Source organism: Pristiophorus japonicus, chromosome 14 (genome assembly GCF_044704955.1).
Source record: "Pristiophorus japonicus isolate sPriJap1 chromosome 14, sPriJap1.hap1, whole genome shotgun sequence".
In the NCBI taxonomy this organism is placed as follows: domain Eukaryota; kingdom Metazoa; phylum Chordata; class Chondrichthyes; family Pristiophoridae; genus Pristiophorus; species Pristiophorus japonicus.
The window spans coordinates 174,032,264-174,176,442 of NC_091990.1; the positions used below are offsets into that span (position 1 = coordinate 174,032,264).

The following is a 144,179-nucleotide window of genomic DNA, read 5'->3' on the forward strand; positions in this document are numbered from 1 at the left end:
GCTGGAGATTTTTTACGAATTTACCTGGTGGTCTAGGAGGCGCCCTGGAGGCCTTCTCCTCCCGCGCCGCGGAGCGCGCTCCCATGCAGAGGGTCCCGATGCAGAAGATGCAGTCACGTGTGACTGCTCAGCCAATCAGATAGGTATTTCACAGGCTCCCATTAATAGCACTGAGACTCGTGTATCTACCAGTTCTCAGTGCTATTAATGGGAACAAAAGCAGTCACACAAAATAATAAAAAGTAAAAAACAGATCACACATATTTAAAATTAATTTAAATTAAAGTTATTATGTCTTATAAAAATAAAATATTTTCCCGATTTTTTAAATTTTTTTTTAATTATGCTTAAAAATAAACTTACCATAGTGGGGAGGGTTTTTAAGAATAAAATGTGTTTTTATAATTTTATTTTAAAATGTTTTTGTGTATTTTTAAACACTTGCGCCTGTAACAGTAGGCGATACGCTTGCTTTTTCAAACGCAAGATTTTTCAGGACATTTGCTGGGCAAGATATCCGTAAATATCGAAAATCTTGCCTGTGCAAATGTCCTCGCTCCCGATCTGCGGAGGATCTGTCAAGCCAGAAACTTGACAGATCGGAAAAGCTGGTTTTCAGCGCATGCGCATTGTGCGCTGAAAACCGGCTTTTCCGATGCCTTCCCGGGTCCGTAGAAACTTTGTACGGGCCCGGGACACGGAATTCCAGCACCAATGTTCTCAGTCTCTAATCTTTTGAGTTCTTGCTCAACTTTCTCCTTGAGTGCATATGGTACGGGACGTGGCTTGCAGTAAACTGGTCTAGCGTCCTTCTGTACCCTGACAGCCTTGGATCGGACTGCCACAAAACACCTTTGGATACTTCTTCATGACATCATCCTTCGATGCAAATCTTGTTTCAACGCAAAAAATCTCACTCCAATCCAGCTTCAGTGATCCCAACCAATTTCTTCTTAGTAAGGCATGCTTGTCTCCTGCCATTTCTAAGAGAGACATGCTCTGAAATTGATCCTTGTATACGACCTACCACAGAAATGTTCTCTCCCGAGTAGCCTCGCAGCTCGATCTTGGATTTCTCCAATGGGAAATCACGCAATTTGTCGAGATAAAGCGATTCTGGCACTACGCTCACGATGCATCAGTGTCGATTTCCATTAGTATCTTGGTTCCTGCAACATCTACTTGGATAATGATACTTTTCAAATCGCTGTTAGATATCTTCGTGCTCCTGATACAAAAGCAAAATACTGCGGATGCTGAAATCTGAAATAAAAACAAGAATGCTGGAAATCTCAGCGGATCAGGCAGCATCTATGGAAAGAAAAACAAAGTTAATGTTTTGGGTTGACGACCCTTCGTCAGAACTGCCGAATGTTCGAAAAGAACACAGTCTTAAGCACTGAAAGGGGGAGGGGAAGAAAGAACAAAAGGGAAGTTCTGTGATAGGGTGGAAGGCAGGAGAGATTAGAGAGATAAAAGGGAATATGGGCCGAATTGAAATGTTAATGATAGAGGTTAGAAAAAGGTTAGTCTGGATAGGGTGTGAATGGCGTGGTAATGACCAGCTGCCATTATAGACAAAGAGAAAAAAAGGAGAAGAAAGAAGAAATAAAACATAAAATGGGGGGAAGGTAAAGGGAGCCAAAGATGGCCAGTGGTTATGCTCTGAAATTGTTGAACTCAATGTTGAGTCCAGAAACATAGAAACATAGAAACATAGAAAATAGGTGCAGGAGTAGGCCATTTGGCCCTTCTAGCCTGCACCGCCATTCAATAAGTTCATGGCTGAACATGCAACTTCAGTACACCATTCCTGCTTTCTCGCCATACCCCTTGATCCCCCTAGTAGTAAGGACTTCATCTAACTCCCTTTTGAATATATTTAGTGAATTGGCCTCAACAACTTTCTGTCGTAGAGAATTCCACAGGTTCACCACTCTCTGGGTGAAGAAGTTTCTCCTCATCTCGGTCCTAAATGGCTTACCCCTTATCCTTAGACTGTGACCCCTGGTTCTGGACTTCCCCAACATTGGGAACATTCTTCCTGCATCTAACCTGTCTAAACCCGTCAGAATTTTAAACGTTTCTCTGAGGTCCCCTCTCATTCTTCTGAACTCCAGTGAATACAAGCCCAGTTGATCCAGTCTTTCTTGATAGGTCAGTCCCACCATCCCGGGAATCAGTCTGGTGAACCTTCGCTGCACTCCCTCAATAGCAAGAATGTCCTTCCTCAAGTTATGAGACCAAAACTGTACACAATACTCCAGGTGTGGCCTCACCAAGGCCCTGTACAACTGTAGCAACGCCTCCCTGCTCCTGTACTTAAATCCCCTTGCTATGAAGGCCAACATGCCATTTGCTTTCTTAACCGCCTGCTGTACCTGCATGCCAACCTTCAATGACTGATGTACCATGACACCCAGGTCTCGTTGCACCTCCCCTTTTCCTAATCTGTCACCATTCAGATAATAGTCTGTCTCTTTGTTTTTACCATCAAAGTGAATAACCTCACATTTATCCACATTATACTTCATCTGCCATGCATTTGCTCACTCACCTAACCTATCCAAGTCACTCTGCAGCCTCATAGCATCCTCCTCGCAGCTCACACTGCCACCCAACTTAGTGTCATCCGCAAATTTGGAGATACTACATTTAATCCCCTCATCTAAATCATTACTGTACAGTGTAAACAGCTGGGGCCCCAGCACAGAACCTTGTGATACCCCACTAGTCACTGCCTGCCATTCTGAAAAGTACCCATTTACTCCTACTCTTTGCTTCCTGTCTGACAACCAGTTCTCAATCCACGTCAGCACACTACCCCCAATCCCATGTGCTTTAACTTTACACATTAATCTCTTGTGTGGGACCTTGTCGAAAGCCTTCTGAAAATCCAAATATACCACATCAACTGGTTCTCCCTTGTCCACTCTACTGGAAACATCCTCAAAAAATTCCAGAAGATTTGTCAAGCATGATTTCCCTTTCACAAATCCATGCAGACTTGGACCTATCATGTCACCTCTTTCCAAATGCGCTGCTATGACATCCTTAATAATTGATTCCATCATTTTACCCACTACTGAGGTCAGGCTGACCGGTCTATAATTCCATGTTTTCTCTCTCCTTCCTTTTTTAAAAAGTGGGGTTACATTGGCTACCCTCCACTCCATCGGAACTGATCCAGAATCAATGGAATGTTGGAAAATGACTGTCAATGCATCCGCTATTTCCAAGGCCACCTCCTTAAGTACTCTGGGATGCAGTCCATCAGGCACTGGGGATTTATCGGCCTTCAATCCCCTCAATTTCCCCAACACAATTTCCCGACTAATAAAGATTTCCCTCAGTTCCTCCTCCTTACTAGACCCTCTGACCCCTTTTATATCCGGAAGGTTGTTTGTGTCCTCCTTAGTGAATACCGAACCAAAGTACTTGCTCAATTGGTCTGTCATTTTTTGTTCCCCGTTATGACTTCCCCTGATTCTGACTGCAGGGGACCTACATTTGTCTTTACTAACCTTTTTCTCTTTACATATCTATAGAAACTTTTGCAATCTGTCTTAATGTTCCCTGCAAGCTTCTTCTCGTACTCCACTTTCCCTGCCCTAATCAAACCCTTTGTCCTCCTCTGCTGAGTTCTAAATTTCTCCCAGTCCCCGGGTTCGCTGCGATTTCTGGCCAATTTGTATGCCACTTCCTTGGCTTTAATACTATCCCTGATTTCCCTTGATAGCCACGGTTGAGCCACCTTTCCTTTTTTATTTTTACGCCAGACAGGAATGTACAATTGTTGTAGTTCATCCATGCGGTCTCTAAATGTCTGCCATTGCCCATCAACAGTCAACCCCTTAAGTATCATTCGCCAATCTATCCTAGCCAATTCACGCCTCATACCTTCAAAGTTACCCTTCTTTAAGTTCTGGACCATGGTCTCTGAATTAACTGTTTAATTCTCCATCCTAATGCAGAATTCCACCATATTATGGTCACTTTTCCCCAAGGGCCCTCGCACAATGAGATTGCTAATTAATCCTCTCTCATTACACAACACCCAGTCTAAGATGGCCTCCCCCCTAATTGGTTTCTCGACATATTGGTCTGGAAAACCATCCCGTATGCACTCCAGGAAATCCTCCTCCACCGTATTGCTTCCAGTTTGGCTAACCCAATCTATGTGCATATTAAATTCACCCATTATAACTGCTGCACCTTTATTGCATGCACCCCTAATTTCCTGTTTGATGCCCTCCCCAACATCACTACTACTGTTTGGAGGTCTGTACACAACTCCCACTAACGGTTTTTGCCCTTTGGTGTTCTGCAGCTCTACCGATATAGATTCCACATCATCCAAGTTAATGTCTTTCCTAACTATTGCATTAATCTCCTCTTTAACCAGCAATGCTACCCCACCTCCTTTTCCGTTTATTCTATCCTTCCTGAATGTTGTATACCCCTGGGTGTTGAGTTCCCAGCCCTGATCATCCTGGAGCCACATTTCCGTAATCCCAATCACATCATATTTGTTAAAATCTATTTGCACAGTTAATTCATCCACCTTATTACAGATACTCCTTGCATTAAGACACAAAGCCTTCGGCTTGTTTTTTTAACACCCTTTGTCCTTTTAGAATTTTGCTGTACAGTGGCCTTTTTTGTTCTTTTTCTTGGGTTTCTCTGCCCTCCACTTTTCCTCATCTCCTTTCTGTTTTTTGCTTTTGTCTCCTTTTTGTTTCCCTCTGTCTTCCTGCATTGGTTCCCATCCCTCTGCCATATTAGTTTAACTCCTCCCCAACAGCACTAGCAAACACTCCCCCTCGGACATTGGTTCCGGTCCTGCCCAGGTGCAGACTATCTGGTTTGTACTGGTCCCACCTCCCCCAGAACTGGTTCCAATGCCCCAGGAATTTGAATCCCTCCCTGCTGCATCACTGCTCAAGCCACGTATTCATCTGCGCTATCCTGCGATTCCTACTCTGACTAGCACGTGGCACTGGTAGCAATCCTGAGATTACTACTTTTGAGGTCCTCATGTTTAATTTAGCTTCTAGCTCCTTAAATTCGTTTCGTAGGACCTCATCCCTTTTTTTACCTATGTCCTTGGTACCAATGTGCACCACGACAACTGGCTGTTCTCCCTCCCTTTTTAGAATGTCCTGCACCCGCTCAGAGACATCCTTGACCCTTGCACCAGGGAGGCAACATGCCATCCTGGAGTCTCGGTTGCGGCCGCAGAAACACCTATCTATTCCCCTCACAATTGAATCCCCTATCACTATTGCTCTCCCACTCTTTTTCCTGCCCTCCTGTGCAACAGAGCCAGCCACGGTGCCATGAACTTGGCTGCTGCTGCCCTCCCCTGATGAGTCATCCCCCCCAACAGCACTCAAAGCAGATGACTCCTGATGATGTGTATCTCTTCATCCTGTTGCTTTTCTTCCATGCTATGTAGTCTCTGGGGATTTCTATATATAGCCTTGAAAGTTGGCTTATTCTTCAGTGATCATGCCTTCGCAAGATGCCCAGTTTTCCTGCAGAAGAAACACTCTACCTTCATATATGGACAACTTTGAGCAATGTGTTGTCCCAGGCACCAATAGCACGACTTCAAAGTATTGTTATCTTGGTCAGTTGCTGAGACTTTGGAGCCCAACTGCTTTTTACTTTTAACCTGCAGGTGATTCACCTCGGTTGTCTGCGACTTGAAATGGTACAAAATTCTCAGGAATATTGGTCAGCCATGTCCATCGACATAGCTGTCTGACAAGCTAAATCAAAAGTCAAGTTAGGAGTTGTCAACAACTTTCTTCTGATCGCTTCATTTTCCATCCCACAAACAAAGCGATCACGCAATGCTCATTCCTGAAAGTTTCCGAAATGACAGTGAATGGATAGCTTTTTTAATGCTACAATGTACTCACTGATCTTTTCGTCAGTTAACTGTATTCCAAAACAATAACTTTCAGCAATTTCCAGGGGCTCAGGACTGTATTGCTGTTCTAACTGCTTAAGTGATATGTCCTTTGGCTTGACAGGCACAAGCAAATTTTTCAGGGTTTCATACACCTCGGGGCCTGCTTCAGTTAAGAAAATAGTTAATTTTCTTTCCAACAGCACCTGGTTATTATTTTCATCATCGGGGACTTCAATAATACTACTTGCATTGAAAAATATCACTAGCCACTCCACATACGCTCCAAAAGTTTCATTCCCATTGGCGCAACTATGTGGACTCTGGCTGTTCAGCCAAGTGTGCTTGTAATTTACCTTGGATTTTTAAGCTGTTAATCAAAACAAAGAAGCTCTCAAAGTCTCTCTGTCAGTTGGCTGAATCATCCACCAACAAAAATTTCAGCTAGGATATCCCATTAACCTATCCTTCATCGCCAATGTTATATTTTCGGTACGACCTCACGAACAAACAGGCTCTAAGATGGCTAATGATGTCATGAACCTGTCAGGTGACCTGTCTTTCTTTATTGTTGTAAACAGCAATGGCTGCATTACCACAGTAGTCCACTGGGCGGAGCTATATATATTACAATTATTATCATAGATGCTCACGAGGACAGAATTAGAGGAGCGCAGATATCACACGGGGTTGTCCGGCTAAAGGAAATTAAAGAGATAGGGAAGGGTGAGGCCATGGAGAGATTTAAAAACAAGAACAAGAATTTTGGCGTTGAGGCAGTGCTTAACCGGGAGCCAATGTAGCTCAGCGAGCACAGGGCTGATGAGTGATCGTGACTTGGTGCGAGTTAGGACATGGGGCAGCCGAGTTTTGGATCACTTCTAGTTTACGTAGGGTGGAATGTGGGAGGCCAGCCAGGGATGCATTGGAATAGTCAAGTCTGGAGGTAACAAAGGCAAGGATGAGGGCTTCAGCAGTGGATGGGCTGATGCAAGGGTGGACACGGGTGATGTTACGGAGGTGGAAATAGGTGGTCTTATGCTGCGGATATGTGGTCAAAATCTAATTTCAGGGTCAAATATGAAACCAACTCGCTACCTTAAGGAATAGTTAAGGTGAATTGCATTGATGCATTTAAGGGGAAGCTAGATAAATACATGAGGGCAAAAGAAATAGAAGATTATGCAGGTAGGCTTAAATTAAGAGGGGTGGGAGGAGGCTTGTGTGGAGCAAAATCACCGGCATGGACCAGTTAGGCTAAATGTCTTGTTTCTGTGCTGTACATTGTATGCGATTCGATGATAGGTCACATACAAACACTGAGAAGACTCATTGAGAAAGTGGAAGGAAATGGATTATCCTATGCCATTACGTTTGTGGATTTTGAGAACACCTCTGCAGGTTGGGGCTATAAAAAGAGCTGGAGCGCCGGGCCCTGGAACATCATAGGCCACCCTGACCTGTGGCATCTCCTGCACTGCGATATGTGTGCGCACTAGATCTGTGCAGCAGAGCAGGTCTCCAGTCATCCTGCTTGTCCCTTGCCACTGGATAAAGGCCGAGCTCTGTCAAGCCCGTGTGGTGGCTGGTGTGCAATGGTCACCATACATTAAAAAAAATCCATGCACAGTCATCTTCCAACCCCTCAATTGGAGTTCAGGGCTGGAACATCGAGTCCTTCATTGAAACATCTGTGAATTCTTGTAGAAGCAAGACATCCTCGTTCGCGGGACCGCCTATGAATGAATGAATGGATTTTGAGAAGGCCTTCGACACTATACATCGCGGGCAAATGTTCAAAATTCTGGATATATGAATTCCAGGTAAAATCAAAGCAGCCATCATAGTATGATAATACCACAGCAATAGTGCAATCCCCGGATAGTGATACAGAGCTTGTTCAGATTAAAATGTGAATTCTCAGGGATATACATTGCACCCTTTGTATTTATTATCATGCTAGATTATGTAATGAGGAAAACAGCAGACTCTGAGGAATTTGTAGATCGCATTGCTCTCAGCAGTGACACAGTAGACGATGGACAGAAGGTATTAGACAAGGTGGAAAAAGAAGCTGCACAAGTTGTTCTTCAAATGAATGGAGAGTAAGGGAAATGTATGATGTTAAACATCAATGAAGAGACAAGAGAACTGAGAACTATGCAAAATGAAACATAGAAACATAGAAAATAGGTGCAGGAGCAGGCCATTCAGCCCTTCTAGCCTGCACCGCCATTCAATGAGTTCATGGCTGAACATGAAACTTCAGTACCCCCTTCCTGCTTTCTCGCCATAACCCTTGATCCCCCGAGTAGTAAGGACTTCATCTAACTCCCTTTTGAATATATTTAGTGAATTGGCCTCAACTACTTTCTGTGGTAGAGAATTCCACAGGTTCACCACTCTCTGGGTGAAGAAGTTTCTCCTCATCTCGGTCCTAAATGGCTTACCCCTTATCCTCAGACTGTGACCCCTGGTTCTGGACTTCCCCAACATTGGGAACATTCTTTCTGCATCTAACCTGTCTAAACCCGTCAGAATTTTAAACGTTTCTATGAGGTCCCCTCTCATTCTTCTGAACTCCAGTGAATACAATCCCAATTGATCCAATCTTTCTTGATAGGTCAGTCCCGCCATCCCGGGAATCAGTCTGGTGAACCTTCGCTGCACTCCCTCAATAGCAAGAATGTCCTTCCTCAAGTTAGGAGACCAAAACTGTACACAATACTCCAGGTGTGGCCTCACCAAGGCCCTGTACAACTGTAGCAACACCTCCCTGCCCCTGTATTCAAATCCCCTCGCTATGAAGGCCAACATGCCATTTGCTTTCTTAACCGCCTGCTGTACCTGCATGCCAACCTTCAATGACTGATGTACCATGACACCCAGGTCTCGTTGCACCTTCCCTTTTCCTAATCTGTCACCATTCAGATAATAGTCTGTCTCTCTGTTTTTACCACCAAAGTGGATAACCTCACATTTATCCACATTATACTTCATTAGAGCAGGTCAACAAATTCATGGATCATGGCTTAGAGCAACAGAAATGGATATCGACTCCAGAACATATGAAGCTTGGTCAGCTTGAAAACAAATGAATAGAATCTGGAAGTGCAAAGAGCTGGGCAGGAAAGGTAAAATCAAGATATTCAGAATTATAATGAATCAATGTTGATATGAGGAAAGATTGGATAGGCTAGGGTTGTTATCTACAGAACAGAGGAGGCTGAGGGGAGACTTGATTGAGGTGTATAAAATTATGAGGGGCCTGGATAGAGTGGATAGGAATGACCTATTTCCCTTAGCAGAGAGGGCAGTAATGAGGGGGGCTTAGATTTAAAGTATTTGGTAGAAGGATTAGAAGGGTACTGAGGACAACTTGTTTCACCCAGAGGGCAATAGTTGCCTGGAATTCACTGCCTGAAAGGGTGGTGGAGGCAGATTTAAATTGTACTTGGATATGCACTTGAAATGTAACCTACAAGGCTACGAACCAAGAGCTGGAAAGTGGGATTAGACTGGATAGCTCTTGGTCGGCCAGCGCAGATACAATGGGCCGAATGGCCTCCTTCTGTGCCGTAAATTTCTATGATTCTATGATATATGGTGCTAACACTTAGATATTTACTAAGAAATTGCAAAATAAACTAGAGAGTTCGAACGCAAGATTATTGAGAAAATCCTTAGGTGTCAGCTGGAAAGACCTTATTGCCAATGAGACACTACACAAAATGACAACAGAAATAAAGCATGGAAGGCTAAAATGTGCTGGCCATTGTTTCAGAGCAAAAGATGAACCAGTTTTAGAGCCATTATTCAGGGAACCAAAACATGGAAACAGAACGAGAGATCGGTCTAGATTTAAGCACAATCCTCATTTCCCATAGATAAATTTCCATCATACGCGATGGGGAGGACCATCACAGGAGCTCCAATGATCAATGCCTGACGATGATGAGGGAGACAGGGACTGAAATGAATTCTTACAGATATAATTCCCACCACAAGAGAGAGCTCTAACCAAGCACTCACGCTTACATTTTGTCATTTTGTTAATTTTATTGTGGAGCTGATGCATCAATAGACAGATCTCTTGCGAGCATCTATATCCAGGAGTAATTGGAAGACAGCACAGTATCACATCAGGCAACTTGGAAACATTCACTAAATAGTATATATCATCAGATCAATAATTTATTGAATACTTGCTATTAATATTCAGGGTTACTCCTGTGTTTTCTCCTGCCCTTACTGCCTGCTTGAGAGAGCCTTGAATTGTGTCTAGTATAGAGGTTCAATATTCTCTGTAATGTCCTCCAGCCCCACAACCCCCCGATATGTCTGCGCTTCTCTAATTCTGTCCTCCTGAGCATCCCTGATTATAATCGCTCCACCATCGGTGGCCGTGCTTTCTGTTGCCTAGGCCCCAAGCCCTGGAACTCCCTGCCTAAACCTCTCCACCTCGCTACCTCTCTTTCCTCCTTTAAGACACTCCTTAAAACCGAACTCTTGGACCAAGCTTTTGGTCACCTGCACTAATTTCTACTTAGGCGCTCGGTGTCAAATCTTGATCGCATAATACTCCTGTGAAGCACCTTGGGACATCCCACTACGTCAAAGGTGCTAAATAAATATAAGTTGTTGTTGTTGTTGTTTGTCCAATACCCGGAGATTTCTATCTGTGGTATCCAGCGCAGAGGTTTCAACTTCAGGTGTAAATTCATTGATTTAGGAAACAAAAGGAGTTCTCTCAGGAGCTTGGCCAGTGCATGATAGCTGGGATTTAACATTTGTGTAGTGTAGTCTCTGACTGGGGATGAAACTCTCCCTTTTCTTATAACACCCTTGTGAGTGATTGGAGATTGTAGTTGTTCATTGACTAGCAGGGAGCAGGAATACTTGCCCAGTGATCAACATAATCTCCATTAGTTTCCAAGAGGCTCACTCGGGCCCAGCAGTCAGAGGAAAGATTCTGATCACGTGTATCTATCCTCCAGGATTTACTAGTACCAAGACTTATTCCGAGGACAGAGGCTGACTCTCTTACCCAACAAAGAAGGGGAAGGCGATACTGTGCACGATAAAGGATTGAGAAATGTGATCAAAATATGTTGGCTTTTAACATTGGATGGTGATGCCAAGGTGGCCTTCACCCGACCTGAACAAGGAATTATCTTGGAGTGGAATATTTGAACCATCAATAGAACTCCCCATTATCCTCATTACCCAGCCCAAAGCAATGCCAACAACTAGCGTTTATGTTAGTTCATTTGTAGCTTCATTTCAAGCTTCATTTGTAGAAAAATAAATGGGGCAGTGGAGGGGCTGAGGGAGGGAATAATAGAGCACGGTGCCTGCCAATGGTGGAGTAAAGGGGGGAGTGAAGCAGCGGATGACGAGCCCAGAGTCAGAGAAATGGAAAGTTCAGGAGCGGGTTATAGGGCTGGAGAAGGTTATAGAGAGAGGGAGGGGCGAGGCCATGAATGGCTTTAAACAGAAAGTAAATAATTGTCATGTTGAGGCGTTGGGTAATGAGGTAGCCAATGTAGGTCAGTGAGAACAAAGGTGATGGATGAGCAGGACTTGGTGCAGGTTAGGATGCAGGCAGCGGAGTTTTGAATGAGCTCATGTTTACAAAGGATGGAGGATGGGAAACAGACCAGGACAGCCTTGGAATGGTCAAGTATGAAAGTGATATAGACATTAATAAGGATTTCAGTGGCAGATGGGTTCAGGTAGGGGTGGAGGTGGTTGATGTTAGTTGGAAGGAGGCAGTCTTTATGATGGAAAGAGGGTGGGTTGAAAGCTCAACTCTGGGCTGAATAGGACGTCAAGGTTTTGAACAGTTTTATTCAGCCAGAGACAGTGGCCAGAGATGAGGTTGGAATCGGTGGAAAGGATACAAAGCACAAGCTAAGTGTTAGATAAGCTCCATCGATAGCATTCTCAGTTAAAAGGATATGGGTTCAAGAAGCACATAATCTAAACTGACTCGTCAAGGTAGTATTGAAGGATTGTCACAGATATTAAACCGAGGTCCTGATTGCCTGTTCAGATAGATGTACAAGATCCCAATGCACTATTTAATTATGAGCAAGGGAGTTTCCAGCAGTCCTAGCCAACACTCATCCCTCAACCAACATCACCAGAAACAGATTATCTAGTCACTTATTCAATTGATGTTTTGGGGAACTTTCTAACAATAGTTGAACGCCAAATTAATCCATTTGTAAAGTGATTGGGACAGCCTGAGGGCATGAAATGGTGCGATGTAAATGCAAATTCTTTGTCATGTAATCCACAAGTGCCCTAGACTTGGCTCAACTGTTCTCTGTTCCAGTTTGGAAGCCAGACTTGAGTTTTTAGGGAAGTGACCTGGCAAAACATGTAAGATAGCCTCTGGAAAGTCAAATACTGTAGGCATCCAAAGGCCAGTGTGTAAAGTATGTCTAACCTGGAAGTACTAGGGTGGGGCAAAAGGCAAGTGGGAGATTTTGCAAGCCTATTCTTCAGCACTAGTCAGGAACAGTTATCAGTTCTGTGGGTCCATATTTTGGTACTTCTTTATTGGGTTGCTCAGTAATATTGCAGCAAGTGTGAAACCCTGAAGAATGGAGTTGTGGTTTTATACTGTAGACCTATTCCTGAAAGGCAAGACTCTGCACCAGGACATTGTTTCTATTAGAGTGAGCCAGCCCAGGTTGTGGCAAGAGATGTGTACAAAATGGGAGGATTGTTTGAAGATCGGGAGTTATTGGGTAACAGGAGACAGTATTTGAGCATCTTGCAGTGTTGTTAAGGGAAGTGTTTGAATGCTAGGCTGTGGCGGTGGGTGAGGCAGATTGTAACCGTGTTGCACTAGGGTAGATCTTTTTCATTTACTTTTACTGCTGTGAAAGTAACACTCTCACACAGAACTGTCACCTTATCCGACTGAAACCATTCATGGTAATTGTATGAAGCAAAGCTTTAATTACAATCAGTTTGCTTTATTCAATGTTGTTGTGATGTATTGATGTGTTTATTATTTAGTGGCAGATTCGGCGAGAGCATGCAGAAATCAAGCGCAGGCAGCGGAAAGAGCGTGCGGCAAACCAGTCCCACCCTCCCCTTCCCTCAACGACTATCTGTCCCACCTGCGACAGGGACTGTGGCTCTCGTATTGGACTGTTCAGTCACCTAAGGACTCATTTTAAGAGTGGAAGCAAGTCTTCCTCGATTCCGAGGGGCCGCCTTTGATGATGATGATTGTTGAGTGAATTGTAGCTTACTTCCAAATTCTTTTGGAAAACACATTCATTAGGTTTAAGCTAAATATTCAAAATTGAGGGCACTATCTGTTAATGGTTCTCCTGGTGGGTTAGTAATATGCAATCTACTTAACTGGACCAGCCACATAAATGCAGTGGCTACAAGAGAAGGTCAGTATTCTGCGGCGAGTGTCTCACCTCCTGACTCTCCAAAGCCTTTCCACCATCTACAAGGCACAAGTCAGGAGTGTGATGGAATACTCCCCACTTGCCTGGATGAGTGCAGCTCCAACAACACTTAAGAAGCTCGACACCATCCAGGACAAAGCAGCCCGCTTGATTGGCACCCCATCCACCACCTTAAACATTCACTCCCTCCACCACCGGCGCACCGTGGCTGCAGTGTGCACCATCTACAAGATGCACTGCAGCAACTCGCCAAGGCTTCTTCAACAGCACCTCCCACACCCACGTACTCTACCACCTAGAAGGACAAGGGCAGCAGGTGCATGCGAACGCCTGCAAGTTCCCCTCCATGTCACACACCATCCTGACTTTGGAAATATATCGCCGTTCTTTCATCGTCGCTGGGTCAAAATCCTGGAACACCCTCCTCAACAGCACTGTGGGAGTAGCTTCACTACAAGGACTGCACCTTCGTAGGGATGGGCAATAAATGCTGACCTTGTCAGCGACGCCCACATCCCATGAATGAATTTTAAAAATCTATAGTACAGAACCATTCCCACCCCATGCTGCATTCAGTTGTTTCATTTTCCATTAACTAAATATTCTGTTGTGCAGAAGTTGGCTGACAAAGTGTTCATTTTCTTCATGTTTTACTAACATAATAGATCCATGTGTTTGATCCGTCAAAGAAACTTGAGCCTCCAATAGTGCTTGTTCCAAGATCATCGTCATCATCATAGGCAGTCCCTTGGAATCGAGGAAGACTTGCTTCCACTCTAAAAATGAGTCCTTAGGTGGCTGAACAGTCCAATATGAGAACCACAGTCCCTGTCACAGGTGGGACAGATAGTCGTTGAGGGTAAGGGATGGGTGGGATTGGTTTGCCGCACGCTCTTTCTGCTGCCAGCGCTTGGTTTCTGCATGCTCTCGGCGATGAGACTCGAGGTGTTCAGCGCCCTCCCGGATGCACTTCCTCCACTTAGGGCGGTCTTTGGCCAAGGATTCCCAGGTGTCAGTGGGGGATGTCGCACTTTATCAGGGAGGCTTTGAAGGTGTCCTTGTAAAGTTTCCTCTGCCCACCTTTGGCTCGTGAAGGAGTTCCGAGTAGAGCGCTTGCTTTGGGAGTCTTGTGTCTGGCACACAGACAATGTGGAGCAGAGCTGATCAAGTGTGGTCAGTGCTTCAATGCTGGGGATGTTGGCCCGTTCGAGGACTCTAACATTGGTCGGTCTGACCTCCCAGGGGATTTGCAGAATTTTGCGGAGACACTGGGGGAAATCCCAGAGGGCTGCCGGTGCTCATGGAACCGGACTGCAGCATGAGTCAGCACCTTCAGGAGAGGGTGGAGAACTGAGGGAAACATGAGGCAAGAGGGGAAAAAAAAGAATGTTGTGTAAACCGGGATACATGGCATTAGGGTGTCTCACCAATTCAAATAGAAAACTTCAATGCTTCACCACTGCAATGCTCATCTGCCTGCCTCACACCTACAGATGACATTGTTCGGGCATCAGAATATAGACAATTGTTTTTTAGTTTTCTAATTTTTTCCATTTTCTGGAGGCAGTCGTGACTCAGACTGGGATAATGATTCATGAGTGCCAGCAACCCTCTGGCACCTTGCCAATTCTTACTGTGCAAATCGAGATTGTTAGCATTTGTAGGCTATTCAATCTTGGGAACATCACAACTGAGCAGTCACCTGCCGAGGTGCTAAGTTCTGTAATTCCCTAATCTCTCCGCTTCTCCACCTCTCTCTCCTCCTTTAAGACGCCCCTTAAACCCAAGCTTTTGATCACCTGTCCTAATATCTCTTTATGTGGCTCGATGTCAAATTTATCTGGTAACACTCCTGTGAAGAACTTTGGGGCGTTTTACTACATTAAAGGCGCTATATAAATGAATATTGATGTTTTTGATATTCACTATCAACCAGCGTGCCTAGGTTCAGACCCAGGAACATTTCCCTTATTATGTCATGCAGCACCATCCAATGTTGTTAATGTGATCTACTGAACTGTGTTAAAATGATTATTTTGGGGGGAATCGTTAACATTTGTATATTTACAGTAACAAGCAAAGTAACAAAAAAAAATCAGTTTCTAAAATCCAACCTTCATGTTCCAAAGTTCATGTTGTTGCATTGTGCGTTATATAATACAAGACATGGGGAGCTCATAATGATTCAATGTGCATTAAGTGGTACATTACAGGCAGACTCATGGGAGGCTAAATTGGGCCGTATAGCACCCGTTATTTAGGTGTTATGCAGCCACATAAGGATCGAAAATACGGTCCGAGATGCACATGCAGACTTCTGATGGGAAGAGCGCAGGGCACCATCTTGGTAAAGGTCAACAACCCCAGCATTGAAGTACTGACCACACTTGATCAGCTCCGCTGGGCAGGCCACTTTGTCCGCATGCCAGACACGAGACTCCCAAAGCAAGTGCTCTACTCGGAACTCCTTCACGGCAAACGAGCTAAAGGTGGGCTGAGGAAACGTTACAGGGACACCCTCAAAGCCTCCCTGATAAAGTGCAACATCCCCACCGACACCTGGGAGTCTCTGGCCATAGACCGCCCTAAGTGGAGAAAGTGCATCCAGGAGGGCGCTGAGCACCTTGAGTCTCATCGCCGAGAGCATGCAGAAATCAAGCGCACACAGCGGAAGGAGTGTGCGGCAAACCAGTCCCACCCACCCCTTCCCTCAACGACTATCTGTCCCACCTGTGATAGGGACTGTGGCTCTCGTATTGGACTGTTCAGCCACCTAAGGACTCATTTTAAGAGTGGAAGCAAGTCTTCCTCGATTCCAAGGGACTGTCTATGATGATGAAAGGGGTTAGCAAGTGCCCATAACGACTGCCAGCAATATGCAGGGCAGGAGATTATGATGTGTGCAATGCTGATTTGAGGCTGGGGCTGCCATTTTTGAACTCCACATTCCAGCCAATGCCGTCTTAACCTCACACTGCTGAACACTACATTAAATGGCACGAAGGCCACCCGCACCAGCGCTATTTAAAGGGATCATGAACTACTTTCAGGTTAGTTGCTGCATTATTTCTTCTCGATGCTGGTGCAATTATATGTGTTTTTGGATATTTCTACAGGGAGTGGTCTAGCCGGTCTTGAAGTTGTTTTTGATCATTTAACATCCTGTGCTGAAACAAGTTGTTTCCAGACATGGTAGGGTTTCCTCTGGGAATTGAGCATGACTGGGAGAATGAAAAGATGCCATGCAGAGCAGACAAGTTGCTAGAAGAGGGAGGAGGAGGAGGGGAGAAGGGCTCTCAGCCGGAGGCCATATCCGCCAAGGGTCTTCAGAGAGCAAGTCTCTCACCTCAACTTTCGCGAGGAATAATGCACGAGACGTTCTCACTTCACAAAAGTGGTTGTGACTGAAATCTGCCAACTACTGCAGCCGCAACCTGCCTCAAAGCAGGGCAATTGCCTATGGCTGTCATGGTTGAATAGCTGCCAACATGTGTGAGCTGTGAGCTGTGAGTTGTGAGTGTGAAGCTTGCAGTAGGACACCCTCAAAGCTCTCTGATAAAGTGCAACATCCCCACTGACACCTAGGAGTCCCTGGCCAAAGACCGCCCTAAGCGGAGGAAGTGCATCCGCGAGGGCATTGAGCACCTCGAGTCTCATCGCCAACAGCATGCAGAAATCAAGCGCAGGCAGCGGAAAGAGCGTGCGGCAAACCAGTCCAACCCACCCCTTCCCTCAACGACTGTCTGTCCCACCTGTGGTTCTCGTATTGGACTGTTCAGCCACCTAAGGACTCATTTTAAGAATGGAAGCAAGTCTTCCTCAATTCCAAGGGACTGCCTACGATGATGATGATGACGCAGTAATGCTAAATGTGTGAGCGTGAGCTAAAGCATATGAGTGGTAGGGTTGAGTCCTGATTAACAGAGATTGTTGGTAGGTGGGTGATGGGGGTGTGGTGAATTGAGCAGTGGATGAGGCTAATGGTGCAGGTGGTAGGATATGCCATTTGAAGATTGAACTCACTCAACTTGACAACTCGTTTCAGATCGTTACATTTCTTCCTGTACTGCATCCATGTTCTTGCAGCAACACTCCTGGCATTGACTTCCGCTACTACTTTTTCCCACTGCCTGCTGAGCATATGTCAGGAGGGCCTCTTGGCCCTCCTGCGGATACAGAAGATCTCTTTTCACCAAGTCTTGCAACACAACCTCCAGTGCATTGTCAGAAAACCTTGGTGCACACTCTCTGACATAGTCCTCAAGGTATCACAGCACATATTCATTTTTAAAAGGACTCCCACCACTTCTTCCCACGATACACCTCCCCTTTAAGAGTTGCAGGCTGTCTTTAAGTAACACTAGCCACTCGTTATATTGGGCCCCCTGCTGATGGGTGCAGCCAGTGAACAGTGTGCGAATTGTTGGCTGAACGCAGCAATCACTTAATACAGCTTAATAAATTTAACAGGCTGCCTATATCCCAATGAACAAGCGTGGGTTAATCACGTACCTTGATTCCCATGTCCGTTTTTGGGGGTTCTCCAATTTAACCCCCATGTTGTTTGAGTTAGTATTACATGGTACACTACGAGGAGCTCATATTGGTTCAGTGTAATATTGAGTAGAGGATAGACAAGGGGAGCTCATATTGGTCACCGTGCACTAAAGAGCAGACTACAAGGGCAACTCATTGGTTCACTATCTAATATCGAGCACATTACAGGGGAAGCTCACATTGCATCAATGTACTGGGTACACTACAGGGGAACTCTGAGTCAATGTACTGGATACACTACATGGGAACTCACACTCTGTCAATGTATGGGATGCATGACAGGGGAACTCACACTGTGTCAATGTACAGGATGCATTATAGTGGAACTCACTGTGTCAATGTACGGGTACACTACAGGGGGAACTCACACTGTGTCAATGTACAGGATGCACTACAGTGGAACTCACACTGTGTCAATGTACGGGGTACACTACAGGGGGAACTCACACTGTGTCAATGTACAGGATGCACTACAGTGGAACTCACACTGTGTCAATGTACGGGGTACACTACAGGAGGAACTCACACTGTCTCAATGTACTGGTACACGACAGGGGGAACTCACTGTGTCAATGTACGGTGTACACTACAGGAGGAACTCACACTGTGTCAATGTACTGGGTACATGACAGGGGGAACTCACACTGTGTCAATGTACGGGATGCACTACAGTGGAACTCACACTATGTCAATGTACTGGGTACACTACAGGGGTAACTCACACTGTGTCAATGTACTGGGTACACTACAGGGTGGAACTCACATTATTTCAGTGAATTGTACAGGGTTTTACAAACCAAATAATGGAACAAACTTATACTTTAAAACTACTTGTAAGTAAGTAGATTTTGCATCTGTCCAATTAAGCGGGATCTACTGTACTCTGCTTACCGATTTTACTTTGTCAAAATATTTTGACTCACTGCAGGTTATCCCTCAAGAATTAAAAATTATTTGTAAATTTTGGTGCATTTTAGGAACAGGAAGATCCCATGTTGCCTTTTTTGGTTGATCTCAATCCATCGTCCTATTTTTTCACCATTGCTCAGGATCCCTTCTCTCTCCAGGAACATACCTGGTTCCCTCATGAACTCATTGACACTGTCTGCTTCAATGGCCCTCCCTGATAAACTTATCCCATGTGTCTGCTATTCTTTCTGTAGTGATTTTGCCTGAAATCCCTATTTCATCCTAATTCAGTAATGTTTAATTGGTGTCTCCCAGTTTATGAAAGCGCCAACAGTATGGACAATTTGTCCAAATCAATTCCATCAAAAACTATAAGTAGGGTACCTCAAAGTTTCCTCTTTTGCCTATATTTTAAAAAAATCATGGACTCGAATATGTTATGTTGCTCTGAATGGACACTGGGATAGCCAAACTATCTGGAATGTTGTGGATAAGTCTCCTCTGGTCGATTAATTTTATCAAAAATATTAGAGAGCAAGAAAGGAAACCATTTTGTACTAATGATGAATTTTTTCCCTGTAACAGAGTAGACAGAAAAAATTCACCCATTGGTGGTTTTGACGATGTCATAGAATCATAGAAATTTACAGCACGGAAGGAAGCCACTTTAACCCATCATGTCCACGCCAACCAACAAAGAGCTACCCAGCCTAATCCCACTTTCCAGCTCTTGGTCCGTAGCCCTGTAGGTCACAGCACTTCAAGTGTTCATCCAAGCACTTTTTAAATGGGGTGAGGGTTTCTACCTCTGTCACCCTTTAAGGCAGTGAGTTACAGACCCCCACCACACTTAGGGTGAAAAAATATCCCCTCAAATCCTCTCTAAACCTCCCCCCCCCCTAATTATTTTAAATCTATGTCCCCTGGTTGTTGACCCCTCTGCTCAGGGAAATAGGTCCTTCCTATCCACTCTATCTTGGCCACTCATAATTTTATATACCTTAATAAGGTCTCCCCTCAACCTCCTCTGTTCCAAAGAAAACAACCCCAGCCTTTCCAGTCTTTCATCATTGCTAAAATTCTCCAGTCCAGGCAATATTCTCATATATTTCTTCTGCACCCTCTCTAGTGCAATCATTTCTTTCCTGTAATGTGGTGCGCAGAACTGCACGCAGTACTCCAGCTGTGGCCTAGCTAGTGTTTTATACAGTTCAAGATGTGTGTGTTTGTGTGTGTGTTTTTTGGTCAAACTCAAAGAGCAAGTTATTATTTAAATGGAGAAAGATTGCAAAGTTCCGCAGTACAGCGGGACCTGGGGGTACTTGTGCATGAAACACAAAAGGATAGTATGCAGGTACAGCAAGTGATCAGGAAGGCCAATGGTATCTTGGCCTTTATTGCAAAGGGGATGGAGTATAAAAGCAGGGACATCTTGCTACAGTTGTACAGGGTATTGGTGAGACCACACCTGGAGTACTGCGTGCAGTTTTGGTTTCCATATTTACGAAAGGATATACTTGCCTTGGAGGCAGTTCAGAGAAGGTTCACTAGGTTGATTTCGGGATGAGGGGGTTGACTTATGAGGAAAGGTTAAGTAGGTTGGGCCTCTACTCATTGGAATTCAGAAGAATGAGAGATGATCTTATCAAAATGTATAAGATTATGAGGGGGCTTGACAAGATGGATACAGAGTGGATGTTTCCACTGATGGGGGAGACTAGAACTAGAGGGCATGATCTTAGAATAAGAGCCTCCCATTTAAAACAGAGATGAGGAGAAATGTCTTCTCTCAGAGGGTTGTAAATCTGTGGAATTCACTGCCTCAGAGTATTGTGGAAGCTGGGACATTGAATAAATTTAAGACAGAAATAGACAGTTTCTGAAACGATAAGGGGATAAGGGGTTATGGGGAGCGGGCAGGGAAGTGGAGCTGAGTCCATGATCAGATCAGCTATGGTCTTATTGAATGGCGGAGCAGGCTCGAGGGGCCGTATGGCCTACTCCTGCTCCTATTTCTTATGTTCTTAAAATCATGCTTAAGAATCTCCAAACCGAGCCACTGAGAAATGTACATAAGTGGAGATTCTGTTTGCCTGATATAGAGTGTACAGCCTCTCCCTGTAGAGACAGAAACACTGAGGCCTAGCGATACCTTATCACCCCGTTTGGGTGCGGTAACATCCGGGAGGCGGGAAACTTTGCGCCAGTCGCAGTAGTCCCGCCCCGCTCGCTACATTTGGGTGACTGACCTCGGAAGGAAGTGGAGTGCGAAATCAAGCGCTGCACTTCCTTCCTGGGTTGGTAAGGGGGCGCACGCCTCAGCAGCAGCTACGCACTGGGCCGCGCGGCGCTGCTGTGTATGAGGGGCTCCTCTCTCAATTAAAGGGAAGGGTCCAAGCTGTATACTCTGCCAAGAAATAAACGCAACTACCTGGACCACCTGGGAGCGGGGTGTGCCGCACGATCAGACCGGCATTGGCTGATCGATCGCGGCATCGACTCCGCGAACAAACTGACCAGAGCAGCCGGCCACCTCCCCGTTAATTTTTGCCACGGTAGTGGCCGGCCGCCTTGGACCCGACCCCCTGAAGCAGTCGCTGTTATCAACTCGTGCTGCTTCAGTGGGGGGCCGAAACCCATTTAGGAGACGGGCTGCTAAAGGGGCAATGCGCACGGCGATTATGTCATGATCCCCGGGCGCAGGAGATCAGAGTGCAGCGCCGTAGCGCCAGCGCTAAACAGCCGGGCGCAAACTCATTCGGTAATGGGAGGCACAAATGCACCCAATTTCTTCCTCTTAAGCTCGGAGAACAAAGGCAGAGTTTGACAAGCACCAAGCCTTAGGAATCCTTACTGAACTGACTAAACGGTAACTTACGAAATGAGACAGGGTGAAATCAGGACAATAAACCAGATCTGTTCAAGGGAAATAATGTAATATAAACACACATTGGGGTGTTACTGAACATTAAATAAATATAATTTAGCGATATTATGAATCATGGTGTAAAATCTATTTTGCATAACCCTGGAGTCAGTCATTGGTTTATTTCTCGAGCTTTGTATTTCAGAATGCTTAAGGTGCTGTTAATTAAGAGTTGGTGGGCTATGGTTGCTATAGCAATGTTAGCTCCATCTGCATTCTGAAACTCTGCTACACTGTAGGGACAATTAATAATGGGCAGCATCAATCTCATTCAGAGACTACGTACTGATCTGTCAATCCAACTCCTTCAGTTCTAAAGGAACCATGCAGGAGTCTACCATTCACATTTCAGCAGTCATATTTAACTTTTTTTATAATTAACAGTTTACTTAAATTATTTACAATTTATGAATCTTGTGCTCTACGAGATGAGGAATGTTAATACTGGGAGCTGAACAGAGTATCTGGGGTACTGAGGTGAATGATCAGCCATGATCTTATTGAATGGTGGTGCAGGCTCGAAGTGTCAAATGGCCTACTCCTGCACCTATTTTCTATGTTTCTATGTATCAAGCACTTCATGCTTAGATGCAGGGTAAAGCTCCCTCTAATCTGCCCAATACCTTAGAATATCACATAGTGTGACATTATTCCATTTCCCACATCAGCCATCGTGTTGTCTCTGTGATGGAGGATTTTACATTGTCTTTGCTGCTTAGGTAAGCTGCTTCCTTGAATGCAATGCGTTGGGAATAGGTCACATTCAAGAATTCATAACCACCTTCTTTTGGATTCTGGAAATGCAGCATACTATCTTACACCTGCATCACAGTGGCTAAGGTTAAACCCGTCAGAGTACTGTGAGTCATTCCTTTTTGAGAAGGACTAGATTCGAGCTATCCTACCTCATTGATTATTAAGACACTCCCCCTTCCGAACGGAGCTGTGATAAAGTGTTCCAAAGTATAACCTCCCCTTCTCTATAACTAAATGAGACCATGTGACGTTTCCATGGGACCAGAAACTGTGGTAATGATAATGCAGAATAGAATCAATGATAATGCAGAATAGAGTCGATGATAATGCAAATTAGAGTCAATGGTAGCAAAGTAGTTTGGAGCATTTACTATTAGCAAGTTCTTTTCTTGTCTTATTTTGACATTCCCCAAAACTGATGTTCTACTTATTAAAATGGAACTTAAAGTAAGCGACAACAAAAACGCCTCTGGAAATGATAGAACCAAGATAGTTCACTTCAGGAGGGGTAAATGTCTAACAATCATACATGCCTGGGACAAATTTCACTTGCTGTGGGGACAATTACTCCAAACATGCAATGGGATTGGAAATGTCTCGGCCGAGGATCCAGGAGTTGCAGAAGCTATCAGACAAATTGGCCTCGACATTAACCCGCCCACAGCAAGCGGGAGAGGGTTGGGGGGTGAGGGTAGGAGGCGGTTAAACAGTTGAATTCGGGGAGCACCTCCCCATCCTGAACTCGCCCCTGGGGCGTCCGAAGAGGTGGAGAGGCGTGAAACTTAATTACCATATTTAAATTGGCCACCCAATAAAATGCAATCAGAAACCCAATTTAAAACGGATAGTTGCCATGCGGGAAATCCGGCAGTGAAAGGGAGGCAGGAGCTGCCGGCTCCACAGGGGAGGTGCCTTTCTCAGCGTTCTCTGTGGACCAGGAGGAGCAGAAGTTCTCCCCAAGACCAGCCTCCCCTTGCCCTGATTGTCAGCCTCCACCCACCCTCACGACCAGCCCTCCCGATTACTGACATCTCTCTCACCCCCACCCACTCCCACTCCCGATTGCCGGCACTATCCCCACCGGTCTCCAGCTGTGACCTCTTGTTCTCTCCCAGCCGTCGGACCGGTTGACCGGTTGCCGGGCAGGAAACGGAACTAAAAACTGTGAATGAGGTTGAACCAGTAAATTCGTCAGGACCTCCGCATCCCCGATCTTGCCTGGGTTTTTTTTTTGTGCCGTTTTCAGCCTCCCTCATAACCTCACTGCCTCCCCATACATATTGAGGCCGGTGAATCAGTTGCAAAGGAAAAACTGTCGAGTTGCTGTATATGGTAACAACCACTAGAGGCTAACACTGACCTCTGCTTACTGGCTAGGAGAATTGGAGCACTGAAAGAATGCAGTGGTGAGTGGATTTGCATGGCCAGTTACTCCCCAGTCATGGAGCTGTGCGCTTCCAAAACTTGCCATAAGTAAACCAGAGATTTATTGTGTCGTCTTAAAATTTTGTACTGAAGCAAATTGATTTCAGATGCACAGCGATGTAAGAGTGGCAGTATAACTCTGGATTAGGGCCAACAATTTGACTCCGAGTTGCACTAAAGTCAAGTAGTCCTGCTTATGGCCTCATTATAACTCCAGCAGAGTGCAACATTCAGAGATGGTACAACCTGGGAACTCCTTAAACCTAATGTTTATGTTAGCAAAGAGCCTGCACTCCTGCTCATGATTTCGTACAATCCCATCAGTTCTCTTTTTCTGTAATTGAGTGTTTGCACGCACACTCAGAACTCTCATATTGCTGAGCAGAATGTGATGCACAGCCAGTGATGTACCTTTGGCCTGTGAGCTATGCATCACACTCCATAAGTACCAGCCTGTGAATAGTACCTGTATTTTAATAGGACCTCAATGTGACGAGGGCCAGGAATGGTACAGGGAACTGGTTCGAAAGCCAGTTATCTTATATTGTGTTGTATTTCAATACTACCGCTTCCTCATTTTACCTCGAGCTTTAATGTTGCCTTAAATTTAATACAAAGAAACTTCTTATATAGTTTTCCATTTGGAAATCCAAGCAAAATATTAATAAAAGAATTTAATACAGAAAGCAAAATGATAGACTTTTTTTGAAGGGTTATAAAAATGTACATAAATGCTTCGGGAAGGAAATGGTTCTTTCTGGTTTTGTATCTCAAACAAAATATTCAAGCTGAGCAGATGTTTCCAATTTCCAATTTTTGACTGATGGATATTGTGAGGGAAATGTTAAGGCATTTATTTGGACGGGCTGTGAAAGATACACGCCTTTAGATTAAGTCCAAGCCACCTTTCGGGACAGTGCCTGTTTAAAACACTCGGGGTCTGTATTGCCAGGTCTCAGTGACTTCTCAAGTGTTACTAACAGATTCTGGTGACATTCCTTGATGTTGAGTGGGTACTTGGCTCTCACAAATTCGTACGCAGTCATGAGCTGCATGTTCTGTTTCTGCATGAGGTACTGTATGATACAGGTCGGTGCCAGGGAGTAGCCATCCCGGCAGTGAATCAGGACACGCTTCTGTTTCTCAGCTGATGCGTTGATGCACTCATTGATGTCTTCAAAGCATCGTTGCTTCAATGGGAAAACGTCCTCATTTGAAAAGTCACTGATATCGACCTTGAGGCGAGACCAGCTGTGCTTTACGTTCCTAGAGCAGGTACATGGGATTAGACACATGTTCAACTCTCCAGGGAGGTTGCTCATATCGATAACGCTGTCGATGTTGTTCTTGCACAGGATCCGGCCACTATAGGCAGCATTGAGATTCCCGACATAAATGTAGTCGGTCACCTTGGCGATAACCGGTTCAGCGTACTGCAGAGGTTCGGGGATGCCCCGCTTGCAGTCTTTTGGACTATCTGTTTTGTTTAAGGTCTTGCGGCTGTGGTTCTTGAGTTTTTTGGACCCGGACCTCGAAGGCGGGTTCGAATCAGATTCTGAGCTGCTGTTCCAAGGTGGTGAAAATAAGGAGAACTTGCTGGAGGACCTGGTTTTAGTTAGCATTTCATTGGAACCCGATAAATTTGACGTAGACGTGTTTGACCCAGAAGCACAAAAGAGGGAGGCTCTCTCCAGGGAACCAGTGCTGCTAGAAGCTCCAGTGGTGTAGGCCTTGGCCATCTGAAAGAGTTACGGTAAAAATCATTAGGGAAAATATCAACACCAGAAAATATTAACAAGAACCTCAAAATTGTTTTAAAATGGTGCATTAGAAGAATTTGCATTTTGTTTGACAGTTGTAATATGATTTCTACGACACATTTTTCATTCTGAGATTTGATCATTCATGCTTTTTGATGCATCATTAGTTCTCTAAATACTTACGTTTCAACAAATTAGCCAATAGATCTAAAACCATGGTCATTGGGATGACTGAGTAAAGGGTATTATAAATATGTTGACACCACTTTATGAAGGGGTTCAGCAGTCAGATTTAAAGTAGGTGGAAATGGCCAGCAGTAAGATGCCTAAAGGCCTTGCACTGCATTCCCATCATCATCATAGGCAGTCCCTCGAATCGAGGATGACTTGCTTCCAAGTCAAAAAGTTCACAGGTGTTTCAATGAAGGACCTAAAATTCCAGGTCCCGAACTACACCCTGAAGGATGGAAGATGCCTGTGCATGGATTCTTTTAACGTGGGGTGGCCGTTGCACACCAGCCACCACATGGACTTGACAGAGCTAGGTCTTGGTCCAGTGGCAAGGATTAACCAGGATGACTGGAGACCAGCTCTGCTGCACGGACCTAATGCGCCCACATATCGCAGTGTGGGCTGGCCCGTGCTGCCCCTGGGCCCTCGCCTCTTCTGGGCCCTGAAGTTCATATCAATACATTAATATCACTGCATTCATATCAATAATTACAACTGCAACTGTTTTTAACTCGATGCATTCATAAGTTAGACCATTAAAAATATTTGTTATTGGGACGTGAGTGCCACTGGCAAGATTGCATTTATTGCCCATCCCTTAATGCCCTGAGAGCATTAAGAGTCAACCATATAGTGTAAAACTGGAGTCTGGTGCAGGCCAGAGACAGTAGGGAAGAAAGAATGAGCAACTATACCAATTACATTTGCTCACTGTCAATTATCCTGGTAGCATTGCACCCATCAACAGCAGCCACTTTCATAGACTCACTTAACATCTATTCATCCTATTTACAAGTGAACTCATCTGTTCACAACCACCATCTCTCAGAAAGCTGTGATACTCAATTGCAAAAGAGTCAGGCATATAACCGACCTACAACATGCTGAAACGTGGAAAGTGAACAACAGTGTGAGAGAGCAGATAATCATCCAGTTTTAAGAGAAAGATAAACATGGCATCATTACAGTACAATTTAGACCCGAAACTGCTGCTTTAATAAGGAACACCAGTCTGCACGTCTTTCTCCTTAATTAGTGACGGCAATGTGATTTCATTGTTATAATTTCACTCCCTCTGTCTATTATTGACATGGGGCTAGAGTTCTGTGCGGGTTGTGTCATGTATGGTGAAACAAGGGCTGTAGCTCGCTACCAAGCAACATCCTTAAGGGCGATAAAACCGAGAAGCTTCTCAGCTTGTCTCATAAGATAAGCATTTGCAGCAAAGCACTTGTGCATTAATTATCAATTCACTTGCATGCAGGCCAGCTTGAAAGTGCTCTCTTAAATCTTCAGTAAAGAAGTTTTACACTGTAATAGAAATCATCATAGGTGGTCCCTCGAACGTGGATGACTTGCTTCCACGAGAGTTCACAGATGTTTCAATGAAGGACCCGATGTTCCAGTCCTGAACTCCAGTTGAGAGGGTGGAAGATGCCTGTGCGTGGATTTTTTTAACGTGGGGTGACCGTTGCACATCAGCCACACACGGGCTCGACAGAGCTAGGCCTTTATCCAGTGGCAAGGGGGAACCAGGATGACTGGAGACCTGCTCTGCTGCACGGCCCTAGTGCGCACACATATCGCAGTGTGGGCTGGCCCGTGCTGCCCCTAGGCCCTCGGCTCTTCTGGGCCCCGTATCCTCATTTGCCGCACCTCCACCACGATCTCTCGCTGTAATAGAAATACCCTGGCTAAGAGAACTTAAGTGGCTCTGGGTGTATCTCAACTCATGTTTCCTTTAATGTAAGCCATGCCCTTGTTCTGGGACCAGTTCTCCTCATTTTGTGCTCATGTCACAGCGTAACTAGTGCTGAATGGGATATACATATCATAGAATTCAGTTTGATTGACTGGGTTTCAGCACCACAGTATTAATTCTGTGCTATTAATGCCTCAAATTTGAAGATGAAGGACAGTCTACTAGGAAGTTTTTACAAAGCTATTATTTAATAGTGAAAAACATACCTAAAAAATGCATGATTGCTTGGGAAATGCAGAGATTTTTTTCTGTAAGTATATGCTTTTTCACCATAAAATGGGGAGTACTTTGAACAAAAGGTGCTCCCTTTTAATAAAATGTACTTTCCCTAGACTTTCCTTGCCCTTTACTGAGACACATTACCACATGTCATCTTGAAGTATGCCAAATCGCATGAGTTTAAAGGGGCACTGTCCTTATTGGTGGAGATAAAAAATAAAACACAGTTTATGCTGGAAATACATCGCAAGCTAATTTTGACTTAAATGGAAATTAAAATCGTGAGAAATGTATAATAGGGGCTGAATTGATATTACCCAGAGTCAAAATGACCCCAGAAGTCAATCAGCATCTGAAAAGAGAAAAGACCAGAATATAGTGCTCAATTTTCCCCAAAGCATTATTTTGGCGTACTTGAAGAGTTACGCCCGATTTTTTTGGAGCCTAAGTACACCCCAAAAAATATTCTAAGTTTCCCTGTTGGATTTCTTTATTTTGGCACAGCCTAACCCGACCTTTAGTTTTGGGGGTGGAGCCTTGATCTGCGCCAAAAAGGTCGGGCTGCCATGGTAACCAGGGACACAATGCGAGTTAAGGCTGTGAAGTGAAGCATACAGCCAGCTCCCAACACATTAAAAGAATTAAAAAACACGTAGCAGCAACTTACCTCCAACCCCGCCCGAAGGGCTTGCCGGTCCGGTCCTATTCTCGGTCCCCATTCTCCCAGTCCGGTCCTATTCTCGGTCCCCATTCTCCTAGTCCGGCCCCATTCTCGGTCCCCATTCTCCCAGTCCGGTCCTATTCTCGGTCCCCATTCTCCCAGTCCGGCCCCATTCTCGGTCCCCATTCTCCCGGTCCGGTCCCATTCTCGGTCCCCATTCTCCCGGTCCGGCCCCATTCTCGGTCCCCATTCTCCCAGTCCGGCCCCATTCTCAGTCCCCATTCTCCCGGTCCGGTCCCATTCTCGGTCCCCATTCTCCCGGTCCGGCCCCATTCTCGGTCCCCATTCTCCCAGTCCGGCCCCATTCTCAGTCCCCATTCTCCCAGTCCGGCCCCATTCTCAGTCCCCATTCTCCCGGTCCGGTCCTATTCTCGGTCCCCATTCTCCCAGTCCGGCCCCATTCTCGGTCCCCATTCTCCCGGTCCGGTCCCATTCTCGGTCCCCATTCTCCCAGTCCGGCCCCATTCTCAGTCCCCATTCTCCCGGTCCAGTCCCATTCTCGGTCCCCATTCTCCCAGTCCGGTCCCATTCTCGGTCCTCATTCTCCCGGTCCGGCCCCATTCTCAGTCCCCATTCTCCCAGTCCGGTCCTATTCTCGGTCCCCATTCTCCCAGTCCGGTCCTATTCTCGGTCCCCATTCTCCCAGTCCGGCCCCATTCTCGGTCCCCATTCTCTCGGTCCCCATTCTCCCGGTCCGGTCCCATTCTCGGTCCCCATTCTCCCGGTCCGGCCCCATTCTCGGTCCCCATTCTCCCAGTCCGGCCCCATTCTCAGTCCCCATTCTCCCAGTCCGGCCCCATTCTCAGTCCCCATTCTCCCGGTCCGGTCCCATTCTCGGTCCCCATTCTCCCAGTCCGGCCCCATTCTCAGTCCCCATTCTCCCAGTCCGGCCCCATTCTCGGTCCCCATTCTCCCGGTCCGGTCCCATTCTCGGTCCCCATTCTCCCGGTCCAGCCCCATTCTCGGTCCCCATTCTCCCGGTCCGGCCCCATTCTCGGTCCCCATTCTCCCGGTCCAGCCCCATTCTCAGTCCCCATTCTCCCAGTCCGGTCCCATTCTCGGTCCCCATTCTCCCGGTCTGGTCCCATTCTCGGTCCCATTCTCAGTCCCCATTCTCCCAGTCCGGTCCCATTCTTGGGTCCCATTCTTGGTCCCCATTCTCCCGGTCCGGTCCCATTCTCGGTCCCATTCTCAGTCCCCATTCTCCCAGTCCGGTCCCATTCTTGGGTCCCATTCTTGGTCCCCATTCTCCCGGTCCGGTCCCATTCTCTGTTCCCGATTCGGTTCTCTCTCTCTCTCTGTGAACTGGGGACCGAGAATGGGACCGGACAGTCTTCGGGCGGGGTTGGAGGTAAGTTGCTGCTATGTGTTTTTCAATTCTTTTAGTATGTCCGGCCATTTGCTGCGCCGATTTCCTTACCTGCGCTGATTTCCTTAACTCTCGGGAAGGTTTTTCTGCAGAGGCCACGCACATACACATACGCTGGCCTAAGCACAACTGGAGTAACTCTCAGCTGGCCAAACTTCCCTAAATGGCCAGAATTGGCGTAGGTAGCAGGTCACGCCCTTTTTGGCTGAAAAATAAAACTGACCTAAAAAAATCGTAACGAACTGAGTTACGCTGGACCAAATTGATTGGGGAAACTGTGGTTTTTCAACTTAGGCCAAAAAGAGCAGCCTGCTCAAAAAAAAAACAGCGCAAATCACCGGGGAAAAGTGACCTTTCAGCTGCATGTCCGGCAGTTTTGACAAAGGGGCTCTACTGACAGCATTTCTTTGTCTTGTTTTCTTTTCAAATCCTGCCTGGGTGCACTGAGTATTTTCAACAGTTTCGCTCTTTTTAAAGCTGTCTTTACAAATGTTTGTCAAATTTATTTTTTTGTTTTGGGCAAGAAGAGCAGTGTGACATCTTGTTTTAGTGATGCCACACCTGCTTCACTGTGCGATGTCTTTACAAAGAAAGAGGAAAAGGATTAACATGTTTTTACTGAGAAACCAACCCTTAAAACCATAGCAGATTTATTTGCCACTTTCTATAAAGATGATCAGGGAACACAAAATTACTTTGCCACAGTACTACATTTAAAAATGAGCTCGCAGCAGAGAGGACACCATAATAAGGTGTCAGCATTCTTACTCCGAATCACTATCTGGTGACACACACCTCACTGCAAATCACCATCATCATAGGCAGCCCCTCAGAATCGAGGAAGACTTGCTTCCACTCTTAAAATGAGTCCTTAGGTGGCTGAACAGTCCAATACGAGAGCCACAGTCCCTGTCACAGGTGGGACAGACAGTCGTTGAGGGAAAGGGTGGGTGGGACTGGTTTGCCGCACACTTTTTCCGCTGCCTGCGCTTGATTTCTGCAAGCTCTCGGCGATGAGACTCGAGGTGCTCAGCGCCCTCCCGGATGCACTTCCTCCACTTAGGGTGGTCTTTGGCCAGGGACTCCCAGTTGTCTTTGTAATGTTTCCTCTGCCCGCCTTTGGCTCGTTTGCCATGAAGGAGTTCCGAGTAGAGCACTTGCTTTGGGAGTCTGTTCGCATGCCTGACACAAATGTGGCCTGCCCAGCAGAGCTGATCAAGTGTGGTCAGTGCTTCAATGCTGGGGATGTTGGCCTGGCCGAGGACGCTGATGTTGGTGCATCTGTCCTCCCAGGGGATTTATAGGATATTGCGGAGACATCGTTGGTGGTATCTCTCCAGCGACTTGTGGTGTCTACTGTACATGGTCCATGTCTCTGAGCCATACAGGAGGGCGGGTAGCCCTGTAGACCAAGAGCTTGGTGGTAGATTTGAGGGCCTGATCTTCGAACACACTTTTCCTCAGGCAGCCGAAGGCGCACTGGAGGTGGTGTTGAATCTCCGAACACCGGGGCCTCCTGCCATGACGGCCTGAACCTGGCGATCGCGCCCCCAACCCACCCCCTAGCGGCAATCGGAACACCTCCAGTGGCGGCAGTTCAAATGACAGGATCAGTGAAGCATGCAACGGTTGATTATTCACGGGGTCCTCTCTTGCTGTTGGACTTGGGAACATCTCCATTTCATCCAATAGTACACCTGAAAAATGCTGTGGGCTGGATTTCAATCAACTGTCCTACTCCAAAAACTAAATACTGCAGATGATGGACATTTGAAATAAAAGCAAAAAATGTTGGAAATACTCAGCAGGTCAGCTGAGTATTTCCAACATTTTCTGTTGATATCAACAGTATTTTATCAAAACATTAATATGGAGAGTAAAAAAAGATAATAGAGTCCTTACTCCTCAATTTCTTTCCCTTTTCTCCTCTTCCCCTCAAAGGCACTGATTTCTGCTGAGGTGCAATTCCAAAGATGCTGCTATCTCACCATCCTCCCCCTCCCCACCCAGTACCTCATTGGAATGCCCAATCCACTTGGGTGTCTGGACTCCGTTATACACCCTACCCAAAGTTCCTTTTCAATGACTGCCAGCCTCACCCAAAGTGAAAAATAACCCTTGTGTATTACACTATTGCTCATACCTGGGATTTCAGGCTGCTTTTAAAATCCTGGGATTCCAAAGCTGCGTACCTCCCATTGCCATCGGAGGAGACAGACAAACAGAGTGGCCTGTGTGATCGTACGGGAAGCTTCGGGGTCGATGTCATGGTGATGTGCTTGTAGTCCGGTCGTTCGCTTCTACTCATAATCAAGTTTGGGCACGAGCCTGTGAAATAAAGGAGAGAATGAACAGGTTTCTCTTCAAGGAAAGTATTCTTGACAGGAAGTCCACCTATTTTATTCATTGCGATTCTCGTTCACAGAGTAGATACTATTCTTCATGTATCTGCAAACTATGACAGCTGACCAGAGGCTCAGGTTGCTCTGTGAGAAAACATCGATATTTACGACAGGGGCGGGGCTACGCGTCTGCGGTGGGAAACCCAGGAGTAGTGGGAAGGCAGACATGCTGCCGAATTTAACGCCAGGTTCTCATTAGAATTCTTTTAATTCATTTTCCACCCAGCAACCGGCCAGATTTAATACTGAGATAAATATTGGCCAGGATATTGCTGATCACCTTATTTTCCCATTTCCACAATTTGTTTTCTCCGTTCTTGCCTACTTTTAATATTCTGACTTTATTTTTTTTTTTCTGATTTAAGCTATTTGGCTTTACCCTTTTACGCCTCTAAAAACAATCAGAAATAGTTTATTTTCCTGTTTTCTTCAGTCACGTCCAGATAAAGATGCAGAAGATACATAGAATATACATCTCAGAAACAGGCCATTTGGCCCAACCAGTCCATGCTCCACACACCTCCTCCCATCGTTCCTCATCTAAATCTATCAGCATAAGCCTCTATTCCCTTCTCCCTCATATGCTTATCTAGCCGCCCCTTAAATGTACCGATACTATTCGCTTCAACCACTCCCTGTGGTAACAAGTTCCACACTCTCACCACTCTCTGGGTAAAGAAGTTTCTTCTGAATTCCCTATTTGATTTCTTGGTGACTATCTTATATCGATGGCCTCTAGTTTTGCTCTTCCCCACAAGTGGAAACATTCTCTCTGTGTTTACTCTATCAAAACATTTCATAATTTCAAAGACCTCTATTAGGTCACCCCTCAGCCTTCTCTTTTCAAGAGCAAAGTCTCCCAGCCTGTTCATGGTTTCCTGATAGGTGTACCCTCGTAGTGTCATCAGGCCATTTGTTCATGGAGGAATCATTGAAGTCAAGCCCAATCCTATCCTCAGCCAACTTCCACACACAAATACGATTTCCCGCAAGTGTCCCTGGCTGATGTTTACTGTCTCCGGCCTATAGGACACTGGCACCAGTTGTAGTTCTTCGATTTGCATCCTTAATGAGATGAGCTAATTGAGGAAGCACCAACAGCATTTGCACCAACAACAAGTTATATTTATATAGCGCCTTTAACGTAATAAGAGGGCGCAAGGCACCTCACAGGAATGTTATCAAAGCCCTTTGTGGGGTCTGTGTGTCTCACTACCACAATACGCAGTGTATTTACACACCGAGAAAAAATACAGTAAAGGGAAAGGGGTTCTCTCTCCCATCAGGGGAAGGAAGGGGTACGCTTTTACTATTTTTTAATTGAGCAACTTGGGTGAAGGGCTAAAGCCAACTGCTAGAAGGTAACTCAAAGGTTAGAAAGTGTGGTAATTCAAGTAGTAGTGGTTATGTGATGCTATGGGAGGACTTTAAAGCCCCAAAACAGGTGCTTTTGGTTCGGGTGAAAAGTAAAAAGTCTCGAACCCAACCCCAACCTACCTCCTTCCGTTTTTAACGGAGGCGGGACGGAGAGCGGGCGACCAACCTGCTCCCAGGAGGCGGATCAATCATTTCAATATTTTAATGTATCTGCATGCCTCTGAATGTTTCTCTGTTTTAGCTTTAATGCCGAACCTTGGGAAACCTTGCAGCTAAAGGAAAGCGAGGACTGCTGCATGGAATCTTTTCCAGTACTGCTTGTGGACCAGGAGAACAGGAGGTGCTGCCCCCGAACCCTCCCCCTCAATGAACCAGTTAACTTCCCCATTGATCAGACAGCCCAACCCCACCCCCCGCACTCACCGCCCCCACGATCCCGTGCTGTCCCGATGTCCTCCATGGCCCGCTATTTCCTCCCAGCTCCCCAGTGTCCTACATGGCAGTCCCCCAACGCCCCCCCCACCCCCGCCCCCGCGATCTTCTCCCCATCTCCTGCGATCTCGCCGGCCCCTTCCACAAACATCTCCCCTACTCCCCGATCTCTCCAGACTCTTCCACGAACATCTACCTTCCTTCCACAATCTCTCCAGACTCTTCTGCAAACATCTTCCGATGCATTGGTGATCATTTTCCAATGTTCTATTGACTCGGGATCGGTTCCTATGGACTGGAGGGTAGCTAATGTAACACCACTTTTTAAAAAAGGAGGGAGAGAGAAAACGGGTAATTATAGACTGGTTAGTCTGACATCAGTAGTGGGGAAAATGTTGGAAACAGTTATTAAAGATGAAATAGCAGCGCATTTGGAAAGCAGTGACAGGATCGGTCCAAGTCAGCATGGATTTATGAAAGGGAAATCATGCTTGACAAATCTCCTAGAATCTTTTAAGGATGTAACTAGTAGAGTGGACAAGGGAGAACCAGTGGATGTGGTGTATTTGGACTTTCAAAAGGCTTTTGACAAGGTCCCACACAAGAGATTGGTGTGCAAAATTAAAGCACATGGTATTGGGGGTAATGTACTGACGTGGATAGAGAACTGGTTGGCAGACAGGATGCAGAGAGTCGGAATAAACGGGTCCTTTTCAGAATGGCAGCAGTGACTAGTGGGGTGCCGCAGGATTCAGTGCTGGGACCCCAGCTATTTACAATATACATCAATGATTTAGATGAAGGAATTGAATGTAATATCTCCAAGTTTGCAGATGACACTATGCTGGGTGGCAGTGTGAGCTGTGAGGAGGATGCTAAGAGGCTGCAGGGTGACTTCGACAGGTTAGGTGAGTGGGCAAATGCATGGCAGATGCAGTATACTGTGGATAAATGTGAGGTTATCTACTTTGGTGGCAAAAACAGGAAGGCAGATTATTATCTGAATGCTGACAGATTATTAAAAGGGGAGGTGCAACGAGACCTGGGTGTCATGGTACATCAGTTATTGAAGTTTGACATGCAGGTACAGCAGGCGGTGAAGAAGGCAAATGGCATGTTGACCTTCATAGCTAGAGGATTTGAGTATAGGAGCAGGGAGGTCGTACTGAAGTTGTACAGAGCCTTGGTGAGGCCACACCTAGAATATTGTATTCATTTTTGTTCTCCTAATCTGAGGAAGGACGTTCTTGCTATTGAAGGAGTACAGCGAAGGTTCACTGGATTGATTCCTGGCAGGACTGACATATGAGGAGAGACTGGATCAACTGGGCTTGTATCCACTGGAGTTCAGAAGAATGAGAGGGGATCTCAGAAACATATAAAATTCTGACGGGATTGGAAAGGTTAGAGGCAGGAAGAATGTTCCCGTTGCTGGTGAGTTCCAGAACCAGGGGTCACAGTCTAAGAATAAGGGGTAAGCCATTTAGGACTGAGATGAGGAGAAACTTCTTCACTCAGAGAGTGGTTAACCTGTGGAATTCTCTACCACAGAAAGTTGTTGAGGCCAATTTGTTAGATATATTCAAAAGGGAGTGAGATGTGGCCCTTACGGCCAAAGGCATTAAGGGGTATGGAGAGAAAGCAGGAAAGGGGTACTGAGATTGAATGATCAGCCATGATCGTATTGAATGGCGGTGCAGGCTCGAAGGGCCGAATGGCCTACTCCTGCGCCTAATTTCTATGTTTCTATGTTTCTATCCAGCCTTGTCCCGTGATCTTTCCGGCCCCTTTCTTAGGAGTGCCAGCTGTGGCTCAGTGGGTAGCACCCTCGCCTCTGAGTCTGAAAGTTGTGTGGGTTCAAGTCCCACTCCAGGGACTTGAGCACATAAATCAAGGCTGACACTCCCAGTGCAGTGCTGAGGGAGCGCTGCACTGTCAGAGGTGCCATCTTTCGGATGAGATGTTAAACCGAGGCCCCATCTGGTCTCTCAGGTGGACTTCCAGAAATGGTGTCCTGACCAATATTTATCCCTCAAAAAACAGATGAATAGATTATCACATTGCTGTTCGTGGGAGCTTGTAAATGTGCAAATTGGCTGCCGCATTTCCCACAGTCACTAGACTTCACAAAAGATACTTTGGGATGTCCGGTGGTGGTGAAAGATGCTATATAAATGCAAATCTTTCTTTATTTCTTTCACAAACATCTCCTCTCCTCCCCCAATCTTTCCGGTCTCTTTCACAAATTTCTCCCCTTTTCCACCAATCTCCAGGCCCCTTCAGTAATCTTCTCCCCTTCTCCCGCGATCTCTCCAGACACCCCATTGATGTCGTCCCGACCCCGGAAATTCCACATACTTCTCCGCTCCTCTCACACTCTCTCCAGCCCTATTGATCTCTTCCGATCTCTCTTGGTCCTCCATCGATGTTGCCCAACCCCAATCTCTCTGGCCCCCCCCCCATTGATGTCCCCTGACCTCTCCACCCCCCCCCCGACCCATGACCTCTCCGCCCGCTCCCCCCCCCCCCCCATCGATGCCGCCCGATCCCGGTCTCTCTGGCCCCCCCCTATCGATGCCCCCTGACCCATGACCTCTCCACCCCCCCCCCCCCAACGATGCCGCCGGACCCCCGATCTCCCCCTCCTTCCTCTCCGCACCCCCCGACTGTGACCTGGTGCTGAAGGCCTACCTGCCCCACGGCCAGCCAACCTCACAATCCGGCTGACTGCGAAAGGGAGACAAAAAAGTGCTGATCAATTCCTGCCATTAAATTCGGCAGGACCTAGTGGGAAGCCCATTCTTCCGCAAAACTGCAGCCCCCCCCCCACCCCCCTCATCCCGCTCCCTCCCCACCTCCCTGTAAATATCAGGGCCTATGTCTGGGGAATTTAAAAGTCTGAAGATTGTCAGAAATGAAGACTGAGGGGAGGTAAGGAGTTCTTGCGATACTGAAGAAGAATGAGAGGAAAAGACTGTGTAATGAGTCTTGATTTCAACAGTGTCAGGATGCAGGGAAGAGGAAACCTGAGTCGGATGGAGAATTTGGAGCTTAGGAGGAGCAAATAGGAAAATTCAAAGCAGCAATCGCTGTAATAGCATCAGTAGGGAAAGATGAGAAAGACTTCAAGCTGTTATGGAGAGCAGGAGACAAGTTGGAAGCTGGAGGAAGATTGCCTACCAGACAACAAGTTGCTTCTGTCTCTTACTCAGGAGTGAGAGAAGTGTTAGGAAAGCCTTCCCGATATAAGAGCAGATATTGTAATGCAGATCTTGAACTTACCAACACCAACGGATAATCAGCAACAAACTGCCTTCTGGGGCCCTGGCTGCTGCTGTTTTGCAAATTGTACAAACTAGGAAAAGTTTTGAAAAGAGTATCCATTGCTTCTTTTTTTACTGTGGTAATGCAAGCGGTTCAAACCCTACTGCCACGAGCACCAGGGCACCCAGGCTCCAGGGGCACAGCTTTCATTCTAAGAACCATGTTGAGTACTATAACAAAGTTCCTGGCTAAACATTAACACAATGTGTCACAGAACAAAAACAGCAAAATGATCAGGATCAGACGCGACCGTTGACTCTCGAGCACCTCCCTGTGACTCCGTCAGCAAGGTAAACAAGTTCCTTTCTGCAGCCGGCAGCTCGATTGGCTCCACCGGAGAACCTATCTAATAAATCGTGCAACTTCCGCTTGCTTTTGCAAATATGAGGTTTGTTATTGCTGCCAATGAATTGAGACGGAGAAAGAAAGAGACACACAAAGGGTGGGAGAGAGGGAAACGTGCACACCGAGGGGGAGAGGGGAGGAACGAGACACAGTTGTGTGAGGCGGACTGGTTGGGCTGGGTGCTCTTTGCCTTTCCGTCATTGTTCATAGGTTTAATATGTAACTGTTATGTTCAGAATAACTACACAAGACTGTATATATTGTAAGCTCAAACTGTTGTGACCTTGGTCTCTTTATTGTAACTCCAGAGTGAGGAGGCAGCGTGGTAGACTGCCTTTTATATCTGCTTGCCCGGGGTGTGCAGGTGACCCTTGGGTCTCCCGCAGGTGCGCCCCCTGGTGGCAAGTCTTACACATCGGTAATGTTTACATACATAACCGTAACCTTTAGGGCTGATGACCGAGGGCCGTGTGGCTTTTTGTCGGCCGGCGTGGACACGGTGGGCCGAAATGACTGTAAATTTCTATGTTTCTATTAAGTGGGAGAGGAAGGGAGTTTACTTGAGAAGAAGACGGGGGGGGGGGGGAGGGGGTGACAGAGGAGTGCACAAAATGCTGTCAAGACGGAGGGAGAGATACATGGAAGGGGAGAAGAGGAAAGTGTGGAGGCAGGAACAAAAGGGGATGAGAGAGAGAGAGATAAGAGCGAAAGAGGCATCAAAAGAACCAGACACACACACACAAGGGAAAGAGAGAGACAGTGCAACTTAAATTGGGAATCGAGTGGTGTCAGCATCCCTTGGTATTAACACTCTGTGTCATCATGGAGCCCATCTTTTCCCTTCAAGTCAGATGTTGTTGTTGACTCAGGAGATTAAGGGAGGAAGACGGGGAGGAATAAATATGTTGCATTTATTAAGAAACCACAGCTATTCAGCAGAGGGCCTCTAAGCTTTTCAAAATCCAAGAAAAAAATCCTGGATGCTGCTATCACTAACAAGCAGAAAAAGAGGAAGCAATTCTAGAACAAGGTTTCTATATATGATGTTAAAACATTTGTAATAAGCTGCCTGAAGGTAAGGCTGCTACAGCAACAGGCAACTGATGCAACAAGAATACCAGAAACATGACTAACTGCAGAAGATTGAAAGGAATTCAATATATAAGAGGATTAAATATTTAAGAAGGATCGAATAGACAGGAAAGGGGGTGGTTTAACTTTATGTTGAAGGCCCATCACCACCTTCGCTAAACAACTAGGGATAGCCAACAAAATGTGACCTGGTCAACCTCACTCACACCCCGAGAACAAACAATTAAAAAATACCCACGATTACCAAGTGGACAGTACACAAGCGTGATGATAAATGGATTAGTAAGAGAAAAGAAAACTGAATGGTGGAAAGCCCAGGAACATAAGAAATAGGAGCAGGGGTAGGCCATATGGCCCCTGAAGCCTACTCCGCCATTCAATAAGATCATAGCTGATCATCGACCTCAACTCCACTCTCCTGCCTGATCTCCATATTCCTTCATTCGCCTAGAGTCCAAAAACATTTATCTATCTCAGCCTTGAAAATACTCAAAGACTCAGCGTCCACAGCCCTCTGGGGCAGAGAATTCCAAAGATTTAGAACATAAGAGCATAAGAAATAGGAGCAGGAGTAGGCCATTTGGCCCCTCGAGCTTGCTCTGCCATTTAACAAGATCATAATTTACAATCCTCAGTGAAGAAATTCCTCCTCATCTCTGCTTAAATGGCCGACCCCTTATCCTGAGACTGTGCCCCTCGTTCTAGACACTCCAGCCCAGGGAAACAACCTCTCAGCATCTACCCTGTCAACTCCCTTCAGAATCTTATATGTTTCAATGAGATAATATCTCATTCTTCTAAACCCCAGAGAGTATGGGCCCATTCTACACAATCTCTCATCCTAGACCAGCCCCCTCAGCCCAGGAATCAATCGCGTGAGCCTTTGTTACACCGCCTCCAAGGCAAGTATATCCTTCCTTAGATAAGGAGGCCAACACTGTGTATGGTCTCACCAAGGCCCTGTACAATTGGAACAAGACTTCTTGGGGCTAAAATTGCCCCTTCCAATAAGGCCACCGGCTGCCTGAAAGCAGCGGCCATGGGGCGGCACGGAATGGCCGCCGAATCTCCGCGGAGGGGCCGCCATTTTGGAATTTGCCCTTCGCACATTTTCCCGGCACCTCTTATCGACTGGCGGGGACCCCCTCGCCAAATTGCCCCTCGGGAAATTGCCCCTTTTCCCAGTTATGCCCCGGGGGAACGGCCCAGCCGCCGATCGGTGCCCCCCGACAGTTTTTGCTGTCGGTACACTCTGTCGCACGACGGCACGGCCGCCCTTAAAAGGAAGGGCGCACTGTCGCGGCCGCCATCTTATTTTTTTTTTTATCGGCTGACTGACAATTATGGCAGTAGGTTCGGCCGGGCCGCCAACAGGCAGCCTAGCAGCCCCTCCCAGCCGAACCCCTCCCTGGTGGCCCACCTGGAGTATTGAGTGCAGTTTTGGTCTCCTTACCCAAGAAAGGATATACTTGCCATGGAGGGAGTGCAGCGAAGGTTCACCAGACTGATTCCTGGGACGGAGGGACTGTCGTATGAGGAGAGATTGGGTCGACTAGGCCTGTATTCACTCGAGTTTAGAAGAATGAGAGGGGATCTCATTGAAACGTATAAAATTCTGATAGGGTTGGACAGACTGGATGAGGGGAGGATGTTTCCCCCGGGCTGGGAAGTCTGGAACAAGGGGTCACAGTCTCAGGATACGGGGTAGGAAATTTAGGACCGAGATGAGGAGAAATGTTTTCACTCAGAGGGTGGTGAACCTGTGGAATTCTCTACCACAGAAGGAAGGCTGTGGAGACCAAGCCTTATATTTAACAGGGAGATGGATAGATTTCTAGAAATAAAAGGCATTAAGGGGTATGGGAAAAAGCGGGAATATGGTGTTGAGCCAGAGGATCAGCCATGATCATATTGAATGGTGGTGCAGGCTCGAAGGGCCGAATGGCCGACGACTGCTCCTAATTTCTATGTTTCTATGTTTGCCACTAAAGTGGCTGCAGAGTTCGCAGCGGCCCTCCCCTGTAACTGAAAGGGTGCGATGTTGTGACGCGCCAGCGTGATGATGTCATCACGCGTGGAGCTGATGACTGACTGCCTCGGCTATTCTGCCCCGCCCTCATGATGAGGGAACTTTCACCCCACTCAAAAAAAATCCCCGAAGTGCTGAATTTCGATGGCTAGGCCGCCCCAATGTACGGGGCGGACAGAACACATCAAAACCGGTAGGGTGCTTCATTTAGGGCGGTGGGTCATTTCTGCTCCCCTTACTCCTGTACTCCAACCCCCTGGCAATAAAGGCCAACATGCCATTTGCCTTCCTTATTGCTTGCTGTACCTGCACGCTCGCTTTCTGTGTTCCCAAATCTCTCTGAACACCAACATTTAAATGTTTCTCACCATTTAAAAATATTCTGTTTTTCTATTCTTGCTACCAAAGTGAATAACCTCACATTTCTCCACATTATACTCCATCTGCCACCTTACTGCGCACTCACATAGTCTATCTATATCCCTTTGCAGCCATTTTGTGTTCTCCTCACAGCTAACTGTCCCACCTCGCTTTGTATCGTCAGCAAACTTTGAGACATTACACTCGGTCCCTTCATCTAGATCATTAATATAGATTGTGAATAGCTGGGGCCCCAGCACCGATTCCTGCGGCACCCCACTAGTCACAGTCTGCCAACCTGAAAATGACCCGTTTATCCCTACTCTAGTTTTCTGTCCGTTTCTACAGGGAGAAAAGTAAGCACAACACTGCGCAGAATGCTGAAGCCTTTAGAAACCTGTTAAAAAGGGGCTTAGAGGGCCAACATAATCTAGAAATGAGCAGAGCTGCAGACGCTAAACAGAATAGTAATAACATTTCTGAGTCCTATAACCATAAGAGGACAGTCAGAGATATTCACTTCCATCAATTGTTCCCTCGGCAGGAAATATTGGGATATCAATTTTTAGCACAAACTGGGCATTAGTGCTTCAGCAGCCATTCTGCAATCTGTCGGGTTTTCTTTTCCATTGTCATTATCATTAACATAGGCAGTCCCTCGGAATCGAGGAAGACTTGTTTCCACTCTTAAAATGAGTCCTTAGGTGGCTGAACAGTCCAATACGAGAACCACAGTCCCTGTCACAGGTGGGACAGACAGTCGCTGAGGGAAGGGGTGGGTGGGACTGGTTTGCCGCACGCTCTTTCCGCTGCCTGCGCTTGATTTCTGCATGCTCTCGGCGATGAGACTCGAGGTGCTCAGCGCCCTCCCGGATGCACTTCCTCCACTGAGGGCGGTCTTTGGCCAGGGACTCCCAGGTGTTGGTGGGGATGTTGCACTTTATCAGGGAGGCTTTGAGGGTGTCCTTGTAGCGTTTTCTCTGCCCACTTGGGGTTTTGTGTGGGGGGGGGGCGGGCAGGCAGTAGACATTTGAGGGGGAATTTTAACTCCTGCACAGGAAGCCAGTGGGATGGGCGGGTTGGTCACCTGGAAGTCTCCATGGGTGGCCTGATAGTAATGGCAGGGCCTTATTTACAGCCCTGCTCACCAGCTGCCTGCCCAAAACAGGCGTAAAGAGGCCGGCTTTCTGCCAGCAGCTGAAGATCAGGCAGCCCAGAGTCATGGCCGTGGGTGGAGGTGGCATAAAAGTAAGTTCAAACAAAAGGAGAGGACTTGCATTTATATAGCACCTTTCATGACCTCAGGACATGCCAAAGACAATGAAGTACTTTCGCAGTGTAGTTGCTGTTACATAAGAACATAAGAAATAGGAACAGGAGTAGGCCATACGGCCCCTCGAGCCTGCTCCACCATTCAATACGATCATGGCCCATGCGATTATGGACTCAGCTCCACTTCCCTGCCCGCTCCCCATAACCCCTTATTCCCTTTTCAGTTAAGAAACTGTCTATTTCTGTCTTAAATTTATTCAATGTCCCGGCTTCCACAGCTCTCTGAGGCAGCGAATTCCACAGATTTACAACCCGCAGTGTGGGGAAACGCAGCAGCCAATTTGCGCACAGCAAGCTCCCGTAAACAGCAATTAGATACAAGACCAAATAATCTGTCTTAGTGAGGTTGATGGAGGGATAAATATTGACAAGGACACCAGGAGAATTCCTCTGCTCTTCTTCGATTAGTGCCATGGGATCTTTTATGACCACCTGCAAGGCAGATGGTGCCTCATTTTAACGTCTCATCCAAAAAATGGCACCTCCTACAGTGCAGCACTCTCTCAATGCTGCACTGAAGTGTCAATCCGCATTATTATGTTCAAGTCTCTGGAGTGGGGCTTGAACCCACGACCATCTGATTTAGAGGTGAGAGTGCAGTATGACCAACCGCCATCGTCAGCAATCATAAATCAGGGGATCAACACTTAAAAACTATGAGATTTGGTACAGAAATCACACGTTGCTTTTTTTCCCCCGACCCGACCTGACCCCTCCCGGACAGGAAGTACATTCCACAACCTTTGCTCCTGGACAGGAAATGCATTCAGCCATCACAAAACGATTATTGAGATAACATAAGAAATAGGAGCAGGAGTAGGTGGATCGATAGCCGCACTGTCGGGTCACTCACAGGCCGGCCTCGCTCTGCTTTTTACCGTTGATCTTTCTGGAACGTAACCTCCTCCAGCCCTACAACTCTCCCGAGATCTCTGCGCTCCTCCAATTCAGGCCTCTTGAGCATCCCCAATTTTAATCACTCCACCACTGGCGGCCGTGCCTTCAGCTGCCTGGGCCCTAAGCTCTGGACTTCCCTCCCTAAACCTCTCCGCCTCTCTACCTCTCTTTCCTCTTTTAAGATGCTCCTTGAAAACCTACTTCTTTGACCAAGCTTCTGCCCTGATATCTCCTTGTATGTCTCTGTTTTGCTTGATAACGTTCCTGTGAAGCGCCTGGGGACGTTTTACTATGTTAAAGGCGCTATCTAAATACAAGTTGTTGTTGTACGCCGCCCACTGATCAAAATACATGGCGAACCTATTCTCCGATATCTTCAGCTCCAAACGAGTTGCTACACTCCTGGTTCCTCTCATTCCGTGAAAATATCAGTCAATCAGAAAGTTTCATCCAGACAGCTGTAATACACGAGCATCAATAATCTCAGTTATATTCTCAACTACTTTTTTTAATATCAATAGGCGTATATTTTTTGCACATGAGCAAAGCGCAGATTTTTCCATGCTTGTGCATATCGACGTAAAAAGAAATCCCAAGATTTAGGTGTTCCATCGCAAGATGATGCTTTATTTCACTCTGAAATAGCATCTCTTGTGTAGCATTCGCGAAGATGTCAATACGGAGACTGCTACCACTGAACCAAGGTTGACGGGCGTCTTTAAGGGCTTGCCTTTTAGGGCCTCTGCTTCTTCCCTGACAGGTTTTACTGAGTGGGGCACTGGAGGCGACATAGAAACATAGAAAATAGGTGCAGGAGTAGGCCATTCGGCCCTTTGAGCCTGCACCGCCATTCAATATGATCATGGCTGATCATGCAACTTCAGTACCCCATTCCTGCTTTCTCTCCATACCCCTTGATCCCTTTAGCCGTAAGGGCCACACCTAACTCCCTTTTGAATATATCTAACGAACTGGCCTCAACAACTTTCTGTGGTAGAGAATTCTACAGGTTCAAAATTCTCTGAGTGAAGAAGTTTCTCCTCATCTCGGTCCTAAATGGCCTACCCCTTAACCTTAGACTGTGACCCCTGGTTCTGGACTTCCCCAACATCGGGAACATTCTTCCTGCATCTAACCTGTCCTGTCCCATCAGAATTTTATATGTTTCTATGAGATCCCCTCTCATTCTTCTAAATTCCAGTGAATATAAGCCTAGTCGATCCAGTCTTTCTTTATATGTCTGTTCTGCCATCCCAGGAATCAATCTGGTGAACTTTCGCTGCACTCCCTCAATAGCAAGAATGTCCTTCCTCAGATTAGGAGACCAAAACTGTACACAATATTCAAGGTGTGGCCTCACCAAGGCCCTGTTCAGTAGGCTGTTAAGATGCCATCGGGGTCTTAAGTACCTCTTATGATCCCCAAATAGCATATATAAATGAGGCTCCCACCTGAACAAACACAACAGGGTTAAACCTGCTGTGGATTGGGAATGGAGCAGCCAATAGAGTTGAGTTTAGTTTTAGGATTCGAGTGAATTTATTTTCGGGAGAGGGAGAGGGGAAAACTCAGTGTTAGATGGATCTACAATGGCGATGGGGATTTGTAACAGGGGTCAATATGTTTCATGACATCAGTCGTGTCGACACCATCATTAGCCTTGCTGCTGCCACTCTTACCCTCTACACTGCTGATTGTACTTTCCACCAGCCTTCTTACCAGGACTGTCCCTGTCACACTAAGCCAGTAACAAGCCATGAAGTTCAATATCAAAGGGATCACATAGTCAATACAAAAAAATATTTACATGGCGAGATATGTTTTATGGTACATTTATGAAAGGCATTTGTGCATACTAGTGAATGTCCCACAGGAGAGGAACATAGAAACATAGAAATCATACTATATAATGTACAATCTAATAGGGTGATGTATTTTTTTACTGCAGTTGGGAATAAAATGAATGCTGCTTAAAATTAAACGAATAAAAAATCGTTTAAATTGCATATATCATCATCACAGGCAGTCCATCGGAATCGAGGAAGACTTGCTTCCACTCTTAACATGAGTCCTTAGGCGGCTGAACAGTCCAATACGAGAGTCACAGTCCCTGTCCTGTCACAGGTGCCTTATAGAGATGTTGGGGTCGAAATTGGCTATCGCCCCGGTTGGGGGCGGTAACCTCTCCGGGGCCGAACATTCTGAAGCGAAATTGGGGTCACTGCCCCTCACAGAGAGTGGAGTGCTATGTCGCGTGCTCCACTTCCTGTTGGGGCGGTATCCGGGGCGCTACTCGGGCGGGATCGGCAGCACTACGCGGCTTCTCCACGTGACGCTCACGCATTTCAACGCCCCTCCCCGTCCGTTAACGGGGAGGGCTGCTGCACACTCTGCAGGGACTCTGATGGCCTCCACTAGGGTGGTGTGGTGCTGGGGCCGCAGCCCCAGCTCCCAAACGGAGTGCCGGGCTGCACGATGGCGGCCCGGACCACGCCCCGGGAGCAGCAAGCCGGGCCGACCAGTGAGTCGGCCAAAACCACAAAATGGCAGCGCGCGCGCGCAGCGCACCGCCCCTTTAACTTCTGAGCCCGGGAGCGGAGGTCAGCCCGAGGCAGCCTCAAGGGGCGCGAGGCAATTTCTGGCGCAGTGCGCTAAGGGGTCACCGCGCACGGCGATGCCGCCATCGCCGGCTACTAGCGGGGCGCTGCACTACCGTGGCAGTGTGTCTGCTAACTCTCGCGCAATATCACGGGAGCAGGTAGTGCCACCCCCACCCGCCCATCAGGGGGAAAACAGGTTTGTGCCCCTGCAGGCGCCAGTGGGAGGTGCACAACAGGGGCATCTCAGCCCCATTGAATTTTAATTGAAATATTAAAATGTATTAGAAAGATTTGTATAATTTTGAGCTTTAGGAATAAAGAAAATCTCAAATATATGAATGTAAAATAGAAGAAATTGTACATAAAAAAGTAGTTTATAGTGTGTATATATAATGTTTTATATACAATATATTTATATTTATATTGCTAGAGCTTTTATATTTTTTCTGCTGCACTGAAGTGTCTTTGTGCTTCTGGATGATCTGTAAGTAACACTGAGGAGGAGACGGGGGTGGGGGGGGGGGGTAGAAATTGCACAGCGCACCATTTGGGGAAATAGCTTTTGAAGGAACGCAAAATTATCAGCAGGTGAAAACAATTTGCTGCTCCCGGGAACTTCAGCTTTAGTGCTCCAATAGGGAAGAGGAACGCTAAAGCAAGTGCTACCACTTCCCTTAGGGCGCCAAAGTGTGTGAGCAGGGTGGTAGCGGCAGAGCGCTGAGAAATGTTCCGTGCAGCGCTGGTGTCTCTAGAGACTCCTTCCCTCGCTTAAAGGGAATGGCCAATGATGGGTTCAATCATTCTTCATGCTCTGTATGTTGGGCATCAGGTCCTGCGCTACGTGCATAGCAGTCCCGAGCACTCTGAGAGTGCAGGGCTGAGGTATTGTGGGGTCAAAAGAAATCAGAAGGCAGCAGACTGGTGCGAGTAATGAAGTTTGCCCGACGTGACCACCACTGCCTTTAAATATCGTTCCCCAAGCGGCCACCCATGGTGACGACGCCTGGTGATGTTGCAGGGGGCAGGAGCGAATATCGCATCCGGGCGCTAACGGGGCGCTGCGCCCTGGATAACGTCATGAACTATGGGGCGCAAGAGAGCGAGGCGGTAAGTGTTAGCGCCAGCGCAAAACCGGCAGGCGAGTTCGCGGGCGTCGGTGAATTCACCGCGCCCAGTTGGCAACTCCTTAGCACCTCCTTACTGCCCCCTGCAGGCGCTAACAGGAGGCGCAAACCAGGCCAATTTCTCCCCCTGGGTATCTGGACCATGTGGACACAGCAGCAGGAGAAGGAATGCTAGCCGGAGTCTGTGCATAATCAGCAACTGGCGGGGAAGAAATGGATACTGGGTAAGGAGGGACTCTAGTTTGGGGTACATATGTTATAAAAATGTCATTTGATTATCTATGCAAACATGTTATATTTTCTGAAAGGTATAACCAAGTATTTATGAACTCCTCAAGTTTGCAGGAGCTGGACTACAAATTGCCGGGGGGGGAGGGGGGGATATAAGGTGTACTTGTGGGAAAGAAGGGAACTCTACTTTCATAACTCCGAAGAAGGAAAGGTGGACCATGGTCTGAGCTGCACAGCTATTAGTATGGGGAGGTGTCATTGGACTGGAAACAAATTAACAGCACAAGCATATTAAAAAGGTTGACAAAACTGATGCAAGAACTGGACTCATCAGTAGCCAGTAAAATATTGCCATCGATTCTAAAGGAGAAAACTTGGGGATAACTCTGCAACAACAACAAATGTTATTTATATAGTGCCTTTAACACAGTAAAACCTCTATAATAACATGACTTCAGAAGGGGAAGATCAGGCTTGACCAACCTCGCTGACTATAGTTTTTTTAGGAAGTGATGTTCCAAATGGACTATAGAGAGCTTTATAACATGGTACATTTAAATTTCCATACAAGCCTTTGACAATTTCACACAAGCGGCTGCTATAGGAGCTTAAGATGGCAGCTATCCAAGGCAGAGCTCGGAAATGGCCAAGAAATTGGTTAAGGGAAATGAAGCATTTACCAGAGTGGTGTTGGGTGGGGGCAGGGGGTGGGGGGTAATTACTGAGCAGATTGCCACATGTGGAGATCCCTGCTGTTGCTAATTTATATTAATGACTTCAGAAACTGTTCAAATTTGCAAAACAATATTAAGCTATACTAAGGGGAACAGTCAAGTTACAGCCAGCCAAGCATGTACAAAATGAACTAGATACATTCTGTAAGTGGGCAGAACGGTGGCAAATTAAATAAATTGAATTGAAATAAAAAAGTGGCAAGCACTTTATGACTGATATTGAAACTAGCTAAGGGTGAAGTTCAAAGTGATTGAGAGGTGATTGTAAAACATGCTCAGTTACTGTGGAACTGGAATCAACTAAGCAAATAGAATGCTGATCTTTATAGCTAGATTAGTAGAGTACATAGAATCATAGAATGATACAGTGCAGAAGGAGGCCATTCGATCCATCGTGTCTGTGTCGGCACTTTGAAAGAGTCCTCCCCCTCTGCTCTTTCCCCAAAGCCCTGCAATTTTTTCCCTTCACGTATGTATTGAAATCCCTTTTGAAAGTTACTATTGAATCTGCTTCCACCACCCTTTCAGGCAGTGCGTTCCAGTTGTGTTAAACAACTCGCTGTGTTAAAAAAAATCCTCATGGCGCCTCTGGTTCTTTTGCCAATTCCCTTAAATCTGTGTCCCGTCTGCCACTGGGAACAGATCCTCCTTATTTCCAAACCCCAACCTGATTTTGAACACCTCGATCAAACCTCCTCTTAACCTTCTCTGCTCCAACGAGAACAACCCCAGCTTCTCCAATGTCCCCACGTAATTGAAGTCCCTCATCCCTGGTGCCTAACTAGTAAACCCTTTCTGAACCCTCTCTCTAAGACCTTAACACCCTTCCTAAAGCGTGGGGCCCAGAATTGAACACAACATGCCAGCTGAGGCCTAACCAGTGTTTTATAAAGCATAACTTCCTTGCTCTTCTACTCTTGTCTCTATTAATAACACCAAGGATCCAGTGTGCTTTTTAGCAGCCTTCTCAAATTGTTCTGCCACTTACAAGCCTATCAAGTGGTACTTTTCTAAACGCCTTTTGAAAATCCATATGTACATTAACCGCGCTACCTTCATCAACCCTCCGTTACTTCGTCAAAGAACTCGATGAAGTGAGTCAAGCACGATTTGCCTTTAACAAATTTGTGCTGGCTTACATTTATTAGCCCATCATTTACCAAGTGCCAATTAATTTTGTCCCAGGTGATTGTCTCTAAATGTTATCCACCGTCAACATTTGCAATCCTCTGGCACCATTCCAATATCTAAGGAGGATTGGAAGATTATGGCCAGAGCAGCCACAATTTCTACCATTATTTCTCTCAGTAACCTAGGATCCCATCTGGACCGGGTGACTTTTCTACTTTGAGCACTGCCAACCTTTTAAGTACATCGTCTTCATCTATTTGTATCCTATCTAAAATTGCTACATTGGCAGCATCTTCTTCTTTAGTGAAGACAGATGCAAAGTGCTCCTTTAGTACCACAGCAACTTCCACAAGAAGATCTCCTTTTTGGTCCGTAATCAGTCCCACCTTTCCTTTGACTATCTTTTTACTATTTATACATTTATAAAGAACTTTGTGTTCCCTTTTATGTTAGCCGTTAATCTATTCTCCACCCGCCCCCCCCCCCCCCCCCACTGCTCTTTGCCCCTCTTATTCCCTTTTTTAGATCTTCTCTGTACTTTCTGTATTCATCTTGATTCTATACTGTATTATCGGAGCCCAGGGGAGGTGTGAGTTCGGGGCCAGGGGCCCAGGGGCAGCACGGACCAGCCCACACTGCGATATGTGTGCGCACTAGATCCATGCAGCAGAGCTGGTCTCCAAATGCCTTGGGTAATCCATGCCACTGGACCAAGACCTAGCGTGCAACGGCCACCCCACGATAAAAAAATCCACGCACAGGCATCTTCCACCCTTCAGGATGTAGTTCGGGTCCTTCATTGAACCACCTGTGAGCTCATCCTTTTTTGGCGTGGAAGCAAGTCATCCTCGTTTTGAGGGAGCATCTATGATGATGATGATACTGTATTATGAATATAGAACATTTGTCATAAGCCGCCTTTTTTTTTTCATTTCAGTCTCTATGGGGATGAAATTCCCCGGTTTTGTGCCTCACATTAGCTCCTCCGGAGAGGGGAGGGGGGTCTAACGGAGTGTAAAACTGCCTTCACCCCGTGGGGTAGCAACCCGGGCCACTGCGACTCCGGTGATGACGTTATCGGTGTGCGCGGCAACTCCTTTTCATCCCGCGGCGGGAAATTGGCCAGCGCCCCGTGAGGCCGCCACCAGGCGATGCCAGCGCGAGCCTCGCAGGTCACGAGCCGGGCTGATCACCCATCGATCGCGGGGCGAAACTTAAAGGGGAGGTCCATTGAGCTGCACGCTGCCATGTTTTATTTTCCCCCCCCCCTTACCTTTCGGGCCATTGGTTGCTTCTGTCGCGGGGTACGGGTCACGACCATGCAGCCCGGAACTCCCTTTTGGTGCCGGGCTATGGCCACGGCACCCCTTAGCCCTGATGGCCCACTCGAGGATTTCAAAGAGCCTGCAGAGTTTGCAGTGTCCCTTCCCTGTAATGGAAGGGGTTGGGCGTTGAAACACTTCAGCGCTACGAGGAATGGCCGTGTACCGCCCCCCCCCGATCCCGCCCCAAAACCACTTCCTGTGAGCGACGGTAACCGGAATTTCGCAGCCAGGGCAAGACTTCCGTGGCGGCTGTAAGAATAGAACTTACCTGCATAATGTTTTTAAATGTGTAATAATGCTTTTGTTTCACTGTTATATGATAAAAGTAACTAAAATATGGGCAAGCTTAGCCAATCATGGTGAAAACTAAGTAGCAAAGCATGATGATAAATTGAGCCAATATTGTGTTGACTGCTGAAGTAATGAGAATACTCTGTTCTGTTAGAATCCAGGATATGGTCAAGGACAGAACATTAATTAGCCATGAAAGGAGATATCATTTCTTATCGCTAAAGTTGTAAGACCAGGCTAGATGACAGTCGATGAAAGTTATGTCTAATTGTCTGTGTATAAGTTCTCAGAGAAAAATGGCTCCTTCAGCAAAAAGGAGGCTAGCAAGATAACTGTCGACTGTGCTATTGTAGGTCAGAGGCAGGAGTGTTAGAATAGAAACATAGAAACATAGAAAATAGGTGCAGGAGTAGGCCATTCGGCCCCTCGAGCCTGCACCACCATTCAATAAGATCATGGCTGATCATTGAATGAGATGTAGTGGGAACCCAAAGAGCTGCAAGCTGTCACAAGCACTTGCAAGGGAAAAAGTGTATAAGTGAAGCAGCTATTGAACCCTAAAGGCTGTGCAAACACAGGGGAAGACTGAAGGAGAACTACAGTCAACAGAACACAGCAAGAGATAGTGCCACAGTCACTTGGAGGGCCACCACTGTCGACTATCGCCTTGTTAAGTATTATTTATTTGCACTGAAAATAAACCACTTAATAAAATCTATTGTGCTTATAAACAATATACCTGTACCCAGCGAGGTTTGCTGTGGTCACAGATGAGTTTCTTCTGTCAGATCTTACAGGGTGCAGGAGGACCCGATTTGCCTCGATTACCACCCCCAAACGATACGAAACCGAATTTCAACCTCTATATCTTTAGTTATCCATGGAGCTCTAGCACTGGAGGACACCCTTTCTTTCACACTGGTGGGAATGTGTCTACTCTCCACCCAAATGGCCTTCTCTTTGCAGGCCTCCCGTTGTTCAATCACTATTTTGCTTATCAATTTTGGATTCCAATCCACCTGGGCCAGATCCTTTTCTAACTCTCTGAAATTAGCCCTCCTCCAGTTAAATATTTTGAATCTTGTATTTTCATGTTGCAGGATGTCATACTGTGACGAGGTACAGTGCTTTAGATGTGACCTGACCAGAATATTGCACAGTTTTGGTGACCAAGATACAGGGAAACATTCCAAAGACGGTGCAGAAAAGAGGCACAAAAGTTGCTAGTTTCAAAAGGTTGACATAAGAAAAAAAAACGTTGGGGCGAATTTGCCCCGCGCTCTGATTGGGGGCAGTAAACTTCCGGGGCTGGGACTTTTAGCGTCCGGCAGGGACATCCCGCCCCCCCCCCTGACGTGGAATCGCCCTCACCGCCTCTGAAAGGAAGCTGAGCACAATCTCTCACGCTCCACTTCCTTCAGGAGCGGGACCCGGGGGGGGGGGGGCGCTACTGGGGCGAAATGTTCAGTGCTACGCGGATGCTCCACGTGGTGTTGACGCGCTTCAACGCCCTTCCCCTTCGACTAAAGGGGAGGGCCGCTCTGCACACTCTGTACGCATCCGATGGCCTCCAATGAGACACCAGGGCATCGTGCGACTGGGGCCAGCAGCCCCAGAACCCAAGACAGAGCGCCGGGCTGTACGGAGGCGGCCCGGACCACAATAGGGCGGCCATCGCCGTGCCAACCCGAGAGTCGGCTGACAAAAATTTCCCCCGCCGAGCGTTAAGGGGTCAGCGCGGAGCAGTGAGGAGCCGATGTGCACGCCGATGACGTCATCGGCGGGATGCATGGCGGCTCGGGGTGCTAACCCTTGGGCGTGATGCTGCCGTGGCAATTTCCCAGGAGGCGGTAAACCCCCCCCCTCCCCCCCGGGTAAAAACTGTCTCACCCCCCCCCCCCCTGGAGCCGCTAACGGGGCGATAAAAAGAGGCAATTTTGCCCTCAATTAAATTTCAGACATGACAAGGACTTTGCAGTTGGAGAGTGGCGGGAAAAAACTTGGGAATAATTTGAAAGACATTGTGATTGTGGAAGTGTACTTTTTCCCAATGGGCCAAATGGCTTCCTTCATCCATATTTATCTTGTCAGCCTGTGTTTTGATCAGTGATATAGATTCAGCTGTTACTCTTTATGCACCAGCCATTCTCCAGAAACAAAAGCTAATTGTTCTTTCAATTGCCGAGGCGGCAGTATGTGAGGGAGAATACCAACCTGTATCACATGCTGAGCGGGTGATGGAGGACTGCACACAGTTGTGGATCTTATATGTTTGCTGGAGGTGCTTAGCTATCATTCCTGAAAAGGAAGAGGTACTCAAGTAAATAATGGAGGATGTGATCATCATTCATATTTCTTACTTTAAATTCAGTTATATTCACTTTACACCTGAAACAACCCCCCCCCCCCAAAAATTCTAGCTGTACCTGTAAAAGTAATTTGGACACCCCTTATCCGGCACCCTCGGGACCTGGCCTCTGCCGAATAAGGCATTTTGCCGGATAACGGAGGTCAGCCCGAGTTCGGGAGAGGGGGAGGGGGAGCAGGAGGTTGGTGCCTACGGGTGTGCCCGAAGTGTAAGCGGGCCCCAGCGGGCCGAGTGTCGGTGCGGCCCCAAAGTCGGGATGGAGGTTGGCCGCGTTCTGCGCACGCGCCCCCGGCCACCAGAATCATGCCGGACGAGGGGGTGGTGCCGGATAAGGGAGTCCCGGATAAGGGAGGTCTAACCTGTATTTGCATCACCGCTGGGTGAAAGTGGGAGGAGGGGTGGGTGTTTCTGCTTTGTTGCCGTGTATTCTGGGTAACACTGTAAATTTGTTAATAAGAGCCGACGGTGAAGCCATGCATCCCGGAACAAACTGCTGTACACTGGTGGTGAATAACAGGTTGGAATAGTACTATGGCAATATCCAATGCTGCAGACTTTGGATAAAAGCAGCTTTGAGTTCTACTTGTCTCTGATCTGAGCTGCGTTGAGCAGCAAGGCATGAGGTGGAGAGCAGTATGCCCTGGGGTCAAAGGGCAGGGATTGGAAGGGAGTATTGTCTGGGCACTCGCTCGCACCTCCTGTTGGTTGTCAACAAGGACATTGGTGGAGGGCTTGGACCCGGCTACGACCCGGCTAGGTGTCTGCTGAAGAAGGTGACTGGGCAGGTACGCAAAAAGAATAAAGATTACAGGAAGAAGATGGAAGCTTGCAGAGCAAAAGCAATCCGAGAAAACTGTGTTCTTTTGAATTTAATTTATGTACAACATAACAGTGCATAGGCAGATATCTGAAAGGTTTTGAAGTGTGGATATTTCCTACTTTAATAGTGCAGTAATACCCATTTCACCAAATACTCTAACAACAATATATCATACCGGTATCTTGTCACCATATGATAGCGGAGGATTAATTCGGGCTAGATTCTGTTATAGGAATGCTGATTTAGTCTGCCAACGGTAGTCATTATAGATACAGGCAATGAATGAAATGCTGTTACATTACACAATATGGAGGAATCATCGTGAGATTGTCATCCACCATTCAGAGATAACTGGAAATCTTAGCACTGTTAATTGCAAAGATTTTTTTTATTGTAAAGTGTCTTGCCATGGGAGGAATTACAGTTAAATGTGTACCCTACTCTTCTGAGGTCCATTTGATTTGCCTGTAAAAGTATTACTGTGTCAAGTATCTATAAAACCCGTTCTTCAAAAGTATGTCTTTCAGAATGTAGTTAACACGAGGCTTCCTAACCTTGGTTATTAATGTTTTTATACCATCACTAGAGGGTGCTGAAACAGCGATATTTCAGTAAGACATCTCACCATCTGCATCATTTGTCAATTTAGTGCATCTCTTAATGATTACTTGGAAGTGACTGTGTCATAAAATGGCAGAGCTTTGGTCTTCAAATTTGCTATTCCATAAAACTCTCATGCAATCATGCCTTCCGAGATTTGCTGAGAAATGTCAAAACGCTTCCTAAGAACATAAGAAATAGGAGCAGGAGTAGGCCATTTGGCCCTTCGAGCCCACTCCGCCATTCAATAAGATCATGGCTGATCTTCTACCTCAACTCCACTTCCCTGCACTATTCCCATTTCCCTTAATTCCTTTAGTTTCCAAAAATCTATCGATCTCTGTTTTGAATATACTCAAAGACTGAGCCTCCACAGCCCTCTGGAGTAGAGAATTCCAAAGATTCACCACACTCTGAGTGAAGAAATTTCTCCTCATCTCAGTCCTAGATGGCCGACCCCTTATTCTGAGACTGTTCTAGATTCCCCAGCCAGGGGGAACATTTTCTCAGCATTAACCATGTCAAGCCCCTTAAGAATTTTATAGGTTTTAATTAGATCACCTCTCATTCTTCTAAATTCTAGGTATTATAGACCTAGTCTACTCAATCTCTCCTCATAGGGCAATCCCCTCATCCCAGGAACCAGTCTGGTGAACCTTCATTGCACTCCCTCTAAGGCAAGTGTGTCTTTCCTTAGGTAAGGAGACCAGAACTGTACACTAAAAGGGAGGTAATCTTCTCATTTTCTTCCTGGCTGTCTTGAATGTGGTAGCTTTTGCTGAGGAACAGCCCATGGGTTCCGGCTATTCTATCATGAAAGGTGTCTTCACCCGCACTTCCCAGCAATGACCAGGGGCAGAAACCTGGGGAATTATATTTTTATCCGTACCTTGCTCAGACACTGAGGTCAACTGGAGCACCCAACTGCCCCCTCAGCTGAAGCACAGCTAACCATACACAGACCAGGAATGGAATCTAGGACTTTCTGGTGTCTTTGGCTTAGAGCTGATGGCATGTTTGGCCTCTAGATCATTGAGGGAACCATTTTTTTTAAGTGCAAGTATTCTCAGGTTTCTCTTGCACCTGCCATTGTCCTCCAACAAATAGCTAAAGAGTAGAAACATAGAAAATAGGAGCAGTAGTAGGCCATTCGGCCCTTCAAGCCTGCACCGCCATTCAATATGATCGTGGCTGATTCTCTATCTCAACACCATATTCTCGCCTTTTCCCCATACCCCTTGATATCTTTTGTTTCTAGAAATCTATCTATCTCCCTCTTAAATATATTCAGTGACTTGGCCTCCACAGCCTGCTATGGTCGAGAATTCCACAGGTTCACCACCCTCTGAGTTAAAAAATTTCTCCTCATCTCGGTCCTAAATTTCCTACCCCGTATCCTGAGACTGTGACCCCTTGTTCTAGACTTCCCGGTCAGGGGAAACATCCTCCCCACATCCAGTCTATCCAACCCAGTCAGAATTGTATACGTTTCAACGAGATAGCACTGTTGGAGGCCTGTGAGACCATCATTCCCCACCTGCTCCCTTGTGGGTATAGTCTGTGGCAGGGAATAAACTAAAAAAATAAAAACACAGTTGAAAATAATATAAAGATGTTGATTTTAATGTGAAGGTGCCATAAAAGTCCCGAGTTGGGTTTTTGATCCTGTAACTCATTCAGGCTCTCTCCGGTTCAATGCTTTGACCTGCAACAGCGCAGTCCTGACAGGATTGTGTAATTACTTTTCTGCCTACCTCATGATCAGAAACAACACAGTAAGCTCTGGAGCAACACTTATATAGTCAGTGTATATTCAAGCTGAATTCCAGCCAGGGGAAACATTTTCTCAGCATTAGTTCAATTCCCCCTTCCCCTGACGCCCATCATACCCCGTGGGTAAATGCACCAACTGGTGTGGTACTCAGTCATTCAGACAAAGAAGGTTTCCTGCTCATTCCTTCTTCTACTGATTACATCTGGGTAATCGAGGCATTACAATTTGTCTCGTTGCTTCCAAGCTAAGGAGAAGCGACTGGACACTCTCGCACTCCCCCACCCAAATATTGTATATTAACGATATTGAATTATGACATATTTAAGGGGTTTTAATTAAAATTGTTTGGAAAAGTGTACTTCTACCCCTTTAAAATGTACAGCAGTTGCAGACCCATGTCCATCCTCCTTACCTGTGGTCCCATTTTTCTTTGAGTTCAACTTTTTGTCCAGAAGCTTGAGTATGAGCAAGTCTTTGTGCCATTTCTCCACTGGTTCCATTTTTTAGACCTCCTGAAATTTCACAAGAAGAATAAATGTCAGGGATTGATGGAATACACACAAGAATATCCAGGATATGCCAGGGCAACAGCACAGGCACTTCGCAAACACAACTTTTTCTCTGATACTCAACCGGAACCGATTTGGAGAAGCTTAAGCATAATGATGGCCTACTCTGTGTATCAGAGACCCGACTGACCAAAAGAAAAGGCAAATAAGAATTTTATTTTAAGTGCCACACAACATTCTACTTGTTGGACATTGGGACATAAACCACAAACATTTTTATTGGCTTGATATTTCTAGGCTATGAAATCATATTGTAGAATATGTGATCATTGTCAAAAAATTGGTAAATTGGGCAACCTTGCCCATTATTAGTCAGCATGATGATAGGGTAGGCCAAAGCCTGTCAAAAGTAACTTAGGACACGGAAACGAGGAAGACTTGCTTCCACTCTAAACATGGGTCCTTAGATGGCAGAACAGTCCAATACGAGAGCCACAGTCCCTGTCACATGTGGGACAGATAGTCGTTGAGGGAAGGGGTGGGTAGGACTGGTTTGCCACACGCTCTGTCCGCTGCCTGCACTTGATTTCTGCATGCTCTCGGCGATGAGACGCGAGGTGCTCAGCGCTCTCCCGGATGCTCTTCCTCCACTTAGGGCGGTCTTTGGCCAGGGACTCCCAGGTGTCAATGGGGATATTGCACTTTATCAGGGAGGCTTTGAGGGTGTCCCTTGTAACGTTTCCTCTGCCCACCTTTGGCTCGTTTGTCGTGAAGGAGTTCCGAGTAGAGCGCTTGCTTTGGGAGTCTTGTGTCTGGCATGCGAACAATGTGGCATGCGAACAATGTGGCCTGCCCAGCGGAGCTGATCGAATGTGGTCAGTGCTTCGATGCTGGGGATGTTGGTCTGGTAGAGGAGGCCAACGTTGGTGCATCTGTCCTCCCAGGGGATTTGGACTGAGGATGTGGTACATGTTGCCTATAGTGTAGTACACTTCTTGATATCAGAGCGCAGTAGCTCTCACATCAACTAAAGCAGATGGAGTTGCCGCCTCTCAGTTAGAAATGTATGCTCACATTGAGAGCTAAAGATCAGGGTGTAAGATTTATGTCCTAGTTAGTTTCACAATTATGGGAATAGTACCAAACATACATCTCCAGTCAACCCCATAGCATTCTCAGACAAACTGACTGCAGAGAGTTTTAACAGCATATTGAAATAAATGCTAAGTCGAACCCCAAGACACTCATTCATATCTAGGGAGGTGCTTAGCCTTCAAACTACTAAACAGATGCCCATTTTACTATACAGATGCAGTTGGCTGTTGTTAATCAAAAACTACCGGTTACGAGGATAAACATTTTGGCCTGTGCGGTTCTGATGACAGCGAACTGGTAGTGTTCGCCGTCATTTTGCCTTTCAAACTGACTGCTACTTCAGAATTTAGCGCATGAGCAGCCGAGCGTGGAAATCCTGAAGTTGCGGTCTGTCATCGAAGCACTGACCACACTTGATCAGCTCCGCTGGGCAGGCCACATTGCTCGCATGCCAGACACGAGACTCCCAAAGCAAGAGCTCTACTCGGAACTCCTACACGGCAAATGAGCCCCAGGTTGGCAGAGGAAACGTTACAAGGACACCCTCAAAGCCTCCCTGATAGAGTGCAACATCCCCACTGACACCTGGGAGTCCCCTGGCCAAAGACCGCCCTAAGTGGGGTAAGTGCATCCGGGAGGGCGCTGAGCACCTCGAGTCTCATCGCCGAGAGCATGCAGAAACCAAGCGCAGGCAGCGGAAAGAGCGTGCGGCAAAACCAGTCCCACCCACCCCTTCCCTCAACGACTATCTGTCCCACCTGTGACAGGGGCTGTGGTTCCCGTATTGGACTGTTCAGCCACCTAAGGACTCATTCTAAGAGTGGAAGCAAGTCTTCCTCGATTGCGAGGGACTGCCTGTGATGGTGATGATGATGATCTGCTCCTCCACAGGCCACAAGACCACACCCACCTCCATCAGAGTCGGCAATCAGTGAAATCACTGACCAGATGAAAACTTCCACTTTTCTGAACAAATATTGCGGTTATAAACCTCAAATGGCGATCCAGCTAATGACTACTGCTAAACAAACGTTACAACCCTGAAAAACTAAACTTTAGTTTTGTGGAGTGTCAAATTTATTCATTTTAAGAAATTCTGGGGGTGAAATTGCCCCGCGCCCTGTTTGGAGGCGGTAACCTTCTGGGGCCGGGACATTTATTGGCCAGCCCAGAAGTCCCGCCTCCGGCGTGGAATTCAGCCCATTTCTCAATGGAGGCGCTCTGCGTCCGTGGAGGAGCACTTCCGGGGCGGCATAGCGGTGTGCTCTGGAGCCCGCTGCCCCGCCGGCAACATCAGGGCTGAGCGGCTACTCCACGTGGCGGCGAATGCGGCAGAGCGCCCTGCCCCATCAATTAAAGGGGAGGGTCGCTGCGCGCGCTGCAGTCCCTTTGGCAGCTGCCACTGGGCCAGCGGGGACGCCCCCGGCCGGGCCAACAGCCCTGCACCCGTAACGGAGCGCCGGGCTGCAGGATGGCAGACCAGTCGAGGCGAGGGGCGCCATTGCCGGGCTGACAGAAAAAAATTCGGTTCACGGCGCAAACCGCCTCCTCTTTCAGGGGCGCCCCGGCGGCGGAGGGGCAGTGACATCGAACGGCACCATCCTAGCCGCCTGCAAGGGCAATTTCCCCCGCGGAGCGCAAAGCCGTGCATGCGCCTGTCTGGGCACAAATCGCGGGACGCAGCACTAATGACACAATGCCTCCCATACCTCTTTGGAAATTTCTCCAGAGGCGCTAACGACCCCTTCCCCCAGGCGATGACCTCATTGCAACCTCATTAGTGCCTCCGGGGGGCGCTAATGGGGCTGTTAAAAAAGGGCAATTTCGCCTCCTTTATAAGGTTTACTTTTTCCCCATGCGAGAACCCAATATTTCTTTTGCTCTCGCTAACATTTTTCAAAAGTTTGAATCAACGGAGCTTCCGGGTTCTCGGTCTGTGAGAATTCTGCATTGTGATTGGCTGCTTAGACAGCTTGTTGATGTCACAGCAGCTCGCACTATGGGATTCCCACTATACTCCGTTAATTTTAAACTGCATATCAGAAAAGCCAAACTTCTGGCCACAGAGATCGCAAGATCTTTGTGGGAAGCTCACTTCTGAGCCAGCAGCAAATGTTTTTGCTTTGTCGCTGACCACAAACTACACGCCAAGGAAGACCATGCTGTTCTGTGTAGACTACAGAAAATTGAACGAACTAATGGAAGTTGATACATATCATTTGCTTCTCACAGAGGGAACTTTAAGAAGCTGAAGTCCAGTTTTGTTACAATTTTTTTTTCATACCTTCAGGATTGTGTGCGATTATGCTTCTGCTTATCAAGATAAAAAAATCGTAGCTGCAGTGTGGCTGAAGTGCACTTCATTCGCTTTTTGGTCTAAGACATAAGAATTCGGGGCGGGACTAGGCCATTCGGCCCCTCGAGCCTGCTCCGCCATTCAATAAGATCATGGCTGATCATTGACCTCGACTTCACTTCCATGAGTCCTGGAAACCCGATCATGCAAAAGAGGATGCAATCACCACAACCAAAGTATGGGTATTCGCTGGGATGGGAATTTGTTATCAGAAATTCATACTGAGTTATAGTGAAGTCGAACGAGGTCACTAGATCTGATCACTAATGTGAGAACATGTTTGAAATGTGCTCTGAGTGATAGCTAGTCCAGATTGTAGCCAGGAAATTATTTTTTTCCATATGCTTCCGACATAGGGTTGTGAACTGCACTGTGTCAGGTGAGGTGGAACATCTAGCATTTTAGCAAAGTCTTAAGCTGTTCTGTAGAAAATGGTACATTCAGCAAATGAAAATAAATGTGTTAGCACATCCCCATAATGTGGGCGCAGTATGGGCAGTCAAAAAAAAATGGCACCCATATTTATATGGCATACTATATTCTTTGATCATATTCTCATGACCAAAATCATTTTGTTTGGTTAAATTCAACACAAGGCAAGCACAGGCAGTCATCATGATGGAGTACCGCATTACAGGCATATAATATAGTCATTGACATCACAATGCCTTGGAAATCGGAGCACAGCATATCACATCAGGAAAAACGCTTGTGAAAAAGCCAGATTTAAGTAATTTAATTAGGCGTTCCAGTTAAGAACAGTCCTCTGGTTTTGCACAGAGGCGCAACAGAAAATAAACAGGTCCTTGCCTCGGTAATAAATGAATCATCAGTCAATGTTTTCTGATCACTTCATTTTTTATTCTCTCACGATATACAGTTTCAGTTGATTTTATGATGCATGTGCTGCTTCCCTCATTGTCTCTTGCCTGCTTTGTCCGTTTACTCAGCAGGAGCTTTAGTTCAGGCATGGAATGAAAACGTTTTGAATCACCTTCAGTATTGTCAGCTGTTACTGTTCAGGCTTTCTCCCATCACTTGTGCTCACCACAGACAGCAGCTTCCAAGGGCAGGGCCATAGCTCCTATGAACTGAACGTTAACCCTATGTGCATAATGATGGGATGTAGCGTGATACAACAGGGCCAATTACTATGCCTCTAACAGTTAGGTTATAGCGAATATAGGGGGTGATATTCAACTTTGGCAGGAGCACAATTGGGCGGTAGCAATTCATCCACCTGTGATACACACTGCCCCATTTTCCTATCTATTGAAGTCAACGGAAAGGAGAATTGAGTGGGATCATCATCATCATAGGCGGTTCCTCGAAACGAGGATGACTTGCTTCCACGCCAAAAAAGGATGAGTTCACAGGTGTTTCAATGAAGGACCTGATATTCGAGGTCCTGAACTACATCCTGAAGGGTGGAAGATGCCTGTGCGTGGATTTTTTTTAAATGTGTGGTGACTGTTGCACACCAGCCACCACACACACGGGGTTTGACAGAGCTAGGTCTTGGTCCAGTGGCAAGGATTACCCAAGACGACTGGAGACCAGCTCTGCTGCACGGACCTAGTGCGCACACATATCGCAGTGTGGGCTGGCCCGTGCTGGGCCAGGGCTCTCACCTCGTCTGGGCCCCTATCACGTCCCTCTACAATCTCTCGCCGCTCCTCCGCCCCGACCTCACCGCTTCTTCGCCCCGACCTCGCCGCTCCTTCGCCCCGATGAGTGGGATATATAATGGGTATTAATTCAATATCAGACGCTGAGTATGACGGGCGGTCAATCCGATACCGCCCGTTTTGCGCCACCTCCCAAGACGAATTACGAGGCCAGAATCTGTTAGTGTGGTGTTTTTTTTCCCTATATAGTGGGTAGTCCATACCAGGGTGGTGAAATTCAACTTCAGCAGGGGCACAAATCAAGCAGCAATGAATCAACCACCCATTGTATATCCCACCTCCAGTAAAGACCTCATTCCCTTTCTCTCAGTTTCTCCATCTCTATCCAGGGTTACCAACTCTCCAGGATTGTCATGGATACTCCAGGAATTAAAGATTAATCTCCTGGACACTGCTGCTAGAAATCTGGGGAAAGAAAATTACTGGTGAATTAGAGAAATTGTGCTTTTTTAAAAATTCTTTTAACACTTAAATTTATTAGTTATAAAAATATTGGAGATGGGGAAGAAAGACTGTGTGACTGACTGTCAAGAATCATCCAATTGGGTAAGGAAGAGTCTGTTCACTTTCCAATTGGCATGGGAATACAGAACAGAATAGTGGGAGCAGGGGCGGGGCAGTTGAAAGCAACAGGTCCCGTGATGAAATCTCCAGGAACACATCCAACTAGAGTTGGCAACTCTATCTCTATCACATCTGTTTTTACAAACTAGACCACCTTTAATGTGCTCCTTTCCCCTCTGCCAAGGGTTCTCTTTTTGCCCATTTCCTGTGACTTAGCTGTTATTCCTCTCTCTCCTCACAACAATGATGGGGTCACCATCGTGCTCAACTTCCACCTCACCAGCCTCTGTTTTCACCAGATCAATTTAACCTTCATCATCATCATCATCATAGGCAGTCCCTTGGAATCGAAGAAGACTTGCTTCCACTCTAAAAATGAGTCCTTAGGTGGCTGAACAGTTCAATAGGAGAACTGCAGTCCCTGTCACAGGTGGGACAGATAGTCGTTGAGGGTAAGGGAGGGTGGGAAAGGTTTGCCGCACGCTCTTTCTGCTGCCTGCGCTTGGTCTCTGCATGTTCTCGGCGATGAGACTCGAGGTGCTCAGCGTCCTCCCGGATGCACTTCCTCCACTTAGGGCAGTCTTTGGCCAGGGACTCCCGAAATGTTTCCTCTGCCCACCTTTGGCTCGTTTGCCGCGAAGGAGTTCCAAGTAGAGCGCTTGCTTTGGGAGTCCCGTGTCTGGCATGCGGACAATGTGGCCTGCCCAACGGAGCTGATCAAGTGTGGTCAGTGCTTCAATGCTGGGGATGTCGGCCTGGTCGAGGACTCTAACCATCTACTAGATGACCAACACACCTTTGCCTTGCCTTCTTTTTCCACTTTCTGTGGGGGGGGGGGACTGTTCTCTCTGGGATACCCTTGTTCATTCTTTCACCATCCCATCTTCCAACTGTCCTTCCCCTGACATTTTCCAGTGGAACTGCAACAAATGTAGCACATGCTCATTCACATCTTACGACACGATTGTCCAGGGCTCAAACACTTCTTCTATGAGATTAAACAATTTGTCTGCACTTATACGAACAATGACAGACAAGTCAAGACCCTCTGGACCATCCAGCCGGTCCTACACAATTGTGATACCTTGTGTATCTCAATATATACACTCTACACCCCACCCAATACCATTCGAACGCCTGGGAGAGGTGAAAACCCAGATAAAGACCCAGGCCAACTTAGGGTACAAATGAGGGAAATTCCTCTCTGACCCCCTCAACAATGGAAACTTGTGCAGGATATCACTCTGGCCCTGAAGTCCCTGCAGAGCCTATCTTTTGTAAGAGGTGATGTCTGCCCCAACCAGAAACACATCCAGTTCTCGCTTGAAGAAATTCAGTGAATTGACGTCCACTGCACGAGGCTGCAGCCTATTCCGGAGGTCAACTATTCTCCGGGAAAAGAACCACTTCTGACATTTAACCTATATCTGGCCTTATACTACTTAAAATTGTGACCTCTAATCTATGTAAATGGAACAAGCTGTCAATTGGAACACAATCTGTTCCCTTCATTATCTTATAAACATCAATCAGATCACTCCTAAGTCTACGCTATAATGTAGAATCCCAACTCTTGATCATTTATCTTGATGGCCAAGATGCTTTATACTGGGAATTAGTCAAGTGGCCCTCCTCTGCACACTTTCCAAAGCCTCAATATCATTCAGTACATGAGGAGACCAAAACTGGACACAGTATTCCACAGTCTTGTACAAGGACAAAATAGTATGCCTTGTCTAATAAATCAATTGTCCTATGAATGTACCCCAACACCCTATTCGCTCTAGCTATCACATAATTGTTCATGTACCTTTAGAGATGTGTGCACTAAAATGTCCACTTTCTTTAATGCTTTTCCCTGAAGAGTATATGTATTATGAGCATTTGGCCTGCCCACATGCATAACACTGCATTTTTCCAAATTAAATATAATTTGCCAGTCATGAGCCTAACTTCCCAATACATCAAGATCTGCTTGAAGCCATTGAACATAAGAACATAATGGAACATAAGAAATAAGAGCAGAAGTAGGACATACGGCCCCTCGAGCCTGCTCCGCCATGCAATAAGATCTTGGCTGATCTTCTACCTCAACTCCATTTTCCTGCATTATCCCCATATCCCTTGAGCATCTACAGTCCCAACAATCACACAGATCTTAGTATCATCTCCAAGTTTGTAGATCATGCCCCCAGCACCTACATCTGGTCATTAATAAAAATAGTAAAGAGTAACGGTTCCAACACCGATCCATTGGTGATCGGTCTCCAAACAGAACACTTGCTCCAATCTAGCGTACCATTATTGATGCATATTGTGTATTTTCCTCTACATTTAGGAGAGAAAATGCAGATTACAGTACCATGTTGCCAATCACCTCCATTCTGTCCTCATCTCCCTGTGGCTCATCTTTTAAACTCCCCCTTCAATTTTCACTCTGCCCTCTATGACTTTGGCCCCCGACACTGTTCCAACCGTGCTCAACACAAGCCTCTGGAACAGTATCTTGTCTTTATCCTGGGCATTGCAGTCTCTGACCTGAACACTGACTTTAGTATCTCCAGACCTCCAGTATCTCCCCCATTTCCCTTACAGTAGGGGCTGCCAGGGAAGTGAGGTAGGTCTGTCGGCATCTAGGGGGAAGGAAGGGAGGTTGTAACTTCAGGTGTAGACCATTCGTCAGCCCATCTGGCAGCCAGGGATCTGTGCCCATAGCGTTGGCTTGATTTATTGTCTTTTTGGGACTGGCTGTCACATTGTAGGTGATATTCACAGGATCTTGCTGAATTAGTAGTATTCATTTTATTAGCCTCCTCTTTTTTACTTCTGAGTCATGGAAAAGCAGCCACACATTTTTTTTTTAAGTTCTTAATTCCCTGCTGGGTTGAATAAATTCAACACAAATAGACCTAAAAAAATTCAGATTTTTAAAAAATTAGCTACAATATTAACAACATGATTATAATGATAGCATCAGTATTTTCAATTCCAACTGATTGACTAAGAAACCTTATAATTAAATTACTATATTTGCTGACTGAAATTACAAGTTTGAATATAGAACTGATACCGATTTAAAGATTGGACTCTTAAGAATCATACTGTGCTTTCTTGTTATGCTTTCATGTTACTGGGTAATTACTTTTGGAGATCCTCTGTCCTACATTTTTTTCTATATCTTTTAAGTGCCTCTGCACATTTTTGTTTCTTTCATAGACAATTATTCCATCAATGCTTGACCTTTTCATAATTATTTTTGATTTGACCTTCCGTGCCTCTCATTTTCTTATTGCTCACTCAGTTCCTTGAAGAGTTTGAATGAAGCAGTCTTCATTCTTCGAGTCTACTTTTAATGCTAATTCACTTGAACCTCACTCAATCCGAATCTTGCATGTAATACTACAGGTTCATGTCCAATTGCACTCTCAATGCAATTATTTCATTCACATATCATATGAAGAGCCATTTGGAATATTTTCGCAAAAAAGCTAATATAGAATGCAATCCCTGAATATTGGTAAAAGTACTGAAATCACATGTAATTAAAAACAAATGTATCCTTTTCAGTCACTTTAAAGCAGCGGACTTTGTCCGAGATTATGGCCTGTTTTTCAGTTTTTGGTTGCTGTTGGACAACGAGGCAGAGATAGGAACAGGGCAGAACAGAGGGAAAGAGCAGAGAGGAGATGGTTGAGTGAGAGAAGAGTGAAGAAGTGGAGACTGGGGAGGGGAAAGGAAGGGGAGAGGTAAGGGAAAAGGAGAGCAGGGACTGTAAAAGAGAGGCAAGCGGTAGTCAGGGTAAAGGGAAGGGACAGAGGGAGACTGTAAAGCTATGAGAGTAGTTAGGTTGAGGCTTCGACAGCAGTGTGTCTATCCAGACTGTGTACAGGGTCATAAGTTTTTCGAAATTAATTTCCCCAGTGAATTCTACCAGTTGCTAATTCATTAAAATCAAATGTGCCTAAATTGAAACTAATATAGAAACATAGAAATATAGACAATAGGTGCAGGAGTAGGCCATTCGGCCCTTCGAGCCTGCACCACCATTCAATATGATCATGGCTGATCATGCAACTTCAGTACCCCATTCCTGTTTTCGCTCCATACCCCTTGATCCCTTTAGCCGTAAGGGCCACATCTAATTCCCTTTTAAATATATCTAACGAACTGGCCTCAACAACTTTCTGTGGTAGAAAATTCCACAGGTTCACAATTCTCTGGGTGAAGAAGTTTTTCCTCATCTCGGTCTTAAATGGCTTACCCCTTATCCTTAGACTGTGACCTCTGGTTCTGGACTTCCTCAACATCGGGAACATTCTTCCTTCATCTAACCTGTCCAATCCCGTCAGAATTTTATGTTTCTATGAGATCCCCTCTCATTCTTCTAAATTCCAGTGAATATAAGCCTAGTCGATCCAGTCTTTCTTCATATGTCAGTTCTGCCATCCCGGGAATCAGTCTGATGAACCTTCGCTGCACTCCCTCAATAGCAAGAATGTCCTTCCTCAGATTAGGAGACCAAAACTGTACACAATATTCAAGGTGTGGCCTCACCAAGGCCCTGTACAACTGCAGTAAGACCTCCCAGCTCCTATACTCAAATCCTCTCGCACTGAAGGCCAACATGCCATTTGCCTTCTTCGCCGCCTGCTGTACCTGCATGCCAACTTTCAATGACTGATGTACCATGACACCCAGGTCTCGTTGCACCTCCCCTTTTCCTAATCTGTCACCATTCAGATAATATTCTGCCTTCCTGTTTTTGCCACCAAAATGGATAACCTCACATTTATCTACATTATACTGCATCTGCCATGCATTTGCCCATTCACCCACTCATATGAATGCTTTTCATCAAGTAATTCTGCCCTCCAAAAAAACATTCAACCCAATTATCTTATGTAAATGTGCTTCATTGTTTTCTGTTTGGAATTGCAGATGGCACAGCACAATTCAGCCACAAATTTAGACACAAAAAGATTCTTACAGTGCCATTAACATAGAAAGACATCCCAAGACACTATTCATGCTGTGAGTGCAGACAAAAGATTCATTGCCCCCCCAGAAGTCTAACTTTAGACATTAGCCAACCTGTTGGGTACGATCCCGATTCGGTTTCTCTCTATTCCTCTCTTCCCTTCCTTCTCTTCTGCATCACTCCACCACCTTCTATTTTTCGGTCTCTTACCTTTGCTCCATCTCTGTTCTATTCCCACTTTCCCTGAATTATGTTTCCTCTTCTCCCTCTTTCACTTCTTTCTCTCCTCCTTTGCTTCTGTTTCCCTCTCTCCTTTCAGTCCTGTTTTGACCTTTCTTCCTGCTTGTCTGTGCTACACTATTTCCTCTACTGCTTGTTGTCTGGGGACTGAAGAGTGAAATAGAACCGGGTTGCTGATGGAACCCAGTGAGTGGGTGGGCCACTGATGGAGGTGAAGGCGTGGGTGAGGTTCTCTGCAGCAGCTTGTCTGAGGCAGATGTGGCAGTCGGCAATGTTACGTATGTGTAAGTCAGTGGTCTTTGTTATGGAGAAGATGTGGGATTGGACATTAAGGGAGCACCTTTGCCTATTGATAAAAAGGAAACACTGTCAGTAGGGTCATGAATGGTGACAGCAGTGCAACCAATATTGCATTGTACTCAAATGGCATAGAACTGCTTCTCCAGCTGCTCTGTATGTTCATATAGAACTTGATTTTTGCAGATGTGTAGAAAAAGAAGGTAGCGGTTACCTACATTATGCAGTGGTGATCTTTACAATGGCTGTTATGAATGATATATTTTTCTAATGCCAAGAAGAAACATAGAAACATAGAAAATAGGGACAGCAGCAGGCCATTCGGCCCTTTGAGCCTGCACCATCATTCAATAAGATCATGGCTGATCATGCAACTTCAGTACCCCATTCCTGCTTTCTCAATCACCCACATCTAACTCCCTTTTGAATATATCCAACGAACTGGACTCCACAACTTTCTGTGGTCGAGAATTCCACAGGTTCACCACTCTCTGGATGAAAAAGTTTCTCCTCATCTCGGTCCTATATGGCTTAACCCTTATCCTTAGACTGTGACCCCTGGTTCTGGACTTCCCCAACATCGGGAACATTCTTCCTGCATCTAACCTGTCCAGTGCCATCATAATTTTATATGTTTCTAGGACTCAGTGATGTACAGGTCTAGTGCATTGCCCACTTTCACTTCCATTGAGGATGCCATTTGGGTGTTACATGCCAACTCCTGAAAACACATATGGAGTATCAGTGATCAAATTCCTTCTTACACAATGGCCCTCGCTGAGGTCTAGTTCAATGGGTTAACTGCAATACTTATGCTACATTGGGTAACTGTGTGCCCTGAAGATCTGCTTCCAGTGCCTTCAAACCTCCTGCACCATCGTCCCCTGTTGCTGCTTCATCAAAGTATCCAGCAAAGAAAGACCCGATGCTGCATTGTGCTGCTGGCTGTATTGAAAGACTCCTTTACGGCAACTTCCTGAAGCGTGCAATGAAAGCTCACACATATATGTATACCCTGGGAAATTTGCACCAATCAAAGACACTATGTATTTTCGAGGTTCTGCCGGGCAGTGTCGCATAAGTATTGCAGTTAACCCACCGAACGAGACCTCAGCGAGGACCATTGTGTAAGAAGGTTGCTCTTCAACAGGAATTTGGTATATGCCATGCAACAGGAGATTGGTTAGCATATTATTAACTTGCACCCAAGTGAAATGAAAGTCATTGGCAGGAGGCTGTTAAAGGAAAACAGCGTGTCTATTGTCCACATTCACTAGTATCAAAGTCACACTAAAACAGCCTCATCTATCATTTGACCGCAGACAACTAGCTGTGGGCGTAGGCTTCAAGAGTAAGCGCCAATTGAATGGTGCACAAACATCACATTCCATTCTATGCGTCTGTGTGTTGACCAGAATGCTAATGTTAACACCAAAGTCTTATTCAGGTGTACAGAATATCCCAGGTGCCTCTGGACGCAAACTCAATCACGTCTACAGTAATTATTGATGAAAAATCTCATGCAAGCGAAATTCGTCTTAGAGCGCGTTCCTGATGTCGTTAAAAATAGCGCAGAGAGAGAAATTCCGTTTCCCAGCCCTCCCCTGTTTGCCCTTATCGCCAACAACCAGCGAGCAGCGGACTCTGGGGGTAAGCAGTCTGCACAGTCACAGCCTTGCGCCAGTTACCTTGCGCCAGCTCCAAGGGGGGTTTGCGGATCATCTGCGCCCGTGTTGGGGTTTTGCTGCCGCAGTGGGTGCGCTCGTTCAGTGGGGCAGTGCCGCCTGCGATATCATCGCCGTGCTGCCCTTCATTCAACGTGCGCTCAATTCTGCACCCAATTTCCCAGGGGCATCTTCAGACCGTTCGTTCGCGTTGCCCGCGAGTGCGGGATGTCCAATTCAACATAGCCTCCGTCCGTTCGACCAACCCGATCTCAATGTCACTTGCTAATGCTCGGATAATAATTTGCATTTATATACAGCGCCTTTCAGGATCTCGGGACGTCCCTACGCGCCTTACAGCCAATGAATTACTTTTGCCAAGTGTAGGCACTGTTGTAATGTAGGAAAGGCAAAACATTAAATACATGCCCAGAGCTGCAGCAGCATTTGACGTTGGATGTTATACAATCAATCATTATATAATGCATCTGTGCAAAGCAATAGGGTCAAGCAATCATTTATTTTACAGTATATCCTGAGTTATTCGCCCGCTAGTGTCATTCCACCTATTACTGGCATTTCCTGAATTTCCCGACCCAGGGATCGCCCTCTGTGCTCTGCCGCCGTACACACACAGCCATGTAAAAGCTCTGTGCGTTTGACTTATTTGCAGAAGGCTTATTAAAATGGGCCTGGTTTGTTCACGAATGGATTCCGCAGACCCAACAGCACAGGCTGCAATCGGCAGAAACTGCATTTCAAGATCAAGTAATAAAACGCATTAAATTGAGAAAAAAATATTGCACTATCCAACCTTGTATTTTTCAGTTCACACTTTAAAAAAAAAACTGTAATAGATTATCTGAGTTAAAATCAGTTCCATAACAGGATCATAAATATACTGTCTGTCGTGTTAACAGACTTTACAGCTATCCTCACCTGGGAGAGATCCGGAGTGTGTTAAAATACAGTCAGCCATCCATCAGTGTCACGAGCCCACCATTCTCTCCCATCTGCTCCTTCTGAGAGACTGCCGACCGCCTCTCATTGAAATCTCCGGCTCATAATCTACCGAGGTTATGCAATTGGGATGCCGCCCTGCTGTCATTGGCTGGCTTTCCCTGGGAGTTCGGTGTATCCTGGATACAGTTTTCAAGGTAATTTCAACACGCAATTGACGAAATCCTGAGCGAGCTGAATCAGGAGCTTCTCAGCAGGCTGCCTGCCAACGCCAATCATTCAGTAGCCAAATTGGGGTAATCCTCCAACGCCAACGCAACAACCCACCCACCGCAATCACCCCACCCCCGAAAAACTCAACGTCACTGCTAGACCACGGCAGAAAAACAGAACTTCGTTTGATGCTGTAAACTCTCACAATTAAGACTCTTTTCAGTTGTCCAAACTCACTTCTGCCGCATCAAGAAACAGCCTCTGTCTCCCCGGGGCCAAAGTGAACAGGATCTCTTTGTGGTCAAGTTGGCTCCAATGCTGATGGGAAATTGGAACCTGGTTGATCGACCATGGGAGACTCAGGATCCTAATATATGAGACCAGGGCAGCAACTCGATTCCGTAGTGCCCGGTTTTTCGCGTGCACATTTCTGGTGCATCATCATAGGCAGTCCCTCGGAATCGAGGCAGACTTGCTTCCACTCTTAACATGAGTCCTTAGGAGGCCGAACAGTCCAATACGAGAACCACAGTCCCTGTCACAAGTGGGACAGACAGTCGTTGAGGGAAAGGGAGGGTGGGACAGGTTTGCCGCACGCTCTTTCCGCTGCCTGCGCTTGATTTCTGCATGCTCTCGGCGATGAGACTCGAGGTGCTCAGCACCCTCCCGGATGCACTTCCTCCACTTAGGGCGGTCTTTGGGCCAGGGACTCCCAGGTGTCGGTGGGGATGTTGCACTTTATCAGGGAGGCTTTGAGGGTGTCCTTGTAACGTTTCCTCTGCCCACCTTTGGTGTAGGCCGCGCTGGTTGCCATTTTGGTGAGGTCGATCGCGCGGGCGCTGGGCACGTGCGCCGGAAGTTTGCAGAGTTCGCAAATCGTGACGTCAGTCAGCGTGTAACGTTGATGCTAGCACTGCCACCTTTAACCTCAACACCTTCTCTTCAGCACGCGCGGCTAAACATGCATACAGCAACAACAACCTGTGTTTATATAGCGTCTTCAACATAGTGAAACGTCCCAAGGCGCTTCAAAGGAGCATTATGAGATTTATTTTTTAATTGACACTGAGTCGCATAATTAGCGCAAGCTTGGTCAAAGTGGTATGTTTTAAGGAGCATCTTGAAGGAGGAAAGAGAGGCGGAGAGGTTTAGGCAGGGAGTTCCAGAGCTTGGGGCCCAGGCAACAGAAGACACGGCCACCAATGGTTGAGCGATTATAATTAGGGATGGTCAAGAGGGCAGAATTAGAAGAGCACAGACATCTCGGAGGGGTTGAAGGGTTGGAGGAGGGTACAGAGCTGGGAAGGGGCAGGAAGAACCCACAAACCAGTTTGATTTAAAGGGATCATCATTTGCTTTCAGGTTAGTCACTGATTGATTTTCACTTGGTGAGTTTTCAGAGGTGATCCTACAAATCCCCTGGGAGGACACTTCGCACCAAGGTTAGCGTCCTCGACCAGGCCAACATCCCCAGCATTGAAGCACTGACCATGTTGTGTATCTGTAAAGCATGCACTCCCATGTTCTGCCACCAGGGAGCTCATCCCCTGAAGGTCCAAGGGATCCCAGCATCCCTTGGGAGCACTATATATAAGCCGGCCCCTAAGGCCTGCTCCTCACTCTGGAATGTCTTATTAAAGACTGAGGTCACTGTTACTTTAACCTCCCTGTGTGTAGCCTCATCTGTGTTCGGAACACAATAACTGGCGACGAGAATACGAATCCAACGCAAAGGTGCAGCAAACTGTGGGCATCCTGGAGAAGTTCTCGGAGGGTGAGGACTGGGAAGCCTATGTCGAATGGCTAGACCAGTACTTTGTAGCCAACGAGCTGGACGGAGAAGGAAGCGCTGCAAAAAGGACAGTCTGCGGGGCACTGACCTACAGCCTCATGAAGAATCTTCTGGCTCTGGTGAAACCCACATTTAAGTCATATGAGGAGCTGTGTGCACTGGTTCGGGAACATCTTAACCCAAGGGAGAGTGTGCTGATGGCAAGGTATCGGTTCTACAAGTGCCAGCGATCTGAAGGTCAGGAAGTGACGAGCTCCGTCGCCGAGCTAAGGCGACTTGCAGGACAATGTGAGTTTGATAGCTACCTGGAGCAAATGCTCAGAGACTTTTTTGTACTAGGCATTGGCCACGAGACTATCCTACGAAAACTTTTGACTGTAGAGACACCGACCCTCAGTAAGGCCATTGTGATAGCACAGGCGTTTATGTCCACCAGTGATAACACCAAACAAATCTCTCAGCACACAAGTGCTAGCAATGTTCACAAATTAATTAGAATTGTGTTTGCGAGCAGAAATGTACAGGGCAGAAACCACAAGTCTGCAACTGCCAGCAGGCCTCAGGTGACCCAGATGACTCAGAGTCCGCAACAAAGGATGAATGCAAGGCAATTCACACCTTGTTGGCATTGTGGAGGCTTCCATTCAGCCTATTCATGCCGTTTCAAAGGATATGTTTGCAAGAGCTGTGGAACAATGGGGCACCTCCAACGAGCTTGCAAACGAGCTGCAAGCTCTGCAAAACCTGCTAACCACCACGTGGCAGAGGAAGATCGGTCCATGGTGCATCAAAGCAATTTCGAACCTCAGAGAGAGGAGGCAGATGCTGAAGTACACGGGGTGCACACATTTTCGACGAAATGTCCACCTATAATGCTATACGTAAAATTGAATGGCTTACCCGTAGCCATGGAACTGGACACTGGTGCTAGCCAATCCATCATGAGTAAAAAGATGTTTGAGAGACAGTGGTTCAACAAGGCATTCAGACCAGCCCTGAGCCCCATCCACACGAAACTGAGAATGTACACCAAAGAGCTTATCACTGTCCTGGGCAGCGCCATGGTCAAGGTCACCTACGAGGGCTTGGTGCACGAACTGCCACTCTGGATTGTCCCGGGCGATGGCCCCACACTGCTTGGAAGGAGCTGGCTGGGCAAAATCCGCTGGAACTGGGATGACATCCGAGCGCTATCACATGTCGATGAAGCCTCATGTACCCAGGTTCTTAACAAATTTCCTTCCCTTTTTGATCCAGGCATTCGAAACTTTTCTGGGGCGAAGGTGTGGATCCACTTGGTCCCAGAGGCACGGCCCATTCACCACAAGGCGCAAGCGGTACCTCACATGATGAGGGAGAGAGTGGAAATCGAGCTGGACAGGCTGCAACGCGAGGGCATCATCTCCCCAGTGGAATTCAGCAAGTGAGCCAGCCCGATTGTTCCAGTACTCAAAAGTGATGGCACGGTCAGGATTTGCGGCGATTATAAAGTAACTATTAATCGTTTCTCGCTACAGGACCAATACCCGCTACCTAAGGCAGATGACCTATTTGCGACGCTAGCAAGAGGCAAGACGTTCACCTAGCTCGACCTGACTTTGGCCTATATGACGCAGGAGCTGGAGGAGTCTTCGAAGGGCCTCACCTGCTTCATCACGCACAAGGGACTGTTCATCTACAACAGATGCCTGTTTGGAATTCGGTCGGCTGCAGCGATCTTCCAGAGAAACATGGAGAGCCTACTCAAGTCAGTACCACAGACGGAGGTCTTTCAGGACGACATATTGGTCACAGGTCGGGACACCGCCGAGCACCTACAAAACCTGGAGGAAGTCCTCCAGCAACTGGATCGCCTAGGGCTGCGGCTGAAGAGGTCGAAATGCATCTTCATGGCAACAGAAGTGGAGTTTTTGGTGAGAAAGATCACGGCGGATGGCATTCGGCCCACAGACGCCAAGACAGAGGCTACCCAGGCCACAGAACATCACGGAGCTGCGGTCGTTCCTGGGACTCCTCAACTATTTTGGTAACTTTCTACCGGGGTTAAGCACCCTTTTAGAGCCCCTACATGTGTTATTGTGCAAAGGTGAGAACTGGGTATGGGGAAAAAAACAAGTAATTGCTTTTGAGAAAGCCAGTAACATTTCATGCTCCAACAAGCTGCTTGTATTGTATAACCCATGTAAAAGACTTGTGCTAGCATGTGACATGTCGTGGTACAGAGTCGGGTGTGTATTACAACAAGCTAACATTGCGGGGAAGTTGCAACCTGTTGCCTATGCTTCCAGGAGCTTGTCTAAGGCTAAGAGGGCCTACAGCATGATTGAGAAAGAGGCATTTGTGTGTGTGACCTCAAATTTGAGCTGGAAACCGATCACAAGCCCCTCACATCCCTGTTCGCTGAAAACAAGGGGATAAATACTAATGCCTCAGCCCGCATACAAAGGTGGGCACTCGTGCTATCAGTGTATAACTATACCATCCGCCACAGGCCAGGTACCGAGGACTGTGCGGATGCTCTCAGTCGGCTACCATTGCCCACCACGGGGGTGGAAATGGCGCAGCCTGCAAACTTGTTGATGGTGGCGTAGCCCGCAGACTTGTTGATGGTCATGGAAGCGTTTGAAAATGATAAATCACCTGTCACGGCCCGCCAGATTAGGACTTGGACCAGCCAAGATCTTCTGCTGTCCCTAGTAAAAACTGTGTACCACCTGGGAGCTAGGCCAGCATCCCTGTTGAAATGTAAGAGCCAATCAAGCCGTTCCAGTGGTGAAAAGACGAGCTGTCCATTCAGGCAGATTGCCTGTTGTGGGATAACTGCGTAGTGCTACCAAAAAAGGGCAGGGAGACGTTCATCTCGGATCTCCACAGCACACACCTGGGTATAGTAATGATGAAAGCGATAGCCAGATCCCACATGTGGTGGCCCGGTATCAACTCTGATTTAGAGTCCTGTGTACGGCAATGCAGCATATGTGCTCAATTGAGCAACGCGCCCAGAGAGGCACCACTAAGTTTGTGGACCTGGTCCTCCAGACCATGGTCGAGGATCCATGTCGACCATGCGGGCCCGTTTCTCGGTAAAATGTTCCTGGTCGTGGTGGATGCTTTTTCAAAATGGATTGAATGTGAAATAATGTCGGGAAGCACCGCCACCGCCACCATTGAAAGCCATGTTTGCCACCCACGGCCTGCCTGACATACTGGTCAGTGACAACGGGCCATGTTTCACCAGTGCCGAATTTAAAGAATTCATGACCCGCAATGGGATCAAACATGTCACTCGGCCCCGTTTAAACCAGCCTCCAATGGGCAGGCAGAGCGGGCAGTACAAACCATCAAACAGAGCCTTAAATGAGTCACAGAAGGCTCACTCCAAACCCGCCTGTCCCGAGTACTGCTCAGCTACCGCACGAGACCCCACTCGCTCACAGGGGTGCCCCCGGCTGAGCTACTCATGAAAAGGACACTTAAAACCAGACTCTCGCTGGTTCACCCCAACCTGCATGATCAGGTAGAGAGCAGGCGGCAGCAACAAAATGTAAACGATGGTCGTGCCACTGTATCACGGGAAATTGATCTGAATGACCCTGTGTATGTGCTAAACTATGGGCATGGTCCCAAGTTGATCGCGGGAACGGTGATAGCTAAAGAAGGGAATAGGGTGTTTGTAGTCAAACTAGACAATGGACAAATTTGCAGAAAGCACCTGGACCAAACGAGGCTGCGGTTCTCAGACTGCTCTGAACAACCCACAGCAGACACCACTTTTTTCGAGCCCACAACACACACGCAAAGGATCAACGACACCACGCCGGACCAGGAAATCAAACCCATCACGCCCAACAGCCCAGCAAGGCCAGGCTCACCCAGCAGCCCTGCAGGGTCAACAACACACCAGCCCAGCGAGGGCACAGCCAACACACCAGAACAGACATTTGTACCGAGGCAGTCCACCAGGGAAAGAAAGGCTCCCGACCGCCTCACCTTGTAAATAGTTTTCACTTTGACTTTGGGGGGGAAGTGATGTTGTGTATCTGTAAAGCATGCACTCCCATGTTCCGCCACCAGGGAGCTCTACCCTGAAGTCCCAAGGGATCCCAGCATCCCTTGGGAGCACTGTATATAAGCCGGCCCCTACGGCCTGTTCCTCACTCTGGAGTGTCTTATTAAAGACTGAGTCACTGTTACTTTAACCTCCCTGTGTGTAGCTTCATCTGTGTTAGGAACACAATAGACCACACTTGATCAGCTCCGCTGGACAGGCCACATTGTCCACATGCCTGACACAAGACTCCCAAAGCAAGCGCTCTACTTGGAACTCCTTCATGACAAACGAGCCAAAGGTGGGCAGAGGAAACGTTACAAGGACACCCTCAAAGCCTCCCTGATAAAGTGCAACATCCCCACTGACACCTGGGACTCCCTGGCCAAAGACCGCCCTAAGCGGAGGAAGAGCATCCGGGAGGGCACTGAGCACCTCGAGTCTCATCGCCGAGAGCATGCAGAAATCAAGCGCAGACAGCGGAAAGAGCCTGCGGCAAACCTGTCCCACCCACCCTTACCCTCAACAACTATCTGTCCCACCTGTGACAGGGACTGTGGCTCTCGTATTGGACTGTTCAGCCACCTAAGGACTCATTTTAAGAGTGGGAGCAAGTCTTCCTCGATTCTGAGGGACTGCCTGTGATGATGATGAGGATTGGTTTGGTGTCTATTTGAAGTTGCTGAAGTCTCAAGGGAGTGGTGGTGCAGCTCACTTCAAGGCTTCCAGACGTGGGTGCTGCAGCTTATAGCCTCCTTGGCCTGCGGCACGATAGGGGGAATGAATGGAGGCAACACAGAGGAGGACAAGCTGCTCAAAAAGGGAAGAGGGGGTGATCGGCTCTCACCAAGGAGGCCATACCCACCCAGGATCTTCAGTGAGCATGGCTCCCATCTCATCCTCAGCGAAGAAGAGTGTCCTCAACAGAGGCACAGTACATGCAATGTCTCCGCTGCACTAAGGAGGTGCTGTCTGAAATCTGCCATCTGTTGCAGGCAGACCTGCAGCCTCAGAGCAAGGCAGGGCAGCACTGCCAGTGTCTGTGAAGGTGAGCGTGGCCATACATTTTTATGCGTCGGGCTCCTTCCAGGCTGGAGCAGGCGATATTTCCAACATCTCACAGTTCACCATTCACTGTTGCATAAGGGAAGTCACTGAGGCTCTGTATGCAAAGAGAGGCGAATACATTTGATTCCCTCTTGCCCAGAGAGAAGCAGGCGGAGCGAGCGTGGGAATTTGCCAGGATCGCAGGCTTCCCCATGGTGCATGGTGTCATTGACTGCACACACGTTGCTTTATGGGCGCCGCACGTGAACTCAGAGATGTGCCGCGACCAGAAGGGATTCCACTTCCTCAGTGTCCAGCTGGTGTGCAACCGTGCTCAGTGCATCGCGCAGGTCAATGCTCGGTATCCTGGCAGCAGCTGTGATGCCTTCATTCTGCGGCAGTCCGCTGTACCATCCACTTTTCAGCCACCACGACAAACCAGAGGGTGATTTACTGGGTGCCAAAGGCTATCCGCTGACCACCTGACTCACGACTCCGGTACGCAACCCCACCACACGCGGGCTGCATGCATGTAACGGAAGCCATGATGCCGCGCCGAATTTGATCGATCAGACCATCGGGGTCCTTAAACAATGCGTCCACTGCCTGGATCGCTCTGGCGGAGCACTACAGTACTCACCAGAATACATCACACATGGTCTGCTGCCTGTTACACAACTTCACCATCATGATGGCACAGCCCTTGCCACCAGGTATATGGCGAAGAGCTGAAGACGAGGAATAGGAGGAAGAAGAGGAGGAGGAAGAGAGGAGGCAACCAAGACAGCCCGGTTATGGCTGGGCTGCCAGTGATCAACTGATCCGACTGCGGTACCAGTCAGCTCAATTCCCCATGCACCAACAGTCCCACAACTTACCTTCCCTTAGTTACGGACCATCACAGCGTCCTCTTGGTCACAGTGCTACAATAAAAACCACCACAAATCAAACATTCCAAACCAACTTTATACATCAATCCATCCAATATTACATAACAAAGTCAACTAATCACCCCTGTGCATTCCCTTATTTGCTGTCTTCCCTGTGCCTTTACCTGGCAGAGACGGTCCACCAGAGGGCACTGCGGTGGGAGACCTGAGGGTCACCTGCATAGATGTGCAGGGCCCAGTTTCAAAGGCTGCCCACTATGCTTACGCCTCACTCTGGAGTTACAAATAAAGGACTACGGTCACTACAGTTTGAGTACAACACATTGCCTCGTGGAGTCATTCATAAGTGCATTACAGATATAACAACTGGCAACGATTATGGCTACTTTGGCACACTAAAAGACTTTGCAGAGGGTGATGATTGGGATGCCATCATGGAAAGGCTTGAGCAATATTTTGTGGCAAACGACCTGGCAGGGGAGACAGACATATTGGCGGAGAAGCGCAAGGCTATACTGCTGACCAGTTGTGGGCCCGAGGTCTACCGTCTCGTCAGGGACTTGCTGGCACCCACGAAGGCCAAAGATAAGACATATGGTGAGCTGACTGAAGTAATTCATGACCAACTAAAACCAAAACAGAGCATCCTCGTGGCCAAGCACAGATTCTACATGCACCACAGACCAGGAAATTGCAAAATAGGCTGCCGAGCTCAGGAGACTTGCGGCAGCGTGTGATTTCAGCACGCACCTCAACGAAGCATTGCGAGACATCTTCGTTATGGAAATTGGCCACGAGGGCCTCCTTTGCAAGCTATTATTTGCCGACACCAAATCAACCTGCAGAAGGCCATCAGCATCAATCAGGCGTTCTTGACCTCGACCTGCAGCTCCAAGCAAATTATTCATCCTGTGGACGCAAACCCGGCAAGTACTGAACACAGAATGGTGCCTTTCACAGGCAAGACTGTAGAACGTGGCTCTGCCCAGGACAGAGAGCACAGACCTCAGGGCTCCAGAACTCAGAGTCCTCTGAGGGGCACTAATCGAGTAGCACCATGCTAGCGTTGCGGAGGAAACCATCGGGCCCACCAGTGTCGGTTTGCTGAGTACGTGTGCAAAGCCTGTAACACGAAGGGCCACCTCCAGCGCATGTGTAAAAGAAATACGACTCACCGTCTAGCAGAGGATCCATGATTTGGCCAGAGAGGGAGCTTAGCCCCAAGAAGAAGTGTATGAAGTGTATACCTGCACCACCGATTGTCCTCCAGTGAAGATGGAAGTTGAGATAAACGGCGTTCCAGTCTTTATGGAAGTGGACACAGGAGCGAGCCAGTCAGTGATGATCCAGGATGCCTTTGAAAGACTATGGAATGAAAAACGACCCGAGCTGGTTCCAGTACAGGAAAAGTTGCGCACTTACACCAAGAAGCTGATCCCAGTCCTTGGTAGTGCGGATGTAAGTGTAATCCATAACGGCGTGGTGCACAAGTTACCTCTGTGGATTGTTGCAGGTGATGGTCCAACACTACTTGGAAGAAGGTGGATGGGGAAGATCCAGTGGAAATGGGAAGACCTCTTCACTCCAGCAATCGATGTCCCCTGTGCTCAGAGGCAGAGCAAAACCTCACCTTCGCTTGGGCCAGCCACCAGAGAACAGACCAGCGCAGCACCTGAGGCACAGACCATCCATCACGACTGCGTGGCAATGATCCGACCAAAAAGTACCTTCCCAGCTCCAGTAGCAGGACTCCTGGGGGGGAAGATCGAATTCACAGGCACTCTTCCAGCTTTTGTGGCAGAATCGCAGGAGAGAAGGATCAAAGCAGTTGACCTCTAAGACAGAGGCAAGATGGTGTCCCTGCTGCAGCGAGGTACAGCGTGGCAGAAAAAAAAGATGGCTGTGGCCATATCACAAGGTGCAACGCTGAGGGACCAACACGTGGTGTCTAATAAAGGATTTGACTGGGGTAAAGCCAGCAGGGTTCTCTTAAAGGAGACCTGCAACCAACTGAACTTAAAGAGACATTGTATGCATGGCAATCAATGTAACAAACCAATTAAGATTATGAACAAAATGTTGTTGCGAGATATCGGTACTATTCCTAATGTAAAGAACAAAATGTTATTGTGAGATGTTGGTACCAGTCCTAATGTAAAGAACAAAATGTTGTTGCAAGATGTCGGGAATAGAGTGTCCCCAAAAGTAGCAAGTGAGCGAATTTGGGAGGGTAAAGACGCTGATGCTGATGCCCTGCCCCAGGTATCCCCACAAGTTATAGGCCAGCGACCTCAGGAGGGTGAAGGCACTGATCCTGATACTCTGCCCCAGGTCTATCCCACGCTGCAGGCACCCGATGGCACTATTCACCACAGACCTGGAAATGAAAACGGCGCCAATACGCGCAGTTGGCCGCCGTTGCTCACCCCCCCGGGTGGAGACGGCGCAGCCCCCAGACCCAGTCGCTAACTCGGCCATGTCCGGGAGCGAAAGGTCAGAACCAACGAGTTCGCCAACGGGACCTGGAACAGCCAGGTTTCCAACACCGTTAGAGAGCAGGCAGAAGATTCTACAGCCCTCAAAGGAGGACAGGGAGGCCACACACATCTGTGGCTCTGCCCACCAATAGGCAACAGCAAAGGCCCTGAGTCCTGGCTAGGTGAGCGAACCAAGCCCACCCCGCTAGCAGGGGGCGCAGCATTGCAATCAGATGACTAGGACCCCGTCCGGTTGCTCTGGAACCTGCGTCCTCACATACCTGTATTGCTACCTCAGTACTTACCATGACGGAACCATGAATGCAATCTACCCAACCCTGGCGCACAACCACAAAACGTAACAAATGTAAGTCACTGAACCAAGTTGTGATGATACAATCTGTAACTTCCTTTTGGCTAAGATCAAGTGTAGTACCGTTTCTGACCAGCCACCATGACCTCCGGGTGGTTTCTCCCTGGTCAGGAAGGTATATGCTTGCATTTTTGGAAACAGGAGGTGGGTGGGGAGGTTTGACCCATCCACCTCCACGGAGGTGTGTAGGGGACCTGACCCATCCACCTCCATGGCACGAACCTGGTATTGCAGTACTTCCAGGAACGGTGCAGTGGCTCTAGGCCTTTTGGCTAAGAGCATTGGCGCAGAGTGATCCTTGGCATGTGCAAGGTGACCTCTGGCGTTTGTGATTTGACAAAGAATTGGAACGATTGGCTATGAATTTAAAAAAAAAAAAAAAAAAAATCTGTAACTTCCTTTCGCTTCTCGGCCTTTTGGCTAAGATCATGCGTAACTGACCTGACAGGGGAGTAACCACCATAACCCCAAGGTGGTTCTCCCTGGATCAGGAAGGTATATGCTTGCTTTTTTGGAAATAGGAGGTGGGTGGGGTGGCTTGACCCATCCACCTCCACGGAGGTGTGTAGGGGACCTGACCCATCCACCTCCATGGCACGAACCTGGTATTGCAGTACTTCCAGGAACGGTGCAGTGGCTCTAGGCCTTTTGGCTAAGAGCATTGGCGCAGAGTGATCCTTGGCGTGTGCAAGGTGACCTCTGGCGTTTGTGATTTGACAAAGAATTGGAACGATTGGCTACGAATTTCAAAAAAAAAAAAAATCTGTAACTTCCTTTCTTTGTACTTGCACTGTCTGATCATGTATGTTAATGTAATAGGCCTGCTGCACGATCTCGCTGTGGGGGGGATATGGATGTATGTAGCCATGGGCACACATGGATTACACCCAGAACCCACTGGAACCTCCACTGCACCATCGAACCATCCAAACTGGTAACCACTACCCAACGTTGTTGCAAAAGGACTTGGGGCTTAACAGGGAGAGAGCCAAGCCAAAGCACAGCCAAAGTGCAAGGGCTATTGGCACTTAAGTCTGGGGAGAGCTAAGCCAGAGCACATAGTGCAAAGGTAACTGGCACAAAGGACTTGGGGGAGAGTGATGTTATATATGCAGACTATAGATATACTCTCTCTGTAGTCACTGTATAGTTGCATAAGATGGAGACTTGTTACCTGATGTACTATCAATAAGGTTTACACTGTGTATATACTATGCTGGCACCACTAGAGGGTGCAACTGGTGGAGACTGGAGTTTCCTGCCCTTGTGGCAGAGACTGTCCACCAGAGGGCACTGCGGTGGGAGACCTGAGGGTCACCTGCATAGCTCAGTATAAAAGACCGCCCACCATGCTTGTGCCTTACTCTGGAGTTACGAATAAAGGACCAAGGTCACTACAGTTTGAGTACAACACATTGCCTCATGGAGTCATTCATAAGTGCATTACAGACATAACACTCTCCATCACCAAGACCACTTACTTCCAACATCATAACATCACCCATCTTTACCCCTGCCTCAGCTTATCTGCTGCTGAAACCCTAGTCTCCTGGCTGGCCTCCAACTTTCTACCCTCAGTAAACTTACATAGGATTACATAGGATATACAGCACAGGCCATTCTTCCCAATCAGTCCATGCCGGCTTTTATGTTTCACTCCAGCCTCCTCCCATCTTTCCTTATCTAAATCTATCAGCAGAACCCTCTATTCCCTTCTCCCTCTTTTGCTTATCTAGCCTCCCCATAAATGCATCTGTACTATTCGCCTGAACCACTCTCTGTGGTAGCAAGTTCCACATTCTCACCACTCTCTGGGTAAAGAAGTTTCTTCTGAATTCCCTATTAGATTTCTTGGTGGCTATCTTATATTGATGGCCTCTAGTTATGCCCTTCCCCACAAGTGGAAACATTCTCTCTGAATCCTCTCTATCAAAACCTTTCATCATTTTAAAGACTTCTATTTGGTCCCGCCTCAGCTGCTTTTCAAGAGAAAAGAGACCCAGCCTGTTCATCCTTTCCTGATATGTAGCCCTCGCATTTCTGTTATCATCCTTGTAAATCTTCTCTGCACCCTCTCCAGTGCCTCTATATCCTTTTTATAATAACTCTACGCAGTTCTCTAAGTGTGGTCTAACCGAGGTTTGATACAGGTTTAACATAACTTCCCAACTTTTCAATTCTTTACCACTAGAAATGGTTTGCTCTTTTATGGCCTTGCTAACCTGTGTTGCAACTTTAGTGATTTGTGTATTTGTACTCCGAGATCCCTTTGTTCCTCTACCCCATCCAGACTCACACCCTCCAAGTAATAAGTGATCTCCCTATTCTTCCTACCAAAATGTAATACCTCGCTTTTATCTGTGTTGAACTCCATTTACTAATTATATGCCCATTCTGCAAGTTTATTAATGTCCTCCTGTAATTTGTTGCAGTCCTCCTCAGTATTGACTATCCCCTCAAGTTGATGCCATCTGAAATTTAGAAATTGTGCTTTTGATTCCAAAGTCTAGATCGTTAATGTAAATTGTGAACAACAGTGGTCCCAGCACTGATCCTTGTGGAACCACCTTCTGCCACTGTGAATAGCTACCCTTTACCCTGACTCTCTGCTTTCTGTCTTGAAGCCAGCAAGCTATCCATTCTGCTACTGGTCCCCTGACTCTGCATTCTCTGACCTTGTTCATCAGTCTATTATGGGGTACCTTATCGAAGACCTTTTGAAAATCTAGATAAATTACATCTACTGCATTACCCTTGTCTACTCTCTCTGTTACCATTTCAAAACTTTCAATGAGGTTGGTCAAGCAAGACTTTCCCTTTGGAAATCCATGCTGACTATTCATTATTATAATTTTGGTTTCTAGATGTTCGGTCTATTTTCTCCTTTAGTAGGGATTCCTTTATTTTTCTTACCACCGATGTTAAGATGACTGGTCTATAATTCTCTGGACATGTTCTGTCCCCCTTGAATATGGGTATTATGTTAGCTATTCGGCAGTCCTCTGACAATACACATTTTTTTACTGAATTATTAAATACGGGCAGAGGAAACGTTTCAAGGACACCCTCAAAACCTCCCTGATAAAATGCAACATCCCCACCGACACCTGGGAGTCCCTGGCCAAAGACCGCCCTAAGTGGAGGAAGTGCATCCGGGAGGGCACTGAGCACCTCGAGTCTCATCGCTGAGAGCATGCAGAAACCAAGCGCAGGCAGCGGAAAGAGCGTGCGGCAAACCTGTCCCACCCACCCTTACCCTCAACGACTGTCTGTCCCACCTGTGGCAGGGACTGTGGTTCTCGTATTGGACTGTTCAGCCACCTAAGGACTCACTTTTAGAGTGGAAGCAAGTCTTCCTCGATTGCGAGGGACTGCCTATGATGATGATGATGATGATGATGATTAAATATTTGTAGTAAGGCCTCTGTTATCTCTTCCCTAGATTCTTTTAAAATGCGAGGATGAAATCCATCCAGACCAGGGGTTTTATCCTCTTTGAGTTGGAAGAGCTGGAAAATGGGATTAGGCTGGATAGCTCTTGGTCGGCTGGCACGGACACGATGGACTGAAATGGCCTCCTTCCGTGCTGTAAATTTATATGATTCTATGATTCTAGTTTGATTAGTTTATTTAATATATCCCCTCTTTTTATTTTAAATGCACTTATCCCTTTACTAATCTCATCATCCAATGTCATGTCCACCTGTTCTATCTCCCATAGAAACACTGAAGCAAAATAATGAATTAATATCTCTGCCATCTCTCTATCGTTACCTGCGGTATTATCCTGTCTATCCCTTAATCGCCCTATTCCTATCCCAACCTTCCTTTTTTAATGATGTGCCTGTAAAATATTTTACTATTTTGTTTTATGTTCCTTGATAATTTAATTTCATAGTTCCTCTTTGCCTTCCTAATTGTTTTTTTTTGACTTACCTCCTAATAGAACATAGAAACATAGAAACATAGAAATTCACAGTGCAGAAGGAGGCTATTTTGGCCCATCGTGTCCGTGCCGGCCGACAAAGAGCCGCATGGCCCTCGGTCAGTAGCCCTGAAGGTTACATATAAACCCATGAACAATGGAATGGTTAAAGCACCCAGCCCAACCAGTCTGCCCCACACAACTGTGGCCCCCCTTACATTGAAACATTCTACACTCCACCCCAACCGGAGCAATGTGATCTCCTGGGAGAGGCAAAAACTAGATAAAAACCCAGGCCAATTTGGGGAAAAACAAATCTGGGAAAATTCCTCTCCGACCCATCCAGGTGATTGAAACTAGTCCAGGAGATCACCCTAGCCATATTCGATTTACTGCAGTACTTACCATCATATCTGCGCCGGCCAACAAGAGGTTATCCAGTCTAATCCAATTTACCAGCTCGAGGTCCGTAACCCTGCAGGTTATGGCACTTTAAGTGCCCATCCAACCATCTATTAAATGTGGTGAGGGTTTCTGCATCCACCACTCTTCCAGCCAGTGAGTTCCAGCTCCCCACAACCCTCTGCGGGAAGAAGCCCACCCCCCCACTCCCGCCAAATCCTCTCTGAACCTTCCACCAACCACCTTAAAACTATGCCGCCTCGTAATAGATCCCTCCATCAATGGAAATAGGCCCTTGCTCTCCACTATATCCAGGCCCCTCAATATTTTCTTCATGTTCTCCCTTATCATGCACTCCCCTGCTGTCCACGTACTTCATGTATGCCATAAATTCTGGAACTCCCTCCCTAAACCTCTATGCCTCTCTACCTCTCTTTCCTCCTTTAAGACGCTCGTTAAAACCTACCTCATTAAATAAGCTTTTCATCATCTGACTTAATTTCTTCTGTGGCTCGGTGTAAATTTATCTCTTTATCTGTAACACTGTTGTGAAGCGCCTTGGGAAATTTCACTATGTTAAAGGCGCAATATAAATAAAAGTTATTATGATTATTATTATTATTTCCTTACCCTCGAGTGTTCCCTTATGGCTTTATTCATCCATGGAGTCTCATTAGTGTTTAATTTGTTCTTTCCTTTGAGGGGAATTTATTGTTCCTGCACTCAGTTGAATGTTTCCCAATGCTTGAGCTCATCCAAAACTCTGCTGCATGTATACTATCTCACACTGTCCCGTTCTCCCATCACCGATGCTCTCTGACCTACACTGACTCCCTGTCCAGCAACACCTCCAATAAAAAATTCTCATCCTTGTTTTCAAATCCCTCCATGGCCTTGCCCCTCCCTATATCTGTGACGTCCTCCCGCAATGCAGCTCTCCGTGATCACTGCACTCCTCCAATTCGGGCCTCTTGCGTATCCCCGATCCTACTCATTCCACCATTGGTGGCCGTGCCTTCAGTTGCCCAGGCCCTAAGCTCTGGAATTGCTCCCGAAACCTCTCCGTCTCTCTACCTCTCTCTCCCTCTGTAAGATGCTCTTTCAAACCTACCTCGCTGGTCACCTGTCCTCAAATCTCCTTATGTGGCTTGGTGCCAAATTTTGTTTGAAACAATCCTGTGAAGCTCCTTGGGAAATGTTGCCATGTTAAAGGCGCTATATAAATGCAAGTTGCTGTTGCTGTTGAGACACAGCAATGTCATCATCATCATCATCATAGGCAGTCCCTCGGGATCGAGGAAGACTTACTTCCACTTTAAAAATGAGTCCTTAGGTGGCTGAACAGTCCAATACGAGAACCGCAGTCCCTGTCACAGGTGGGACAGATAGTCGTTGAGGGAAGGGGAGGGTGGGACTGGTTTGCCGCACGCTCTTTCCGCTGCCTGCGCTTGATTTCTGCGTGCTCTCGGCGTTGAGACTCGAGGTGCTCAGCGTCCTCCTGGATTCACTTCCTCCACTTAGGCCAGGGACTTTGGCCAGGGACTCCCAGGTGTCAGTGGGGATGTTGCAATTTATCAGGGAGGCTTTGAGGGTGTCCCTGTAACGTTTCCTCTGCCCACCTTTGGCTCGTTTGCCGTGAAGGAGTTCCGAGTAGAGCGCTTGCTTTGGGAGTCTCGTGTCTGGCATGCGGACAATGTGGCCAGCCCAGCGGAGCTGATTGAGTGTGGTCAGTGCTTCAATGCTGGGGATGTTGGTCTGGTTGAGGACGCTAATGTTGGTTTGTCTGTCCCCCCAGGGGATTTGTAGGATCTTGCGGAGACATCGTTGGTGCTATTTCTCCAGCAACTTGAGGTGTCTACTGTACATTGTCCATGTCTCTGAGCCGTACAGAGGGCGGGTATTACTACAGCTCTGTAGACCATGAGTAGGACACTGTTGAGTAACTGGGCAACCAACCTGTTCCCAGGAGGCGGTACCCCCTCGGGGCCTCCCCACCCCCCCTCCACCCACCTGCCTCAAGCTCCTCCAGCACACCAATGTCCTCTGCCTCCCCACATCCCCCCTCCCAAGCTCCTCCGGCCACAAACTTGAGATTTTTGCACAGATCAGCACTGAGAGCTCACCTGAAGTAAAAAAGTGGATCTAAGGGCAACCAGTGCAAGCAGCCGGCATGTAATTTTGCTGCTGGTAGCAGTTTGCCTCCTGAGGAAGGGAATAAAAGCAATTTTAAAGTAGGCCGCCTCATTTATATGACAATACTGTCTCCAAACGCAGGCTAGACCCTGGGGGAGGAAACCAGCAACCCTTGTCGGCTCTGATACATCAGTGCTAAAGTCTGGGACATCATTCACAGCAGAGCTGAAATGTGAAGGGGAATGAGAGGCAAGCATACAGAATGATTTTTACAGGTGCTTTTATTTGCCTAGCTGTTTCCCTCTTATCCAGGGAGAGTATCATTCTCCCCCTTTACTTTTAAACTGGGCGCCAGTTGTTACGTTTAGAATAACTCCACAAGACTGTACATCTTAAGCTCAAACTGTTGTGACCTTGGTCTCTTTATTGTAACTCCAGCGTGAGGAGCCAGCGTGGTAGTCTGCCTTTTATACCCGCTTGCCCGGGGTGTGCAGGTGACCCTTGGATCTCTCACGGGTGCGCCCCCTGGTGGCAAGTCTTACACATTGGCGATGTTTACATACATAACATCAGTCATGTTGGTTTCTGCTGTGGAAGAGCCCATTGCTCCAGCAGAGCAAATGTGGGGGACCTGAATTTTTCTCATTGAAGCCACCTTCCTCAATTAAATCTGCTCCGGACTGATCCCCCTCCTGCTCCTCTAGCCCCGATCTGCTCTGGAACGCCACCCCCCCACCACCTCTCCTCCGGCCCTCCCCATTCTCCTCCAGCCCCTCCGACCAGCCCCCCAGTCCCTATGTGATCCCTCTTTCCCTCCTCTCTGCAGCCTAGTGCTGCAGACCTCATCATCACCATAGGTAGTCCCTCAAAGTGAGGATGACTTGCTTCCATGCCAAAAAAAGGAATAAGTTCACAGGTGTTTCAATGAAGGATCTAATATTCCGAATCCTGAACTACATCTTGAAGAGTGGCAGATGCCTGTGCGTGGATTTTTTTAACGTGTGGTAGCCCGTTGCACATCAGCCACCACACGGGCTTGACAGAGCTAGGGCTTGGTCCAATGGCAAGGATTAACCGAGACGACTGGAGACCAGCTCTGCTACACGGACCTAGTGCGCACACATATCGCAGTGTGGGATGGCCCGTGCTGCCCCTGGGCCCTCGCCTCTTCTGGGCCCCGAACTCACACCTCTCCTGGGCCCCGGTCACTTCCCTCTACAAACTCTCGCCGCTCCTTCGCCCCTCCTGCTGTGCCTGCCATCAGCGACCTGGCTTCGCAGCCGTCGCCCTCCTGCAGCAGCACGCGCTGCTCCTGCAGTGGTATGCCCCAGCACGCTGCTCCCTCCAATGGCCCCGGCCTGCTGATGATCTTACAGGCCGGGACCGCGCCGATTTCCAGACCTACCTGCCCGCAGTCAGCCAGCCTCTCAATCTGGCTGGCTGTGGGTGGGAAACAGGTTTCCAATGCAAATCAGGCCCTGCTGTTAAATTCGGCAGGACCTGCGGGAAACCCGTTCTTCCGGATTTCCCGACCGCTTCTGAGAAACCCCCCTCCCCTCCCCTCCCCCCCACCTCCAAAGCCCTGCTCCCAACCCGCCAAACAATTAAAATTTAGGCAATGGTGTCTTCATGAACTAAGGAAGTGGCAGTGTGTGTGTGGGGAAGGGGTCTTTACACGAGCTGCACCATATGTGCTCCTAGAACTGTTAAAAAACTTATTTTAAAAATGTAACAGGTCGTCTGACCAAATCTTTAGATGGTTGGCTCCAGCCCAGTGGTGCATATAAGGGTATCATTTAATTAGTTAGTTTTATCACTTATCCTTTAACAAAATTTAAATACTTTGACAACTCAATTAGCCAAATAAAAATAATTTACAAATGTTAAATTTATAAAAGTCAGTCAGCTGGAGTGAGACATGCTTTAAAACGATCGCGTGGAGCAAACATTGTGGCATGTGGGTGCATTGGAAAGTGCCGATAATAAAGAGCTCTCAGCAATGTGGAGAGAAGGAACTCTGGGTTGAACCATGGAGGTGTGCCATTAACACAACAAGATAAATTATAACAACTCAGCAGCCTCTTGTTAGCTGAAACACAATTATCTGATGTCATAGAAAAAGATGGGGAACATACTGTTGTGTATGCATGCCTGTTTACTGTGTGATGTCTGTAACACTGTTATGCAACACTGAATGTACCCTTACCCTGTACACACCTTATCTGTACACCAGAGGATGCTGCTGCTGGAGACCTAAGGGTTACCTGCACACTGCAAGTAACCCAGTATAAAAGGGAGCTCACAGCTTGGTGTCCTCACTCTAGGAGCTGCAAATAAAGGACTACAGTCTACACAGTTTCAGTATCATACCCTGCCTCGTGGAGTCATTTGCTAAAGGTATCTACATACACTACACATACAATGCAGGTTTCAGTGATGAGGAGTTTTTAAAAATGCCAAAAAATTGCGACAGAATATCAGAAAAATTGTTTGAGGCCAACCGCTCATAAAACGTTTGGGCATAAATTTAAGCCAATGCAGAATGGGCGGAAATGCTGTAAACTGGTGTTTTCTGGTCCTTTCCATTGGGGTGGGACTATGCTAATGAGTTAAATAGGATCTTGGCAGGTGTAACTTGGGAGTAGTACAAATGAGCAAGGGAAATTTTCACACAGTGATGTTTCGGTGTAAAATCAGCATAAATCAGTAACTCGCAAATTTCCCCGGTAAAAACAATACAACTTTTTCAACAAATTCTGGGCCAAGGTGATCAATCATCTCCAAAGAGAACTGACCTCATCATGTGTCACTATAAACTCTCAATGGTGTAAATTTGAGATAAAGTGAAAAGTCATGGGGGGGAGGTAATTTGGTAGCACTAAGCTTTATGGCCCCTATTTTTGCCATGATGCTGTGCCGTGTTTTGGCATCCAAACATTTTTTGGCATGAAATCCTCCATTTCCAACTTTCGCCAATGTTTGTATGCCGGCGCCAACCATGTGTGGCAGTTTAATTTGCCACAGACACGAGTGAAAATGGGCTCGGGTGCCGTTTTTGTGCAGTTAGGTGATTTTGGCTGTCCACGATTTTTTTCTGTCCAAACGCCCTGAAATAAAAAAAACCTTCTGTGAACTTAAGGAAATTGGCGCAGTGCACAAAAAGACATTGGGGCCAGACAAAAGAAGACAAAATAAATTACAAATGCTTGGATTTTTTTTGACAGGATACTCTGAAAATAACTCGCAAAGTAATTTCTGAGTTTTTGGAGCGAGACAATGTAAAAAAACAGACGTGTCATTTTTTCAGAGGGAATTGAAATAACTTTGCTGGGTTCTTTTTCGCCCAAATTGCGACTGTCCACCCCAACACAATCGTTGCTGACCGGGCTCCAGGCACGGGTCGGGGGAGTGCTGGCTGGGCAGGATCGCGGGTTCGGCCGGACACAAGCACCAGAGCTCGGGCTGCTGTTGAAGCCGAGCGTCGAGTTGTTGTGCTTGTGTCGGGCCGAGCTTGCAATCCTGCCAGGTCGGCACTCCCCCCTGACCCGTGCCTCGAGCTCGATCAGCGTCCGAAACAGGACGTTTTGTGCGCAGGCCCCAGCAGCAAGCTAGAAATCACCATTTGTCACAGGTGACCCAGGAAAATCACTGTACAAACAAACAAACACATGCTCAGATCAGGGTGTGGTCCGATCTAGGACATCACCCAGCCTTGTGGAGCAAAACGCAGAGGAAAGGCGTCAGTGACTTAAGTATTTATCTGCATGATAACAATAATAATGGGTGCAATTTTTCGCATGCCTGATGTGATAAGGGCGTTGGCCATACATGGTATGCAGAGACGTCGAATAATTCGATGCTGATATCGGGGAGACAGATTGATGGGGAGTGAGTCTATAGGGAGAGGCGCTCATATCTGCAACTGAGTGAGGCAGACTGCGTTTTCAGGCTGCGATTCAGAAAGGAGGTCATCAACTACTCAGGGCAAGCATACGGCCAAGAAGTGGAAGGAGGATGTCCCTACTGTAGAAGCAAAGGTAACAGTGGCACTGGCCTTCTATGCTACGGGATCATTTCAAGCTTCAACTGGGGACGTAAGCTCCATCTCGCAGCACGCCACCCATTGCTGCATTTGTCAGGAGACTGCTGCACTGTATGCCAAAAGGCTTTCCCTATGACCACGCAGGCAATGAGAGACAGAGCTGTGGCGTTCTCCAGAATTGGTACAGGGTGCCACTGACTGTACCCACATCGCCTTGCGAGCACCCTTGCAAGATTCTGAAGTTTATTGCAACAGGAAAGGGTTCCACTTTCTGAATGTGCAACTGGTCTGCGACGATCTGCAGCGGATCTTGGCAGTGCAAGCCAAATATCCCGGTAGCATCGATGATGCTTTCGTCCTATGTGAAAGCATTGTATCTGTGATTTTTCAGGAGCTGCCAGGAGGGCAGAGCTGGTTGCTTGGGGACAAAGATCAAGGGCTCGCCACCTGGCTTATGACCCCCCTGAGCAAACCCCGCACTGAGGCAGAGCATCGGTACAATATGTCCCACATAACGACATGGAGCATCATAGAGAGGACAATTGCCGCAGCGTTTCCGATGCCTGGACCACTCTGGAGGCTACTTGCAATACTCCCCTCACCATGTTGCTCAGTTCACTGTCATGTGCTGCATGCTGCACAACTTGCCCATCATGAGGGGACAGGTACTGGACATTGAAGATCCTCCTGAGGGGAGAAGGAGGGATGAGGATTCGGAGGAGGCTGATGAGGAGAAGGAGGAGGAGGACCAGCAGCAGGAGGAGGAACCACCTCAAGCCACAGGACACGGCCGAGGAGGGTGGGGTGACCAAGGGGACCTCTAGCCATTGCTAGAAACTTGCGTCAGTGGCTAATCCATGAAATTTTTCTGCCTGAAGGCTAAACGGCGGCACGTTTTGTTATAGTGTCACACCATGTTGACTGTTTACACCTGTTTGCACTTTTAATAATGTTGGTTGGTCTAATATATACTGTTGGTCAAATTCACAAAATAATGCACTGATTCTGGTTAAATTAAAAGAAAAGGTCAATTAAACATTTGTACATTTGTACTTAACTTTAATAAAACATTACTTTTCAATCAAGAAATATCAAAGTTTAACATTTTCAATTAACATGTATCAAACTTTAAACTTCTTGCAAACTTTAACGTTTTCAATTAACAAAATTTTATTGTATCAAACTTTTCTATTAATGAAACAAGTAACAGCAAGATACAAATCTCTCTCCTCCCCCTTATTCAATGACCACTAGCGCGAAGTGCCCTGCTTGCCCGCCCTGATGCCACCTTGCCCGCCCTGGTGCCCGCCCTGGTGCCCCCCTTGCCCGCCCTGGTGCCTCTATCCTTAGCCCTGTCTGTTGGCACAACCGACTTCCTCGGCCCCCTGGTAAGCCCAAGGTTATATTTTTTTGTTTTTCGTTGGTGGGGTTGAACAGGGTCAGACCGAGTAGACACCTTTCTGGAAGGCCCGGGTTCATCTTCGCCTTCTTTTTCAAGCTGTGGATCACCCTGCGGCACAGTCCCTGAGGTTGGTCTGGGGATGATTTGAGTGGCAGCAGATGATGCCGCCAATTAGTGCTGTTGAATGACAACCTGGGTGTGTTCCCTTATTGCAGCAGCTACCTGCAAATTTCCATCACATCAGGCAATTTCCCCATCGGCTGTCCCGACAGTGCATCAAGTGCATCCACCATTCCCTCCCTAATCTGCCCCGCCAGTGGTGGTCCTATTCCTCCAGTGTTGCTACTTCTCCTGAAAGTCCCACAATTTCTACCCTCACCCCACCCATGGTGTCCAGGAGCGACCTGGTTAGTTGCATACTCTCCCCATTCATCCCGATGAGCTGTACCATGTCTACCTGCGCTTATGGTTCACCTATCCTTTCCACCCTCCTTCGCCATCTCCCACCTGTGCCTTGCTCCTCGACCCTATTGGGCATCCCTCCACAGGTGTGCGTTGCTGGACCACACTGGGACGCACATCCTGATCCATGGGCTCCACCAGCTGCAGGTCCAATATGACCATCTGATCAATGGGGAGATCTTCATGCTGGCCTTCATCCAGATCGTCCTGCTCAAAATCAGCAAACAATTCTGGACTCTCTTCTGGTTGTCCTTCGGGTGCTACTTCTGCTGCTACTTCTGCTTGCCCTTCTGCTTGTCCTTCTGGATCACCTTCTGCCTCTTCCTGAAACGCAGCTGCTGTAAAACATATCGAAAACATCCATTGAAGTCTAGCTAGCCCATGCAGTATTTAGCCAACCCACAGTGCAAATTGCAAGGCTTAACCCCTCTCTTTGACCTGGGCCCAGCGTCCACATTGGTGGTGGATCTTCTCCGGTGAGCTTTAATCAGATCAGAGATCCTCTGTTCCAGCTGGCTCAATTGCAGCTTGCTTGGTGGACCTCCACCAGTACGATTCCTGTGGTTCCTGATCTTTGTATTCTTCAACTGCAAAGATGAAAATAGAACTTTTAAAGAGATGGTCCTTCTGCTGTGGTGGCCACACATGCGCACACACACACACATTTACAAATGTAATTGCAGTGCATACTTACTTTAACTAATTGTCCTAGGTCCTGCCACTTCCTTTTCAGTTGCCCGCCGATTCTCCGGGTGATGATTCCTGCATTGTACTCTACAGTAACATCATCCCAACGTTGAGCCATTATAGCAGGTTTGACTTTTTTCACTTTCCCCCGATTTGCCAGCAGAACCTATTTCCTCTCAATGATACCAGGGATACCGCTTTTGTGTGGGAGAAATCGATCGGCCCTTCCTTCTCCTTGTCCTTTGAATTCCTCTTCCCCTTCCCTCTCAGCCATGTTTTGCAGGTTTTAATGCTCAAAATTGCAGAAAGATCCAGCCAGCACGATCCGATCACAAAGGACTCCTTAAGTATGTCTGATCCAGACCAGGAAGTTTCTTTTCTCGTGCATGCCCAGAGAGTTTTTAGCACAGACGTGAAGCTCTGCCCCCCGCCCACAGACAACTTCGGAGAGCGCGCCGCCAAATTCAAATAATCGTTTGGCGAAAGTCCCGATTTTTTATTTCTTGTGCGAATGTACACAAAAAAATCTTACATTAACATGTGCGGGCGGCAAAAATCCAGCAAGTGGAAAATAGGGGCCGTATATGTTTCAACATTTAGCACCCAGCGAGATGGGCTGAAAAATTGTGGGAAATTAGGCACTTTTCCCTCAAAAATTGTTAGATCTCTTAATTTCCAATGAAATACGAACTCTGATTGTAGTTTTAATGTAACTTTATTCTGGCAGCAGCAACAAGCTCTTGGCTTTAAGCCAGGCCTTTGTCCTTCTGAGACCACATGGCCAAAATGGCTGTACTTATACCTGGTTCAATTTACAGAAAAGAACTCACCTTCTTTGACCTTATTGGCTCAATTAATAGTCTGTTAACCTTTAATTGGCTTGCTACCCAAGGTCCTAAAATGTCAAGTTGATTGATGACTTAATGCAATGTGGTCTGTGTTTTCTCAAAAACTGCAGCCAGGCTGCAGAGCTTGAATTCTCTATCAGAAATGCAGCGAGGCAATATCTGAGGTGCTAATAGCCTCAGTGGGGCGCTATTACCGGGGCTGCACCCAATTTCAGCAGACTTTCACTCACTGATAATCAGCCTGCTGTTCATTCCAGTTCTTAAAGGGGATGTTATTTCAGGCAGCACCTGGTCGTTCTCATCATTTCTGCAGTTGACTGAGAGTTGCAAAGAAGGTCTGTGATGGTTGCTCCAAGACCTCATGCAAGGGCCACTTGGTTCAATGACCTGGCATTGGACACAGTGGTGGCAGTGGAGAGAAGGAGAGAGGCACTGTTCCCTACGTCTGGGAGAAGGCCAACACCGCAGGTTTCTAGGGCCATGTGGGCAGAGGTGGCCGCAGAGGTGTCGGTCAGCAGCGTGGTGGACAGAAGCCCAACACAGTGCCGCAAGGAATTCAACAACCTCAGTCGGGTGGTCAAAGTGAGTACATGTTTCCACAACCCTTACATACCAGCCTCTGAGCCTCTCTCTGTGCTCACTCTGCAAACCAGCACTTAGCCCAACAGGCAACCACCAAGCATCTGTACCTACTCACAGTCACAGCCTCATTTCATGCCTTGCCTACATTCACAGCTATTTAACCACGGCAGGCATATCTTCCACATACATAACTGGACTCTTAATTACACAGGTTCCTTTCTTTTGCAGGCCAAGATGGCACACAACAGGATGGGGCAGCAGTGGATTGGAGGGGGGAAGCTGAACTGCGGCAGCTTACTGACCTGGAGGAACAAGTGCTGCGGCTCATTGGCCCGTAGGTGGTGGGTGCCGTGGCTGGCGGAGACATCGAGCCCGCTGCGGGCAACAACGGTACCTTTTATCACCTCTTCTCATCCCACTTCCCTGTTAAACCAGAAGGTGTTTTGGATCAATAATAATAGACCCAGGTTCGGGATCTGGATGAATGTTAAATAAGAGACAAGACAAATGAAATAAAGAATAAAATACCGTTTACTGAGAGAAAAGAAACATTAATAATACAGTTTACAAAGAAAAGAGAAGTATGATAAGATGCAACACCGCTCACGGCCTTCCGCCCATCGGGAACTCCACAAGCGACGGCTGGTCTGGAGCATTGGGGGTCCCGGCACCGCTCGCGAATCATGGTCCAAGGTGAAGTTCAAAGAGCTACGGGACAGTGCTGTACTTTTATACTATCAAATAAACATACTACTGAACAAAACATGGGTGCATGTGGCTTATGGCCAACCCCTAATCTGTAAGGCCCCAGGTGCTTGTCCACAAAGCATGAGATCTCAAGCTGCGGACCGTCTCATAACAAGCTGGTGTGCGTCCCAAGGTCGCTTTCTCTCTCTTTCTATCCACGAAGCATGGAGCAGAGATACACTGTGAATGACTAAATATCATAATTAACCCTGTGTGATTAACCCCATACAAACTTTCCAGCTCCTCATACAGTCTGTCTTCCTTGTTCCATTCCCCCGCCCTCCCTTTAACGCACTCTTGAGCCATTTATGCTCTCAGATAATCAGCCAGCAGATCAGCAGCCTGTCCCTATATGCGCCCCCGCCCCCCCACAACCCAGTCACGAGGGAGAAGAAGAAGAGGGGGACGAGGATGAGGAGGAGGAGGAGGACGGGGAGGAGGAGGACCCAAGCACTACATCACTGCTTCTCTCACCCGCAAGCCCCAGCTCAGAGACTGGCACTACGTGGTCCTTCGAGGTTAGCTTAGGGCAGGGGTCTGCACTGGGTGATGCACCGGGGTCGTAGCGGGCTGCAGCACGGTCAAGGGGAAAGGGAAGCTCGGGAGCCATCTCCCCGGAGGGCGGGTTCGCACGTGGCTGCTGCTGCACAGGACTCAGATGAGGACCTCGATGGGGAGGCCTTCACACACAGGATGATGGCCGTGCGCTCTGACATGATGGGTGCAATGGCAAGGGTGCCCGAGAGCCTGTCAGAAGTGGGAAGGAGCGTGGAGAAGTCCATCTCGCACATTGTACACAGCTCTGTGCACACCATGGAGCCCATTATTGCCAGTGTGCAGACAATGGTGGCTTCCCAGACAGGCCCTGCGGATCCAGACCTCATGGGCAACTTCCATTATGGCACAGGCGGCAGCAACGCAACGTCTTGGTGCTGCCTGGACGCTCAGACTGCTCTCATGCCGTCTCAGCTTGATGTCACGCAACATCTTGGTGAAGTCATGCCGTCACAGCTGGACGCCACGCAAGCTCTGACTGCTGCCATCAGCGCTGGGTCCATCACAGTCGACCGGGGATCTCACGGTCTCGCAGCAGCCCAGCAATCTGTTCTCTATCGGCGCGGGACGCTGAGGTGCTGCCCCGGGGGAGTGGCAGTGGGTCAGTGGAGCAGGAACCTGCTGTCCTCTCTCAGGATGGCAGCATTCCTGATCCCACCACTGCCACTCCGCCATTGCACTTGTCGCTGCCTGTCACCCAGCCAGCTCACACTGCCGCCGCCCAGCCTGAGGTGGTGCAGTCTGCAGCCAGGCCTTCCAGGCCCAGAGCTGGGCGAGGGCACCCTGCAAGGCCATCTGTAGTCTCTGGCCCTGACACACAGCAGCCTTCCACCAGCCATGCTGCAGCCACAGGGGACACACTGCGGAGAAGTAGTAGAATAGGTCAACTAAAAAGGGGCTATAAGGAAATGCACAGGGTGTTGAATAAATAGAGTTATACATTTTATTGTTGTTTGATAAATGGCGATTGGAACGTTTAATGTTTGCTGTTGCCTCTCATTTCCGTGTTGGGGCTTTGGTATGGACGGGCAAATTGAGGTAGTGATGGGGGCATCCACAGGAACTGGGAAGTGGGATGGAAATCAGTGAAAACGAGCTCTGATGAATGATCGTGGACCTCCTTTGCAGGATCGCGATGGAGTCGCTGCCTCCTCCTTCGCGACTGTTGCTGCTCCTACTCCTCCTCATTCTCCTGCTGTTGCTTCTCCTCCTGGTCCTCCTGGTCCTCCTGGTCCTCCTGGTCCTCCTCCTCCTCATGAGGTGGTGTGGCTATACCTGGTGGCAATGGCTGTGCCCTCATGATGGCCAGGTTGTGCAGCATGCAGCAGACGATGACAAATAGGGACACCCGCTCAGGCGAGTACTGGAGGACTCCTCCCGAGCGGTCAAGGCAGCAGAACCGCTGCTTCAGCACTCCGATGGTGGGCTCAATGATGTTCCTGGTGGCGGCATGGCTCTCATTGTATGCGTACTGGGCAGGAGTGATGGGGTTATGGAGGGGAATCTTGAGCCAGGTGGAAAGCGGATAGCCCTTAGCTTTGAGCAGCCAGCCGCGAGCTTCATCTGGGGGCTGGAACAGAGCTGGCACACCGGTCTGGCACAGGATGAAGATATCGTGGCTGCTGCCAGGATGTCGGGCATTCACGGTTATTATTCTGCATATGTGGTCGCACACCAACAGGACATCCAGTGAGTGGTAGCCTTTGTGGTTACAGATCTCTGGATTGTATGCGGTGCCCTCAAAGCGATGAGGGCACCCTGTACCATGGGGACGGCAGCTATCCTGGCAAAGCCACATGCACGCTCAAGCTGCTTCTCTCTGCTCACGGGGAAGGAGATGTAGTCCCTCTTCCTTCTGTACAGAGCATCTGTGACCTCGCAGATGGAGCAATGGACGCCAAACTGGGAGATGGTGGAGATGTCTCCGGTTGCTCCCTGGAAAGATCCATTAGCGTAGAAATTGAGGGCGATGGTGACCTTGACTGCGACTGAGAGGGCCGTCCTCACCCTGGTCTGAGGCTCGAGGTCTGGTTGAGGTAGATGGCAGAGCTCGGTGACCACGTCCTTGCTGAAGCGGAGTCTTTGCACATACTGCTCCTCAGTGAAATTGATGTAGGAGAAATGCTGCCGGAATACCCGGGGAGGGTAAGGCCTCCTGTTGCCAGCCCTTTGGCAACTTCGTCCTCTGGCAACATGTTGATGTGCTTCTCCGTGGACTGCTGCATGTGGTTGTCTGTCCCTTCGCCTGTCCCTTCACCTCTCCTTGTGCATCTCCCTGCGGCGTGCTCCATGGACCTCTCCATGGGCCTCTCCATGGACCTCTCACTGGGCCTCTCCATGGGCCTCTCCATGGACCTCTCACTGGGCCTCTCCGTGGGCCTCTCCATGGACCTCTCACTGGGCCTCTCCATGGGCCTCTCACTGGGTCTCTCCATGGGCCTCTCACTGGGCCTCTCACTGGGCCTCTCCATGAGCCTCTCCGTGGGCTCTCCATGGGCCTCTCCATGGGCCTCTCACTGGGCCTCTCCATGGGCCTCTCCGTGGGCTCTCCATGGGCCTCTCACTGTGCCTCTCCATGGGCCTCTCACTGGGCCTCTCCATGGGCCTCTCACTGGGCCTCTCCATGGGCCTTTCCCTGTGACGTGCTCCATGGGCCTCTCACTGGGCCTCTCCATGGGCCTCTCACTGGGCCTCTCACTGGGCCTCTCCATGAGCCTCTCTGTGGGCTCTCCATGGGCCTCTCACTGTGCCTCTCCATGGGCCTCTCACTGGGCCTCTCCATGGGCCTCTCACTGGGCCTCTCCATGGGCCTCTCACTGGGCCTCTCCATGGGCCTCTCCAGGGGCCTCTCACTGGGCCTCTCCATGGGCCTCTCCAGGGGCCTCTCACTCGGCCTCTCCATGGGCCTCTCCAGGGGCCTCTCACTGGGCCTCTCCATGGGCCTCTCCAGGGGCCTCTCACTCGGCCTCTCCATGGGCCTTTCCCTGTGACGTGCTCCATGGGCCTCTCACTGGGCCTCTCCATGGGCCTCTCCATGGGCCTCTCACTGGGCCTCTCCATGGGCCTCTCCAGGGGCCTCTCACTCGGCCTCTCCATGGGCCTTTCCCTGTGGTGTGCTCCAGGGGCCTATCCATGGGCATCCCCCTGCGGTGCTCCCTCTCTTTGTCGTAGCCTTTCTCTGTCCCTCTCTCAATGCCTTTCCCTCTGTAAGTGGCGGTGCCTTTGTCGTTGGCGAAGCATCCTCTGACGGCGACAGAAAAGGTTGAAGGTCAAAAATGCCATGAGCGATACTGTACCAGGGAATTGGTAGGAGGCAGAAGAACCTTTGAGCTAAACATTGCTGCTATCAGTCCACCAGCCATTCCACCGAGCTGTTGGAAAGCAGTAATAAGCAATGGCCGACAGAAAATACTTTCCAAAACGGCGCCTTTAAATAGCGCTGGCGCATCCCGGTTCCCGACTGCAACTCGACAGCTCAAGCTGTTGCTGTCATCGCCAGGCACTAAGGTAGGTTGCACGGGGCAATTTAACTTTTGGGGTGCTAAGGGGACGTCATCATTGCCACGCGCAGCCGAGCGGGGCTCACCCGGCAGGAGCAGGGCATCTCCGCAAACTCCCGGCCAATTCCATAGGCAGCGATGTTGGCACACCGCATCTGGGCAAATTCTATTTTGTGCCCCATTAGCACCTCCTGTCAATAAAAGGGGCAATTTCTGCCCCATAGAGTTGGAGTATTTAGCTCTCTATCAAACTGATGGATGGAGCATTTTTCTTTTTTACATCCAACATGAACATCAACCATTCCCAGGTCAAGTGCAGGATGGATTAGATAGAGAGTGAAATTCCTTTTATTCTGCCCTACAAATGTGTCTTTAATCAACCTCAGAAAAAGACTGTCTTCTGCTGCAGTGTGCCATTTCCATTTCCCATACTACCTATCATTGTACCACTGAGATTGATTGAATTACTTTAACCTAAAACTTTGACAGCCATTCGAGAGAAGGAGTTTTTAGCTCATCAGTCTGGTCTGGATTTAAACCAAGCTCCTTGAGATGAATAAATAATGTTGAAATACACTGTGCCACCTCAATCACGCCCCCCCCCCTCCCTCCTCTTTAGCGAATTGTTCATGACACACCAACAAACAAGAAGTTAAATCAGATTGAACACCACTAAAAACTAAATGGGCAGTTTAGTTCAAAGATTATTCATACGCTGATGGTTTAAGTAGAATTACATGGTGTTTTCTTTCTGCTAAAGACCATAGAAACATAGAAAATAGGTGCAGGAGTAGGCCATTTGGCCCTTCGAGCCTGCACCACCATTCAATATGATCATGGCTGATCATGCAACTTCAGTACCCCATTCCTGCTTTCTCTCCATACCCCTTGATCCCTTTAGCCGTAAGGGCCACATCTAACTCCCTTTTGAATATATCCAACGAACTGGACTCAACAACTTTCTGTGCTAGAGAATGGCTTAGTGGACAATGTAGGATGGGTCCCAGGTGTGACCACTAGTCAATGTTATATTCACCGCTCTCAGCCAAGGTGGTAATAGGGGTACCACAGTTTCTCTAGGGTAGGGAAAGGAAACTTAAACCAATGCTCCCATTTATGATTCAATGGCCCCTACTGGAAATTATGTATGAGTGGGCATAGATGAAGACAATATCTGCCTGAACTGTGATCCATTTCCATGATACAATAATCTGCTTGCACTCGCAGTCTCAGCTCACACATGAAGAATGGTCAATGGAGTAAGATAGCCAGCACTGATTGACACCATAGACGATTCGCCAACATGAACCAGCACCTTCAGTGGAGTTGGGAGTAAATTAGAGGGGGAAATCTTTAAGAATTTCTGCTTAAGTTCTTCAGAATTCCTTCCATTGCACGGCGAACCAACGTTAGCGTCCTCGACCAGGCCAACATGCCCAGGATTGAAGCACTGACCACACTTGATCAGCTCCACTGTGCAGGCCACATTGTTCACATACCAGACATGAGATTCCCAAAGCAAGTGCTCTACTCATAGAAACATAGAAACATAGAAAATAGGTGCAGGAGTAGGCCATTCGGCCCTTCTAGCCTGCACCGCCATTCAATGAGTTCATGGCTGAACATGCAACTTCAGTACCCCATTCCTGCTTTCTCACCATACCCCTTGATTCCCCAAGTAGTAAGGACATCATCTAACTCCTTTTTGAATATATTTAGTGAATTGGCCTCAACAACTTTCTGTGGTAGAGAATTCTACAGGTTCACCACTCTCTGGGTGAAGAAATTCCTCCTCATCTCGGTCCTAAATGGCTTCCCCCTTATCCTTAGACTGTGTCCCCTGGTTCTGGACTTCCCCAACATTGGGAACATTCTTCCTGCATCTAACCTGTCTAACCCCGTCAGAATTTTGTATGTTTCTATGAGGTCCCCTCTCATTCTTCTGAACTCCAGTGAATACAAGCCCAGTTGATCCAGTCTTTCTTGATAGGTCAGTCCCGCCATCCCGGGAATCAGTCTGGTGAACCTTCGCTGCACTCCCTCAATAGCAAGAATGTCCTTCCTCAGGTTAGGAGACCAAAACTGTACACAATACTCCAGGTGTGGCCTCACCAAGGCCCTGTACAACTGTAGCAACACCTCCCTGCCCCTGTACTCAAATCCCCTCGCTATGAAGGCCCACATGCCATTTGCTTTCTTAACCGCCTGCTGTATCTGCATGCCAACCTTCAATGACTGATGTACCATGACACCCAGGTCTCTTTGCACCTCCCCTTTTCCTAATCTGTCACCATTCAGATAATAGTCTGTCTCTCTGTTTTTACCACCAAAGTGGATAACCTCACATTTATCCACATTATACTTCATCTGCCACGCATTTGCCCACTCACCTAACCTATCCAAGTCGCTCTGCAGCCTCATAGCATCCTCCTCGTAGTTCACACTGCCACCCAACTTAGTGTCATCCGCAAATTTGGAGATACTACATTTAATCCCCTTGTCTAAATCATTAATGTACAGTGTAAACAACTGGGGCCCCAGCACAGAACCTTGCGGTACCCCACTAGTCACTGCCTGCCATTCTGAAAAGTCCCCATTTACTCCTACTCTTTGCTTCCTGTCTGACAACCAGTTCTCAATCCATGTCAGCACACTACCCCCAATCCCATGTGCTTTAACTTTGCACATTAATCTCTTGTGTGGGACCTTGTCGAAAGCCTTCTGAAAGTCCAAATATACCACATCAACTGGTTCTCCCTTGTCCACTCTACTGGAAACATCCTCAAAAAATTCCAGAAGATTTGTCAAGCATGATTTCCCTTTCATAAATCCATGCTGACTTGGACCTATCATATTACCTCTTTCCAAATGCACTGCTATGACATCCTTAATAATTGATTCCATCATTTTACCCACTACCGATGTCAGGCTGACCGGTCGATAATTCCCTGTTTTCTCTCTCCCTCCTTTTTTAAAAAGTGGGGTTACATTGGCTACCCTCCACTCCATAGGAATTGATCCAGAGTCAATGGAATGTTGGAAAATGACTGTCAATGCATCCGCTATTTCCAAGGCCACCTCCTTAAGTACTCTGGGATGCAGTCCATCAGGCCCTGGGGATTTATCGGCCTTCAATCCCATCAATTTCCCCAACACAATTTCCCGACTAATAAGGATTTCCCTCAGTTCCTCCTCCTTACTCGACCCTCCGACCCCTTTTATATCCGGAAGGTTGTTTATGTCCTCCTCAGTGAATACCGAACCAAAGTACTTGTTCAATTGGTCCGCCATTTCTTTGTTCTCCGTTATGACTTCCCCTGATTCTGACTGCAGGGGACCTACGTTCGTCTTTACTAACCTTTTTCTCTTTGCATATCAAAAGAAACTTTTGCAATCCGTCTTAATGTTCCCTGCAAGCTTCTTCTCGTACTCCATTTTCCCTGCCCTAATCAAACCCTTTGTCCTCCTCTGCTGAGTTCTAAATTTCTCCCAGTCCCCGGGTTCGCTGCTATTTCTGGCCAATTTGTATGCCACTTCCTTGGCTTTAATGCTATCCCTGATTTCCCTTGATAGCCACGGTTGAGCCACCTTCCCTTTTTTATTTTTACACCAGACAGGAATGTACAATTGTTGTAGTTCATCCATGCGGCCTCTAAATGTCGCACTCCTGTATGGCTCAGAAACATGGACCGTGTACATTAAACACCTCAAGTCGCTGGAGAAATACAACCAACGATGTCTCCGCAAGATCCTACGAATCCCCTGGGAGGACCAACATTAGCGTCCTCGTCCAGGCCAACATCCCCAGCATTGAAGCGCTGACCACACTTGATCAGCTCCGCTAGGCAGGCCACATAGTTCGCATGCCAGACACGAGACTCCCAAAGCAAGCGCTCTACTCGGAACTCCTTCACGGCAAACGAGCCAAGGGTGGGCAGCGGAAACGTTACAAGGGCACCTTCAAAGCCTCCCTGATAAAGTGCAACAACATCCCCACTGACACCTGGGAATCCTTGGCCAAAGACCACCCTAAGTGGAGGAAATGCATCCGGGAAGGCGCTGAGCACCTCGAGTCTCGTCGCCAAGAGCATGCAGAATTCAAGCGCAGGCAGCGGAAAGAGCGTGCGGCAAACCTGTCACACCCTCCCTTACCCTCAACAACTATCTGTCCCAGCTGTGGCTCACGTATTGGACTGTTCAGCCCCCTAAGAACTCATGTTAAGAGTGGAAGCAAGTCTTCCTTGATTCCGATGACGGTAATGATACTGTGTAAGTATTGTATTGAGTTGGGTGCTACGGGCTAGGGTTTACTGCAGTCAGATGAAAAGTTAATTTTCTGTTCTTGATTTGGACTTTACAAACTTCAAACCTAACTAAGGTCCAGCAAGATTTTAAATAATTCATGTCCCGCAATGTGAGGCTCAAGAATGACTTAATATAACAATAATTATTGCAATACTGATAAAATATATCCTGTTAGACAACCTAAGTAGTTAAAACCAATGTTTCCAAAATATTTAATAGAAATGTAAGAAAAATCATGAGACCCGCTTTAGGAATTGTTGACAATTTTTCAGAATTTTGAAAATGATTGCACTTAATGGGACTTTTTGGTATTTTTATCCCTCCTACCCACTCTTATGGCCCCTCTCTCTAGGGGTGAAATCTCTCTCTGAAGGTTGGCATGCAGGTACAGCAGGCGGTTAAGAAAGCAAATGGCATGGTGGCCTTCATAGCGAGGGGATTTGAGTACAAGGGCAGGGAGGTGTTGGTACAATTGTACAGGGCCTTGGTGAGGCCACACCTGGAGTATTGTGTACAGTTTTGGTCTCCTAACCTGAGGAAGGACATTCTTGCTATTGAGGGAGTGCAGCGAAGGTTCACCAGACTGATTCCCGGGATGGCGGGACTGACCTATCAAGAAAGACTGGATCAACTGGGCTTGTATTCACTGGAGTTCAGAAGAATGAGAGGGGACCTCATAGAAACGTTTAAAATTCTGACGGGGTTAGACAGGTTAGATGCAGGAAGAATGTTCCCAATGTTGGGGAAGTCCAGAACCAGGGGACACAGTCTAAGGATAAGGGGGAAGCCATTTAGGACCGAGATGAGGAGGAATTTCTTCACCCAGAGAGTGGTGAACCTGTGGAATTCTCTACCACAGAAAGTTGTTGAGGCCAATTCACTAAATATATTCAAAAAGGAGTTAGATGAAGTCCTTACTACTTGGGGAATCAAGGGGTATGGTGAGAAAGCAGGAATGGGGTACTGAAGTTGCATGTTCAGCCATGAACTCATTGAATGGCGGTGCAGGCTAGAAGGGCCGAATGGCCTACTCCTGCACCTATTTTCTATGTTTCTATGTTTCTATGAATTAGAACCAGTCAAACATGCTGAGTGCGTGTTCAGAGATGTAATTTCTTGTGTTAACATTTACATAGCGGTTATTATTTTTTGCCCACATTCTTAAAATCTCTTGAAATTGAACTGGTGTTATGTTAATGCCTGTCATTAACTGTCTTTTTTTTTAGTTTGATATGAGTTAGTTAAGCACCAATTAAAGGAAACAATGCAAATTTGCGCATATCTGTCTTCCTTTACAGTGTCAGCTGTGTTTCAGTGAGTAGCACATTCGCCTCTGAGTCAGGAGGTTGTGAGTTCAAGTCCCACTTCGGAGACTTGAGCACATAAATCTAGGCTGACACTCCCAGTGCAGTACTGAGGGAGTGCTGCTGTCGGAGGTACTGTCTTTTGGATGAGACATTAAACCGAGGCCCCATCTGCTCTCTCAGGTGGGCGTAAAATATCCCATGGCGCTATTTTGAAGGAAAGCAGGGGGTTTCTCCCTGGTGTCCTGGGCCAATATTTATCCCTCAATCAACATAACAAAAAAACAGATGATCTGGTCATCATCACATTGCTGTTTGTGGGAGCTTGCTGTGCGCAAATTGGCTGCCGCGTTTCTTACATTACATCAGTGACTACACTCCAAAAGTACGTCATTGGCTGTACAGTGCTTTGAGACATCCGGTGGTCATCAAAGGCGCTATATAAATGCAAGTCTTTTTTTTTTTCCAGGCTACCTGGATTAATAGTAGCCACTATAAAGGTGTTCAAACACAAGAAAGAATCAACAGGAGCGCAGTATGGAGAAGAGCAGGACACAATATAAAGAGTAACTGAACTGCTTTAGACTACATAGAACCAGCAAATCTCACTTTGCTGGACATCTTTGAGGAGGAGGAAGAGCAGCACTGGAGGATGATCCGAGGCGAGAACCAGGAGGCAGCATCAACATCATCATCATCATAGACTGTCCATCGGAAGACTTGCTTCCACTCTTAACATGAGTCCTTAGGTGACTGAACAATCCAATACGAAAACCACTGTCCCTGTCACAGGTGGGACAGAGAGTCATTGAGGGAAAGGGTGTGTGGGACAGGTTTGCCGCACGCTCTTTCCGCTGCCTGCGCTTGATTTCTGCATGCTCTCGGCGATGAGACTCGAGATGCTCAGCGCCCTCCCGGATGCACTTCCTCCACTTTGGGCGGTCTTTGGCCAGGGACTCCCAGGTGTCGGTGGGGATGTTGCACTTTATCAGGGAGGCTTTGAGGGTGTCCTTGTAGCGTTTCCGCTGCCCACCTTTGGCTCGTTTGCCGTGAAGGAGTTCCGAGTAGAGCGCTTGCTTTGGGAGTCTCGTGTCTGGCATGCGAACTTTGTGGCCTGCCCAGCAGAGCTGATCAAGTGTGGTCAGTGCTTCAATGCTGGGGATGTTGGCCTGGTCGAGGACACTAATGTTGGTGCGTCTGTCCTCCCAGGGGATTTGCAGGATCTTGCGGAGACATCATTGGTGGTATTTCTCCAGCGACTTGAGGTGTCTACTTACATGGTCCATGTTTCTGAGCCATACAGGAGGGCGGGCATTACTACAGCCCGGTAGACCATGAGCTTGTCAGCACAGTGCTGACAGTGGTGGTAAAAGTGACAACAACACGTAACCTTTTTTTTTAAACAGGCTCCTTCCAAGCAATGGCAGGAGACCGAATAAAGACCATTCAGTTTTGCAGTTCACCACTGTATTATCCAAGTCACACGTGCTCTAGTTTACTATGTTAATGAATACATTAAATTCAGTACTAAAATGCAGCAACAGGAGATGCTGAAAGGTGTGCGCCTCTTTGGGCATAGTGCACCATCAGTTGCACCAACGAGGTCACTCCATTACCTGTGTAACATCCCATATTGCCACCAACAAAAAATAATTCCACTCTGTGAATATTTAAATGGTCTATGACAATTGTCAAATATTCCGCAAATAAAGCAGTTTCCAGAGAGTGCCCATATGTTGAGGAAATATATGTCCATTAAAGGTACAGCAGTTATCATGGGCGACTTTAATCTACATATTGATTGGGCTAACCAAACTGGTAGCAATGTGGTGGAGGAGGATTTCCTGGAGTATTTTAGGGATGGTTTTCTAGACCTTTATGTCGAGGAACAACTGGAGAGCTGACCATCCTAGACTGGGTGATGTGTAATGAGAAGGGAGTAATTAGCAATCTTCTTGTGCGAGGCCCCTTGGGGAAGAGTGACCATAATATGGTAGAATTCTTTATTAAGATGGAGAGTGAAACAGTTAATTCTGAAACTAGGTTCCTGAACTTAAGGAAAGGTATCTTCGACGGTATGAGGCATGAATTGGCTAGAATAGACTGGCGAATGATACTTAAAGGGTTGACGGTGGATAGGCAATGGCAAACATTTAAAGATCAGATGGATGTACTTCAGCAATTGTACATCCCTGTCTGGAGTAAAAATAAAACGGGGAAGGTGGCTCAACCGTGGCTAACAAAGGAAATTAAGGATAGTGTTAAATTCAAGGAAGAAACATATAATTTAGCCAGAAAAAGCAGCAAACCTGAGGACTGAGAGAAATTTGGAATTCAGCAGAGGAGGACTAAGGGTTTAATTAAGAGGAGGAAAATAGAGTATGAGAGGAAGCTTGCAGGGAACATAAAAACACGACTGCAAAAGCTTCTAGAAATATGTGAAGAGAAAAAGATTAGTGAAGATAAACGTAGGTCCCTTGCAGTCGGATTCAGGTGAATTTATAATGGGGAACAAAGAAATGGCAGACCAATTGAACAAATACTTTGGTTCTGTCTTCATGAAGGAAGACACAAATAACCTTCCGAATGTACTAGGGGACTGTGGGTCTAGTGAGAAGGAGGAACTGAAGGATATCCTTGTTAGGCGGGAAATTGTGTTAGGGAAATTGATGGGATTGAAGGCCGATAAATCCCCGGGGCCTGATAATCTGCATCCCAGAGTACTTAAGGAAGTGGCCCTAGAAATAGTGGATGCATTGGTGATCATTTTCCAACAATCTATCGACTCGGGATCAGTTCCTATGGACTGGAGGGTAGCTAATGTAACACCACTTTTTAAAAAAGGAGGGAGAGAGAAAAGGGTTAATTATACACCAGTTAGCCTGATATCAGTAGTGGGGAAAATGGGAAAATGTTGGAATCAATCATTAAGGATGAAATAGCAGAGCATTTGGAAAGCAGTGACAGGATCAGTCCAAGTCAGCATGGATATATGAAAGAGAAATCATGCTTGACAAATCCACTGCAATTTTTTGAGGATGTAACTAGCAGAGTGGACAAGGGAGAACCAGTGGATGTGGTGTATTTGGACTTTCAAAAGGCTTTTTACAAGGTCCCACACAAGAGATTGGTGTGCAAAATCAAAGTGCATGGTATTGGGGGTAATGTACTGACGTGGATAGAGAACTGGTTGGGAGACAGGAAGCAGAGAGTCAGGATAAATGGGTCCTTTTCAGAATGGCAGGCAGTGACTAGTGGAGTGCCGCAGGGCTCAGTGCTGGGACCCCAGCTCTTTACAATATACATTAACGATTTAGATGAAGGAATTGAGTGTAATATCTCCAAGTTTGTGGATGACATTAAACTGGGTGGTGCTGTGAGCTGTGAGGAAGACGCTAAGAGGCTGCAGGGTGATTTGGACAGGTTAGGTGAGTGGGCAAATGCATGGCAGACGCAGTATAATGTGGATAAATGTGAGGCTATCCATTCTGGGGGCAAAAACACAAAGGCAGAATATTATCTGAATGGTGGCAGATTAGGAAAAGGGGAGGTGCAACGAGACTTGGGTGTCATGGTACATCAGTCATTGAAAGTTGGCATGCAGGTACAGCAGGCAGTGAAGAAGGCAAATGGTATGTTGGCCTTCATAGCTAGGGGATTTGAATATAGGAGCAGGGAGGTCTTACTGCAGTTGTACAGGGCCTTAGTGAGGCCTCACCTGGAATATTGTGTTCAGATCTAGTCTCCTAATCTGAGGAAGGACGTTCTTGCTATTGAGGGAGTGCAGTGAAGGTTCACCAGACTGATTCCAGGGATGGCTGGACTGACATATGAGGAGAGACTGGATCAACTGGGCCTTTATTCACTGGAGTTTAGAAGGATGAGAGGGGATCTCATCGAAACGTATAAGATTCTGACAGGACTGGACAGGTTAGATGCGGGAAGAATGTTCCCGATGTTGGGGAAGTCCAGAACCAGGGGACATAGTCTTAGGATAAGGGGTAGGCCATTTAGGACTGAGATGAGGAGAAACTTCTTCACTCAAAAAGTTGTTAATCTGTGGAATTCCCTGCCGCAGAGAGTTGTTGATGCCAGTTCATTGGATATATTCAAGAGGGAGTTAGATATGGCCCTTACGGCTAAAGAGATCAAGGGGTATGGAGAGAAAGCAGGAAATGGGTACTGAGCTGAATGATCAGCCATGATCTTATTGAATGGTGGTGCAGGCTAGAAGGGCTGAATGGCCTACATCTGCACATATTTTCTATGTTTCTATGTTTCTATGGAATGATGGCTTCTTCACTTATTCCAGGGAGATGACAAGTTGAACAGTTCACTTGCACGTACAGGTTACCCTCGGGAAACGTGGCTTGTGATTCCACCGTACAATCTAGTTACTCCTTCGCAAAGAATCTACAATGAAGTACTTTCAAGAAGCAGGAATTTCATCAAGAAAATAGCTCCTAAAAAACAATAGTTCGGATGATTAGGCCACATTACAGCTTCTCCACAATATGCCCTGGAGTGACTTGGTAAATGATAGTGTTGCATCACACAACATTTGTCACTGAAAGAGTTATAGACCTGGTTGTGGAACAAAAACATGGCACAGAAGGTGGAAGAGTAACTGAGCAGTGTAGTCAGTGCAGGAAGTAGCATTGGTTTATCAGACGATCATTTGGGAGTCCTTTTCCTGACGTTTCTCTTTATGTTTTGGTCAACATTCTTTTCTGTAGTTTTTCGCTACTATTTCTTTTCATCATATTTATGTAAAATACAGAAATTTCAAAAGAAACACTTGGAGACGGTTTAGGGTAGTATGATAATAGTGATTGTGTAATTTGTGTTACCTTGATGTGCCACTGTGCACTCCCCTTGTGTTCCACATGCTAATGCATGTTGTTCTTTCTCCTGTACTATTCTTAAATACTCTACTACTGGCAGGAATAGATTAGAGATCTCCGAAGAGGTCTGCTTGTGATTCAGCTGACTGCCTCTTTCCGCATGTTGCAGACCCAAATGGCCACACTTGTGTGTTAGGAAGCACCTGTCATACTGGAGGCCCTGACCTGCGAGAGACCATCAGCGGCAGGCCGGGGCCTTTAAAGGAGCGGCCCCTGGACAGCGTGGCGGCGTACCACGGCAAGGTACAGCGCGAGCTGGTGCAGGAGGGCGATGGCAGCGAAGAGGGACATCATCAAGGTCCAGGTCGGTGATTGGAGCGTGGGCAGGTACAGCAGGAGCAGTGAGGTCGGGGCGAAGGAGTGGCGAGAGATTGTAGAGGGACGTGATCGGGGCCCAGAAGAGGCGCAAGTTCGGGGCCAGAAAAGGCATAGACCCAGTGGCAGCACGGGCCAGTCCACACTGCGATATGTGTGTATGTACTAGGTCCGTGCAGCAGAGCAGGTCTCCAGTCATCTTGGTTAATCCTTGCCATTGGACTAAGACCTTGCTCTGTCAAGCCCGTGTGGTGGCTGGTGTGCACCAGCCACCACATGTTAAAAAAATCCACGCACAGGCATCTTCCACCCTTCAGGATGTAATTCGGGATCCGGAATATTAGGTCCTTCATTGAAGCACCTGTGAATTCATCCCTTTTTGGCCTGGAAGCAAGTTATCCTCGTTTCGAGGGACTGCCGATGATGATGATACTGGTCCAACTATGATCATCGGTTTGTTTTGAAGCACGTGTTCTGTCACTTATCCTGGGGCACATACAGGGAATAAGTTGAATGCTGTCTGTTTGTTCTGTACATCTGCCTGAATGCCCCCCACTGGAGGTTGAATCCTTGTATTGGCCACTGCCCTGCTTAAGTATAGACTATTGCTCTGCTACAAGTCTTCACTCAAGATTTTCTGAAGTCTGCCCCCAAGTATGTTGTATCCAGCAATTGGCAAGGCATGGATTGTGGATCGTGATGTACTGACTCATCAGTGGAAGTATTCCCATGTAATGATTCCACTGTGCTACCTGTATAACTGAAGTCTGTCCTATAATTGCCATGGATGTTGTATAATGGCAGAAGGCAACAACAACGACAACTTGCTTTTATATAGTGCCTTTACCCTAACAAAGCATTCCAGGGTGCTTCATAGGAATGGTAACATAGCGGTTATGTTGCTGGACTAACAACCCAGAGGCCTAATGATCCAGAGACATGAATTCAAAGCCCACCAGGGCAGATGGGGAATTTAAATAAAATAAACAAACCTGGAATAAAAAGCTAGTATCAGTAACGGTAACGCTGAACCTACCAGAGTGTTGTAAAAACTCATCTGGTTCACTAATGTCCTTTAGGGAAGGAAATCTGCCGCCTTTACCCGGTCTGACCGATAGATGATTTCAGCAATGTGGTTGACTCTTAACAGCCCTCTGAAATGGCCGAGCGAGACACTCAGTTATATTCAAGAAGGCAGCTTGCCACCACCTCCTTGAGGGCAATTAAGAATGGGCAATAAATGCTGGCCTTGCCAGCGACGCCCACATCCTGTGAATGACTTTAAAAAAAGGATTATCAGACAAAATTTGACACCAAGCCAATTAAGAAGATTTTAGGACAGGTGACCAAAGGCAAGAGGTAGGTTTTAAGTAGAATCTTAGAGGAGCAGAAGTTTAGGGAGGAAATTTCAGAGCTAAGGGTATCGGCAGCTGAAGACAAGGCCACTAATGGAGCAGCAAAGGAAATCGTGAATGCGCAAGGGGCCAGAATTGGAGGAATACAGGGTTCTTGGAGGACTGAACTGAACTGGAGTAAAGAACTGTTGCTGCAGAACAAGGCAGCAAAAATAGCAAACCCAATCTTCTGGCATGCTCTGCAAGAAGCAGCTGTTTGTGCTTCTCTATTTCTTAGCTGGTCCTATGAGGTCAGGATCACAAGCACGTCGTTGCAATACTAGCCCGCTATTTAGCATCAGTTAGACCTTATTTAGCCTTTACCTCTGTCCTTTCCATACTGTGGGCATGTGGTAAAATTAATACATAGTTAGTCATATTGTCATAGCTCAATCGTTCCTTCACACCTGCTGAAATATGTTTACACAGAGATACATCTGATTTTCATTGTACAGATTCATCAGTGTGTTCTTTTCCTTCAGCTTGTGCATACCCACACTCTATACTACCCCACACCTGATAATGTGCATTCATCATCATTATCATCATAGGCAGTCCCTCAGAATCGAGGAAGACTTGCTTCCACTCTTAGAATGAGTCCTTAGGTGGCTGAACAGTCCAATATGAGAACCACAGTCCCTGTCACAGGTGGGACAGACAGTCATTGAGGGTAAGGGTGGGTGGGACTGGTTTGCCGCACGCTCCTTCTGCTGCCTGCGCTTGATTTCTGCCGCTCTCGGCGATGACACTCGAGGTGCTCAGCGCCCTCCTGGATGCACTTCCTCCACTTAGGGCGGTCTTTGGCCAGGGACTCCCAGGTGTCGGTGGGGATGTTGCACTTTATCAGGGAGGCTTTGAGGATGTCCTTGTAACGTTTCCTCTGCCCACCTTTGGCTCGTTTGCCGTGAAGGGGTCCCGAGTAGAGCGCTTGCTTTGGGATTCTCATGTCTGGCATGCGAACAATGTGGCCTGCCCAGCGGAGCTGATCAAGTGTGGTCAGTGCTTCAATGCTGGGGATGTTGGCCTGGTCGAGGACACTAACGTTGGTGCGTTTGTGCATTATCTGCTTTTCAAAAGGGTATGGGTTTTGGCTGTTGAATCCCAACACCCACCTTTGTTTGATCATATCTATATGTACACTGCTTTTTTTTCCAAGAAGAAAAATGTGTTTGAATGAATGTGCAATGTTGTGTACTATAGTTTGTAGCTCAGTTTTAGGACCTTATGCCGAGCTTATCTAATTGAGAGCACACTCAGTGCATTATAAATGCTAGCTGTATGTGTGAATAATTATAGACAATCCTATTCAGCCATCTCTTTTTACTGGTTGGGTGATCCCTTTTTGGCCTGCTTTACTAGTTCTCAACTATTGGGCAGGCTGGATGGACCAGCTGGTCTTTCACTGCCTATCATTTTCAAATGTTCGTATCTTCATTATTTCCCTTTGTGTTGCAATTGCCGAAGCTTACTGGATCAATTCAGGTTAAGCGTACTAAGGTACATAAATAACGGCATCTGATAACTGTCACTTGTGCATTTCCTGCGTGCTAAAAGGAGCTTCACCCCATCTCTGTCTCTGAGGTCCCTCTTGGGCTCTACGTGTGTCTAAAGTCCCCTTGTACCCCAGGTCTTGAGCAATTCCCTTCACTTCATGGCTTCAAATCTTGTCCCACCCATCAGGTGTTATCTTAACTCGTCTCCACTCGATGGACACTCATTTCTCCATTCCCTTCCTCTTGCCATCATCATAGGCAGTCCCTCGAATCGAGGATGACTTGCTTCCACGCCAAAAAGTTCACAAGTGTTTCAATGTAGGACCTAATATTCCAGATCCTGAACTACATGTTGAAGGGTGGAAGATGCCTGCGTGTGGATTTTTTTAACGTGTGGTGGCCGTTGCACACCAGCCACCACACGGGGCTTGACAGAGCTAGGTCTTGGTCCAGTGGCAAGGATTACCCAAGACGACTGGAGACCAGCTCTGCTGCACGGACCTAGTGCGCACACATATCGCAGTGTGGGCTGGCCCGTGCTGCCCCTGGGCCCTTGCCTCTTCCGGGCCCCAAACTCACACCTCTTCTTGGCCCCGATCACGTCCCTCTACATTCTCTCGCCGCTCCTTCGCCCTGACCTCGCCGCTCCTGCGTGCCTGCCCACGCTCCAATCAGCGGCCTGGATCTTGGTGGCATCCAATCCAGTCGCCCTCTTCGCTGCCGTTGCTCTCCTGCTCCAGCACGTGCTGCTCCCTGGAGTGGTACGCCGCCACACTGCTCCTTCCGCTCTCCGGCCTGCTCCGACAGGGCTCGCAGCCCGGGGGCCATGCAGATACTCCCAGTGCAGTGCTGAGGGAGTGCCGCACTGCCCGAGGTGTTGTCTTTTGGATGAGACGTTAAACCTCTTGCAGTGAACCAGGGAGTGCGCTGGTTGTAGGACTATCCTGGTATTCTTATGACAGTGACAGTAAAGGCAGGGATATCCCAACCTTCCTATAGTTGTGAGACTAAGCAGCAACAGAGCACCATAGAGAGAAAGGTGGGAAGGCCAGGCATGGAGACAGAGATGTTTGAGGCACATATTAGACGAACAAGAAGTTTGAAATACATATCAGACAGATTGAATAGGACTCTGGGGAGGTTGATCATGGATGGATTAGATCATTAAAAAAAATAGTAATTGACAAGTTTTCTGATCTATCATCATCATCATAGGCAGTCCCTCGGAATCGAGGAAGACTTGCTTCCACTCCCAAAGTCAGTTCTTTGATGGCTGAACAGTCCGATACGAGAGCCACAGACCCTGTTACAGGTGGGTGAGACATTCGTCGAGGGAAGGGGTGTGTGGGGCTGGTTTGCCGTGCGCTCCTTCCGCTGCCTGCGCCTGACCTCTTCACGCTCTTTGCGTTGAGACTCGAAGAGCTCAACGCCCTCCCGGATGGACTTTCTCCACCTCGGGCGGTCTTCGGCCAGGGTCTTCCAGGTGTCAGTGGTGATGTTGCACTTTACCAGGGAGGCTTTGAGGGTGTCCTTAAAACATTTCCACTGTCCTCCTTTGGCTCGTTTACCATGAAGGAGCTCCGCATAAAGCATTTGCTTCGGGAGTCTCGTATCTGATATGCGAACTATGCGGCCTACCCAGCGAAGCTGATCGAGTGCGGTCAGTGCTTCAATACGGGGGATGTTAGCCTGGTTGAGGACACTGATGTTGGTGTGCCTGTCCTCCCAGGGGATTTGCAGGATCTTGCAGAGACATCATTGGTGATATATCTCCAGCGACTTGAAGTGCCTTCTATACATTGTCCATGCCTCAGATCCATACAGGAAGGCGGGTATTACTGCAGCCCTGTAGACCATGAGTTTGGTGGTAGATTTGAGGGCCTGGTCTTCAAACACTCTTTTCCTCAGACGGCGAAGGCTGCGCTGGTGCACTGGAGATGATGCTGAATCTCCGCATCAATGTCTGCCTTTGTTGATAAGAGGCTCCTGAGATATGGGAAATGGTCCACATTGTCCAGGGCCGCGCAGTGGATCTTGATGATTGGAGGGCAGTGCTGTGCGGTGGTGATAGGCTGGTGGAGGACCTTTGTCTTATGGATGTTAATAGTAAGACCCATGCTTTCATATGCCTCAGTGAATACATTGACTATATCCTGGAGTTCAGCCTCTGAATGTGTGCGGACGCAGGCATCATCCGCATACTGCAGCTCAACGACAGAGGTTGGAGTGATCTTGGACCTGGCCTGGAGGCGGCGTAGGTTAAACAGCTTCCCACTAGTTCTGTAGTTTAGTTCCACTCCAGTGGGGAGCTTGTTGATAGTGAGATGGAGCATGGCGGCGAGGAAGATTGAGAAGACAGTTGGAATGATGACACAGCCCTGTTTGACCCCGGTCCGGAAGTGGATTTGGTCTGTAATTGATCCGTTGGCAAGGATCACGGCCTGCATGTCATCGTGAAGCAGGCGAAGGATGTTGGCAAACTTTAGGGGGCATCCGAAATGGAGGAGGACGCTCCATAGACCCTCATGGTTGACAGTGTCAAAAATCTTTGTAAGATCGAAAAAGGCCATGTATAAGGGCAGGCACTGCTCCCTGCATTTTTCCTGCAACTGGCGCGCTGCAAAGATCATGTCTGTTGTGGCCTGTAGGGGCCGAAATCCGCATTGTGATTCCGGGAGGAGCTCCTCGGCCACAGGGAGAAGACGATTGAGGAGAACTCGAGCAACAACTTTCCCAGTGGCTGAAAGCAGGGAGATTCCCCTGTAGTTGCCGCAGTTGGACTTGTCCCCCTTTTTAACAATGGTCACAATCACTGCATCTCTGCGATCTCCAGATGAGAGAGATGAGGTCATGTATCTGCGCCAACAGCGGCTCTCCACCATATTTAGCGCCTCAGCAGGGATTCCATCGGCACCCGTAGCTTTGTTATTCTTAAGCTGTTTTATGGCTTTGCCTATCTCGTGCAACGTTGGAGTTTCACTGAGTTGGTGACGGGTCATATGCTGCGGGATGGAATCGAGAACACTCGAGTCAAAGGCAGAGTCTCGATTGAGGAGATCTTCAAAGAGCTCCTTCCATCGGGCCCTGACAGCCTCGGTGTCCTTGATGAGTGTTTCCCCGTTCTTGGGCAGGAGTGGGGTGGGGCCTTGGGAGTTTGGACCGTAGGTGGCCTTGATTGCAGCGAAGAATCCTCGCATATCGTGGCTGTCGGCCAGTTGTTGTATCTCCTGTGCTTTCCCCATCCACCACCTGTTTTTTAGGCCCCGGGTTTTTTGTTGGACCTGAGCCTTGAGCTGTCTGCAATGTTGTTTTGCAGCTCTCAAGTTGGGCTGTTGCTTGAGGCTCAGAAATGCTTTACACTTGCAATCTATCAGTTCTTCAATCGCCTGATCATTTTCATCAAACCAGTCCTGATGTTTTCTGGTTGAGTGGCCAAGTGTCTATGCACAGGCACTGGTTATAGAGGACAGGAGGGCAGACCAAGTGCTATGGGGATTCAGCATCTCAGGGTCATTAAGGCACGCCAGATTGGCTGTGAGGCGCTGGCTGTATAGGGCTCTCTTAGCTGGGTCTCTAAGGGCCCTGGAATTAATTTTTTTGCGGAACTGCTTCTGCTGCCCCCTCTGCTTTGGGGCAATGTTAATGTTAATGGTGGATCGGATTAGGCGGTGGTCCATCCAGCAGTCGTCACCTCCTGTCATGGCGCGGGTGATTCGCACATCCTTGCGATCCCTGGCTCGGACGATGACACAGGCGAGCAGGTGCCAGTGTTTGGAGCAAGGGTGTTGCCACAATGCCTTGTATTTGTCCCTCTGGCGGAACAGGGTGTTGGTGATGAGGAGTTCATGTTCTAGACATTTTGTCAGGAGTAGGGTACCGCTGGAGTTGACTTTCCCTACCCGCTCTCTGCGAATCACGCCTCCCCAGAGGGCTGTGTCTTTGCCATCCCTGGCATTAAAATCACCCAGGAGGATCAATTTGTTGCCCATGGGGACGCAGGACAAGGATGTCTCAAGGTTGGAATAAACCTTTAGCCTCATCCGTTGCATCGAGTGTGGGGGCGTACGCACTGATGACTGTGGCGCATTGGTTCCGAGATAGGGTCATACGGAGAGTCATGAGGCGTTCGTTAACCCCACAGGGGGAGTCTTTGAGGCGGTCGACCAGCTCATTCTTGACGGCAAAGCCGACTCCATGAAGGCGGCGTTCTGCCTCTGGTTTCCCTTTCCAGAAGAAGATGTAACCTCCAGCATGTTCCTTCAACTGGCCATCCCCTGTCCGCCGGGTCTCGCTTAGGGCGACGATGTCAATGTCAAAGTGTCTGAGTTCCCGGGCAACTATGGCAGTGCAGCGTTCCGGCCTGTTGTTGTTGGGATTGTCCATGAGGGTCCTGACGTTCCAGGTCCCGAACTTCATACTGACGGAGTGGAAGATGCCTGTGAGTGAGTTCTTTTAACGTGGGGTGGCCGCTGCACACCAACTACCACACGGGCTTAGCTGAACGAGGTCTTGGTCCAGTGGCAAGGGGGTCCAAGACAATTGGAGACCAGGCACAGCTCTATAAGCCTAATTGCCTACGGCAAAGTGTTGGCCGCAAGCTCGGCGCCGAGTAGCGCCATTGATGGTAGACGGCCCGATGCTCGGTTGGGGGGCAGGCATTAGGAAGGTGACTTCCATAGTTATTTTAAAAGTTAAAAGTTGAAAAAGATTTCCAATTTATTTCAAAAGTTTCTAAGAGTTGTTAAAAAGTTTTTAAAAAATTTCTAAGAGTTGTTAAAAGTCTAAGATGTAAATCAATAATAGATTATAAAAGTTTCCCCAATTCAAAAAGTTGTTAAAAGCCAGAGATGTAGATTAATAAAAGATATTTAAAAGTATTTCGATTGAGAGTCTAAAATGTAAGTTTTCAAAGTTCTCCCAAATTGTTTAATAAGTTTAAAAGTTGGTTAAAAGTTTAAAAATTAATTAAAAGTTGGTTGGGAGTATAAGACGACGCCACGCCTCGGTCCCTTCAGCCGGTTCAGCGCTGACTTCGGAGTCATTTCGGCAGATTGAACGCCAGCCTGTAGTCCCATCAGCCGGTTCCACATCCTCGAGTCCCTTTGGCAGGTGGTCCCGGAGTCCCTTCTGATCTATAAATCCAATATGATTGTTGCAAAATTGAATACAAATTAGACACTATCCATAAATTGCTTTCCTCTTCAATAATGTGTCCCTCATAAGTGAACTAACTGGTGAATAGTTGCCCAATTAATTCTATTCAATGTTAAGTCACTTCATTATAAAGCGAACAGCAGGATTGCCCAGGAGTTATAATCCATTCTGTAATCTTGGCTCAAGATCTCTGTTTTACTCAAATATAAACTATTTTATACCAGTGTGTATGAAGAGTAGCAAAGATTGATTAGTGGAGTGCTGGGACCATGGTTTGTGTCATGTATTCAACCAGCAATGTAACCCATGTATAATCTGACCTAAGTTGTACACTGTGAGAACAATGACCACTAGGTGGTGAACTTGTGGGAGACACTCCTAACCTGGGCCTTCAGGTATAAAAGGGGAAGCTCCACCCACTTCCATCACTTGAGTGCTGAGGAATAAAGGATAGGTCACAGACTGACCTTCTCTCAAGCATGGGCCTCATGTGCATTTATACTGTATAGTAAGGACTTATCAATGGCGACAAGAAACTGGGATTTAAACCACACGAGCATGGCCACTAGCAGAACAGACGAGAAGTACTGTGTTAAGGAATGGTTGAGACAGAGATTCAACTTTGTTAAAGTAGCACACAGTTCTCCAGGCAGACAAGGGCAATCGGGCATGCCCCAACATGTAGTCGAACCCAGAGGGGGAGTTCGACAGAGACAATGGCAAGCTGAACGGCGATTCACGTCATTGCAAGGGACAATGCGGCCAGTAATGGGGCCATCAACACTTGTTAATGGTGCACTCAAGGACAGTCACAGGGCAGTCAGGGACGATCGACTGGCAAAGGATCTTTTGTTTCCAACAACAGCTCATGTTGGAGGCGTGGAGGCACACACACAGCTGGAGTTTGCAGAGATGAGCAAAATACCTGCAGAAATTGCAGATATGAATGCTGGGGGAAATCGCTGGAAGCTGAATTTCAGCGAGTTCATGTGGAGCACGTATATAGTTCATAGATCAGGACGCCACCGATAATGATGAAAGTGCTCCTCAATGGCATTCCAGTATCAATGGAGCTAGACACGGGGGCCAACCCGTCCCTGATGGGTATCAAACAGTTCGAAAAGTTGTGGCCGTCCAAGGCCAGGAGGCCAAAATTATCGCCGATTGACGCACAGCTACGGACATACACAAAGGAGATCATTCCGGAGCTAGGCAGCGCCATAGTAGTCGTGACCCACAAAGATTCGGAGAACAGGTTGCCACTCTGGGTTGTCCCGGGGGACGGTCCCACACTACTGGGGAGGAGTTGGCTTGCTGTCATGAACTGGAAATGGGGCGATGTCAATGCAATTTCCTCTGTGGAGCGAGTATCATGCTCACAGATCCTGGACAAATTTGACTCATTATTTCAACCCGGCATTGGCACTTTCATGGGGGCGAAGGTAGTGATTCACATAAACCCGGACGCCAGGCCAGTACACCACAAGGCCAGAGTGGTGCCGTACGTGATGCGGGAAAAGATAGAAGGCGAATTGGACCGCCTGCTGAGGGAAGGCATCATCTCGCCAGTCGAATTCAGTGACTGAGCGAGCCCGATTGTGCCGGTGCTCAAGGCGGATGGGTCGGTCAGGATATGTGGCGATTACAAGGCCACCATCAATCGGGTGTCACTCCAAGACTAGTACCCGCTACCGAGAGCGGAGGACCTCTTTGCGACGCTATCCGGTGGCAAACTTTTTTCAAAATTGGACCTGACCTCAGCTTACATGACCCAGGAGCTGGTGAGTGAGTCAAAGAAACTGACCACCATCACGACACACAAGGGGTTGTTTGAGTACAACAGATGTCCGTTCGGGATTCATTCGGCCGCCGCGATCTTTCAACGAAATATGGAAAGCCTCCTCAAGTCGATTCCAGGGACGATGGTTTTTCAGGACGACATCCTCATCACGGGTTACGATACTGAAGAACACCTCCACAGCCTGGAGGAGGTGCTACGCAGACTGGACCGGGTAGGGCTGCCACTGAAACAGCAGACGGGATCAGCCCTACTGCGTCCAAGACGGAAGTGATCCAGCGAGCACCCAGACCCCGTAACACGACGGAACTACGTTCGTTCCTCGGGCTCCTGAACTATTTTGGTAACTTTCTTCCCAAATTGGGCACGCTGTTAGAGCCGCTACACGTGCTCCTACGCAAAGGTCGCGAATGGGTGTGGGGGGACAGCCAGGAAAGGGCTTTTAATAGAGCACGCAATTTGTTATGCTCCAACAATCTGTTAACGCTATATGACCCATGTAAGAAACTTGTGTTAACGTGCGATGCATCGTCCTATGGGGTCGGGTGTGTGTTGCAGCATGTCAATGCCAAAGGTCAGTTACAGCCGATAGCTTATGCCTCCAGAAGTCTGTCCCAGGCAGAAAGGGGCTATGGGATGGTAGAAAAGGAAATGCTCGCATGTATATATGCGGTAAAGAAAATGCACCAGTACCTGTTAGAAACAGAAACATAGAAAATAGGTGCAGGAGTAGGCCAATCAGCCCCTCGAGCCCATACCGCCATTCAATGAGCTCATGGCTGAACATGCAACTTCAGTACCCCATTCCTCGCCATATCCCTTGATCTCCTCATAGTAAGGACTACATCTAACTCCTTTTTGAATATATTTAGTGAATTGGCCTCAACAACTTTCTGTGGTAGAGAATTCCACAGGTTCACCACTCTCTGGGTGAAGAAGTTTCTCCTCATTTTGGTACTAAATGGCTTACCCCTCATCCTTCGACTGTGACCCCTGGTTCTGGACTTCCCCAACATTGGGAACATTCTTCCTGCATCTAACCTGTCTAAACCCGTCAAAATTTTAAACGTTTCTACGAGATCCCCTTTCATTCTTCTGAACTCCAGTGAATACAAGCCCAGTTGATCCAGTCTATCTTGATATGTCAGTCCCGCCATCCCGGGAATCAGTCTGATGAACTTTCGCTGCACTCCCTCAATAGCAAGAATGTAATTCCTCAAGTTAGGAGACCAAAACTGCACACAATACTCCAGGTGTGGCCTCACCAAGGCCCTGTACTAACACCTCCCTGTCCCTGTACTCAAATCCCCTCACTATGAAGGCCAACATGCCATTTGCTTTCTTAACCGCCTGCTGAACCTGCATGCCAACCTTCAGTGACTGATGTACCGTGACACCCAGGTCTTGTTGCACCTCCCCTGGAGACAGATCACAAACTCCGAATGTCACTTTTGGCCGACAACAAGGCCATAAATGCAAACACATCGGCCCCACTGGGGCTGCGTGTATAAGGCTGCCTCCCACGCCCAGCTCCTGCTTCCTCCGGACCAGACCCGAGCCGACTTGATTCCCGCTCCCACCCTCCCCCCCCGCCCCCCCCACCGGACCGCAACCCCCCCCCCCGACCCGACCTCTGCTTCCCCCGCTCCCGACCTTACCCACCCTCCCCGACCGACATCCAATCCCGACCGATCTCCCCTCCCCCCCCTCCCCAACCGATCTCCGCCCCCTTGCCCGACCGATCTCCGCCCCCAATCCGCGTTCCCGACCCCCCCGGACCCCGGACCCGACGCCACCTACCTGTCCATCCGGTAAGTCTAAGCTCGAAGTCTTGGGCCCGACCGGGCCCAGCCCCTTGAGCCTCCCTCTCCTTTCTTTTTCTCTCCCTTCTCTCTCTCTCTCTCTTCCCCCCCTTCTCTCCGCCCTTCCCCTCCCTCCCTTCTCTTCCCCCCTCCCCTCCCTCCTTCCCTTCTCTCACCCCCCTCCCCTCCCTCCCTTCTCTCACCCCCCCTCCTCCCTCCCTTCTCTCACCCCCTCCCTCCCCCTTCCCTCCCTTCTCTCCCCCCCTCCCCTCCCTCCTCCTACCTCTCCTCACCCCCTCCCCTCCCTCCTTTCTCACCCCCTCCCCTCTCTCCCTTCTCACCCCCCTCCATTCTCACCACCCCCTCCCCTCCCTCCCATCTCACCCCCCCACCCCTCCCTCCCTTGTCACCCCCATCCCCCCCACCCCCTCTCCCCCACTACACCCCCTCTCCCCCACTCCACCACCCCTCCTCCCCCTCCCCATCCTCCCCCTCCCCTCCACCCCTCGCTGTTACAAACACAGACACTGACAGACAGAGAGTGAGAGACACACACAGACAGACAGACAGAGAGATAGAGACACTGACAGAGACACACTGAGGGGGGCTTCCAATCACGCTGTTGGAGGGCTCCCGGTGCTGCAGTTGGTAAGTAGAAAATGTTTTATTTATTGATTTTTTTAAAAATTCCTTATTAATTTTTTTTGATTTTATTGGTTGATTTATTGATGTTTTTATCATTTATTATTGATGATGACTCTTTATTTGTAAAACTGAAGTGTTGAATGTTTGTAAACTTCCCTTTAAACCCCCCTCCCCCCATTCCCTATGCCTGATTTGTAACCTACGCCTGATTTTCTAAAGTGTAGACAAGGTTTTTCCGAGCGTACAAAAATCTTCACTTACTCCATTCTAAGTTAGTTTGGAGTAAGTTTTCACTGCCGAAACTTTGAAAACAGGCGTAAGTGGCCGGACACGCCCCCTTTTGAAAAAAAAATTCTGTTCCAAAGTGAAACTGTTCTAACTGACTAGAACTGGAGCAAATTAAATGCCGAGAATTTGAATTTCTACGATACTCCGTTCTACACCAGTTGCTCCAAAAAATCAGGAGCAACTGAGGCCGAAACTTGGGCCCAATATGACTACCATGACAGGAATGCGAGGGCGTAATGTATTGATGTAAATTACCCTGTTTTTGTCCTCAACTACGCTGCAGGGCCCAAATAGCTCGCAGGCACTGTGATTGCCAAAGAGGAAAATAGGAATCTGGTAGTTAAACTTACCAATGGACAATTCTGCCACAAACATGTGGATCAAACAAAAAGGAGGTTCAGCAACTCCATAGAAGAAGCAGAGGAAGAACACGATATAGAGTTCACTCCACCACAGGATCAAACACCAGAAACAAAGGGAGGAGAGCCCAGTCACTGTGGGCAGTCCGGATTGGCCTGAGGCACTGCAAACAGCAGACACTCAGGCCAGCGCCCAACAACCGGAGCCCCAACTCAGGCGCCAATAAGACTTTGCGGGGGAGGTGATGTCATGTATTCAACCAGAATTGTAACCCGTGTATAATCTGACCTAAGTTGTACACTGTGAGAACAATGACCACTAGGTGGTGAACTTGTGGGAGACACTCCTAACCTGGACCTTCAGGTATAAAAGGGGAAGCTCCACCCACTTCCATCACTTGAGTGCTTAGAAATAAAGGACAGGTCACAGACTGACCTTCTCTCAAGCATGGGCCTCGTGTGCATTTATACTGTACAGTAAGGACTTATCAGTTTGAATCCAATCCAAACTGATGGAATGAAAGTCATCTTGTTCTGATGGCTGTAAATGTCCTAAAAGAATGAAGTTTGGAAAGTTTCAACTCAGTGTTTGGTGTGCACACTGCTGCCCATAATTAGCACAAATTGACAAGGGCTGGAAACTGAACTAAACTTGAGATAATGGGCCCGAAATTCAGTGCCGCTGGAAATTTAATTTGAGCGTTATCACCACTGAGAAATTCAGCATGCAGGTAAGGGTTTCGAATGAGCCAGCTGCTCCCTGGCCTTTTTAAAGACCCAGGTTTGCAGCAAGGCCCTGAGGGGGGGAAGGAGAGCTGGCGTAAGAGGTGCAAGGAGAGCCAACAGGTTCACTGTTATGGAGCTGGAGTGGAGGACAGAAGAAGAATACTGTTTCCTGGCGTGGGGAGACCTGGCAGACAAGCACTCCTCATTGTAGGCAGTCCCTCATAATCAAGGAAAACTTGCTTCCACTCTAAAAGTGAGTTCTCAGGTGACTGTACAGTCCAATATGGGAATTACAGTCTCTGTCACAGGTGGGACAGACAGTGGGGAGACCTGGCAGACAGGCAGTACATAATGCATGGAAGGAGATTGCAGGGGAGGTGTCTGGCATCTCCATATATGTGAGGACGCACCCTCCCAGGAGGGTGCTGGCCAGTCTGCACCCGGCCCTTCCAGGGTGTTGAGGGGTCGATGCCACCTGGCTCTGGGGCAACGGGGATCCTCCTCCTCCTCCTCCTCGGGTGTTACTGCTGGCTCGACCTCCAGCGGCTGTCCCCTCATGATGGCCAGGTTGTGCAGCATGCAGCAGATCACGACGATGATGGAGACTCGTTGAGGAGAGTACTGCAAGGTGCCACCAGAGCGGTCCAGACACCGGAACCTCAGCTTAAGGATGTCTATACACTGCTCGACGATGCACCTGGTGGCACAATGAGCGTCATTGTAGGCATGCTCTGGCGCTGTCCTGGGGTTCCGCAGTGGGGTGACCAGCCAAGTGGACAGGGGATATCCCTTGTCCCCAAGCAGCTAATTGCAACCCTGATTCGGGCCGGTGAAGATGGCAGGCACACTGGTCTGGCACAGAATGAACGAATCATGGCTGCTGCCTCCCTTGCCCGCTGCCTGTCTGCACGGTGCTGACGGCGATGCCTTCTCCTGCGTCTGACCAGGTGTACCAGGTGTTGCCCTCCCAACACTCCTCCCATCCTCAGGGTGAACCCTGCCAGGCAGGTCTCTGCAGCCCACAGACCTCCACTAAAGAGACAGACCTGAAAGTTGTACAAAAGTGCAGGGGTATGTGCAAACCTCTGAGCAGCACTCAGCAGGTTGAATGGAGCCAAAACAATTAATTAAACTATATGAAAAGCTAAATACTGTGGATGATGAAATCAGACATAAAAACACGAATAAATATTAAAAACTATATGAAAGCCCAAATACTGCAGATGATGCAATCTGACATAAAAACAATAAAATTAATAAAACTATTTCCCTACCAAAGGATCCCGATCGCGGCAAACCTCCAGCGATGTCACGTTAGAGCACCGACTCAAATACTTTGCGGGGGCACTGCATGAGGAACTCCGGCCTTTTTGGAGCTGAAAATCTTTCCAGCGGCCCGCACGCTGCAGACCTCAAGGATGGATCCCTACCTTTACAGCGGCTTCATTCCGCCGTTTCCGGTGGAAGTGAGCACTGCTCAAACCACCCCCCCCCCCCCCCCCACACCCCCCCTGCCACCCCGCCGAGCTGAATATGGCTCGGGGAGGGAAACGTACCCGACCGCGACGGCCAATCGATTTTTTTGGATCGGCCGCCCGAACCCCGTGGTAGCCGTCCCTTCGGGGACGGTGAATTTCGACCCCAAAGTGTACTGGGGTATATCGGGATAGTTTTAGCCTATAACTACCCCAAGTAATACCTGATTTAAAGTGCTTAATGCTGACACTGGTTGGAAACAGTGGGAAACATTTCACAGTGCTGATATCCTGCACCTTAATAAACGCAGATTCACCCAAAGAGGGAAAAAGCATTCTAAGTCTAGCCATCGGAACAAATACCCTGACAGAAATGACCACTGAAATGTTAGTCATTCGAGTAAACGTATCAATTTTCATTCACAGTTGAGTATTTTGTAGAGAGGCGGCGGGGTTGACAAATCGTGGCTGGGTCATTGAGAGGAAGGGACAAAAAAGTAGCCAATGACTCTCTACCTTGCTCACGTGCCTCATCTGTCATGTCAAGTGAGGACCCCCACTGATGCTGTTCAAAGAAATCTCTGGGCCTCCTGACTAAGATCAGCACCAACAACTTGTAATTATATACAGCACCTTTAATGTAGCCAATTGTCACAAGGCGTTTCACAGCACCATTAGCAAACAAAATTTGACACCAAGCCACACAAGGGCACTTGGGGCAGCAAGAGGTAGGTTTTAAGGAGCATCTGAAAGGAGGCAAGAGAGGGAGAGAGACAGAGAGGTTCAGGGAGGGAGTTACAGAGCTTGGGGCCTTGGTAGCTGAAGGCCAATGGTGGAGAGATTATATTTGGAGATTAAAAGGGCGATTTTAATCCTGTTCACTTGGCGGAAACCGGGTGGGTGGGCAGTTAAAGTCCCCCGTGGGACTCATTTGCTGACACCCATTCCGTAGGCTGCGATTTTGATCGGCTCTTATGAGCAGGTTAGATGGACACCCGCAGGAAACGGCAGGGTCCTTCTGACACCATTGGAGCCTGTACGTTGTTTTAACCATGGGAAGTGTCGATGTACAGAGGGACCTGGGTGTCCTTGTACACCAGTCATTGAAAGCAAACATGCAGCTGCAGCAAGCAGTTAGGAAGGCAAACGGTATGTTGGCCTTCATTGCAAGAGGATTTGAGTACAGGAGCAAGGATGTCTTACTACAGTTATACAGGGCCTTGGTGAGACCGCACCTGGAGTATTTGTGTGCAGTTTTGGTCTCCTTGCCTAAGAAAGGATATACTTGCCACAGAGGGAGTGCAGCGAAGGTTCACCAGGGATGGTAACACTGTCGAATGAGGAGCGATTGGGTCGACTAGGCCTGTGTTCACTAGAGTTTAGTAGAATGAGAGGGGATCTCATTGAAACATATAAAATTCTGACGGGGTTGGATAGACTGGATGCGGGGAGGATGTTTCCCCTGGCTGGGAAGTCTAGAACAAGGGGTCAGGATACGGGGTAGGAAATTTAGGACCGAGTTGAGGAGAAATGTTTTCACTCAGAGGGTGGTGAACCTGTGGAATTCTCGACCACAGAAGGCTGTGGAGGCAAAGTCACTGAATATATTTAAGAGGGAGATAGATAGATTTCTAGAAACAAAAGGCATCAAGGGGTATGGGGAAACAGCGGGAATATGGTGTTGAGATAGAGGGTCAGCCATGATCATATTGAATGGCGGTGCAGACTCGAAGGGCCGAATGGCCGACTACTGCTCCTATTTTCCTGTTTCTATGGTTTGAGCAGGAAAACAGTTGTCACGTTCTTGCCAGATCCACTGAGCGGGAAGACGATTCACAGCCAGAAGAGCCCAAAAAGATAGTTTTTTACAAAACGTAGTTTGACTTTCCTTGTGGGGCCAGATGGAGCAGGAGCTGGAGGGCCAGGCTTCCTGTCCTCGGCAGCGGACACCTGCTGACCGACGCACACTCCTACCCACCGGTCAGCTACCGCCTGCCACCTTCATGTTGCCAAGGTAAGGATGGTTTGTTTCCTGCCTCGGCCCTCACCCGTCTGATTACCGCCCAGAGTTAAAATCGGAGCTTAAGATTTGGAAAAGGAACTAATTTGGGGAGCACAGAGGATAAAATAAAGCAAAAATATTTAAATGACTGAAAAAAAAGCAACGTCAGAAATTCTACAGGAATAATTTCAGTGTCTAAATCTCCTTTTGCTGCTTTGTGTTTTCCATCCCTCCTCCTTCTGACGCTTAAGACTCCAGTGGCATTTCTGTATAAGGCTTTAAATATATTGTTAGTTACTACATGTATAATATCTAAAATCTATGAGTTATCGGTGAGTTTTCTCATTGACTATTCCAAAATTTTCCATGGTGACTGCCAATTGCAGTGAGTCCTGTGGTTGTTGCTATAGAAACTGTGACCAGCCAATCGGAACCCCTTCTACTAAGCACTTAATGAATTTATCTGATGGTTAACAACCCCCCTGCTACATATGTGCAGCTATTTTTTTTAATCACAGTAACCCTTCTCTTAATCCTTGTTGATGCAACCAATACTAAACATGGTAAAAACAAATAAAGCTGAATATGTGTGTGTGTCTACTTCTTTTGAACATTTACTTATTCGTGACTATTATTCAGAACCTGCTTGAAGTTGTTGCTTAAAATTAAAATATTTGGGATTCTTTTCACTATCTGTTGACTAACTATTTATGAATCTAATCTGAAGCTCATAAATGGACCCCTTATGGAACAGGCCCTAGAGGGTACGTTATTGGCAAATCCAAGTAACTTCCTCTATTTAATAAAAAGTAGTGAATTTGTTATGGTTCATGATAAGTCAAAGGATACACTGGTGTGAAACAGGGGCAAACAAAGTATGAAAAGAAAGTCTGGCAGAAACATCCAATTTGCTAGTGGATGGTATTCAGCATATTTTGATCGGGTGATTTGATTGGGGAGAATGCTCTCTGGTTCTGTAATCTGATTGGTTGAAGGGACTCCACAAACACTTCAGCATGGCATCTTGAAGTTGACTCTCTTTGAACATAAGAACATAAGAATTAGGAACAGGAGTAGGCCATCTAGCCCCTCGAGCCTGCTTCGCCATTCAACAAGATCATGGCTGATCTGGCCGTGGACTCAGCTCCACTTACCCGCCTGCTCCCCACAACCCTTAATTCCCTTATTGGTTAAAAATCTATCTATCTGTGACTTGAATACATTCAATGAGCTCGCCTCAACTGCTTCCTTGGGCAGAGAATTCCACAGATTCACAACCCTCTGGGAGAAGAAATTCCTTCTCAACTCGGTTTTAAATTGGCTCCCCCGTATTTTGAGGCTTTGCCCCCTAGTTCTAGTCTCCCCAACCAGTGGAAACAACCTCTCTGCCTCTATCTTGTCTATCCCTTTCATTATTTTAAATGTTTCTATATGATCACCCCTCATCCTTCTGAACTCTGACAAGTAAAGACCCAGTCTACTCAATCTATCATCATAAGGTAACCCCCTCATCTCCAGAATCAGCCTAGTGAATCGTCTCTGTAACCCCTCCAAAGCTAGTATATCCTTCCTTAAGTAAGGTGACCAAAACTGCACGCAGTACTCCAGGTGCGGCCTCACCAATACCCTATACAGTTGCAGCAGGACCTCCCTGTTTTTGTACTCCATCCCTCTCGCAATGAAGGCCAACATTTCATTCGCCTTCCTGATTACCTGCTGCACCTGCAAACTATCTTTTTGGGATTCATGCACAAGGACCCCCAGGTCCCTCTGCACCGCCGCATGTTGTAATTTCTCCCCATTCAAATAATATTCCCTTTTACTGTTTTTTTTCCAAGGTGGGTGACCTCACACTTTCCGACATTGTATTCCATCTTCCAAACCTTAGCCCATTCGCTTAACCTATCTAAATCTCTTTGCAGCCTCTCTGTGTCCTCTACACAACCCGGTTTCTCACTAATCTTTTTGTCATCTGCAAATTTTGTTACACTACACTAGACTCTGTCAGCTGAATTAAACTGGACAGTCTGGCCATGTCCAGTGTGGTATGCTCATAACAAAGGAAGAAACTGAGTAATGTGTACATTGAGCAAGTGTGACCTTACCTCCTTTAATAAGACTCCAGAGTGCAGGTACCTCGTGGGTGGCCTGCTTATATACCGTGCTCCCAAGGGATGCTGGGATCCCTTGGGACTCCAACAGGTAGGCAGTCTGGTGATAGTGTAATGCAGATTGCAAGGGGTTAAATACATAACATCACTCCCCCATGAAGTCAACAGTACACTTATTTACAAGATGAGACGATCTGGGGCTTTTCGTTCCCTTGTTGATTGTCTCGGTACAAATGCGGGTGTGGGTGAGTTGGTTAGTTCTTCACTGGGCTGTTGGGCAGCCGGCCTTGCCGGGCTGCTGGGGTTGGTGAGTTCAGCTTCGTGGTCAACCATGATGTCAGTTGCCACTTGTGTGTGTGTTGGAGGGTCAAAGTTGGTGGTGTCTTCTTCAGGTTGTTCACAGCTGTTGGTGAACCACAATTTGATTTGGTCCAAATGTTTTCTGTGCGTTTGTCCATTGGCCAATTTGACCTGAAGCACCCCATTCCCCTCTTTGGCTGTGACCATGCCAGCGAGCCATTTGGGACCATGTCCATAATTGAGTACAAACACAGGATCATAGATCTCAATATCGCGTGACAAATTTGCGCGATCATGGTACACACTTTGTTGATGCTGCTTGCCCTCCACGTGATCATGGAGATCAGGGTGGACAAGAGAGAGCCTTGTTTTAAGCGCCCTTTTCATGAGCAGCTCGGCTGGGGGAACCCCGGTGAGCGAGTGGGGTCTGGTGCGGTAGCTGAGCAGCACTCGGGACAGCGGGTCTGCAGGGAGCCTTCCGACACACGTTTCAAGCTTTGTTTGATGGACTGAGCTGCCCGTTCTGTCTGGCCGTTGGATGCGGGCTTGAACAGGGCAGACGTGACGTGTTTGATCCCATTGCGGGTCATGAATTCCTTGAATTCAGTACTGGTGAAGCACGGCCCATTGTCGCTGACTAGGACATCAAGCAGACCGTGCATGGCAAACATGGCTCGTAGGTTTTCAATAGTGGCTGTGGACGTGCTTACAGACATTATCGCACATTCAATCCATTTTGGGTAAGCGTCCACGACAACCAAAAATATTCTGCCTAGAAATGGGCCCGCGTAGTCCACGGTTTGGAGGGCCATGACCACAAACTTAGCGGTGCCTCTCTGGATGCTAAATCTGAGTCTATGCCGGGCCACCACACATGGGATCTGGCTATGGCTTTCATCAATACAATGTCTGGATGGGTGCTGTGCAGTTCACAAATGAACGTATCTCTGCCTTGCTTGGACAGTCCGTCTGCAGGGCATTTCACCTTTGCGCCTGTGGAACGGCTTAATCGCCTCCTGCATCTCCGCTGGGACGCTGGACCAGCTCCCATGGAGGACACAGTTTTTTTTACCAAGGACAGTAAAGGATCCTGGCTGGTCCAGGTCCTGATCTGGCGGGCCATAACAGGGGACTGTTCGTTTTCCAATGCCTCCATGACCATGAGCAAGTCCGCTGGCTGTGCCATTTCCACCCCGATGGTGGGCAATGGCAGCCGACTGAGAGCATCTGCGCAGTTCTCTGTGCCCGGCCTGTGGCGGATTACATAGTTGTATGCCGACAGCGTGAGCGCCCATCTTTGGATCCGGGCAGAGGCATTGGTGTTAATCCCTCAGAGAACAGCGATATGAGCGGCTTGTGGTCAGTTTCAAGCTCACACTTGAGGCCAAATAAGTACTGGTGCATTTTTCTTATCCCATAATCGCACGCCAGAGCCTCTTTTTCAATCATGCTGTCGGCCCTTTTGGCCTTGGACAAACTCCTGGACGCATAGGCGACTGGTTGCAAAATTCCCGATTCGTTAGCCTGTTGTAACACACACCCAACCCCTTATGACGATGAATCGCAAGCTAGCACTAATCTTTTTCAAGGGTTATACAGGACAAGCAGTTTTTTGAACACAACAGATTTATGGCTTTCTTAAAGGCAGCCTCTTGTGAATTCGCCCATACCCAGTCGTCTTTCTTGCGCAGTAGCGTATGTAGGGATTCTAGCAAGGTGCTTAACCCAGGTAGGAAATTACTGAAGTAGTTTAGGAGTCCCAGGAACGACTGCAGCTCCATCAGGTCTATGGTCTCGGCCCGTTCTTGATGGCCGCCGTCTTGGAGTCAGTGGGTCTGATGCCGTCTGCTGCGATTCTTCTTCCCAAGAACTCGACCTCCTGCACCAGGAAAACACACTTCGAGCGTTTCAACCTGAGCCCCACGCGATCCAATCGACTAAGAACCTCTTCCAGATTCTTCAAGTGCTCAATGGTGTCCCGACCTGTAACCAGTATGTCGTCCTGGGAACACCACGGTGCGAGGAACCGACTTTAGCAGACTCTCCGTGTTCTGTTGGAAGATTGCTGCCGCCAACCAAATCCCGAACGGGCACCGGTTATAGATGAACAGACCTTTGTGCGTGTTGATGCAGGTGAGGCCTTTCGAAGACTTCTCCAGCTCCTGCATCATGTAGGCCGAGGTCAGGTCCAGCTTGGTGAACGTCTTCCCTCCAGCCAGGGTCGCAAATAGGTCGTCTGCCTTGGGCAGCAGGTACTGGTCCAGTAGCGAAAAATGGTTAATCGTTACCTTATAGTCCCCACAAATTCTAACCGTGTCGTCTTCTTTAAGTACCGGTACAATCGGACTGGCCCATTCATTGAATTCCACCGGTGCGATGATGCCTTCTCGCTGCAGCCTGTCCAGCTCAATTTCCACTTTCTCACGCATCATGTACAGTACCGCCCGTGCCTTGTGGCGGATGGGTCACGTACCGGGAACCAAATGGATCTGCACTTTCACCCCCGAGAAGCTTCCAATGCCTGGCTCGAACAATGACGGAAATTTGCTCAGAACCTGGGCACATGATGCGTCGTCGACAGACAAAAGCGTTCGGATGTTGTCCCAGTTCCAGCAGATTTTTCCCAGCCAGCTTCTGCCAAATAATGTGGGGCCATCCCCGGCACAATCCGCAGTGGGAGTTCGTGCACTGCTCCGTCATTGGAGACTTTGACTTCTGCCCTGTCAATTACAGGGATTAGTTCCTTCGTGTAAGTCCTTAGTTTGGTGTGAATGGGGCTGAGCTTGGGCCTGTGTGCCTTTATGCCCCACAGCCTATCGAAGGCCTTTGTACTCATTATAGACTGACTCGCACCCGTGTCCAGTTCCATCAATACTGGAATTCCGTTCAGTTCAACTTTCAACATTACTGGTGGACATTTCGTAGTGAATGTGTGTACCCCGTACACTTCTGCCTCCTCGGTACGAGTCTCCGATTCAGTCTGATCCACAGTGGATCGATTTTCTTCTGCAACGTGGTGGTTTGCAGCTCATCTGCACATTCGCTGGAGGTGTCCCATTGTTCTGCAACCGTTGCACGCATAGTGCTTGAAGCGGCATTGATGGGGCCGATGATCACCTCCACAGCGCCAACAAGGTGTTAACTGCCTCACATTAACGATTGACGGTGGACTCTGGGTCACCTGAGGTCAGGCAGCAGCAGCCGGCGTGCACGTTCTACCATGTCTATTTCTGCTCGAAACCGACGTTACTTCATGCACAGTACTGGCCGAAACTTCTTTACTCTGCGAAATCTGTTTGGTGTTGTCGCTGGTGGACATAAATGCCTGGGCTATCGTTATGGCTTTATTTAGATTCGGAGTTTCTACAGTCAACAGTTTGCAAAGGATTGCCTCATGGCCAATGCCCAGTACAAAAAAGTCTCTAAGCATTTGTTCTAGGAATCCCTCAAATTCACAATGTCCTGCGAGGTGCCTTATTTCGGCGACATAGCTTGCCACTTCCTGGCCCTCCGACTGTTGACACGTGTACAACCGATATCTCGCCATCAAAATGAATTCTAAATTTCTCCCAGTCCTCAGGTTTGCTGCTTTTTCTGGCCAATTTATATGCCTCTTCCTTGGATTTAACACTATCCTTAATTTCCCTTGTTAGACATGGTTGAGCCACCTTCCCAGTTTTATTTTTACTCCAGACAGGGATGTACAATTGTTGAAGTTCATCCATGTGATATTTAAATGTTTGCCATTGCCTATCCACCGTCAACCCTGTAAGTATCATTTGCCAGTCTATTCTGGCCAATTCACGTCTCATACCATCGAAGTTACCTTTCCCTAAGTTCAGAACCCTAGTCTCTGAATTAACTGTGTCACTCTCCATCTTAATAAAGAATTCTATCATTTTATGGTCACTCTTCCCCAAGGGGCCTCACACAACAAGATTGCTAATTAGTTCTTTCTCATTACACATCACCCAATCTAGAATGGCCAGCCCTCTAGTTGGTTCCTCGACATATTGGTCAAGAAAACCATCCCTAATACACTACAGGAAATTGTCCTCCACCATATTGCCATCAGTTTGGTTAGCCCAATTTATATGTAGACCTCACTACTACTGTTTGGTGGTCTGTACATAACTCCCACTAGTGTTTTCTGCCCTTTGGTATTCCACAGCTCCACCCATACAGATGCCAATCCTGGGCAGACACCCTTTGTAAGTATCAGACCCTGATTAGGATTTAGGTGCTCCCGGACCAGCGTACACAATTCTTCATAGGATTTCTCTGTTGGTTTTGCTGGATCTAGGAGATTCTTCATGAGGTCATAGGTTGTTGCCCCACAAACAGTTAGGAGGATAGCCCTTCGTTTGGTCGCATTCTTGTCCCTTTCCAGCTCTTTGGCCACAAAGTATTGGTCAAGTCTCTCCACGAAGGCCTCCCAATCGTCCCCCTCTGAGAACTTCTCCAGGATACCAACTGTTCTTTGCATTTTCGCACGGTCGTTCGTTACCTCGTCGCCAATTGGTATGCTCATAACAAAGGATGAAACTGAGTACTGTGTACAATGAGCAAGTGTGACCTTAGCTCCTTTAATAAGACTCCATAATGCAGGTACCTCGTGGGTGGCAAGGTGACCTTGCTCCCAACGGATGCTGGGATCCCTTGGGACTCCAACAGGTAGGCCCTCTGGTGGTAGTGTAATACAGGTTACATGGGGTTAAATACATAACACAGTGTACCCAACGTCCCAGGATGCACCAGTACCATTTAAATAGCTGAAATATTTTTTAATCTGTTGCCAGCAGTTTGTGTTCAATTGTTTTCCAAAATCAAGAAATTCTAGAGGACAAATTTATGCAGGTAAAGTTTATTTGAGTGTTTTTTCCCCCGTAAAACAGAGAGGTTCTGTGTATGTAGCATGCACACTAGTAATGGTGGAGGTGCACATTGACACCAGTGGCAGTGTCATGAATCAAGCAAACTGTCCTGAATGGTTTTGAGCATCTTGAGTGTTGTTGAAGCCGCATCCATCCAGGCAAGAGGTGAGCATTCCTTCACACTCCTTACTTGGGCCTTGTAGATAGTCAAGAGGCTTTGAGGGGTCAGGAGGTGAGGCACTCATTACAGAGTGCCGAGCTTCTCCCCTACTCTTGTTGCTGTTGTATATGCATATACCCTGTACACTCAATGTACAGTTACATAAGACCATTAAATGTATCTTCACACTGTATACAATATACCTGCACCACCAGAGGGTGCAACTGGTGGAGATCTAAAGGTCACCTGTACACTGCAGGTGACTAAGTATAAAAGGGAGCTCACTTTACTGTAACCTCATTCAGGAGCTGCAATAAATGGACTAAGGCCACAACAGTTCAAGTGCAATACCTCACCTCATGGAGTCATTACTAGAGTGCTTACAGACACCACAGTTGCCATGGTGCTGATAAGTTTCTGATCAATGGTGAGCTCTAAGACATTGATGGCGGAGGACTCGACAATGGTGGAGTCATTGAAATTCTGGGGAAGGCGGTTTATTGTTTTTCTTGTTGGAGAGGGTCATTACCTGACATGAAAGTTACCGGGCACTTGTCAGCCCAAGCCTCAATGTGTTTCAAGACTTGCGGTCAGCTGGTATTCATTACTGGAGGAGTTGTGAATGGAGCTGAACACTGTGGAAATGTCAATGAACAGCCTTATTCCTGACATTATGGTGGAGGAGAGATCATTGATGGAGCAGTTGAAGTTGGTTGGCCTGAGGAACTGGTCCTGGGGATCTGCGATAGTCATGTCCTTGTGCTCTTGATTGGCTTCTAAAAACTAAAATCTTCCTCACGTGTGTCAGGTATGACCCCACTCACTGGAGGGTTTTCACTTTGACTCTCCTTAACATCAGTTTGACTCAGGCTCCTTAGTGAGTTGAATGGTGCCTTGATAAAGGGAGGATACTCTTACCTCTTCTCACATTCAGCGTCTGATTCGGCGACCTGGTTATTGTTCAGTAGGTGTCATTTGATGCATGGCTCCTTCCATCCTTGGGGAGGTTGATAAGAGTGGTAATTGGCTATGTTAGATATAATCTGCTTTTTGTGGCTATAATATGCAATTTTTCATCGTGTTGGGTAGATGCCAGTATCGTACTGTACTATCGCAGCTTGACTGGGAACGGGATGCTAGGGCAGCAGTTCTGCTACACAGGTATTCAGTACTACAACTGGGATGCTATCAGGGCCTATAGCCGTTGCCGCATCCACTGTGTCCATCCAATTTGGTTCACTCCACATAACAGTACGAAGCTTCGAAAAGCCATCTGACATTAATCATATTGATTGGACAATGGTTGGAACGTCAGCAAGATGAAGAGTAGGATTTTCCATTCAGCACTTTGACAGAAGGTGCTTGCAAACGCTGCAGTCTCACTCACATGCTGAGCTCCATCATGGTTGAGGATGAGCATGGCTGTGGAGCTCCCGCCTCCTTTGAGTTGCCTGATTGCACTCCACCATATAGTAGAGCTACAGAACTTTCCTCTGATCCATTAGTTGTGGGATTGTTTAGCTCCGGATTTAGCATGCTGCTTTTGTGATTAGCATGTCGGTAACCCTGTGTTACAGCTTCACCAACTTGGTGCCTCATTCTAAGATACGCTGGTACTGCACTCGACAAACCCTTCAACATTCCCTGTTGAACCAGGCTTGGTTTCTCAACTTGATGGTGAAGGAAGTGTGAGAGATGTGCAAGACCATGTGGTTAAAGATTGTCGTGGTGTGCAAATCTGTTGTTGCTGATGGACAACAGCAAGTCACGGATTTTCAGTTTTGCTCTGGGAATTAATGCTGAATTATGAGTGGTTTTATGCTCCGAACACACACACACCAGGAATTAGGTTGAGACTGTCCAAATCCCATTTAAATTGGGACCAATGGAGGCAGTGAGAAGATTTCCATCCAATTGGTTTGGACTAGATTGGAGCCTAAGTCGCAGGATTAAAAGGCAGCTGTTAAACATTGTAAATCATGTAATAGTCTAATCCTTTTGGCATCAATATGAGATACACAAAAAGAAATGGCAAAAGAAGCAAATTCATGTCTTGCATTCCCTCTAAAACACATTACTGATTGAAACCAGATTCAAAGCTGAATCAGAATTGACATGCCCTTATACATAGATATGTCGTCCAGCAAGTGAACAAATCTCACAGAATAAAAAACTCTTGACACCTACAAAGTCCAGGAAAAGCCTTCGATCACCATGATATACTTGGTCACAATATCCCTTTCTACAAAAGGTTCCATTCCTTAATTCCAGGCCAAGGCATGTAGTTCTCTCACTTGTTCTAAGATGCAGAAAGTAATCATTGCGTGGAATATTTGGTATGAAGATGACTCATGGTTTTAAGCAAATATGATTGAACAGCACTCGGTGACTCAAACAATTCGCCTTCAACAGAATGGTAGACTTCGCTAAAAAAAGAGAGGGGGTAAAGCTGCAAATCCGAAGGCTGTCTTAGACAAGCATGCCTGATGTACTGTGATCCTGAAATATTTGGTGCGGTCATCTTAGTTGTTGACTTCTCTCGCATGCAACGCTATTAATGGAGTCTTATCAGACAGGCTACTGGCCATTTCCTCTTCTTGCTTGGGATTTTTTTTCCTGCTTGCCTAATATGGTACGGTAGCATAGTGGTAATGTTACTGGGCTAGTAATTATAGAGAACCTGGATGAACGATGCGGTGATGTGAGTTCAAATCCCACTAGGGTAGCTGGGGAATTTAAATCCAAATAAATAAATCTGGAATTAATATCAGCTGCCATGAAACTATCGGGTCATTGGAAAAACCCATCTGGTTCACTAATGTCCTTTACTGAAGGAAATCTGTTGTCCTTACTCTGGCCCATATGTGACTCCAGACCCACAGCAATGCAGTTAACCCTTTAACATAGACAGTCCCTCGAAACGAGGATGACTTGCTTCCACGCCAAAAAAGGATGAGTTCACAGGTGTTTCAATGAAGGACCTAATATTCCAGGTCCTGAACTATATAATGTAGGGTGGAAGTTGCCTGTGTGTGGATTTTTTTAACGTGTGGTGACCGTTGCACACCAGCCACCACACGGGCGTGACAGAGCTAGGTCTTGGTCCAGTGACAAGGATTAACCAGGACAATTGGAGACCTGCTCTGCTGCACGAGACTAGCAGTGTGGGCTGACCCGTGCTGCCCCTGGGCCCACGCCTCTTCTGGCCCTGAACTCGCGCCTCTCCTGGGCCCAATCACATCGCTCTACAATCTCTCGCCGCTCTTTCGCCCCGACCTCGCCGCTCCTGCTGTACCTGCCCACGCTCCAATCACTGACCTGGACCTTGATGACATCACTCTTCGCTGCCGTCGCCCTCCTGCACCAGCTCGCGCTGTACCTTGCTGTGTTACACTGCCACGCTGTCCATGGCCACTGCTCATTGCTCCTTTTATGGCCCCGACCTGCCGCTGATGGTCATTAACTCTTAACTGCCTTCTGAAATGGCCCAGCAAGCCACTCAGTTGTTGTCAGTAAGGCAGCTCTCCACCACCTTCTCGAAGGCAATTAGGGATGGCCAATAAATGCTGGCCTTGCCAGCAACATCCTCATCCCGTGAATGAATGTAAAAAAATATATATTCTCCGCTGCTTCTGATGCAGTCATGATCTTTTGAAGAACATATTGGAAGTTTCCAAACTATAAAATGATTCTGAGTGCTTGGCGGCTGGGATGACCTTTCCTGGGGTGTGACAGAATTCTCCTCCTAGCTCCCGCCCAGAATTGGTGGAGAATGTCAGAAAATTCAGGTGGTGAGGTCTACCACTGTCTCATCACCCTAACTACAATTTATCCCTCCCTTACCTTTGCAGGGAACACCACTCCTCCCCCAACTGCTGCACGTAAATGGCAGAGAATGAGGGGAGAACATAAGAACATAAGAAATTGGAGCAGGAGTAGACCATTCGGCCCCTTGAGCCTGCTCCGCCATTCAATAAGATCATGGCTGATCTTCTACCTCAAAACTTTCCTGCACGATCCCCACATCCCTTGATCCCCTTAATATTCAAACATCTGTCGATCTCTGTCTTAAATATACCCAATGACTGAGCCTCCACAGCTCTCTGGGGTAGAGAATTCCAAAGATTCACTACCTTCTGAGTGAAGAAATTTCTCCTCATCTCAGTCCTCAATGGAGGGGGTCTGGTCCCCGGCAATTGTTGATCTTTCCATCTCAGTTACTGCAGCTTCCTGGGAGCCGAGGCAGTTGACCCTCGGAAACGGTGGTAAATGCTCAGAGTTCCCTTAATCGCTGCATCCTAATCTCTGAAACATTTCCGTGCCTTTAGGGTGGCTCGTCACCTCTTCAGACAGCTATGCATGATTATTCCAATGCTCTAGATGCATATTTATTCTAATGAGCTGGACACATAATTATTCTAACGAGGTGGAGTGCAAATTTCAGAGCAGTCATTGAATTTCTGCACTAAGGCAGCCTGCGTCAGCAATATAGCATTAAAAGCTCACTTGTATCAGAAGGCCCCAAGTTAATCATTATCGAAGCTACTATTTGCTGCATCACTGGTGTGCTTATCTTTTATATAGTCTTTTGAAACAAAATTTTATTTGTGTCACTTGAGTAATTAAGTGCTAACATTTTACGAGTAATTGAGCTCCATACAGACAAGGGGGTGAATTGGGGTGTATCCGGCCTGGCGTGGTGTAAGATTACACATTTTCCAGAAGGCACAGAAAGAGGCCACAACCAGTGTTGGCAGCATGCCTGGAGTGCACAGATCAGACCCGGGGACCAATTTCTCACGGTCCTCGGGGCTCCTGCTTCAGGAGGTGTTGCCTCCCGAAAACGGGCACCGACTAATTTCTATCCTCGTGTGCCAACCTTTCCAATAGGTGCTTTAATGCTAAGCAGCAAGTCAGAAGTGGCCTTGCCACACCCTAAACACTCAAACCAATGCAGAATTGTACTTTGTGCAAGTATTCTGATAATGTAAGGCAGCAAGAGGAGCCAAAGATTAAAAGGATTAAAAAGCTATGTCGTGCTTTTGTGTTCTCTTCAAGAACTAGTTCTCCAAATTAAATCTTCTTCCAACTCCAAAAGCACATAACTAATTCCCCTGTAAAACATCCTTTAATGAAGGTGAAAGTGATTCAAGAAAACACAGATGCGTCTACTCGAATCTAAAGGAAATTAGTGCTGAGAATAAAATTCTGAAGTACACGCAAGAGGAGACTGGATCAAGGTTTAGTTTCTTCAGCTCTCTTTTCTTAAGTGAATAACTTGTTCCTTCAGTACATGGATTGAAAATAATGTATTATTCAGTAAAAGGATTGCTTAACGCAATACATAATGATTCATTAAAGGGATTATTTTAATCACACATATAGGGCCCAAGTTTCGGGCTGCGCCCCCGAACTGGACGCCCATTTTTCGCGCCACAAAGTGCGCCTTACAAAAACTTCCAGATTCTCCGGCTCCCTGCAGGTCTTCTGGAGCTGGGCGCGGCGCAGCACGAGCTGTAGGGGGCGGAGCCAGGTCCCTGCGCTGAAAACAGTGCCGGGACCTCTGCACATGCGCGCTACAGTGGGCGCGCATGTGCAGTAGCTCCAGGCGCCCAAAACTGTGTGGGAGGGGCCTGAAGCACACAGCCCCTAGCCCTGGCCGAATGGCCTCACTGAGGCTGCATGCATAAGGCTGCTTCCCACGCCCAGCTCCTGCTTCCTCCCGACCGGACCCGACCCGCGCTCCCCCCCCCAACCCCACCCGACCTGACCTCCCTCTCCCTCCCTCCCCCCAAACCGAACCGACCTCCCACCACCCGCACTCCCGACACTCCCACCCCCCCCCCCGGACTGGACCCGACCCAACCTGACCTCCCTCCCCCCGCCCCCGACACGAACCGAACCGCGCTCCCTCCCCCCCGCCTACCCAAACCAACCTGACCTCCATCCTCCCCCCCCCCACCCAACCCGTGCTCCCGACCGCCACCCCCCTGCCCCCCCCCCCCCTGGACCGGACCCGACCCGACCCGCGCTCCTGACCCTGACCTGCGCTCCCCCCGACCCGACCCGCGCTCCCGACCCTGGACCTCGGACCCGACCCGACCCAACGCCACCTACCTGTAAGTCTGGTGCTGGGGACGGGCCCTGCCCGAAGTCTTGGGCCTGGCTGGGCCCGGCCCGTTCAGCCTCTCCCCCCCTTCTCCTTCCCCCCTCCTTCTCCCCTTCTCCTTCTCCTCCCCCCTTCCCTTTTCCCCCCTTCTCCTCTCCCCCTTCTCCTCTCCCCCCTTTCCCCTTCTCCTCTCCCCCCCTTCCCCCCTTCCCCTTCTCCTCCTCCCCCCCTTCCCCTTCTCCTCCTCCCCCCTTCTCCTTCTCCTCCTCTCCCCTTCCCCTTCTCCTCCTCCCCCCTTCCCCTTCTCCTCCTCCCCCCCTTCCCCTTCTCCTCCTCCCCCCTTCCCCTTCTCCCCCTTCTCTCCCCTCCTTCTCTCCCCCTCCCCCTTCTCCCCCATCCCCCCCCCTTCCATCCCTCCCGCTCTGCCTCCCTCCCTCCCCTCCCCCTGCCCCCTCCCGCTCCCTCTACCCCCCTCCTCCCCCTCCCCTCACTGTCAGAAACAAAGACACTGACAGACAGAGAGTGAGAGACACAGACAGACAGACAGACAGAGAGATAGAGACACTGACAGAGACACACTGAGGGGGGCATCCCAGCACACTGTTGGAAGGCTCCCGGTGCTGCAGTCGGTAAGTAGAAAATGTTTTATTTATTGATTTTTTAAAAATGATTTCTTATTAATTTTTTTTGGATTGATTTATTGGTTGATTTATTGATGTTTTTATCATTTATTATTGATGATGGCTCTTTATTTGTAAAATTGAAATGTTTAATGTTTGTAAACTTCCCTTTAAACCCTGCCCCCCATTCCCTACGCCTGATTTTCTAAAGTGTAGACAAGGTTTTTTCGAGCATACAAAAATCTTCACTTACTCCATTCTAAGTTAGTTTGGAGTAAGTTTTCACTGTTGAAACTTTGAAAACAGGCGTAAGTGGCCGAACACGCCCCCTTTTGAAAAAAAAATTCTGTTCCAAAGTGAAACTGTTCTAACTGACTAGAACTGGAGCAAACTAAATGCCGAGAATTTGAATTTCTACGATACTCCGTTCTACACCAGTTGCTCCAAAAAATCAGGAGCAACTGAGGCCGAAACTTGGGCCCAAAATGTCCTCCTTTAAAATTAAACATAATGGCCAGAATTTTCCCATTGCGTGTGGTTTCGGGACACTGCAATCGACAGCGTATCAGGAACCCGGGTTCATCCCGCTTGTTAAGTCTCAAATAAAGCAATGTGACTGAGTACTGTAGACTTGAATAAGTGTGACCTCAGTCTCTTTATTCTGACTCCAGAGTGCTGGTACAGCATGGCAGGCCTGCTTATATGTAGTGCTCCCAAGGGATGCTGGATCTCTTGGGACTCCAACAGATGCGCCCTCTGGTGGGATAGAATGCTGTTTACAAGGTGTTGCATACATAACACCGCTGACCTCTGCATTTAACTCGTGAGCATTTCGAAAAGCATCACGGACCCGCTCGGGAGAAGCAGACCGACCTTATTGAAGTACTTAACAGCTTGTTGAGAGACCCTTAAGAGGCATTTTAACGTGAGGTTTCATCTTTTACTAATTGCACACAGAATTCACGGACTTCGGGAACCTCGCCTGT

The 144,179-nt window shown here is 47.7% G+C and overlaps 1 protein-coding gene and 2 pseudogenes across 3 annotated transcripts; 2 read left to right on the top strand and 1 right to left on the bottom strand.

The window, feature by feature from the left end:
* Positions 1 to 24,600: 24,600 nt before the first annotated feature.
* LOC139279551 (uncharacterized) lies at positions 24,601 to 71,129 on the bottom strand. 3 transcript variants are annotated; one of them, XM_070898675.1, is made up of 5 exons: positions 70,910 to 71,129; positions 56,992 to 57,091; positions 53,232 to 53,315; positions 32,135 to 32,319; positions 24,603 to 25,668 (listed from the first exon to the last, which is right to left on the bottom strand). In XM_070898675.1, the coding sequence occupies exons 2-5, from the start codon at positions 57,077 to 57,079 to the stop codon at positions 24,820 to 24,822; spliced, it is 1,206 nt and encodes a 401-aa protein (XP_070754776.1). In that variant the 5' UTR covers positions 57,080 to 57,091; positions 70,910 to 71,129; the 3' UTR covers positions 24,603 to 24,819. The 3 variants fall into 3 exon arrangements, with proteins under 3 accessions (XP_070754778.1, XP_070754776.1, XP_070754777.1); XM_070898676.1 differs by lacking the exon at positions 70,910 to 71,129 and adding an exon at positions 69,995 to 70,253; XM_070898677.1 differs by lacking the exons at positions 53,232 to 53,315; positions 56,992 to 57,091; positions 70,910 to 71,129 and adding an exon at positions 43,942 to 44,015 and having other exon boundaries at positions 24,601 to 25,668.
* A 10,661-nt stretch (positions 71,130 to 81,790) lies between these two features.
* Positions 81,791 to 82,029, top strand: LOC139280342 (U2 spliceosomal RNA; annotated as a pseudogene).
* Positions 82,030 to 82,170: 141 nt separating this feature from the next.
* On the top strand, positions 82,171 to 82,409 carry LOC139280356 (U2 spliceosomal RNA; annotated as a pseudogene).
* Positions 82,410 to 144,179: the final 61,770 nt, after the last annotated feature.

What these genes read in the sequence shown, in the direction of transcription:
- LOC139279551 (XM_070898675.1), bottom strand. Translation starts at nt 57,079, where the DNA reads ATGGAACCAGTGGAGAAATGGCACAAAGACTTGCTCATACTCAAGCTT. An exon ending in CCGCTCAGCATGTGATACAG is followed by an intron (nt 32,320 to 53,231) that starts GTTGGTATTCTC and finishes TTTATTTCACAG; the next exon opens with GCTCGTGCCCAAACTTGATT. An exon ending in AAAGCAGCCTGAAATCCCAG is followed by an intron (nt 25,669 to 32,134) that starts GTATGAGCAATA and finishes TAACTCTTTCAG; the next exon opens with ATGGCCAAGGCCTACACCAC.